The 144179-nt window shown below is 42.7% G+C and overlaps 1 protein-coding gene across 1 annotated transcript; it reads right to left on the reverse strand.

Annotated features, from left to right (window-relative positions):
• Positions 1–27419: 27419 nt before the first annotated feature.
• Positions 27420–106792, reverse strand: GRIN3B (glutamate ionotropic receptor NMDA type subunit 3B). Its single transcript, XM_075205968.1, has 9 exons — positions 105996–106792; positions 90696–91294; positions 89182–90226; positions 88089–88234; positions 81923–82038; positions 81677–81828; positions 78197–78361; positions 67204–67271; positions 27420–28548 (listed from the first exon to the last, which is right to left on the reverse strand). The coding sequence occupies exons 1-9, from the start codon at positions 106419–106421 to the stop codon at positions 28248–28250; spliced, it is 3018 nt and encodes a 1005-aa protein (XP_075062069.1). The 5' UTR covers positions 106422–106792; the 3' UTR covers positions 27420–28247.
• Between the last annotated feature and the right edge of the window lie 37387 nt (positions 106793–144179).

Genomic DNA, 144179 nt, shown 5'->3' on the forward strand with positions numbered 1-144179 from the left:
ATCTGGTTAGTAGAATTAGATTTTTGGGAATTTCTTATTTGTGTTGCATTTGACCCACCCCTGTCCTCCTCGTTATTCTGAGGAGTAGCAAAACCCACTAGTACCACACCTACCAGTACCAGTGTCTGTAATACTAGTTTGCTCAGATGGAAGTATACTGAGCACCTCTGAGTTCCTACAGAGGAATGAGATTTGTAATGGTGTCCTCTGGATGCTGGTGTTACAGATCTTTCCTTGGGTTCCATGATCTGCTAAGAAAGAAGGTACAAGTCTAGTTCTTTTCAATAAGTACAGGTTTCCATTTTCCTTACTAGAACCTTTAGAAAAATGTTTTTCTTGTTCCACACTCCCCTGTAGTTCCCAACTTAATGAGCACACAAATGCTCTACTGGGTTGAGGAGGCTCGGATGATTTTTACCTGGTCAAAATGGACCCACAATACTTTGCGCCTCCTCTGAGAGTTTTTCTTGGTAGTCACTGGCCTCTGTACCTTCAGCATGTTATCACCCATTATCTCGAGAACCTGATATGGTCCCTCCCAGTTTGCATTCCAAGGACCTGCCTTACGGAAAACTTTGACCATTACTAAATCTCCTACAAGGGTCATTGAGGTCTCCCCCTGTAGATAGGGCTTGTGTAGACATATTGCTGCATATGGCAGCAGTCCCTTCAGGTTATCTTGTACCTGTTGTTGGAAAACATACCTGGCAATTGAATCCTTAATGGGATTTGACAGCTGAGGCTCATTGGGGAAGCAAAGTGGCATTTTGCGACCTGTCATGAACTCAAACGGAGTAATCCCTGTTGTGGATGCTTCCGTTGCCTTAATACCTATAAGTATTGCCGGTAAAGCTGTTACCCAAGAAGATCCCTTCTGTAACAATGCATTGGCTAACTGGGTCTTGATGGTCCAGTTCATGCTCTCTACTATCCCTGCTGACTGGGAATGATAAGGAACATGAAATCGTTACTTTATGTCCAGTAGTTCACAAAGTGCTTTCGTGACCTTGCCAGTAAAATGGGTTCCACGATCAGATTCTACGATTCTGGGGATTCCCCAGCGTGAAAAAAAATTTGCTCCCATAGGACCCGTGCTGTAGTGGTAGCTGAGTCATCCACTGTTGGAATGGCTTCTACCCACTTTGAGAACACATCAACAACTACCAATTCATAGCGACAATTGTGACTGCCTGCTGGTAGTGGTCCTATGAAATCAATTTGTAAGGCTGCCCATGGCCCCTCTGCTGGAGGCACATGCTATAATGCTGGCTTTAGAGCTGGTTCCCTAGGGTTGATTTGGGCACGTACAAGACATTGTTGAGTAACACACTCTACTGCAGTGATGGCTAACCTATGACACTCCAGGTGTTGTGAAACTACAAGCCCAGCATGCTTTGCCAGTGGATAACTAGCTGATAGCTGGCAGAGCATGCTGGGAATTGTAGTTTCACAACACCTGGAGTGTCACAGGTTAGCCATCACTGCTCTACTGTTTTGGATATTCCTGGCCAGTATAATTTACTCTGTAGCAGAGACAGAAGGTTATCCCGACCAGGGTGCCCCAGTAGCTGGTGATTGAGATGTGTCAGCTCCACTTGGAGATGTGAAGGGACTACTGGGAGTGGATCTAAATTTTCTCCTGATACATGGCACAAGATACCCTGTCTGATAGATCAGGGATCCTGTGGTGAAATTCTGAGTGTCATAAGAAGAGGTTCTTTCGCCTGTTCCTCTTCAAATGACACCGGTCCTTCTTTGAGGACTTTTCTGCATACAGCCACCTAGAATGAGGGCAAAAATTCAGCATCAGATACTGCAGCCAGTTTTGCTGCTTCATCCGCTGCATTGTTTCCTAGGATTAAGGGGTTGTTCTCTTTCTGGTGTGCAGGCACTTTGCTGATTGCAGCCTCATCAGGATGTGACTTTCCCCATTCCCAAAGTTCTTTTAAAACTGAAACATTTGCCAGAGGTTTATTCTGGTTGTCCACGAATCCGCGTTTTGCCAGGTCTCTAAGTGTGATGTTAGAGATCACATTACATATGAACTGTCACTGTATATTAGAGATGGGCGGGCTTGGTTCCCCAAGAACCGAACCCGCCCGAACTTCAGGTATCCGAGTACTGAGCCGAGCAGGCTTGGTACTCTAAAGCACTTCTTATAGCACTTGTTATCGCACTTGTTATAGCAGGAAGAGAGGAGGATAGAGGAGGCTTTTTTGTAAACATTACCAACTGTCTGGGGTGTCATATTCCCTCCTCCAGAAACTATTTTCTGCCTGCAGAAATAATAATATACCAGCAGTATATTTTTTTGAATTTGCACTACAAGTGCTTGGGGTGTGACATATTGCCCAGTTCAAATAAATCTATTTTCTGGTGCTGAAAGTATTATCTAGCAGCACTATATATTTCTGAATTTGCACTACAAGTGTTTTGGGGTGTCCTATATTCCCCTTTATGAAAAAACAATGTTTCTGGTGCTGAAAGTATTATCTAGCAGCACTATATATTTCAGATTTTGCACTACATGTGCTTTGGGTCTCATTAAAATGGATTCACAGCAATCCACATATGAGCTGGATCAACTAGCAGCTGCTGGCACCAGTCAGTATATATGTGTGTATGTATATATATATATATATATATATATATATATATATATATATATATATATATATATATATATATATATATATATATATAAAATATTTTGTCCAGATCTGTTCCGCCAGGGGCTTCATTGCCAGTGTGAAGATGAGTGGAGAGAGCGGGCAGCTCTGTCTGGTTCCATTGGTAATATCAAAAGTGGTTGACAGAAATCCATTACTGAGGACTCTGGCTGAGGGACAGCTATATAGGGTATAAATTGCCTAGAGGAAGAAACCACTAAATCCAAACCTGGCAAGGACGACCTGCAGGTATTCCCAATGAATCCTATCGAACACCTTCTCGCCATTTAGTGAGAGTAACAATAGAGGTTGGGGTCGAGTCGTGTGGGTGGATAATATATTAAGAACCCGGTGTGTATTATCCGGGGCTTGTCAACACAAAGCCAATCTGGGGGTAAATGTTTCAAGCTAAGAGTTTTCCAGCGGGTTTGAAAAGTGGAGATGTTGCCTATAGCAACCAATCAGATTCTAGCTGTCATTTTGTAGAATGTACTAAATAAATGATAGCTAGAATCTGATTGGTTTTTCAAACCCGCCGAAAAACTCTCAGCTTGATACATTTACCCCCTGGTCTTGATTAATAAGGCTTGGCAAGACAGGATTAAGTCTAGTGGGGATCAGTTTGGCAAATAATTTAAGATCTGTATTTAAGAGCGCAATTGGCCTATAGTTCTGACATTGGGCAGGGTCCTTGCCAGGTTTGGGAACGGTAACTCTCCTAGCCTCCAACATCTCTTTAGGTAAGTAAGATTCCTCAGCGGCCTTATTAAATGGAGATATGAGTACTGAGCCGAGCTCCCTCCGGAAGGGAAGGTAAAAGCCATTTATGAGACCATCGGGTCCCGGCACTTTATCTCGTTTAAAGGATTTTATCGGCCTTTGTATCTTATCCTGTCCAGGGAGAGCACAACCCAGCTGCCACATCTGGGTCTAGGGTGGAGAGCTGGAGGGAGACTAAAAAGGCAGCTATACTAGTAGGAGAGGAATGAGGAATGAGGTTGAGAGTGGTCCTGGCAACGGTTAGAAAGCTTAGCATATAAGCGGGGAACTGATTAGCAATGTCTGACAGGTAATAAATACAGAATCCTTGAGGGCCTGCCAGAGCTTTAACATGATTAATGGCATTCTTTCCCAGGAGTTTACGTGCCAGAAGTTTACTTGCCCTATTCTCCAATGTGTAGAACTTTTGATTTAACATGGCTATGGCGTTGTTCACCTGTAGTATCATGATAGAACTTTTCCGGATATCAACTAAAGATGCTTTAATGGCAGGGTCAGAGGGGTTGAGCTTATATTGTTGCTCTAGAGCAACAATCTGGGCTTCATAAGATTCTATTACTTCCAAGTGGGTGTGTCTGATTCTAGCCGCAGCCTGTATCGCTGCTCCCCTCATGACCGCCTTCAGAGCGCACCAGTGCGTGCATTCTGAGGTGTCTTCCGGGGTCTGTAGGTAAGAATCTAGTGCCTCACTCAGAATCAGATTTCCAATATCTTCAAACCGGACATATTCAGTCATGCGCCAGGGACGAGGGGGAGAATCTCTAACAGGGGCCTCCAGGCACAAAGTTAATGGAGCATGGTCTGACCATGTAATAGGCGTAATCGTAATGTTGGAAACCCGCTGAAGAGACCATTTATCAGAGAGGAGGAGATCTGCATGAGAAAAGGAGTTGTGCACCAAGGAAAAGAACGTATAATCCTGTTCTCCCCGGTGTTTTGTTCTCGAAGCGTTATATAGATTAAAAATCAGTAAGACACTAAGCAAAATTCTGGGCCAGAGAGATAGCAGAAGTAGGGAACGCGGTGGAGGTAGACTTGTCTAATCTGGGTTCCGGACCTATATTAAAATCTCCCATGTAAAAGACCATGCCCTTCATGATCTGTTGGACAGTTTGGAATGTGCGTCTAAAAGAAGGGATCTGCCGGGAATTAGGAGCGTTTAGGGAAACCAAGGTGATGGGCTGCTTGGCTAGAGTTCCTACTAGTATGAGGTAGCATCTATTTTTTATCAGTTACCTGCTTCTCCAATTTAAAGGGACACCCCGCCTTGATCACAATAGCCACCCCATTACGCTTAAAGGGGCCACATGCCACATAGGAAGTGGGGTAACATTTATTGTGGAATTGAGGAGGAGAGTGGAGGGAGAAGTTGGTCTCTTGGACTGCAATTATATCCTTTGTGGGTGGCAAAAAATCTAAGGGCTATTCTACGTTTATTGGGGGAACTCAAGCCTTTGGCATTTACAGATAGAAATTGGACCATAGTGAACAATGATGGAGGAGAGAAACAACCTTGAGTGAGATCTGAGGGATGTAATACTCGCACCAAGCAATAGTCTCCATATGACTAGGGGAGAGGGGTGGGATTGGGAAGACACCAGGTGGTAAATGTATGAAGCTCCGATTTTTTTTTTCAACTCGCCGGAAATCGGCGACTTTGCAGCTAAAATTTAAAGCGGCGATGGCTTGTAAAGGCAAGTTTGCCTTTACAAACCATCGCCGCTTTAGCTGCAAGGTCGCCGATTTCCGGCGAGTTGAAAAAATCGGAGCTTCATACATTTACCCCCAGGAAAGGAACTAACAGGGGGGGGGTAAACAAAAATAGCTTCCATGAGCAAGGGCTTTTGCCACAGAGGGGAGAAAAAGAGTGGCAGAAAAGTGAAACAATTATGGGGGAGAGGGTCTAGACTTGGGTGACCTGACCTCAGGGCATTCAAAGAGGAATACCTAAATGTAACTGGTAGATACAACAGTTAAGTACACAAGCAGCAATAACAAAAACCGTCATCCTAAAAATAAAACATTTTTAAGAACATAAAGATTCAGGGTATTGCAATAATTGTGAGAAGAGAACACAGCAACAGACTATAACATGCAACGTACGCTGTACCTGTCTCCCAGAGGCGTGAGGAACAGAGACCAAGCAAACTTGTCGTTTGTATGCCTCGGGGAAGACAGGCAGAGCAAAGTGAGACCGGGGACCCGGCTGCTTAAAACATTAGGCTACATTATAAGACCAGTTCGTAGTGACCACAAAGGAATGGTGGGCCTACCACAGTTCATGAAAGAATGTTCGTGATTGGAGGGGAAGGAGAAGACCATCAAGTAGTGGGCCTCGACCAATACTATTGAAGCCCGGCAGCAGAGGGTACAGGGGACTCTTCCAAGGGGACGTTCCATTCGCGAAGAATAGATAGACCCCTTACCGGGGAGGGGATTCCAACCTGTATTCCATTCCTTTGGGCAAGGAGCTTGGTAGGGAATCCCCAGCGGTAAGCGATATTCGCCAGATGGGCACTAGGTGTAGGCACTGTCCACTTATACAGTCAGGAGTTAGAAAAGGCAAGTTATTGGTTATATGCAATATCTCAAATGGCCAATAGATGGCAGTATAAACTAGTGTAACACACAATGATAGGAAAGAGACACTTATTTGGAAGCTGCAATATTTCAGACGACCACTGGGCAGGAATGAATTACACATGCAGGTTCCTCAGCCAACAGCTATATGAATGAAGACAGACAGCCCGAAACCTGGTAAGTGGCAAAGGAGTTTCAATCCCCATTTCCAGATTCCTTAGATAAAGGGGCAGCTGTCAATGATCCAGAAACCGTGGAGTATCAGTCACAGATTTGCGGCCAGCGACCCCCCCTAACAGAGCAGCTTAGAGAGGGCTAGTCAGCAGCAGAGGGGAGCCCTGTAGCGCAGGAGGGCCTCCGGTATTCGTGGGTGTCACCTGCTCGGTTCTGGGAGCTGCCTGAAATTGAGCCTGCGGCTTTAGATGCGGCTCACGCCGCAATATGTTTCCAGCAGAGTTTTGCGGGTGGTCCAGTTCCCCACTTGCATTGGTGGTACCACTCGTTGTCAGGGGGCACAAGGGGTCCGCTGAGCACGGTGCCAGGAGAGATTGAGTCCTGCAATCAGCCCAAAAGACCAGAGATATTAAACGTGACCGGACAGTATGGCTGCTAAACCATGCCCCACTGCTTATTTATTTTAGAAGGAGGGCAACCCTGTTTTATTTTTAAAAACATTTCTTTAATCTTTTTCTAATGATACAGGATACCATCATCAATCTGATGATACAGTCTGTTCTATCTTTAAAATGCATAGTATGAATGCTCCCTGTCAGTCCACAACCCAATCAAACTAATTTCTATACAACTTAGCATTAACTAATAAAAGACACTGACACTGAATAAGGTTTGGACGAAAGACACAGTTTTATTAAATATAAATTTAAAATATGTAGTGGTGAGAGCAGGGCAGTCAGCTTAGTCTTTGCAAAACCAATAAAGGTGGAAAGGTCAGACCAATATACCACAAACCCAGGATAGATGTTATCTATTGGCCGGTGCTAACTTTGTCATGTGGATTGACTACACCCCCCCTCTGGACTTGACAATGGCAGGTCCTGTATAAATCCGGCCAAGGGGTCCTCCGCACAAGAGTCTGATGACTTTGACGGGGGGGAGTGACCCGTGACCTAACGCTAACTAGCACCATATGCAAACCAACTGCTAACTGTGATGCTCTCCCACCCACCACCGTGATCTTCTAACGGACTCACCACCCGCCACTAATTGACCGGACAACCGCCTTCAATTTCCAAAAAGTTTGATCAATGAAAAACCTTATACATTCCTCCGTTAGATGTACCCCGCCTGGCCTAAACAAGTGTAGTGATTTTACTTTCAACAAAGGGTGAGCTATAATCACACCTCCTAGTGATCTTGTAACTTTGTTAGATGACTGGTTAATTTTTATAACGATGGACACCATGGTGGCTGTGGGAGTGTTCGCCTTCCAGGCTAAACAGGGCACTATATTAGACCATGGTGGCTGTGGGAATGTTCGCCTTCCAGGCTAAACGGGGCACTATATTAGACCATGGTGGCTGTGGGAATGTTCGCCTTCCAGGCTAAACGGGGCACTATATTAGACCAAAATAACTTAACCATCGACCACTGCTGCATTATGCTGGACAAATCTGTTCTTTCTTGTATGATTAAATCCAGTGATTTGCCAAAACCCCACGTCATTGCCACCTAGGTGAATGACCAATATATCTGGAACGCCATGGTACTCTATCTCCTGTGTCAGCGGGGGTAAAATGGAGAGCCATATCAAACCCCTTTTACCCATTCACTAAACATGTACAGAGTGTCGAAAACAGGACCAATCATGGGCCAATTCGTGTTTGTCCACCCACAGGTTGTATGAATAACCCACTGCCCCTATTTGAGTCCTCTTGTTGCGTATACCTAAAATAGAAAATATGAGAGTCCATGCCACATATAGGAGAGGAATAAACTAAATAGGCCATGCGATCTGTATAACTACTGTGACTCTCTGAACTGCTTGTAAGAATGTTCTAGCCATATAATGGCTTGGGTTAATGAGGTAACTAGAGAAAAAATTAAAACCAGGTAAGGAAGTAGTTGCTTCTATAAACCACATATTAAAAGTGTGTGTGTGTGTGTGTGTGTGTGTGTGGGCAGCGGGTGAGGAGATAAAACAGAGATAGTAAATACTGAGTGCCTAAGGGTCGGGTCTGATGTATTTCTTGTAAATATCCGACTTCCATTTCTCTAGGGTTTGAATTTCCGGCTGCCGCAGTGGTAGCTGCCCCAGTTCGAAATTAATGTGTGCCAAATAATGTAGGATCTAAACGCAAGTGAAACAGTGAACGTTTGAGGAGGGCCTGGAAGTCGAATTTCGTTAATGGATGACCATCTAAGTGTACCAGCCATACATCTTAGTTTTTAGGTCATAACTAGAGAATGTATGACATAGCGACACCAGGCAAATTAACTTATCAGGCTGTGGGGATAAGGTAACCAAGTGGCCTTTACCAAATTGATCCATCTTGGACTTAGTTATTTTACATTGTATAGACTCAGAATGAAGCACAGTATGTTTAGCTAGAATGGGTGAACCTTTGGAATCTATAGAATGAGCCACCAACTTGCTAACTCTGAAAGCCCTGTGGCATGCCTCGGAAAAATCTGTACTAAAGAGGAACGCCTCATATTTATCAGTGGTAACATTGCCCAATATTGCGATAATTCTGGACAACATATATCGGTCTATCGGTCTTCTGTTATCTGCTATTGTGGGTCTCAACTTTGTCCAACCTTTTAGGACTCTTGTTATAAGGAAGAACTTGGTGAGGTCATGAAGTCTCTGCAATTTAGCCATGAAAGTGTTGCCTTTGAGCATGGAGGTCATAGATGTCTTGCTAACCCCCTCCTGATACTGTTCCCACATAAACTCCATCATACCAGAAGCCTGCTCAGAAGTGGACATGTAATTCAGGTCGGTCGTGTGTGAGGGGCCAGGGCTCTAAATCAACACCAGTTGAAATGTGATAGGGTTACCTATACCCAGGGGCGGGCTGTGCCGGGGTCAGGGGTGCACATGCCCCTCGGGCCGGACCACAAAATACTATTTTGGGCTGGAGCGATCCCTAATAATTACTTGGTGGCTGGCCCCTCCTCCGGAACCAGCCACCTTCTCCCATTACCGCGGATGCTCAGGCGACCGCCCTCCCTCCCTTCCACTAATTGTCGCCAGCAATTGCTGTCACATGGGACGCACACCACGTGATAGGTGCTGTCCCATGTCTGAAAACCGCAGAGCGCGCAGCGCGGATGGAGAAATTTAAGTGCAGCGGGGGGAGAGGTATATTAATATAGCATGTCTGTGTGGCAGCATATTGTACATGTGAGTATGGGGCCAGTGTATTGTGTATGTGTGTGTGTGTGAGGGGCCAGGGTATTGTGTGTGTGTATTGCTAATTTATTTGTGTTGTGATGGTGGGGCAATTTAATTTAATAGTGGGGCCTATGAAGTTAAGATGGGGTGATTGGACCTTTAATTTAATGCTGGGATGGTTTGGGATCTATTAATTGAATGTGGCGCTGTTTTAGGTATATTTATTAAAAGTGATTATGAATTATTTAATGCCTGGGACGGTTGTGGGAAATGGTAATATTCATTAAACGTAAATGTTATTTAATTTATTGCTGGGGCTGTTTGTAGGGAGGGAAATAGGTTTATTTATTAAATGGGAATACTATTAATTTAATTTCAGGGTTAGTTGGAGGGAAATAGGTCTATTTATCAAATGTGAATACTAATATTGGTTGGAGTTTTCTAAATTTCATGTACCAGCAGCCACAAGTGGTGAAAGTGACAAGAGCAGGTAGGAGAGAGCAGGATAGTCTGCCAATTTTCCTGAATCTGGTGGGACAGTCTCGAAATTGGGTGACTGTCGCTTAAGACAGTTGGGAGGTATGTCCTGTGTGGGGGACTTATCTGATCGGGGCCATCATCGTTCCTCGGGTGGCGGCGGTCCCTTCGGTCCGGCCAGGACGGTGAGGCAATCAGGGCTCACCTCCCAGCCATTTGAATTTGCAGTGCGGCAGCGGGCCAATCCTGCTCGCCACGTCATTGCGTAGCGTCGCAGAGGGAGGCTGTGTGTTCCTTATCATCCGCAGGTGTCGGGGAGGAGCAGGAGTACAGGATCGGAAGTGGGAGTGTCCCGGTGAGTATCACGCTCGATTCCCCCTTTCGGTTAGGCCCTCACCGGGAGGTGTGCGAGGTGTGCAAGGTGGGCTGTTCCTGGTCTCAAGTGCCTGTAGTCCCCCGCACCTTGGCAAGAGCAAAGTGAGGCGGTGGCAAGTGAGCTTTGACTAAGAGTGTCTTTGCTCATTGCCGTGGTCTCGGACAGCCCTTTCCTGATAGGCCCGGGTTAACTCTCCGTTTCTCTTCCTAGGGTGAAACCAGCGAGCGTACGGAGAGCTTCCCGATCTGGGACAGAGGTAGGGTCCAGTCATCCACACGAATCGTGGTAAGTTCCTAGGTACCAGGAGTTAGTCGCCCTGTGAGGCACATCTCCTCGCGGGTCCTTACATCCTGCTTCACACTGTACTGCTTGTGAAGGCAGAACTGCGTGCACCTAACTGTAGTGCATACAGTATTGCCTGTGTATTTGTCTAAAATCATAACCATATTACATCATATTGGCCCTTTGTCTAAAGTGCCCTGGGCCACCCTGATCCTTAATCCAGCTCTAGGCCAGGGTGTCAGATTGACACCTAGTGCTCCGCTCCTCATCCCAGCAACACCCCAAATATAATTTGGTTTAGGTTAACCCTAAAACAATTAATAGCCCTGTTAGTGTATAGGGCACAACAAAAACAAGCACTTTTGCTTGCAAAAACATCTGTTTTTTTTAAAGCAAACAGGCTTGGTAAAAGAAAAAAAAAATGCTGTAGAGAGAAGGAACATATAAAATAAAGTGCAATATAAAGTGAGGTTTGTTTTTGTTGCATTATTTATTTATTTCATTCAAGACTTATTTATAATAATAATAATAATAATAATAATAAAGTATTGCTGGATTAAGCAACACTGAAATAGCCTCTTTTTATATTGATCAATATATATTTTACCGAAAACCACCCTTTAAGGATGTGCCGCTACTTATGGGCCAGTGCTGTGTGCTTGCCCCCCGGGCTAAAGTCTGCCAGCCAGCCCCTGCCTATAGCGTTGTTCACTTCAGATATGTGTTGTATGTCATACTCCAGGCAACGAAGCATTAGCAGAAGGAGTAAGTTAACCACAGGTGGCGAGGAGGATTATTGCCTGAATTACGGCAAGGTTATTGCACCAGAACCCTACGTTATGTCCACGGAGGCAGGGGCCCCACAATTCCATAGCGAGAATGATGGGGAATAGTTCTAAGTTAGAAGGTTGCATACCAAGCTGTTCGTCCTCAACGACTGAGGCCATTGTGAGGCACACCACTCACTCTGGAAGAAAGCCCCAAATCCTTTAGCTCCTGATGCATCTGTATATAAGTCTAGGGCTCTGGTGGATATTTGAGGGGTGGCCAAATCCTACTGCCATTAAAATATTGAAGGCAAAGTAGCCACACCTTTAACTCTCCTCCTAAATACTTATTTAGACGGACGTGGAAGTGTGGTCAATTCAGACCGGCTGTGGCTAGTTGTAACTTTCTGCAGAATATCCTACCCATGGGTATTAATCTACAGGAGAAACTAAAAAAACCCAAGAAGTGATTGAACCCGTTGCAATGTGCTGGAGGGGGAGGACAGTATTTCTGCAATTAAAGATTCTAATTTTTTAATTTTTTCCGCTGGCAAGAGACAACAGCATACTACCATATCAATTTCGTGTTAGGCTGACGTTCTGTTCACAAACTTACAGAACTAGTTGGCGGAGGTCTTCACCTTTAGCAGCTGCCTTTCCCATAGAGCTTTATACGCTCACTGGTACTCAGCAGGACTTAAATCCAGATGACGTCAAAGTTTCTAATACAGAACCGTAGCAGCAGGCCAGGAGACAGAATAGATGGCAGCGGATGGTCTGACATAAGCTGAGGTCAGAGGTCACAAGCAAGCAGAATGGTAAGATAACACGCCAAAGGTCAGGGTCACAGGCAACTCAGTGGGGTCCAAGGTACAGGCCAAAGGGTCAGGGTCACCGGCAAGCAGGCAAGGTCCAAGGTACAGGCATGGGTCATACACAGTAGTAAATCCAAAAGGCTTTCACAATACACAGCACAGGAGCAGGTTAGCTGACATGGACTTTTTCCTCTAAATCTCTCATCATATGTGCGCCAGGTCCCTGGATGATCACAAATGTGAATTTCATTAATAAGATGAAGGTATTTCCACACGCTTATTGACTACTCTGGTCTTGTCTCAATATAGCATGCTGAAAAGACGCAATACCCGTTAAGCCAGTTTGCAAAGGTTTAATGGGCATCTTCCCCATTGCCACACTTGGCCGAATCAAAATCTTTCTTTGCTGATACCGTGAGTTTAAACATGTCCACATAGAAACCCTTGTTAATTTTATCCCTAGCGCTGGTTTTAATACTGGACAGAAGGGCCGTGTTTTCACATCACTGAGGAGGTGTTGGTGCTGTGTTTGTGCCCTAACCGACTCGATCTTTAACTCTTATTGCATCCAAAGTGTGTGTTAAGAATTTTTAATTAGTTAACGAGGGCCCTGTCCTGAGATGGAGTCCTCACTGGTAGTTTAAACTGGAGGTGTGTGTGTGTGTGTGTGTGTAAAACGCTAGAAACAGCAAACTCACCAGCACCGTCTGCGGATGTTTGCTCACCATGTACTGGTTAGGAAGCTGCTGCTGCTGGACGAGAAGGCTCCTGTTGTTTAGCCCCTCCTTTTGAAGCAATTGGTCAATGTGACTGGATGATGGAACCTGTGATGCTGAAGACAATGATACCTTAGAGTTTAAAGGTGTATTATGTTGTGAGCTTGTAGTGGTGGGGGGCGTGTTAAGTAAGTATAGTTGCTATCCAATATCGATTGTCCACTTCCAGTGATGTGGTTCCAAAACACAAATGCGATTTAATAGCAAAAAAGTAGCAGAGGAACAAGTCAGAATATAATAAGTACAGCCGTTACTTTTAGCAGGCGCTATGGATCCAGTGTACAGTCATTCAGGTCTGAAGGCTGTGGTCAAGTAGACTGGACACTGGTTCCAAAGCTCCTGCTTATATACAGTCAGTGATACAGTGAAAAAAATACAAATGATGTGGCATGTTTCCATAGGTTCAGGCTTCAGGAAGGTCCAGTGTAATGCAGGTCATTGGCCAGTTCAAACGATGCCATCCAGGGGTGGGCTCAGCTCTCCAGAAGATGCATACTTAATCTTCCCGCCAAGAACTAGTTCAAACTGGTCTATTAGCATTACACAGACAATACCATTCTAATTATTTATTCCCTATCATCCATAACTAGTATACGCAATGTACGATTTTTTTTGGCGAATGAACCGGAGGTCTGCGGATAAATAGGGGATTAGCATGATACCAAACATTACATGTTTCCTGTGACCTGAAACTTAGAACTCACTAACGTGTATATAACATTATAATATTTCACCATAAACTCTGCTACATTTCAGTACAAATAACTATGTGTTGCAACTAATTTTAATATGAGCTAATTACAAGTGTGGGTGTTCGTGTAAATGTGTGTAGAAGTGTTTGCCAGGTGTTGCGGTTGATTGCGCTCCTCCACGCCGTAGCGTGCTATTCACATTAATTTCAGACAAAGACAATCAAGTTGTTAGATATTAATTGAAATGACCATATCCAATTATCTGACTTTGACAGCTCCACCCTTTGATAGTGTAAGAAACAATCACCTAATTATGTTCTTGATGTCAGGATTGTAATGCAGTTCTTCACTGATCATGATACCTGTATCCCTCACCACCAGTACAGTTTCATTTTCAGTGTTTACCACATTAGACCGCTTTCCACACCTCCACACAGTAGGAACACATCTGACACATAAGCCAATTACTAAGATGACACCAAGTATAAGGATAAGGAGCTTACCTATGCTAGCAACCATTTTCTGTACCCACTCTCCTAGACCAGAGAACCACTTTGCAGGATTCAACCATGAGAACCATCCTGCCACCATTTGTCCAACCTCATACAATGAAGAATTATGGTTCCTCCGAAATTCCCATTTTCGTTGCAGAATTTCGTCCATTTTCTGGTCTATGACTTCCTTGGGGTCATCAGTATTATTGGTGATGTACGTGCAACATTTGATACCGAATTGGGTAGCCAAAGTCCCACAGTATTCACCAGTAATAGACGTGAGGTAATTCAACACCAGTCTATGTTGCACCAACTCCTTTTTATAAGCCTGTGGCTCACTACCCGTATACCTGAAATTGTCATCATACATCTCGGTGATATTGTCTATCAATTTAGTTGAAGTTCCCCGAATGATCCTGGTAAGATCTCAAGCAACCGTAACTTGAAAACCAGTGGTTTCACTAATCAATTTTGTAGCTATGGCTTCTTCACCAGGAATTGTGTTTCTTTTGCCACAATGTTCATACTGTGTGTGTATGTATGGAGGTGATGTAGTCTTATGAATATCAACCATTTCATCATGTGTAATGGTCATGACCTCGGGAATCAGTTTACCTAAAAAGCACAAACCCTTGAAACTCGGAGTTAACCAGGAATAAGCCTTTCTCCCACAAACATAGTACACATCATATGGGAGGACATAAGGTACAGTACGATCATTGATAATATCAAAGTTTTGACAAAACTACCCATGCCTAGTGGCTCCATTTGTTCAAGACAAGTGTCAGCATGGATAACATTTTTACAATAACCTATAAGGACTTTCCCAATGGATACTTTCTTATGTCTGTTGACACGTCCTAGTCTATGATGCCCATCAACATTCCTGTCTATTGGTGACCTTGAAAGTCTCCCCTCAACACTAGTGTGGCGAACCATTGTCTGATCAGGTAGGTCAGCTTCCCAATTCTCCAGTCTTTTTACCTGCGAGATATTCAGACACAGCAACGACCGGTCTAAGGAGTATTGGCGAAGACTAGGGGACCTAGTGATATTGTACCTCCCGTCTATGGACCTCCCTTCCCATAATTCGAGGACCTCAGAGATGTTTAGTGGGAATGGCACTAATCCTATGTTATGCTGTCACTGAGGCACATGAGAGCACACCCAGCACTCGGTTTGGTTTAAGACCTTATCCACTAGGGAGTGATAATCCTCCAGAGGATGCCCGCCCATGTCCAGATTACTATTGGACTGGCATCGCTGGATGCATTTCTCTTCAATTAGGGAGTCACAGTACTTACAAATACAATATTATTCAGACAATAGCCCCTCACACTGCCTCCGAGTTCCGAAGCTAGCAGACCTTTTCATAACCCCTGAACCGAGTTCGACCATTGACTGTACTGTTGGTTCTATCAATCTCTCCTCCAACTCCACTTCATCAATATCACTACCAGATCCTGTCTCTGTCATCCATTCTCCTTCACCAAAAAATTCCTGGAACAAAAGAAAAACAAAAATCGCCACTCCATTGCTGGGATGATAGTCTGGAGAATGTCCTTGGCTCAGGTATCTTGGCTGCAGGCTTTAGGTCTCCCAGAACAGGTTTACGAGTGACAGATCAGTGTCGTCGGTCTCAGCTTTGTCTCGTACTTTTTCTGGGCTAACTTTCCTGCAGTGAGTGGAATGGACCCAAGTGTCTCTTTCTGCAACCTTCAGAGATGTGGTACTGGTCATCAACACTTGGTACGGGCCTTCCCAACAATCTGTTAAACAACCTGAACGTAAGAAATTGCAGATCATAACATATTCCCCAGGTTCAACATCATGACAGTTTGTTTGGCATACCAGGTAAAAGCATTTTCAGCTTTTGTTGTTGTTGTTTTAACTGTCTGCTCATTTTTATGACATATTGCACAGTCACTTCATTATTGCACCTCAAATCATCCTGTGGACTTATGATCAAATGATGTTGTCTGCCAAAAAGTATCTCAAAGGGGGACAGATTAAGAGGAGGTCTGGGAGTGGCTCTGATGCTATGGAGGACTAGTGACAAAGCTTCTGACCACCCCAACCTAGTTTCAGACATTATCTTACTCAGCTTGTTCTTAATGGTACCGTTTACCCTTTCCACCTTACCACTGGCTTGTGGTCGGTAAGGAATATGAAGTCTGCTATTGATTCCCATAAGCTTACACATGTTCTGAAAGATATCACCGGTAAAATGGGTACCCCTATCACTTTCTATGATTCTAGGGATACCGTATCTACACACAAATTCCTGAACAGTTTTCTTTGCAGTGAAAACAGCAGTATTAGTGGCTGCTGGATATGCCTCTACCCACTGGAAAACACTTCAGTACACACTAATACATATTTGAAATTCCTGCAAGGTGGTAATTGGATATAGTCAATTTATATTACCTGAAAAGGTCCATCTGTAGGAGGGATATGGGATGGTTCAGTTGGTATTGTCTTCCAGATGTTTTTCCTCAAACAAGTAAGACAAGACATTGCCTTCTTACCGGCCTGAGAAGAATAACCACTGCACACCAGTATGCTCTCACCAGTTTGCACATACCTTCCTTACCCAGATGAGTCAGACCATGTGCTGCCTCGGTCAGGCCTGGGAAATATGCTCTGGGAGCTACAGGCCTACGTTGTCCATCTCTCCAGAGTCCCGAGGACTCTTGACCACATCCCTTCACTTCTAGACCGCCTTTTCCTGTAGCGAACACAAATCTTGCATTTCAATCAATTTCTGAGTGTCTAATGTCTGAAAAACCATAATTGTGTCTGTCGATACAGTTATAGATAACCCTGCTGCCCATTTAGCAGCTTCATCTGGCCTGTTATTGCCCACTGACACCGGGTCTTCTTCGGATGTGTGGGCTTTGCACTTTATGATGGCTACTGTCTTGGGTAACTGTATCGCTGTCGAGTTCTTTTATGTGTCGTGAGTGTGCTACCGGAGTGCCTGCTGCTGTCGTAAAGTTGCTAAGATGCCAAAGGGCCCTGATATCGTGCACTACCCCAAAGGCGTACCTAGAGTCAGTATATATGTTAGCTGACTTGCCCTCTGCCAACTCACACGCTCTCCTTAATGCTACTAGTTCAGCCACTTGGGCTGAGTGAGGTGGGCCAAGGGGTTCAGCTTTTACAGCATCCTGATCCTCTACAACAGCGTAACCAGTGCATAGTTCTCCCGTCTCAGTCTGTCAATGACAACTCTTGTCCGTGTAAAACATAAAATCGACATTTTCTAAGGGGTGTCACGTATGTCGGGCCTTGCAGTAAAGGTTTGGTTCTGATATTCTATATAATCATGCGTATCAGTATACCTGCAAAACTCATCCTCAACCAGAGTCTCCTCACCTCCCACCCTTTCTGCATCTCGAGGCGGGTGCCATCAGAGCTAGTTCCCATTTTGAGAACCTAGCTGAAGAGACATGTCTGGTTTGAGCTGAATTCAACAGAGCAGATACTGCATGAGGTGTATAGACTGTTGAATTATGTCCTAATACTACGTCCTCGCTCTTACTTACCAGAAAAGCAGTTGCTGCTACACTTCTTAGACACGTTGGGAGTGATCTTGCCACAGTGTCCAATTGTGCAGTGTAGTATGCTACCGGTCTGCTGGCGTCACCATATTTCTGCGTGAGGACACCTGCTGCACAACCATCAGCTTAAGTACAGTATAACTCAAAGGGCTTTTCATAATCAGGTTTTACCAATGCAGGTGCTCTAGTCAAACTATCTTTAAGATTAAAGAATGCTTGCTCTGACTCCTCTGTGTGTATGACACACTCAGGTTTTTGAGGAAGAGACTAACTCCTACAGTGGTAACGCCAGAATAGAAAATCCCGGGATCCAGGATCTACAGTATCCACAAATCCCTAAGAAGGTACGGATTTGCTTTTGGTTCTGTGACAAAGTCATGTGTTGTATTGCCTGGATTCTGTCCGTTGTCAAGTGTCTTAGCTTGTCCCAAGTATTTAACCTTAGTCTGACATGGCTGTAACTTGTCCTTTGCAACCTTGTGCCCTGTTTGTGAGAGATGAAGCAACAACAATTTAGTATCATGTAAACATGACAAACGAAACAGAGCACAACAACAAGGATTGTAAGCAGTCATGTAAGGCTTGAGAGAAAATACTAGGACTGTCAATGAATCTTGATGCATGAATTAAGATCCCTTGTTCCAACAGCCTCTCAATCGCAGGATACACCCCCTGATTCCACCTCTGGTTTTAATGGATACTGTGGGATATTTGGAGCTATCCTACTCCTTTTTAGATTAACCATAACAGGAGCTACATTTGTCATCAATCCAGTGTCCTGTCCATCTTTGGTCCATAGGGAACCCGGTATTTGCAGTATCATTTCCTTTATCTGAGATGGACGTTGTTCTATAATGGCAGAGTGTAACATTAAACTTTGTTGGGTGTTCAATATGTCGTGTACCTCATGTGCAACCATCCCTGGTATATCTAGGAATACGGCATCAGGGGTACAGTATATGACACATCCCCTTTTACACAACAAATCCCTGCCCAGTAAGTTAGTAGGAGCCACTGTAGCCAAGAGAAATGAATGCTTGGTGTGCAGAGCCCAATAGTAACTTCTGCGGTTTTAGTCAAAGGGTGATGTAACACTCTGCCTGTTACCCCCATAGCTGGAATGGATTTGTTAACGACCTGTAGATTTAAAGGAGAAGTTGTCACTGACCTGGCCGTCCCTGTATCTACAAGAAAGGTTTGTTTCATACCAGCTATGTCAACTCTCATGGTACGTTCTGCACTCAGACTCTCAGTTAACCTAACTGGCTGTAGAATACAGGTATGACCTGATCCCTAGCGCTGACTATCAATTTCCCGCGCAGCAATTGCTATAACATGCGCGGATAGCTGCCGTGAGTCTTCTAACCCTTGTGTGTGTCTCCTTTGTAGGTATCTATGTGATCCCCCCTCTAGGTGTCCTGTCTCTTTTCTCTCTACATTGTTTTATGAGATGTCCTTCTTCATTGCAGTTGTAACACCTCACTGCCATATGTCTCTTTTTGTGTGTGCTGTAAGCTTGTGGTCGTGTGTGTGCAGTCCCTCTAAAGCTTGGATACTTACCATCATCAACCTATCACTCTGTGCCTCTTTCTTTCTAAAAATGTTTTTGTCATGCTTCAGGGCAGACTCTCCCTTGCCTTGTATTCGCTGTGCCTCCAGCATGTTAATAGCACGGGCAATGGTTGAAATTACAGTGGGTTCATCTTCTTCCTCAGAAACATTGGTTTTAAAGTGACTTAAAACAGGATATAACTTGTTCATTTCCTTTTTATCATTTTCGGTAATGGCTGTACTTACGCCCCAACTGCATATGGCGGCGGGGGTGCGCTTGCATTCAGTTCTCCACACTTCTCAACGGCTACTTCCGCTGAGCGCACACTTTGCGCCACGCCTACTTCCGCTGTGCACGCGCTGCCTTGCCACGTGTTCCCTTCTAGTTGCCACAATTTTAAACAGTCATCATTTTCAATTCTCACATTTGTTAATTTAATGAACCATACTTTATCTCTAACATTATTCAACACCTCTGAATCGAAACTACCGATCTTTGGAAAAGGCCTCACACAATCCTTGGTCATCTTGATCCATTTGTTGCAATACGCCGTTGCATATGCACCATATTTCTTAAACATAAGAAACCTCACCGAACCAATCGGCCCTTCCTTAGGCAGAACATCGACCATCTCTAGCGTATGCTTAGCTCCCATGTGAAAATCAAATTTTTCTCCAACGCTATGCAACACAACTACTGTTAGAGACCTTAACGGCCATGGACGAATTGCTCAAGCTGCATCCACTCACATCTTCTCGTACTAAACGAGGAACACCTAACACAGAAATATCAACGTGAACCACAGAAGTATCAGCTCCTCAATACTCTGTCTCTCCAACAAATCTGCTGAGTTTATTAACAACTGGTAGAATTGGGGGTTACCCACCTTGCCAGTAAAATTTTCTCCAGCTGCTCTCCCAAGTCACAATCACGGTCCCTGTACCGTGTGGTCCGATCGCACCGCTTAAAGATACTAATTATCAGTAAGCGCTGCGATTACTATTGGGTGCGCTTGGGAAAACTTCTCTTGTTTTTCGCCACTAGTATACCTGCTCCGTATACCGATCAACAGTTGTGCAACCTGTCGCGTCAGATAGCAACCGATACTCTCTGTCTCTATACGACAGTAAATCAACCCTTTCCTATCACACAATCACACAATATACACTTTTGTTTTCTGCGCAGAAAATCAATTTCCCAAACAATAGTAATAACTTTTCAGAGGCTTTAACAAGTGATTATACTATACATATATAACAGACTATCAAACACAACTGTTTAAACACGTGGCAACAACACCGGAAATACACATACGCAATGCAGGAAGTACACGTAGGCTATTCAATGCAACACATTTAAAAAGCAAAACGACAATAAAAAGAAACAATTCTCTTTCTTGTCCCTAGATTGAAGTTAGCGCTCCTTAGACATTCAGTATCACAACACAGAATGACAAACAGGTTTTGAACACATTGCGTTCTTAGCCGTATATGACGCGTCTCCACGCTTTGTTGAGGAACCGAAATCCATAGGCTTTGCCAATTGTCTGGTAGCATAAGCTCCGCTGCGAGACCCCAAATTGTTAAGTGAGTCTGGTTGCTATCCAATAACGATTGTCCACTTCCAGTGATGTGGTTCCAAAACACAAATGCGATTTAATAGCAAAAAAGTAGCAGAGTAACAAGTCAGAATAAAATAAGTACAGCCGTTACTTTTAGCAGGCACTCTGGATCCAGTGTACAGTCATTCAGGTCTGAAGGCTGTGGTCAAGTAGACTGGACACTGGTTCCACAGCTCCTGCTTATATACAGTCAGTGATACAGTGAAAACAATACAGATGGTGTGGCATGTTTCCATAGGTTCTGGCTTCAGGAAGGTCCAGTGTAATGCAGGTCATTGGCCAGTTCAAACGATGCCATCCAGGGGTGTGCTCAGCTCTCCAGAAGATGCATACTTAATCTTCCCGCCAAGAACTGGTTCAAACTGGTCTATTAGCATTACACAGACAATACCATTCTAATCATTTATTCCCTATCATCCATAACTAGCATACGCAATGTGCGATCCTTTTGGCGAATGAACCGGAGGTCTGCGGATAAATAGGGGATTAGCATGATACCAAACATTACATGTTTCCTGTGACCTGAAACTTAGAACTCACTAACGTGTATATAACATTATAATATTTCACCATAAACTCTGCTACATTTCAGTACAAATAACTATGTGTTGCAACTAATTTTAATATGAGCTAATTACAAGTGTGGGTGTTCGTGTAAATGTGTGTAGAAGTGTTTGCCAGGTGTTGTGGTTGATTGCACTCCTCCACGTGCTATTCGCATTAATTTCAGACAAAGACAATCAAGTTGTTAGATATTAATTGAAATGACCACATCCAATTATCTGAATTTGACAGACGGATGGGGAGTTGGTAGATCCTCAGTGTGACCTAAAGCCTAGGGTAAAAATCGTGGGATTGGCTGTCTGCCCCTATTGGGCGAGCACAAAATAACCGATGGCTCGATATTGGGTTCCCTCACTACACCTGGCCATGGGTATCTGTCCGAAAACTGTGGGATAAGAATGAGAGTAGCGTAATGAGGGGAGTGGATATGGGGTAAACCCAGATGTGCCACCACTGAGGCTGGATCTAGTATCTGCAAGGGGTTAGGGAAGGATCCAGGGGCAGCTTGTTTGTCGTAGTCAAGACTTCAGTGAGAGAAGGCAAAGATATAGGAGGGAGAGATGGATTAACAGAGCCAGTGTTCATCTGACTGGATGCTGCGACGAGGTTATGTTGTGGTGACATTATGAGCATCATTACAAAATTGGGCTCGTGGAAAGCCGTATGGCTTTGAGGGTGTTGCAGTCAGCCAAGATCGGGAAATGAAGTTTATTCTTGTGAAAAAAGCAGTGGGGAAGTCTCGGGAGGCAATTACCACATGGTGATTAGCAGGAGGTTGAAACCGCTAGGTCCTGAACTACGAGAAGGTGAATTTAAAGGAGTGACATGGCGCCTGCTAATGTTGTTGTCGGTTGGGAGGGGGGAATGGCAATTGCCAGAGACCTGCATGTGAGGGAGACTGACATCTGTAATGCAATGTGAACTGAAACCATTTAGTGAAGGAGGTGGCACAGTATCCCAAATGATTGGGCCTGAACCTCTGTAAGGGGAGGAAAGAGGGTTGTTGAGGGTGGAAGTTGGATCCACACTTCTGTGAGAGAGTGTTTCCCAGCCTCTGAAAATGGCCGGACTGGGTGCTGAAATAACTATGTGCCTGGAAGTGCCCTGGACAAGGCTGAGGATATTTATCTCCAAAGCATAATAACATCATTGTACTGTTAAATTGTATAGCAACTGACAAGCTTTTGCAGGAGGTATTGAGCTGTATTGATCATCATGATGATCCATTATCTACTTTATCCAAACATTCAAATCCCTTGTTCTACATTTTCACCCACAGGACAGCATGTTAAGTGACTGAGCTAGCCTGAAGTTACCCTGAGCAGAAAGTTAGTGCACTCAGGGCTGGTACAAGAGGTGGCACCTCCCTGTCCTTCGGAAGCGGCACCACACCCTTGCCACTGCCTAGGAACGTCGAATGGTAGCTCTGCCCCTGGGTACAGATTGGGCCTAGTGACAGTTTTTTATGTGCACAACTTGGCTCTTTCACTCTAACACCTGTGAAAAGGTGGCTATACATGAAACAATCACTATGAGCTTATTTCTGAAACCGGTATATGAGAAGTGAGCTGGTAATTGACAGCAGAAGTTTTCCATTATGCCTCCTCAATAGCAGTTGTCAGTCACTAGTGTGCTTCTTATATAGCAGCTGAATGATTGCATTCTTCTTGTGTCACATTCCACCCGCTCATATGCTCTTACATAAGCAGAGAACTGAAATTGGGACCAGAAAAGTAGGTACTGGCCAGAGAGACGAGTTATGTAAGCTAAGGAACCAATTGTAGGAAAGAGAGGCAACTCCGCTAGCAAGGTATTACAGTCTGTTGGGTTCTACATTCCTTGTAACTTTCACTGAATCAATAAACGGACAGATTAGCTGAATACTTTTAAAACCTCCTTTTCCTGTTCACAATAACACTTTATTTTTATAATATCTGAGCATTTTGCATTGTCATGCATAGTGTACATGAAATGTGTCTTCTCAGTAAATCTATCACAGTTCCGCTTAAGGAGAGCATCCTGAAGGTCGCCAGTCAAACATATGAAGGTGTATGTAAAATACCCATGTGTCTCTTTCACATATATGAAAAATGCTGCTCCTATTAAGTAGTATTCAGGTGAACGGTGTAGGAATTACAACGGTTTCTATATGTGCCTCCAACTTTTTAAGTGACCAAAGTAATGGGAGAATCGACTCAAAAGCTATTTCATGGACATGTGTGGGCTATTCCCTCGTTATTTCATCATCAATTAAGCAGGTAAAAGGTCTGGAGTTGATTCTAGATGTGACATTTGCATTTGGAATCTGTTGCTGTCGACTCTCAATATGAGATCCAAAGAGCTGTCACTATCAGTGAAGCAAGCCATCATTAGGCTGAAAAATCAAAACAAACCCATCAGAGAGATAGCAAAAATATTAGGTGTGGCCAAATCAACTGTTTGGAACATTCTTAAAAAGAAAGAACGCACCAGAGAGCTCAGCAACACCAAAATACCGGAAAACCACGGAAAACAACTGTGGTGAATGACAGAATTTTTTTTTTCCCCGGGGAAGAAAAGCCCCTTCACAAAAGTTGCCCAAATCAAGAACACTCTCCAGGAGGTAGGTGTATATGTGTCAAAGTCAACAATCAATAGAAGACTTCACAAGAGTGACTATAGAGGGTTCACCACAAGATGTTAACCATTTGTGAGCCACAAACACAGAAAGACCAGATTAGAGTTTGGCAAACATCTAAAAAAGCCATTACAGTTCTGGAACAACATCCTATGGACAGATGAGACAAAGCTCAACTTGTACCAGAGTGATGGGAAGAGAAGAGTATGGAGAAGGAAAGGAACTGCTCATGATCCAAAACATACCACCTCATCAGTGAAGCATGGTGGTGGTAGTGTCATGGCGTGGGCATGTATGGCTGCCAATGGAACTGGTTCCCTTGTATTTATTGATGATATGACTGCTGACAAAAGCAGCATTATGAATTCTGAAGTGTTTCGGGCAATATTATCTGCTTATATTCAGTCAAAAGCTTCAGAACACTTTGTATGGCGCTTTACAGTGCAGATGGACAATGACACGAAGCATACTGCAAAAGCAACCATAGAGTTTTTTAAGGCTAACAAGTGGAATGTTATGCAATAACCAAGTCAATCACCTGACCTGAATCCAATTGAGCATGCATTTCTCTTGATGAAGACAAAACTGAAGGGAAAATGCCCCAAGAACAAGCAGGAACTGAAGACATTTGCAGTAGAGGCCTGGCAGAGCATCACCAGGGATGAAACCCAGCGTCTGGTGATGTCTATGTGTTTCAGACTTCAGGTTGTAATTGACTGCAAAGGATTTGCAACAAAGTATTAAAAAGTGAAAGTTTGATGTAGGATTGTTTAGTTTGTCCCATTACTTTTGGCCCTTAAAAAGTGGGAGGCACATATAGAAACCGTTGTAATTCCTACACTGTTCACCTGATTTGGATGTAAATTCCCACAAATTAAAGCTGAAAGTGTGCATTTAAAGCACATCTTGTGAGTTTCATTTCAAATCCATTCTGGTGGTGTATAGAGCCCAAAATATGAGAATTGTGTCGATATCCCAATATTTATGGACTTGTCTGTATGTGTATTGTAAATATATATCCAGTAAAATGATGTGTTGTGAGTGTGGATATAGAGAATGCATACCACTTACAGACATACACAGTACACTGCAGAGTTATTCCACATAGGTCATAAAACTTTCCTTTAATTTATTTTTCAGTTCTTCTGTCAGAATACTAATGCCTCTCTTGTACAAGAAAGCGCTGCTGGGGTAACAATATACCACAGAGCAACTTGGGGCACATGTATTGAAATAGACAGCAATCACTGCAGGAATCTATCAGCCACAAGCTACAAAAATCGTCAATAAAAATTTTACTGAGTAAAAAAAACCCCAAAACTTTTAATCACCAGGTATTTATAAAAGTTATTATAGGGCAATTTCACAACAATAGGTAATCCTAATCACCCTTTCCACACTCAAAACAAATTTCTATTTTTGTATGCAAAAATCAAATCAAATTCATAAAAGCAAAAGTTGGAGCGAAAACAGGGTTTATAATTCTACTTTTTATTGGAAACACCGTTTTTCACAAATGTTTGAAGTCGTTGTTTTAGACCACTACCGTCAAAATGACAAACGTGATCTTAAAACCTGTGGTAATGGGGACAAAACCCCCGACAAGCTTCACACCTACACGAAAATTCAGATTGCATGAAAAAACGAAAAAGCTGGATCTTCGCTTTTGAGGTAAGTCTGTTTAGATTGCCTTTGTTTTTTCATGCATTTGGAATTTTCATGTAGGTGTGAAGCGTGTTAGGGTTCTCTGTCCCCGTTAACACGTACCCAACCCCTTAAAACTGGCATTGGCTAAAACTACAACGGATTTTCCTACAACTTTGCCTACCTCCATGTGTTAAACCTGACTACTGTATTTTACTGGCTGATGCTAAATTTTAATGGAAGCAGGGCATGCTGGGCCATAAGTAGCTGTTATCTCCTGCTCCTATCATAAGTTAGCTTTTTTGGTCTCAAATACTCTTTGTCCTTTCAAGCTTTTCCCAAATTGATTGTAGTTAAATCCAGTACATGAGAGTCCACAGAAAAAGTTTTAAGGGAGAGGAATGGCAGAGCCGCAGCTAGACATTTTAGCACCTGGGGCAAGAAAGAAATATTACATCCCCTTCATCTCAACTATAGCCAAATTAACCTAATATATTAATTTCCCTGTGCCCTACTTTCATTTAGCTTTGTACCCTGGGCAGTTGCTCATCTTGCCTAGCCCTAATTAAGGCCCTGGGGAATGGTCTGAAAGCATGTATGTCAGAGAATGGAAGGGGGAGCTTGGCATTTTGGAAGTGTTAGTTTGCACTAAAATCCCCTCCCACCGTCAAACTCCACAGCAATGTTGCACAAATCATTGCTTGCTTGCAGCACTCCATTAATTTTGCACTGCATTGATTGGGAGTGGGAACTCATTCACATTCCCCTGTATTGATTCTTGTCTAGCTCATGTCCAAATATATAGATTATCCCCAACGTCATGCACTCTGTGTAGATTCTTCCCAACTAATGCAGATACAGAGGGACTGGGATAAAAACTCTCCTGTACTATTTATGTGCCTGGGTCGTCTTGTATCTGTCCCGACCCAGTATTGCTATATGTTATGAGTGGCAAAGTAGCAGGGGTAAGGGGGTGCCCTCCTGTGGACACCCATGATACAGTGGTCAGGTTTATTGCCAGGAGGTGGTCAAACAATCCATCAGTGTTTAGAACATTATTGTGAGATATTTGACACTGAAGAAAAAGTTTCTGGTAAATTTAAAGTATATAACACCAAGGGGTAAATGTATTATACTCCGATTTGTACAAATTGCCAGAAATCGGCGAGTTGACAGCTAAAATTTAAAGCGGCGCTGCCTTGTAAAGGGAAACTTCCCTTTATAAGGCAGCGCCGCTTTAGATTTTAGCTGTCAACTCGCCGATTTCCGGCGACTTGTACAAATCGGAGTATGATACATTTACCCCCAAATTTACAAAGGTTTTTTGGGCAGAGTTTGTGAATTTATTTATAAAACAATAATTTAAGATGAAAGTTACAGACAAATCTGACATTAAATCTACTTTTGTGAATTTAGGCATTAAAAAAAATCCAAGAGAGTATTGGATGCAAGACCAGCAGACTTTCTTCCTTGGAACATGAATACTTTGCTCAGGAAGTAAATGTATGTATCATTGTTGAAGAGTGAATGTAGTTGATAATATTAGGAATTCATCTAACGTAAATACCCTTGGAGAATTGGGAAAGAGTCAAATCAGTTCAGTAGCCAAATATCCAAAAATACCAGTCCAAAAGAAGTCCAAAATAATATCGTTACTGCTTTCAGCTCTGAATTCATGAGACCCACAATTCAGAATTAGTTTAGATACATAAACAGTGAATGAATCCAAATCTATTAAACCATTAAATACAATTATTGTAAATAATACTGTGGTAATTGATGTAGTCTTACATATTATAACTGATATAAAGCAGTGTTCTAGGTTATAGAAAATGTTTTGTAATATGCAATCACATCTATCTGATTACTGCCGTAAGTTCATATAAGGATTAGTCAATACCAGCTAAGCATCATGGGAAATTTCAGCTACAAATGGGAGGTCAGTTGATTGCTATGCCAGATTTATGGACTTGTATTGTGGGAGTGACATTTTCCTAGATTTGTTGCTATGACCTTGTGTCTGCTTCTCCACAATAATCAAAGTTTAAGGAACCATATCATTGTAAAACAAATTCCCTATGTTTTTAAAAAAAATAATGATACAAACATTGGGTAAATAATACAATAAACAAAGACACATTCAAAAATATATTTCCGTTTAAGGAGCATGAATGAATAAATTAATAAATTCAATTGAAATATAGCATTAGCATGATGCTTGCTATATGGTTTTGCCTGTTTGCAAAAGGATGTTATTTATTTTTAGGGATCAAATTACTTTATATCCACGTGCCTTAAGATGGTGTCACACAGGTGCTTTGAACGCTAGCTGTTTTCCAGCTAGTAAAGTGATAGAATGCTCAAACTACTCTGTGATGGCTTATTGAAATTAAAGAGGATTGCATATTTTCTGAGCACTTCACATCCCCTTCAGTGTGTAAGTACAGAGTAATTTGGGCACTACAACCTTTTGTTCAAAGTGCCTATATGACTCCTCCCTTATGCATAAATCCTTTAGTGATGAACTGCCCGCAACTCCTCACTAGAAGAACTGAACAATTACATTGCAAACTCTTAAAGAGCTTTTGTCTAGACAATGTGTACAAAGACAATCTGTTTATCATCTGTTCCCCTCATGCTTTGCCTGAGTGTGGTTGCATGGGGGTTGCAGTATCACCATCAGCTGACTTTTTCTCACCAGAGCAGCCCTCAGCTGTTCCTTCATACCCTCTATTTTCACCACCAGCTCTTTGAGCTCTTCCTCTTTTGGGCAACAGGGTTGCCCATTTTCACATGCACCATCCTTGGTGTTCACAGTCTCTAGATTAAAGTGCACTCTTTTCTCCTGGCGGACAGGAATTCGACGCAGATTGTTCCAGACGGACTGAGGCTCTGCAAGAGTATCTCTCTGGAGGTTGCAGCTGCAAGAAAAAAGGGTGTTTGTGGAATAAATATATATTATTAGGACAGCTTACCAGAACAAAAGTGATAACATTGGAGTATTTTAAAATATAAGAGTAGAAACAATGACATAAAGACTTTAAAAAAAAAATACCAATAAACCCTGACAAAATATTTTTTTTCAGCCCCCTTCCTCATGCTAGGTTAACATTGTTACTCCACAGCAACAGGGCTAATCTTCAGGAGAACAGCTGGCCATGCGGGTGAATGTTAGATTGAACAGTTTGGAAGGTCTGCCCCTGTTCCAAACTTTGGACCAGAAGAGTAGCTTCAAGGGTTGTGACGCCTATATTTCTGGACTGCAGTATTTAATGACAGGCATATGCTGGACAAAAGTTTAGCTGATGATTTGCATTAAATAGTCCAAGATTCCATCAGATGAGTACTGCAATGTATAGGTTAAATAATACCACCTGTGACAGGATGGACCACCTATGCCACCCTGTCTGTTATCGATCAGGACTGGCTGGGCTTACTTTGCCATCATTCCCTTTCTTTATCTCAAATCTGCCCCTCCTGTTGCAATAGGAGGAGTCTGCTGCCATCACTAGGCTCCTACACCTGCACTTAGAACTGCTTCCTTCTGGGTAACTCTCGCTGCCAGGATACCCCTTGCTGGTACACCTGGGGTGGTATACCTGACCTCTGGCCTTCAGATCAGGGTTGCTGTGGATGCTTCCCCCTGGCCTATCACCCTGGCCAGAGCTGCAGGTAGCGGGCAAAATGTTGGTACTGGAATGCAGGGTCCATCTCAGAACAACCGGAGAATGGATTAGATTTGGGTCTAATCTCTAGGTCACAGGAATTTACAGCAGGGTAAGTAGTCCTCAAAGCAGGTTCTTGAAGCAAAATGATGGTTTATTAGCTCAGGTAGTCCTAACAAGGACAGTTCACAGTCACTAGTTGAAGGTACTAGTGACATCCAGAAAGGTACAGATGGTATGAACATTACATGCTCAAACAGCCCACTTTTTATACAGTTCTGACATAACTCCTGGTAGAGGGTAACGCTGCCCCCTAATCTCCCCCTCCCCCAACATGTCTGAGTTATTTTTAGCATCAGGATACAATATAGTATCAGGATACAATACCCATGTTTTCTCAAACATGGATTTGCATGCAATGCAAAGTTAACAATATTTACACTACTCAGTTATATGCTAAAACTTGCTGCTGGCATTATCTGAGATGCAGCCGCACCAGACAGGAAGGCAGCGGACCCCTATTGTGTATACACGCTAGACAGACGTGTTGGTCACTGAGTGATGAACAGGACTAATTAGCATGTGTTTACCTGTACCTGCTCACTGACCCCCGTGAACTGGTTTTGGTTTTGGATCTGGATTCGCTTCGTGTTTTGGTTTTGGCAAAACCGCCCTCGTGTGTGTTCGTTTTGGTTTTGGATCTGTATTTTTTAGAAAAATTGCTACAATATGCTAAAATCACATAATGTTGCTCTTTTTTGTTCCTACATTATTATTAACCTCAATCATACTAATTTCTAGTCATTTGCAGTCAATTCGACCACCTCACAGGTCACAATATTATTTTCATACACAAATACTGCAGCGACCTGGCTGAATGCTAAGCGACAGAGCAATGACTCAAACACACAGCAGTTCCTAGCACATCTAGGACACATTGGCACACAGCAGTGGCAGAAAAGAAAAGTGGTGCAAAATGGAATGTCCTTGGATCATGAAACCAGTTATGGCTAATTTGATCACTCCACCTGTTTCTTGGATAACTGAGGTAATTCTACAGCTAATACATGACAACGAGCGCTGACCCCCCACCGGGATGCGTGCTTTTATCAGACCCACACCAATCCAGGGTGCCAGACAATGCACTAAAAAGAGCCATTGTAATTTCCAGCAAAAAGCGAGTTCATCAGTGAGCTTTGAATCAGCCCCAATTCCCACAAAATTATAATCTAGTTGATGAAACAGCAGCAAAGTGGAAGGTAATACATATACACATTTATTTAGACATCCATTGCTTACATTACTGTGACTTTACAAACGCTACAAATGGCTAGACAACTGTTTGGATTTGGGTAAAAATAATTCCACACATAACAAGTGGATTTTTTGGTCTTATGTCCAGGCATGACAATGGCCTTCTTCTTATCACGTGCCAGAACTGCTTCCACCGGTGCAAGACTTACACAAACAACATCATCCTCATCAACATCCTCATTAGTGCCCTCGTTGGCTACACAAATATCCCCCTCATCCTGTTGCAAGTCCAAAGTCTGAATCTGAACATACATTTTCCTCTAATGCCTTACTGTTTTCTTCCAGCTCAGCTTTTACACGTAAAAGTATTTGGACACCACTTTTGGAGTCCGAATGACAAGGCCTTGCTTGGTCACGACTTACAAGAAGATGCCTCAGTGACAGTTGCAGAACTCGCACTGTGTGTGTAGAATGGCATGTTGGCAATTTTATTTTTTTCTGCAGATAACTTTACCTGGATTACAGATCTTTTTTTCTTGACCAAGGTAAAAGGTGTTTTTTTACATTTTTGTTTCCCTGATTTAAAAACACTATGCACTTTTACATAGGCTTTACCAGATGATGTAGAGGGATTACTATCATCATGACTGGTGCCAGCAGATGCTTGGTGCTCCTGCTCTATTATGTACTGCTGTGAATCCATTTTAATAACACCGTACACTTTAAATTCAGTAGTAAAGCCTGCCAGGCCTAGTATTTGTATTTCAGCAATGACAATTAGAGCAATGGAGCTCTTCTCTTTGTGTGTAACCTATATAACACTGTACAATTTGACTGCAAAGTCAGAAGAAAAGCCTGCCAGCCCTATTTGTATTTCAGCAATGAGAATTAGCAATGGAGCAATAGAGCTCTCCTCTTTGTGTGTTACCTATATAACACAGTAGAATGTGACTGCAGAATTACACAAGCCTGCCAGCCCTAGGATTTGTATTTCAGCAATGACAATTAGCAATTCAGGAGCTCTCCTGAATGTCACTGTAGACTTTGTTGAACACTGCTACCCTCTCCTCTTTCAATTCTATCTATGTTGCAGCCCAACTGCTCTACAGACTACCAAGAACTGTAATACCCCTTCTGTGTACCTCTATGAAATGGCGCTAGATTGACGTGGAGGGCGGTACTTATAGATTTCAAAACTCCCGAGATCCGACGACATAACAATGATGTTTTGCCTCATTTTCAATTCCGAAAAAGTGTGATATGCTAAGTTCGGGTGTATTCGGTTCTCGGGGAATCGAGTCTGAGCATCTCTAGTCTCTAGACCAAACCCAGTCCTCAGGGCTCCCAAACAGTGCAGGTTTTCCATATCTCCTTTCTGGAGCACAGGTGTATTCATTACTGACTGACACATTTTTAACAGATCCACAGGTGGTCCTAATTATGTCACATATGATCCTGAAAACCTGCACTGTTGGGGAGCCCTGAGGACTCTTCCAAAGAAGAGTAACAACCCCAAACAAGACATTTCCATACAAAGCACATCCCAATGTAACACGATAAGTGCATTTGCAATTACATACATTGGTGCATGCATCACTAATTGAAATACATTTCTACAATAAATTATTTCTACATGATCCAGCCACAAATAAGTTATTTATAAGTGATCCAGCCACACTTGTCCTTGTGGGCCACCAATGGGCCATGTCCCCACGATTTGGTCCCTGGTCCTGCAGTCTCTTGAGTTTATCGGAGGGGACCCGGGGGATCTGGCTCTTCCTGCTGAGACAGTCCATCCGCACTGCTGTGAGCCTTTCCTTGCTTGTGACTTATGTGAAAGTCATAATTTTGAAGTGCAAGACTCCATCTCAAAAGTCTGCCATTTTCCCCTGAAGTGCGTTGCAGCCACTTGTCACCACAGTAAAATGTCGTCCATGCAAATAAGACTGCCCAAACAATGGGCAAACATTCCTTCTCAATTGTGGCATACCCCACTTCCCAGTCCAGCAGTTTTCTGCTCAAATAGGCCTCAGGGTATTCCTACCCGTCTGGCCCCAGCTGGCTAAGTACTGCTCCTAGTCCCTACTGTGACGCATCAATTTGCACAATTAAGTCCTTGTCATAGTTACGCGAACCTGTTCATGGCACATTGGGAAAACACAACCATTTGGCACAATAACCCATACAGTCCACACATTTTAAAATGGCATAGATACATAGACGACGTGCTATGCATATGGACGGGTACCATGGACATGCTCCAAGAGTTCTTGGGCTATCTCAACAATAATGACATTAACCTCCGGTTTACTGCCCAGATCAGCGACACCAGGGTGGAATTCTTAGATCTGGACATAGCCATCGTAGACAACCATATCCAGACTAAGACTTTCCTCAAACCAGTGGACTGTAACTCCTATATTCCAGCAACGAGTGGCCACCTGAAAAGATGGCTTACCAACATACCAAAAGGCCAGTTCACTCGCATTAGACGAAATTGCTCTAACCTAGCGTCCTACGAGGATCAGTCCAAAATCCTGACCAAGAGGTTCCTTGAACGGAACTATGACAAGGACATCATTAACGTGGCTTTTGAACAAGTTAAAGAATCAGATAGGGAAACTCTTCTCCTGTCCAAAACAATCACCACGGATGCAGATGGCACATTACCACCAGCACTCATTACCCAGTACAGCTCCAATCATAGGGACTTTGAAAAAAATCATACGGAGACACTGGCATATACTACAAATGGATGACCGCCTGAGGGATATCCTTCCAGAACATCCAAGGATCACCTATAGGAAATCTGACTCTCTCAACACTAAGCTAGTTAAATGCTGCATCCCCACTGCAAAGGGGGAGCTAGAACATAAACAGAAACAGAGCTGGCTTAAAGAGAATAGTGGGGGTTTCTACTTTTGCCATAGGTGCCAGGCTTGCACTATGACTAACCAGAGGGGACTAAAACCCATTACCATTTTTAGATCCCATGTCACGGGGGAGTCATTCCAAATCAAAACCAAGGTTACATGCGACACCATAGGTGTAGTCTACTTACTGGAGTGCCCCTGCGGCCTCCAGTATGTGGGACGCACCATCCGGAAATTGCACATTCGTATCTCTGAACACATACGGAACATTAAAAATAAGTCAGAGAACCACACCGTATCTGCTCATTTTCTCAAATACCACAACCATGATCATACTGCCTTAAAATATATAGGGATCTGTAAAGTCACCAAACCCTGGAGGGGCGGAGACTATGTATCCCTTATTTCAAAGGAGGAAGCCAGGTGGATATTTTACCTGAAAACCCTGACTCCAAAGGGACTCAATATAGATTTTGATTTGGGCTATTTCTTAAAATCCTGAAATTCCCACCCTTCCTCCCCCTTGCCTCCCATTCATCCTATCGGGATGAGTTAGCCACCTTTCAGGGCTTATCGTCCGTCCCCCCCCTTTTTTTAGTAACTAGCATCTTTTGCAACAAGCATTTTTAGTAATATCATTATTACTTTTTAGTAATAGCATCATTAGTTTTCCTATACTGTTATCTCAATCCCTGTCTGTGTACGAATCTTTCGTACAATACATTGTTCATTGATACTATTCAAAACTGTCTGGGAAAGCGTACTGTCCCAACAACTGAATCTGTTTTTTGAATATATCAGATTTTTTAAATATATCAGATGTTTAACATATCAAGATGTTTTAAACCAGAGACCATTGCTTGTAATACATCAGATACATCGCTAACAACAGACCACTTCTTTCAATCGTTTTATTATTGCTAACTCCTTATTATTGTTATATCAGTATATATTTCATTGTATATAACTGACAGCCATGCACTGTCCATACATTGTATAATATGTAAGATCATTTATAGACACCTTCAATTAGTGGTGTATTATACTCCATTCCATTCAAACCTTAAACATTTGGCAGCATTCCATCTTTTGTTTGTGCATAATCCAATTATCAGGTGTTCACACTTCCATGTCATCAGCTGAGCCGCCGCCCAGCTAATTGAGATTGCTGCCGCCAAATTTGAAAAAATCTGGAAACTATAAAAACTGGAAGGAAGACCAGTTCTATTATAACAAACCCTGAGGAAGCTCACTGCCTTTCTGGCTACGAGCGAAACGCGTTGGTATTTACATTCACACGGAACCATATAGCACTGTTAAGTGCCTACCTATTCAATCTCCACATTCCAGCACGCTGGATTGCTTATTTCACCCTGCCGAACCGCTGTCCGCGAGGGATATCTAGAGCGTTCACACGCCACCTCCGTTACACACAGGCTGTGTGCTTGTGCCCTGCATCATCACACAAACTTAAAGCAGGAGACGCTATCAGTCTGCAGGAGGGACCCCCGCTCAGCGCACATCAACTACTAAGTAACATCAACCTCAACCCGCAGAACAGCTGTCTGCGAGGGATACATCCAGCGTGTATACGCTACCTCTGGTCAAACACAGGACTTGTGTCTGCACTTTGTACTGCTGTACATACTATAGACAGGAGACACTGTAAGTCCATAGGAGGGACCCCCGCTCAGCGTACATCTTCCACCGAGCGACATCAAGTAAGTTACCCTGGATTTTCACATATATTGTTTTTGGGACATTTTTCTTTTTTCATTCAAACTTCCATGGATATGACCTCCTGGTCCGTTTAGTGCACTCCATTAATGTCAGTACCTTCTTGGGACAATTGACTCAATATCACCCTTAACAGGGCTGAAAGGGCATCTGTTTACTGATTAATTGGACAATCTGCAACACTGGTTCACAAACCCAGTGGACATTTATGTGCATGGACTGATTTCATTTCACCATTTGTCCATATATGTATGTACCTGTTTGATCTCTGTACTGTTATCATATTGTCTTTGCTGCATCAACATTGGCTCCGGCCGGACCAATCATTTTTTACAATGTTTAATAAATAACAATAACTCTTCTTTTCGCCACACAAGCTTCACTTTTAGCGCCCAGAACCTGATATACTACGTATTAATCTTTTTTGGGAGGGTAGGGATTCCCTCCTGTCCATTTGCAGGTTCTAATCTTTGGCTGCTTTACACATATCAAGATAGCGCAACCCACCCTCTTGTTTATCTCCAAGTCCTTGTCATAATTTGGGACCAACAGCACTGGAGCATGAACCAGGGCTTTCCTTAATGATTGAAATGCCAGCTCACAAGCGGATGTCCAGTCAACTACTTTGGGAAGTTTTTTCTTAGTGAGATCGGTCAAGGGCTTCAAGTCTGGGACAAAGCGTTTGTAGTACCCTGTGGTCTCTAAGAATACCAATACTTGTCTTTGGGTCATGGGCTGGGGCCAGACTCCGATTGCATCTACCTTAGCTGGTTCTGGATTAAACCTACCTCCCTCCACACGATGACCCAGCTACTGTACTGACAATCCCATTAGACACTTGTCTGCTCTGATTGTCAGACCTGCCCACTGAATTTTCTCCAACACTTGCCCTAGATGTTTCAAATGGTCCTCCCAGGATTTACTGAGAATGGCAATATCATCCAAGTAAGCCTGAACAAAGCCTTTACACCCTTCCAGCAGGTAATCAACCACACGCTGAAAGGTGGCTGGTGCATTCTTCATCCCAAATGGCATGGACTTAAACTAGAACAGGCCAAATTAGGTGATGAAGGCCGACAGTTTTTGAGCCTCTGGGGTCAGTGGAATCTGCCTAACAGAGCGTCAATTTGGGGAAGGGGATAGCCATCAGACACAGTCACCTCGTTCAACCGGCGGTAGACTAGGCAAAACCGCGTTGTCTTGTCCTTCTTGGAACCAATACAATGGAGGATGCCCATGGACTATGCGGTGGCTGGGAAATATTTTTATTTATATATATTGCAACCTTATACAGACACTGCTAAACCTAGTGAGGCACCCAAATTAAAAGAACATAAATAAACATGCAGGGTTACCCCATAAAAGTCCATTAGAAAGTCCAAAGTAAAGTGAATACAAAAATATCATAAAAGGATAAAACCATAGTGTGCCTGCACACATCAAATCACATCAAACCACCTAAAGAGTCAATACAAACCACCCCAACCACCAAAAACCACAACAAACCATCAAACGTATTCTTAAGCAAAGAAGACATAACCTAAACACTTAGATGTATGCAGACCCATATATAAAAACAATATTAATTATTCACCCAAAATCTAAGGTGAGTGAAAGACAGCCAAAGATGGGAAGACATACCAGACCTTGACCCCTCTATGGAGGCCTCAGACCCCGCCAGAGTCTGACCCAGTTTGCATTGTTCATCCGTCGCTTCTCCATATCCCTTAACTTCCACACCTCGTGGAGAATGTCACCCACCACCACTTCACAGGGAAAGACCTTTTCTCTGATGGAAAACTGACACCTAGCGTTCCAAGTGAAGTATCTAGTAACTAAAATAACTAGAAAAAGGGTGCCAAAATCAAAGACCCACCACCTATCCTTGAATGCACCATAGACCCATTCAGGATAACTGAGCCCAGAAAGGCAGGGAATGCCCAAGGACCTTGGGAGAGAAACTCTCCTGTAAACTTCTATGTTAAAGGGGCACTCAAGCAAGAAGTGGTCCATGGTCTCCTCCTTCCCCTGACATTCCTCCCATGGACAACAATGATCATCCGCACTTCTATACCTCAGGTTCCCTTTCATATAGAGTCTCCCATGGAAAGAGAGCCAGGCATTGTCCCAAAACTTCAGAGGAACTCTCCCAGAATTAACCAGGGAAAGCCCTTCTGAGCATACATCACCTGGGCAGTCTCTCAATGACAGCTGAGCCCAGAAATGAGAGTGTAGGACTCTCCTCTCCAACTCCCTTCTAGAGTTCCTGACTTCCCCCGCCTCCAGGCCCCAACGCCTTGTCACTTTCAATCCCAGAGATGCATAGGTCGGGAGATACCCATGACGGACCCGGAAGGTCCTCACCCTGCCACCTTCCATTCAAACATTAAGAAAGGGATGCACCCAGACCCTAAAGCCACCTACCCATTAAGGAGAAGTCTCAAGAAAGAGACTACTGAGGTGCAACTTTAGAAAAGTTGTTACAAAGAACAGCACTGGGTTTACCATACCCAGGCCACCATCTCGATCTGTAGGTCACAGTTCGCTTGATCAGGTTCAGCCTATTCCCACCAAAGTAAAAGGAAGAAAACTACATAAACCCTAGACCATAAAGACTGTGGCAAAAGGCACACATAGCTAATGTAGAGAAACTCCGGGATCAGGTAGGTCTTCACAAGGTCTACTCTATCCCTAAGAGAAAGCTTCCACCTCCTCCAGCTCTCCACTTTCTGAGAAGCTTCCTCTAGTTTTATCTCCCAGTTTTGTTTGACATAATCAGCAGGTCCGAATTGAATTCCTAAAATTTTGATCTTACTACTGGCCCGGGGAAGGCTGTCTGGAAAGTCGAACTGACCACCTTCCTCCCCCATTCAGAAAGCGTCACTCTTTTCCTGGTTTACTTTCGAGCCACTGGCCTCGGAGTACCTGCAGACCAGAGTTGCTACCTCCATTGCTTACGCAGGACTCGACAAGACGACAGTGACATCGTCCGCGTAGGCCACCACCTTCAAAGGACACTCCGGACCCAACAGCACCCCTCCTATCGAGCCGCCTTCAATCCTTTGAATAAAAGGATCTATTGCAAACACATACAAGAGGGGTCTCAGGGGGCAAAGGATGGACCTACCCAACCATTCACAAGAGGGAAGCTCTCGGCCTGCTTATAAATAGTACGAAGCCAATTCACCACCCGAACTGGAAGACCATACCTCAGAAGTAGAGCCCACAGGTACTCGTAATCCACCCTGTCAAAGGCCTTTGACTGATCCAGAGCTAAAAGATACTTCCCCCACTTCTCAGCCCGACACCGCTCAATGGCCTCCCGGACCCCCAGGACAGCACTGAAGGTACTTAGGCCATTCACAGTGCAATGCTGTGAGGGGGAAAGCATTTGACCAGAGATCTGCATCAGTCTATTAAAAAGTACCTTTGCCAAAATCTTTCTGTCGATATTGAGAAGGGCTATGGGGCGCCAGTTCTCAATACGTGACTAATCCTTCCCTTTGGACAGCAAAATAAGTGCGGAAACTCTCATGGAGGGAGGTAATAATCCTCTCTCCAGGCTCTCATTAAAAACCTCCATGAGGCGTGGAGCCAGAATGTCCACAAAGATTTTAAAGAACTCAGAGGTTAAGCCATCCGGGCCTGGAGATTTCTTTTTAGACAACTCGTCTATGGCTATTCTGACTTCATCCACAGTTATCTCGCTGCCCAAAGATTCAAGCGAACTGCTGAGATCCTCAAGACCAGGAGTCTCCCTCAGAAAATGGTCCATCTTCTCTCTGTCTAGTGATTTCTCAGACAAGAGATCAGAGTAGAAAGACTGCACAACACCAAGGATGCCCTCCCTGTTTTCTCTGAGGACACCCCCAACATCGTACAGGCCCCTCACCTCTTTCATATCTACCGATTTCTTGCAGTTAAGGTAAGGGTTGGGAAAGTGGTACTTCCCATAATCCCTCTCCAGAAACAAGGAAGCAAACCGGTCATATTGCACCTCTCTCATCTGAGCCTTCACTCTGGAGATTTCCCCCCCATCTCCCTGTTCAGAGATCAGGAATCCAAGTTTCCTTCTTAATGCTGAATAGGTATTTTCTCTTAGCAAGTTGTTTCTAGCTACCAGGTCACGGAAGAAACCCCGGGTTCTCTTTTTAAATATCTCCCACCACTCTGACCTACTCCAACCTGCCTCCAAAAGCGTCTCTTGGGATTCAAAGAAGTCTCTAAAGGACTGTCTTGTCTCCTCTTCCTCTAGGAGCTTAGAGTTCAGGCGCCAAAGGCCCCTACCTTTCTGAAGAGTCTCTGAGGCATTCAAGGATACACTAAGGTAAACGTGATCAGAGAACTCTACCAGCTTTAGCTCTGGAGCCGAAGTTTTCGAGCTCTCCTTAACAAAAAACCTATCTGTCCTAGACCTCCAGCTACCTCTATAATAAGTAAAACCCGTGAGGTCTGGGAAATGGCGAACATGCACATCCACCAGACCCGCCTGCCTTGTCATACTAACTAGAAAAATGGAATTATAGCCTAGAGAAGCCCTTGAACCTTCCCTGTCTTTGGTCCTAATAATAGTGTTAAAGTCACCACCAAAGACTATCTGCCGGGCCGAAAAAAGATATGGCTTTATCTCCCTGAAAAGACACTTCCTTTCCCATTCGGTTTGAGGACCATAGATGTTGATCAACCTCAGGTCGTGTCCTCTCAGGTTGACATCCAAAATCATACATCTACCTACTTGGAGCTTTATAACTCGTTGGACAGTTATCATGTCGGTAAAAAGGACCGCCACCCCACCGTACGGCTCGGCCGCAAGAGACCAGTATGAAGGCCCACGCCTCCACTCTCTCTTAGCTTTATGTAGGTCAGTAAGCCGACCTATTCTGGTCTCTTGCAAAAATAAAAAATCAGCCTCAACCGTGTTGAAAAAAAATCAAAGGCCATGTAACGAGCTTGTTTGGACAGAAGGGATGCCACATTAGTGGTGACAAACCTTATGGGCTGGGAAGCCATCCTTCTGAGTTATACAAGTAGGACCCAGATTACTTCTTCTTTGCCCGTTTGGTGGAGTCCTCTTCTGATGAACCCTATCTCTTTACACTTACGCCCGAAGGGACATGCTCACTGTCAGAGAGGGAAATTTCTACATCCTCCTCTCCCGAAGACTCAAAAACATAAGATATCGCCCTGTTTACCCCTAAATTACCAAAGGGGATAGGGACTAAAGGATCCGAAGGACCTGGATCTATAGGGACTGAAGGGGGGTTGGCTAACAGGGAAGAAGTTAGGGCCGGGAATTCAATTTTCTCAGGGGGAGAGGTAGTAACTGGGGCCACCAAAGAAGGTGAAAACACCTGAGAAGGGGGCAGGGGGGAAGAACACTGAGAGGCTAACTCTTCCACACTTAGTGGATGAGCCTTAAAACTTGCAGATGGCTTTAAGAAATCTTTACCCACCAGAGAATCCACTTATTTATTTCTACTTTTGTCCTTTGGTTTTTTGTATATGATACTTGGTTCACATTGGGTTGTTAACTTGAGCTTGCTTTTTCTTTTCATTAACTTAGGCCTAAGTACCAAACTCCCATCCACCTGCCTCACCACATCCCCTTCCGATTCCTCATCGCTTGAAAGAACAAGGAATTTATTTTCCACAATCAATTCCCCTTTTTCTAAGCTCCCTCCTCCCCCTTTCTTACCCTTCTTCTTTGGGACTATAAATGGCTCCTCTACTGCTTTCTCCACCACAGTCACTGACCGTACTCTCCTCGGTGCAGGAACAGGTTTCATCAGAGCAGAATCAGGTGCCAGTTGAACAACAGAAGATTTTGTCTCTGCCTCTACTAATTCTGCAACCCGAGCCAGTTCACCATCCGGAATTTCACCCTCATTGTGGAAAGCCTGGGGACAACGGCTAAAGGGGTGCCCTATTTCACCACAGAGATTACATCTAATGATCTTACATTGCCGCGTCTCATGCCCCAGGCCTCCACAATGCCCACACTTAGTCACCGGACAGTTCATGCTGAGGTGACGGAAGTCACCACAGCGGTGGCACATCCTCGGCTGGCCAGGATAGAATACCTGTATACGATCACGGCCAATAAAGGCAGCCGATGAAACATGGACAGGGCCAGCCTCTGTGCATCTAAGCCTAACTGTGGTAGAGCATCCTCCACCCCAAACAAGCTGGCTCGTGTCTGGAACTCTCACCAAAGGAGTTATAAGGTCCACATACCTTTTTAGCCAAAAAGTTAAGTCAGCTGCTGGCAGGGACTCATTATGTACCAAAACTGTAAGTTTAACCCTCTCCTGCCTTGTGATGGCATGTGCCCTGAAATTCACCCACGGAGACTTGTCCTTTAGCGTTGCCCATCTGGACCAAAAGGCCTGGAGGCCATGGTAAGTCATAAAACTGACGTCAAAGTCAGGAGACCCCGTGGGATGAATACAGGCAAAGAGGTCTGAAGCAGAGAAACCGAAAGCTGAAAATAATGCACTCAAAAATTCCAGCCTACTAGGTTGAGGAACCTCCTTATTAAATTTTAATTGCACTACATTACGCCTTTTAACAGGCTGTCCAACACCAGAATCCTGCTGGAAGGGATCCGTACTACTCCTAGACTGACCAGCTAATATGCCAGCATATGATGTCCTGCCTACTGTTTGGCCTGAGGCTATTGATGCCCCCCTGTCTTACCCCTAATGCAGCAGATGACACAGACTGACCAGACACTACACCGGCATATGATATGACACCAGGTGTTTTATCAGTGGCTGCTGACGTTCCCTTTTCTATCCCTGACGCAGTAGATGACACAGACTGGATAGCCACTCCATCAGTATATGATGCTGTACCAGGCACTGGGACTGTAATTGCTGCTGCCACCTCCCCTGATCCCAGTGTTGCAGGGGACATACCTATATCTTGCACATTCATTTTAGGCACAATAGAAGTAATTTTGTTCATTCCCTGCTTTCCTCCCACACTCGCAACTACTGGGGCTAATATACTAGGATTATTTTTAACCACTGTTTCCATGACAACCAGCGCTGCCCTAGAACCTCAGTAACAGCAAGCGGCCCATAAATAGATTCCACAATTTGCATTTGGACAGGAGACAAAGTATCCCTATTCAACAATTTAACTTTTCCACGCTCACCAGACAGTTTCAGCAAAGGATCACATATGCTGTTGTCCCTAGCAACCGGAAGTACAGTTTCTCCAATATCGGAAGTGGTTGCCTGGCAACTGCTCATAACTTCCAGGTCCACTGAATTATTACACAATACAGGTGTACTCTGACCTCCTACAGTGTCCACTACTGCCTGTTTATTACTCGGCATTGCCCCATCCGCCTCAGCCATGACCCCTGCCATCAGGGTGCCGCAGTCCGGATGCCCCAAAATATTAAGAGCTGAGGCTGGGGAAGAGGGCGCCAGTCCGACAGAATCACCTGCCGCCAAACCCGTACCCCCCCGCCCTCTTACCAGACTCCCGCGGCTCCTTCATCAGCTGGTCATTTTCTAAGGCCCGAATGCAGTCATATAGGGCATCTGTTGCAGTGTCCATACAAGCATCAGTAGGCAGATTTGCTGGTAGTTGCACAGACAATTCTTCTTTATCACTTGAAGAGTCAGTTTTCTGCAACTTCTCCTGTAATGCAGTCAGGCAATCAAGTTTCATTTTTAACTCTATCTCCAACGCTTTTATTTCCTTTGTGAAAGGTAAACGGTCTCTGCTGTATGCACTGTTCCTTTTCCTTTTTTTTGCTATAATCAGCTTTTTCAGCTTTGCATTTTCAGTGTCCAGACATTGAACTTGTTCACTGATATCTCCACCTTCTATTTCACTCCCCTCTGATTCGGATGAAGCATTAACCCTTTGCTGTGTGGAATAACTTTCTCCTACACAATCAGGAGTTGCTTTTTCTTGTCCTAGAGGGAATTCTGTGGTTTCCAAACCACTGTCTATCATGATACTGCTTCTGGGGATCACAAACAGCATCCTCAATCAATTTGTCCTTTCTAAGATTTTCTTGCTTTCTGCTGTCCTCATTCAGCAATTCACCTGATATTATCCTCAGGGAAACAGGTTCCAAATCCTCAGAATGTATTGGATCATCTGGGCCTTCGTTAGCACTTTGTAACTGGCTGGAAAGGCCTTTTGCTTTTTCAGACTGGGTAACATCCACCTGCTTAATTCCCAATGCCAAATTTGTAAAGCAGGCAGGCTGATCTGGAACTGGGCCTGGGCTAGGCCCCAAAGCCTGGGGACTCGCCTCCATTTTCTCTCCACAGAATTGCTTCCTGGTCTCTGGGCCTGGGCTAGTCCCCAAAGCCTGGGGACTCGCCTCCATTTTTTCCCCACAGACTTGCTTGCTGGTCTCTGGGCCCGGATTAGGCCCTGGAGCCTGGGGACTCCCCTCCTCCTCTTCCCCAGGATCCTGCATCATTCCTGGGCTGCACCCCAGGTATCGCTCTGGAACTCACAGCACAGGTATCCACCTCCTTCCACCACAGCTGCTTAATCCAGAATGACGCTGGAAATATTGTTTATTTAAAACTTGCAACCTAACATAACAAACTAACACATGATGAGGCACCCAAAAGTAAAAGAACTTAAATATTATGGGAAATGTCCCGTAAAGTGCAATAATAGTCCATAATAAATAACAGGATAAAAACACAACATAAAATCAGAAGGGTGCCCACACCAAATAAACCAAAACAAAACAAATATAATACATTATTTAAAGCCACATCAAAAACAACCCAAAGAAACACTTCAAACCACCCCCAACTACCAAAAAAAACACAACAAACCATCAAAATATTCTTAAGCCTAGAAGAAATAAATTGAACGTTCAGATGTATGTAGCCATATATAAAAATATCGGCAATTATTCACAGAAAATCTAAGGGAGGTGACGAGATAGGCAGCCACAGATGGGAAGACATACCGGACTTTGGCTCCCCTACGGAGGCCTCAGACCCCTCCAGAGCCTGACCCAGTTTGCATTGGTCATCCGGCGCTTCTCCATATCCCTTAGTTTCCACATCTCGTGGAGAATGTCACCCACCACCACTTCACAGGGAAGGACCTTTTGTCTGATGGAAACCTGATACCTAGCGTTCCAAGTGAAGTATCTAGTAGAGATGGGCGTGTCCGGTTCCCCGAGAACCGAACCCACCCGAACTTTGGGTATCCGAGTACCGAGCTGAGCAGCTCGGTACTCTCCCGCCCGTTCCGAATCCAAATCGAGGCCGAACGTCATCGGATCTCGGGGCTTGGTTCTCGCGATACTTCAACTTTATAAATACACGCCTCCACAGCAATCCATCGCCATTTGACAGAGGGAGAGAGCAGGCTGATTAGAGCAGGGACAGAGAATACAATATTCTTCTTGCAATTGCTCTAACAAAAATCGCTAGAGAAGAGAGGAGGATAGAGGTTTATTATTTTTTGTTAATATTTGGCACTCCCCAGTGCTTTTGGGGTGTCCCCCATAATTGTGCATAAATATTTCTGGCTGTCAAAAGTCATATCTGTCAGCAATATCTACCAAATAATTTTTAGCACTCCTCGGTGCTTTTGGGGTGTCCCCCATAATTGTGCATAAATATTTCTGGCTGTCAAAAGTCATATCTGTCAGCAATATCTACCAAATATTTTTTAGCACTCCTCGGTGCTTTTGGGGTGTCCCTCATAATTGTGCATAAATATTTCTGGCTGTCAAAAGTCATGTCTGTCAGCAATATCTACCAAATATTTTTTAGCACTCCTCGGTGCTTTTGGGGTGCCCCCCATAATTGTGCATAAATATTTCTGGCTGTCAAAAGTCATATCTGTCAGCAATATCTACCAAATAATTTTTAGCACTCCCCAGTGCTTTGCGCTCAGAATGGATTCAAAGCAGTCCACATATGATCAGAATGAGCAACCAGGTTCTGTCACCAGTCCTGATGTTAGTGTTCCCAGTACGTCATCTGGCCAAGGCGATGTCAAACAACAGAGTGTTTCCAAATTAGTGCAAAAAACAAAACCCCCAAAAAAATTTACTGTATTGAAGCGAAAAAGAAGTGTAACTGAGCAAAAGTTAAGTAACGATAAATTTTTTTTTGCAAGCATGCCATTCTACACACGTAGTAGCAAAGAGAGAATGAGGCCTTCACCTTTGGCTATTAGTGGCAGATCCCAAAAAGTTACCCAGCCTACAATTTGTGCACAACTACTGTTGCGCGTCAAAGCCGAGCTGCATGATAACAGTAAGGCATTAGAGGATAATGTTTGCTCTGAATCAGAAATGACACCAATCCCTGTGGAGAGTCTATTCAACAGTGGGATGTCTAATCGTGACCATTCTGTTAGTGTACCCATAAAGAAGGGCCCTTTCAGCAGTTCTGCTGATGTGTGCCTGAACAGCCTAAGTGTAGCCGGTGATACACCAAGTGAGGATGACACTTTGTCTTTAGAAGAGGATGTGGGGGAGATTTGGGTATCCGACGATGAGGATGCGGTTGATTGTGTAAGTCCTGCAGCAGTGTGGCACCAGTGGGAGCAGTTCTGGCATGTGAGGTTCTGGCACCAATATGCACTTTCCAAACACAAGCAGGGATGATGCAGGTGGCAGACCACAACAGTTTGACATCTGGGCTGGTTTGAAGGATTTGTCAAAAAAACGTGTGACCTTGACCATAATTCCAACCAATCCTACTATTAACATGCAAAGGATGGTGGAGGGCCTATCAGGGATTAAACTGTATTTTTCATAATTTTCACTAATAATGTTTGGGTGTAATATACACCCAAAGACGAGTGCTCAATTGCTAAGAGTCATTGATGGAGAGGAAGACAAGCAGGCTTGTCTGTAGAATTTGCAGGCAAATTGTGCTGCGTTATATAGGTAACACCCAAAGAGAAGAGCTCCATTGCTCCATTGCTAATTGTTTTTGATCAAATGTTTAGCGGACTCATCTGCATCACCACTGGGTGTCTTGGGAAAGCAATTTCTTTTACAACAAGCAGTTGCCAGAGAAACTGAAGGAGAAGACGTCCCAACAAGATGTTGATAAGTCTGGGATCCTTGCAAAGAAAATTAAGTATTTCATCTACAATTAAAATAAAGTTAGCACATTTACTTTGTTTTATTGCACACTATAATTTTATGTAGCACCTTTTCAAAATCTATTATTAAGGCAATCACTTGACTCAAGCTAACCGTGTCTGCACTTTCTTCACAGGTAACTACTTCGCTGGACTAAAGTATATTCCCCTCAAATGCTAGTCTTCTTGCAGCTGCTGCATTCTCCTACATGCTGTTGCAGAAACCAGAAATTGACCCTAAATGTTTATGGACACAAACAGCATCTCCTGCATGTCATTTTTCAAAAGTTCTGTAACACCAAGTTGATAGTGTGTGCAAAACAGCAAATGTGATGGAATTCAACCCCGCTGTAATGCTGGACCAATATTGGGGTCGTAATCAGAAATGACATATCCTCAGGAGACTCCAAGCAGGATTAGCCATCTTTCAATGACATCCCTTAGTTTTTGGAACAGTTTGTCAGCTGTATGCCTCTTAGTGAAGCTGCTGATACACAGAGTAGCATACTTCTCAAAAATGTGATGTACCTGGGTACATGCTGCTGCTGTCCATGCTGGGGAAGGCGAATGACCAACCCAGTGGGCTTTCACAGTCATATAATCTTTTGTTTGCCCAGTTACGCTTGTACACATATCTGTGGTTAAGTGTACAGTGGGTAGAATACCATTTTGTCACCCAATAATGACATTCTTAGGAACTTTCCGGTACAGGAGAGAATTAGCTTTTCTAGTAAAATGGTATAGTGATGACATTTGCTAACAGGGACATAACACCTCAATTAAATGTCTTAAACCAACTGTATTAATAGTGGACATTGGACGCAGATCTAACACTAGCATAGTACCCAGGGCGTCTGTGATCCACTTTGCGACTGGGTGACAGGTTTCATTCTTGCTTCCTCTTGCAGAGGATTGTTTAACTGCCAATTGTTGGGGGGGAAGATTGCAGGTGCTGGGATGTAGATGAGAGAAGGGAGGTAGATTATGCTGGAATGCTTGTTGTTATTTTTTTTTTAACCAAAGTTTCTGATTTTCCCAACAGTTTTCCAATAACTCGCTGAAAAATGACGAAACATGGATGAGGATCCCAGATGGTTAAGGTCCCTACCTCTACTGAGTGTGGCTTTAAAAATGCTACAAATGGATAGAAAACTCTTGCCAGGATTCGTGTAAAAATAATTCCACACTTAAGAGGTGGATTTTTGGTCTTATGCCCAGGCATGACAATGGCCTTTTTGTTATCACTGGCAAGAACTGCAACAATTTTTCTTTTCAAGTGTATGAAAATCATATTATGACATAGGAGGTGGTCAAAATTGAATAATAAGTGACTGGAAATTAGTGTTACTGAGGTTAATAATAATGTAGCTATAAAATAATACCTAAATTATGTTATTTTAGCACCAATAAATGTAATTTTTCTAACAAATTGCAAAACAAAACCAAACAAAACCAAAACCAAAACACGCAATGGCGGTTTTGCAAAACCAAAAACCAAAACACGACGGTAATCCAGATCCAAAACCGAATTCAAAACCAAAACACGGGGGTCAGTGACCATCTCTAGTATCTAGTAACTAAACTAACTAAAAAAAGGGTGCCAAAATCAAAAACCCGCCACCTATCTTTGAATGCACCATTCAGGGTAACTGAGCCCTGAAAGGCAAGGGATGCCCAAAGACCTGGAAACTCTCCTGTAAATTTCTATGTTAAAGGGGCACTCAAGCAAGAAGTGGTCCATAGTCTCCTTCTTCCCCTGACACTCCTCCCGTGGACAACCACGATCATCGGCACTTCTATACTTTAGATTCCCTCTCACATAGAGTCTCCCATGGAAAGAGAGCCAGGCAATGTCCCAAAACTTCAGAGGAACTCTTCCGGAATTAACCAGTGAAAGACTTTCTGAGCATACATCACCTGGGCAGTCTCTCAGTGACAGCTGAGCCCAGAAGTGAGAGTGCAGGACTCTCCTCTCCAACTACCTTCTAGAGAAGTTCCTGACTTCCCCTGCCTCCAGGCCCCAACGCCTTGTCACCTTCAATCCCAGAGATGCATAGGTCGGGAGATACCCATGACGGACCCGGACGGTCCTCACCCTGCCACCTTCCATCAAAACATTAAGGAAGGGATGCACCCAGACCCTAAAGCCACCTACCCATTAAGGAGAAGTCTCAAGAAAGAGACTACTAAGGTGCAACTTTAGAAAAGTTGTTAGAAAGAACAGCACTGGGTTAACTATACCCAGGCCACCATCCCTCCTCGATCTGTAGGTCACAGTTCGCTTGATCAGGTTCAGCCTATTCCCCCAAAGTTAAAGGAAGAAAACTGCATAAACTCTAGACCATAAAGACTGTGGCAAAAGGCACACATAGGTAATGTAGAGAAACTCCGGGATCAGGTAGGTCTTCACAAGGTCTACTCTTTCCCTTAAAGAAAGCTTCCACCTCCTCCAGCTCTCCACTTTCCGAGAAGCTTCCTCCAGTTTTATCTCCCAGTTTTGTTTGACATAATCAGCAGGTCCGAATTGAATTCCTAAAATTTTGATCTTACTACTGGCCCGGGGAAGGCTGTCAGGAAGGTTAAACTGACCAACTTCCTCCCCCATCCAGAAAACTTTACTCTTTTCCTGGTTTACTTTCGAGCCACTGGCCTCGGAGTACCTGCAGACCAGAGTTGCTACTTCAATTGCTTCCGCAGGACTCGACAAGACGACAGTGACATCGTCCGCGTAGGCCACCACCTTCAAAGGACACTCCGGACCAAACAGCACCCCTCCTATCAAGCCGCCTTCAATCCTTTGAATAAAAGGATCTATTGCAAACACATACAAGAGGGGGCTCAGGGGGCAACCCTGCCTTACTCCAGAGTTGACCACAAAGGATGGACCTACCCAACCATTCACAAGAGGGAAGCTCTCGGCCTGCTTGTAAATAGTATGAAGCCAATTCACCACCCGCACTGGAAGACCATACCAAAGAAGTATCAAAGGCATTCGACTGATCCAGAGCTAAAAGATACTTTCCCCACTTCTCAGCCCGACACCGCTCAATGGCCTCCCGGACCCCCAGGACAACACTGAAGGTACTTCGGCCATTCACAGTGCAATGCTATGAGGGGGAAAGCATTTGACCGGAGATCTGCATCAGTCTATTAAAAAGTACCTTTGCCAAAATCTGTCGGTATTGAGAAGGGCTATGGGGCGCCAGTTCTCAATACGCGACTGATCCTTCCCTTTGGACAGCAAAATAAGTGTGGAAACCCTTATGGAGGGACGTAATAAACCTCTCTCCAGGCTCTCATTAAAAACCTCCATGAGGCGTGGAGCCAGAATGTCCACAAAGATCTTAAAGAACTCGGCCGTTAAGTCATCTGGGCCTGGAGATTTCTTTTTAGACAACTCGTCTATGGCCATTCTGACTTCATCCACCGTTATCTCGCTACCCAAAGACTCAAGCGAACTGCTGAGATCCTCAAGACCAGGTATCTCCCTTAGGAAATGGTCCATCTTCTCTCTGTCTAGTGATTTCTCAGACAAGAGATCAGAGTAGAAAGACTGCACAACACCAAGGATGCCCTCCTTATCCTCCCTGAGAACACCCTCCGCAACGTACAGACCTCTCACCTCTTTCATATCTAGCGATTTCCTACAGTTAAGGTAAGGGTCGGGCGAGTGGTACTTCCCGTAATCCCTCTCCAGAACCAAGGAAGCAAACCGGTCATATTGCACCTCTCTCATCTGAGCTTTCACTCGGGAGATTTCCCCACCATCTCCCTTTTCAGAGATCAGGAATCCAAGTTTCCTTCTCAATGCTGAATAGGCATTTTCTCTAAGCAAGTTGTTTCTAGCTACCAGGTCACGGAAGAAACCCCGGGTCCTCTTTTTAAATATCTCCCACCACTCTGACCTACTCCAACCTGCCTCCAAAAGAGTGTCTTGGGATTCAAAGAAGTCCCTAAAGGACTGTCTTGTCTCGTCTTCCTCTAGGAGCTTAGAGTTCAGGTGCCAAAGGCCCCTACCTTTTTGAAGAGTCTCTGAAGCATTCAAGGATACACTAAGGTAAATGTGATCAGAGAACTCTACCAGCTTTAGCTCTGGAGCCAAAGTTTTCGAGCTCTCCTTAACAAAAAACTAAAAAATCTATCCTAGACCTCCAGCTACCTCTATAATAAGTGAAACCCGTGAGGCCTGGGAAATGGCAAACATGCACATCCACCAGACCCGCCTGCCTTGTCATACTAACTAGAAAAATGGAATCATAGTCCAGAGAAGCCCTTAAACCTTCCCTGTCTTTGGTCCTAATAATAGTGTTAAAGTCACCACCAAAGACTATCTGCCGGGCCGAAAAAAGATATGGCTTTATCTCCCTGAAAAGACACTTCCTTTCCCATTTGGTCTGAGGACCGTAGATGTTGATCAATCTCAGGTCGTGTCCTCTCAGGTTGACATCCAAAATCATACATCTACCTACTTGGAGCTTTATAACTCGTTGGACAGTTATCATGTCGGTAAAAAGGACCGCCACCCCACCGTACAGTTCGCCCGCAAGAAACCAGTATGAAGGCCCACGCCTCCACTCTCTCTTAGCTTTATGTAGGTCAGCAAGCCGACCTATCCTGGTCTCCTGCAAAAATAAAAAATCAGCCTCAACCGTGCTGAAAAAAATCAAAGGCCATGTAGCGAGCACGTTCGGACAATATGGATGCCACATTAATGGTGGCAAACTTTATAGGTTGGGAAGCCATCTTTCTGAGTTATAGAAAGTAGGACACTGCTTACTTCTTCTTTACTTGTTTGATGGAATCCTCGTCTGAGGAACCCCATCTTTTAATACTAACTCCAGCTGGCATGGTGTCATCATCCCGGAGAATCACCACCTTGCCATCTGGGGCCTCCATGCTGGAGTCTAGGGAGACTATAACACTACATGTTCTAGCAGAGGCAAGGACATCTTCATCTTCAACCCTATCCCTAATATTAGATACTAAAGTAACCCCTTGTGGGTCAGGAGGACCAGGAACTGGGGGGGGCGGATCCATAATAACCAAAGGAGCCACCAAAGTGGGACCATGGTCACACAGATCCAGGTCAGGAACCCCGCCCACAATGCTAGAAGGGCTTAAGGAAGAGAGAACTGGGGCCTGCTCTTCTACCAAAAGAGGCCTAAAACAAGACTTTACAGGACTTTTCAAGAGCTCCTTCCTGGTAGACTTAACCTCAGGTGATTTACTACGTACCCTTGATTTTGTCTTGTCCTTCGGCTTTTTATACTCAGAGATAACCTCCTGCAGGGACAAGTTCCTAGTCTTCCTACGTCTCTTAGCAACCTTTGGTTTATGCACAAGTTCACCTTCCTCAGTCCTAACAACCTTCCCCTCCATCTCTTCATCACTAGAAAATACCAGGAAACGATTTGTTAACAGTACCCTCTCTTTTCCCTCTTTCGGAAGCTGACTCCTCCTCCCCCTCCTAGTCTGGACTGCAAAAGGTTGCTCCCCTACTACATCAACTGTTTCATTAACAAGGGCCCCAGGTTAAACTTGGACTGGAACGGGCTGAGATAAACTAGGCATATTGAAAAGATCTGATGCTTGAGCAGAACCCTTTACCACTGATGTACTTTCCCCAACCTCCATCTGCTCTACTATCCTTACCAAATGCTGATCCGAGATGTCACTACTGTTGTGGGAGGCATAAGGACACCTACTAAATGGATGTCCCTCAACCCCACACAAGTTGCAGCGTATTTTTGCGCAGGACTTAGTTTCATGACCTATCCCACCGCAATGGCCACATTTCTGCGAGGGACAATTCGCACTGAGGTGGCGGAAGTCGCCACAGCGGTGGCACATCCTAGGCTGGCCAGGATAAAAACACTGGATTCTGTCACGCCCAATAAAGGCTAATGATGGTATATGTACCAGGCCAGCCTCCGTGCACCGCAGGTCTATCGTGGCTGACCAACCGCCACCCCAGACGTGTTGGCTAGGATCTGGAACTTTTACCAGGGGAAGGATTATGTTGGCATACCGTTTCAGCCAAAATGTCAAATCTGAGACTGGCAAAGATTCATTTCTTATCAAAATGGTTACTTTTACGTTTTCTTGTCACGTAATTGCAATAGCCCTAAACTTTGACCACGGATCTGCTCCACAAAATTCCGCCCACTGAGCCCAAAAAGCCTGTAACCCCTGGTAACTAATGAAACTAACATCATATTCAGACGACCCAACTGGGTGGATGCAGGCAAACAAATCCGCAGCCACAAAGCCAAAACTAGAAAAGAATTTTCCCAGAAAAGCAGATCTGTCCGTGGGGTTATCACCTAAATATTTAAGTTGAACCACATTGCCTCTTTTGGGAGGCTGTCCCTTAGCAGGCATTGTTGGAACATTTTGTGCTGTTCTCCCAGATACATTTCCTGCATAAGAAATTGGAGTGGACACTAAAGTGGGCGTGTTCACTGCACAAGTTGTGGCTACTGCCGGAGAATCATTAACTTTTGCCTTACTAGAAATAACTGGAGCATTAGACAGCTTAACCTCCTGAACACCCTGCTCCCTCCCAGAGATGGAAGCTGACACAGGTTCACTCGTTAGGCAAGCTTTAGCAACAGCTGAAGTAGGATTAACCACTGCCTGACTAGAAACAAGTGGAGCATTAAACCTTTTAACCTCCTGGACACCAGAGCTACTCCCCTTCAATGTTAATACTTGACCAACATCAGAAACTTGTTTACACACTTGGGGTAACATAGCAGGCATGCTTTTGGCAGTATTTTCTATCAAATGTAAGGCTTTCTTAGTTCCACTATGCATACTTAAAGGTCCAAAAATTGTGTCAATTACTGCACTCTGAACATCACTCACATTATCAGCATTAGATTGAACAGTTTTTACATTGTCTGACAAAACATTTGATACAGTTGGCTTACTTGTCATGTCACCTTCGCTCACAGAGATAATGTCCATTACAGGCTGAGGAACAGAAGCACTAGCCGTGACATCACCTGACTGCTGAATAACAGTACTTACTGAACATATTAGGGCAGATTGTTTCTCTGCAGCTATTGCTACAGCTGCACTCAGGACATCAGGACTTTCGGTTTCCATCTGAAGCAGCACAGGAGTTGAGGACGCCAAGTCGGTCACGGTACTCACAACCAAACCTGTATCATCCACTGCCCCCTCTGACTCCATCACTGGCGGTTCACCCTTCAAAAGTCTGATATTGTTATACAGCGGATTTGTTGCTGTACTGTCCATCTCTGGAACTGGCATGTTCGCAGGTAAAGAAACTGAATCGTCCTCTTTTATTATTGAGGATTCCACAGAGGCTATGGCTTGTAATTTAAATAATAAATCCTGTAGCGATTGTTCCTTTTCTTTAAGGATTTCTTCCATCCCTGTAATCTCCAATGTAATAGCTGCTCTGTCACGACTAAATGCATTGTTGCGCTTCTTCTTTTTCACTAGTATTTGCCTTTTAATCTTTATGATTGCAGATTCCAGCTGCTGGGCTTGAGATTTAGCTGTTGGTTCATCAATCTCGCTTGCATCTGAATCTGGCAAACACACATCTTCTGCCCTCTTCTTTGCACCTATTGCTTCAGTGCTGCATGCTGACAGGGCTACAGCTGCATTAACCTGCTGTGTGCTGGACTCTACAACAATGCTGGTGATCTGCTTTTGCACAGGTGAGTCACGCTGCAAAGTCATCATCTCTTCACCAACAGTCCCTGGCTGCAGCATTGGCACTGCTGACTCTGTCTCAATCAATGCGGGGATGGGAACCACATTCCTGGATTCTTTACAATCCAAGACTTCTATGGCAAATTCCATCTCCTCACAGGCCTTGTAAGTTAGACCTGGCAATCCCGGTGACTGGGGCTCTCTCCTATCACTAGGAGTGGCTGGAACATCCTCCACGGTATTGTTTGGATGGAGTTCATTTGCTGTAGGAATAGGTCCCTGTGACAGGATACTGTCTTCTGCATCTATTTTGCTTGCCAAGATGTTATAAGGCTTGCATAAATCAGGGCTTGAGCAAGGCCCAGAAGCCTGGGGACTCTCCTCCAAATCTCCCCCACTGGCTTGCTTGCTAGATCTTGGGCCTGGACTAGGCCCTGAAGCCTGGGGAGTCTCCTCCACTCCTCCCCCAGGATCCTCCATGGTTCCCTGGGTGCTGTCCCAGGGATCTCTCTGGTTCTCACTAGCACACACAGATACATCCTGTCTCTGCTGCTGCTGAAATCAGAATGAGGCTGGATCAACCCTAGCTCAAGCACTTCCTGCACCTCCTTGTATATACTTTCCTTGGCCTCTGGTGAGCCCCAATAAGAGGGTTGCCTAACTGGCCTATGCTCACCAGTGTCCACATGGGGCATCAGCAAGGAAGTCCGGCCTCGCTTCCTACTGAACTGAGTCGAAAAAGGGCAACAGCACTGCCTCAAGCTGCTTCCTCCTGCGGGCACTCAAAAGCCCACTTCCTCTTCTTCCTCCTTCACCTCTGGCATCTGCAAGGAGGTCAGGTAGTGAATCACTTCCTGGTTTCTCAGTCAGTAAGTAGAATACTTCTGCTACTGACTCCACACGCTCGTGGTATGCCTTCACCATATTCATGTGGTAGGTCCGCTGCCGCCTACTGTCGCTATCAAATGACACCACGTAAGTGGTGTCACTCTGGCATTTTGTGTACGGTCCAGCCCAGGCAGCCTGGAGCTTGCTCTGGCGCGTGGGCATCAAAACAAGGACCTTCTGCTCTACCTAAAATACTCTGGCACATGCTCCCTGATCATACAAAAGTCTATTGTTTCAACTGAGATCAACACATATTCCACCACAGAGACATCCTGGGTGGGTAGCTCCCCTTGCCAAGACTCCTGAAACAGGTCAAGAGGTCCACAGACTCTGCGGCCATATAGTAGTACAAAAGAGGATAAATCGATAGACTCCTACGGCACCTCCCGATTAGCAAACAGGAGGTGCCGCAGGTAGTGTTCCCAATCTCCCCCCCTCTGAAGTTACAAATGCCAGTAACATGTGCTTCAGAGTGCCATTGAACCCCTCGCACAGTCAGTCTGGGGATGGTAGGGAGCAGTACGGAGTTACCACGCTCCGCACTTTGCCCAGAGACACTGGATCAATTCACTCATGAACTGTGTCCCTTGATCGGTTAGGATCTCACTGGGGAACCCTATTCTGCTAAATACTCCTAGTAGCGCATCTGCTACCTTTTCTGTAGTTATGGAGGACAGAGCTACAGCCTCTGGATACCAGGTAACGTAGTCCACCACAATGAGGATGTATTTCTTCCCCGATCTACTGGGCAGGGGACCTACACAGCCACTCTCTGAAAATATTTCCCAACTATTTGCAAGGACCTCAGGGGAGCACGAGCACTGGGGCACCCAAGACAGTGACACACATCTCAGGAATTAAAGTAGGCCTGGACGTCATCTGACATTTCCGGACACAAAATTTTCTGTGTCAGGCGCTTCTGTGTTCGGTCTCTTCCCTGGTGTTCCGCCATAGGGATTGTGTGGGCAACTGACATCAGTTGCGCTAGAAAGCTCTGTGGGTACCAGCAGTTGAACTTGTTCCCGGACTGGTCTATCCCCATTTACCTTCCTAGCTACGCGATACAACAACCCTTTATGCCAGGTCACACTTCCCAACTCCATCGCTGGTAGGCTGCCGACAGCCTGGTGCCACATACCTTCCACTGTGGGATCAGAGAGCTGAGCTGCCCTGAACTGTTCCCTGAGGCCCTCACTATCGTCTAAGTCAGGACACTCTGCAGGGGGTCTATGTTGGGGTTACTAGGGTCAGTCAAAGTGGGGTCGGTCAAAGGGAGGTCACTGTGGTCAGCTAAACTCACCACCGGAGCTGGCATACTTCTAGGGACAGGAGCATAACAGAGTACCCTCACAAGATCAGGTTGGCAGGAGCCAACATCCTCTGCATAGCTAGGGGACATAGTCTTTCCACAAGCAAAGAGCTGGCTGTTTCCTGAAGAAATAACAGATGGAGTCTTTTCCTCTGGGCTGGCTGAAGCTGTGGTTGCTGGCGATGGCTGTTGTATAGCAGCTGTGGTCTTTTCCTCTGGGCTGGGTAATAGAGTTGAGATATGCGGTCACAATTGTACCCTCAACATCGTTATCCAAGATCACATAGGTTGGGAGGCCATCCATAATGGCAACATCTCGCAATTCCTGGCCATCTCCCCAGTCCAGATACACCCTTGCGCCAGGCACTTCCTTCTCCAGTTCATCTGCCACAGTAACTTTGGCAGTGCGACCCTGCAATATTGCAGCAGGATCAGTAAGATGGGGGTTAACTAAAGTTATCGAGGTCCCTGAATCTCTCAGTCCTTCTCCCTGCAGGGGTCCAACTTGGACCGGCTGCAGGTTTCTCCACATGTTTTTGGGGGGTCTTTTGGACAAACAATCAACTCTTTCCGCTGAGTCAGCTTCAGACACGCCACACTCCGTTGGGCTAGCAGGGGTGGAAACAGTCTCTACTGGCTCACTTTCACCAGTTAAGCAAGTCAGCTGGGCCCCAGGACGCAGATTAGGGGCACGAGTCTGGGGTGCTGGGGCTGCGGGACAGTCCATCCTTAGCACTTCTTCTCCAGCCTGGGCTCCAGTGATCTCTGATTATTCATAGGAACAGGACGGGCGGTGGCTGACAAATGCTACCCCATTGGTTGGATACTTTCTTTTGGGGGTGAGTAGAAAAGGGGTGCCCCCCTGATTGCACAGTCCTTTGGTGTTGGCTGTTAACATGGCACGTCTGGCAGTGTGGCCTCACTGCCACATACTGATCCGCCAACTGGCAGGCTGCTTCCCTGGTGCCTGCCTTCTTGTCCTGGACCCATTCTTTCATCTCCGATGCGCACCGATGGTGAACTTGTTCTTGGCACATCAGGTCTATTACCTCCTTTACAGTCTGGACACCTGCTCCGCGTACCCACTTCCTGGCAGACTCCTGCAGCAAGTCCTCATGAGTGGTGTGGAGGTTCTTGTTAAGGTCCCGGAAATTCAGACGATAGGTCTCTAGGGTAATAGTGTACCGTTTAAGGAGTGTCCTTTCCACTATATCATAGCCCGCACAGTCCTCAGAGGGCACTCCATGATAGGCCTCAACTGCGCGTCCTTGTAGTGTGGGCACCAGATGCTTAACCCATTCCTCTCCGGGTACAGCGTGTAGCCTGCAGAATCTCAAGGTCCAAGCTGGACATGTTGGTGTAATCAGACATTGTGTGCGTTCTCCTGACTGCAGTTATTCCTCTCCTGAATAACTTGGCTGACTGGTGCATGAAAATTCGCCTGTGGTTATCCTACTGTTTGCCATAAGAAATCTGTGACAGGATGGACCGCCTATCCCACCCTGTCTGTTATCGATCGGGACTGGCTGGGCTTACTTTGCCATCGTTCCCTTTCTTTATCCAAAATCCACACCTCCTGTTGCAATTGGAGGAGCCTGCTGCCACTACTAGGCTCCTACACTGGCATCTAGAGCCGCTTCTTTCTGAGTAATGCTTGCTGCTAGGGTACCCACTTGCTGGTACACCTGGGATGGTATACCTGATCTCTTGCCTTCAGATCAGGATTGCTGTGGATTGTTCCCTCCTGGCCTATCACCCTGGCCAGAGATGCAGGCAGCGGGCAAAGCATTGGTACTGGAATGCTGGGTCCACCTCAGAACAACTGGATAATGGATCAGATTTTGGTCTGATCTGTAGGTAACAGGAATTTACAGCAGGGTAAGTAGTCATCAAAGCAGGTTTTTGAAGTAAAATTATGTTTTATTAGCTCAAATAGTCCTTACAAGGACAGTTAATAGTCACTAGTTGAAGGAACTAGTGACATCCAGAAAGGTACATATGGTATGAACATTACAGGCTCAAACAGCCCACTTTTTATACAGTTCTGAGAAAACTCCTTTCAGGGGGTAACGCTGACCCTTGATCCTCCCCAACCCCAACACATCTATGTTATTTCTAGTATCAGGATACAATATGCTTTCCCAAACATGGATTTACATGCAATGCAAAGTTAACAATATTTACACTACTCTGGTATATGCTAAAGCTTGCTGCTGGCATTATCTGAGATGCAGCCACACCAGACAGGAAGGCAGTACCCCCCTGTTGTGTATACAGGCTAAACAGACGTGTTGGTCACTGAGTCATGAACAAGGCTAAGTAGCATGAATTTATCTGTCTCTATAAAGTTTCAAAAACACATCCCCTCCATTCTATTGCTAACTTGGGAATTTCTAAAGTAAAGTTACAACTCCAAACAAGATATATCCATACAACACACATCCCAATGTAACACGATAAGTGCATTTGCAATAATATACATTGGTGCATGCACCACTAATTGAAACACTTTTCTACAATAAATTATTTCTACATGATCCAGCCACAAATAAGTTATTTATAAGTGAGCCACACCACCCCTTTCCAGTTTTCCATGGAAAGAGAGTTGGTATTCCAACCTTTTAAACCACTTAGTAATAACTGACATGATTGATTGTCCAACTTAAGATGACCCCCAGTTGCTGTTTTTTTTAATTGCACTGCATAATTTAAGGCTGGGTACAAACTAATTTTATTGACTAATAAGAATAGTCCTGATCAGCATGCGTACACACTATACATGTTTTAAACGATTTACTCTCAGATCTGTGCTCTTGTGTGCAACTGTCATAACCTTCAGCTGAAAAGATCATGACTCTGTAAACTCTATGGAGATCCTGATCGTGAGTGCATACATACTGCAGGATTGGAAGGAGAAGAATTATCTGGTCAGCAGAGACATAAATGTCAAATTACCTGGAAATTGTAACCTCTTATACTTCTGATATGTTCCATGTGTTTCTGTCTACCATTTTATTATTATTATGTATTTACTTATACAGATTCTGTAGTGCTGGACAATTGTACAAATTGTACAAATACAGATAGGACATAATTAATACAGTAAGCAAAATTACAAATACATGAGATAATTAAGCTTAAGTAGCACAGTTGAGTGTGAATAAAACCAATTAGAATGTAGACATGACATGACATGCGAGGGAGACAGACAATAGACAGACAGGAGACAATACGTAGAAAGGACCTTACCTGTAAGATCTTACATTATAAAGGGAGAGGTGATGAGAGGCAGTAGGACTGACTTGAATAAAATGTGGGCAAAGAAAGAGGAGGTGATGGACAAGATGGTCAGGAGGTGGTAGTGTGGTGTCCCAAAATCTGAGTACCCTGGGGTGTATCTATATGTTTTTAATTTGTTAATTTAATTTGTTAATTGTTAAAAGTGTTTATAAAGATTTAAAAAAAATAAAAAATAATTTCTTTAGGGAGAAGTGACAGTTGGGAGTGGTTGGTGGTTGCCGGGAGTAACAGGAAGGAGGAGTGTGTGGCATAGCAACAAGTCCACTAACTTTGGTAATAACTGTGAACTCCCAGAAGGCAGTGAGGAGAGGAAAGTTCTAGACCTCTGAGGGAGAGAGATCCCTGTGTCTGCATAGACTGAGAGAAAAATAGGAACAGAATGAAAATCGGACAAAGTGAAATATATGCAGATTAAAAGTGAAGTAAGTGTAAGAAGAGAAGCAGATAAGAAGTGAGCCAAAAAAGGAAAGTACTGAAAACAAATAAGCAGTATAGAGATCTGTGACATCACACCAAACAGACTGAGCTATGTACTGAGAACAGTGTGAGAGGAGAGAAAATAGAGAGGTCTGTGAATACACACAAAAGATCATCAGTTTATTTGGCGTGAAAAATTAATTTATGGGCCCCAACCACGTGGAGCACTTCTACTAAATTCCTGTGCACAGTTCAAGCCATGACTGAGTGTAAAATATGGTAACTACCAAGATAATATTGGTGCACCAAATGTTTTAGTTGAATATTAATGTTAAGTTATTTACCTGAAAATTGATTTATATGTTAAATGCTATTGTGCTCTATGTTGATCAAATTAATATTTTGTCATTACCATTGAGTTGAAGGGGTCAGTGGCGCGGTTGCTTACCAAAATTATCTTTACCGCATTATTAATAAACCCAAGTTATTTGACCAATCCTTGTCCCTCTCATTGAAGTATTTATCTCCTGATCACCGGATGTCTGACCAAAAAAGAACCTGACTCGTGTCTGGAGGACAAGGTAAGGGAAGGAAATCCCATCATACTCGGCCACCACAGTAGAATAGGCGAGGATGAAGAGGTGAGTTTTGAGTGAGCATTTGAAGTATTGAAGGTTGGGGAGAGGTTGAATGAGGTAAGGTAGGGAGTTCCAAAGTTGGGGGGCAGCATGGAAAAAGTCTTGGAGGCGAGTGTGGGAGGAGGCAATGAGTGAATAGAGGCGGAGTCAGATCAGAGTGGCCAAGTGGAGGTATACCTCGAGACAAGGTCAGAGATGTATGTGGGAGAAGTGTAGGTGAGAGCTTTGTAAGTTAGGTTAAGGAGCTTGAACTCTGAAACAGATAGGGAGCCAATTAAGGGATTTACGCAGATTAGCATCATAAGAAGAACATTGGGAGAGGAAGATGAGTTTAGCCGTAGCATTCTGGATAGTTTGAAGGTGGGAAAGGTGGAAGTCAGGAAGGCTAGTGAGAAGGAGGTTGCAGTAGTCGAAAAGGGAAACGATGAGAGCATGTACCAGAATTTTCGTTGCTTACTGAGCATCCACTATCTAGCAAATGATCAACTGCTAGCAGGAGGGGAAACTACAACTACATCACCCATTGGCATTCAGTAACACAGGATGCTGTAGTTGGAATTGAGGTTCTCCTGTCCTTGGTCAAGGAAATCACGCATTTACTGGATTATGTTTGGATTACATATCAAAGATTATTTCTGCTTTAAGTAGCACTAATTTATAGCACTGTTTAGTGCAATTTGCATGACAAATAGATTATGTAATTTCATGAAATAATTATAACTAATCTCTACACAATTCTTAGTGACAAGTCAACACATTCACATGTATCAAGAGACTTGTATGTGGAGCAGGGCCATCAATGACTGATTCAATTTTGTTGGGCCTCCAAAGGCATAGAGTTCATTATAGCAATCAGGCCATAATAGACCATCTATGAGCCTTGGACAAAGATCGCATTGGGAGAATCTCACATGTTTGCAAAAGGATAACCTGTAGCATATTTTCTAAAAAATACAAAAAAAACCATATATTTTCTTTGGTACTATATATATATATATATATATATATATATATATATATATATATATATATATATATATATATATATTGTGGCAAGAGCCTGCTACTGCTGAAGCACACGCAAACTACTTCTTCTTTTTATGCAGCTTTATTGTCAGGATGGTTTAAAATATATTTGACACCATATGAATTTCACAGCAGATATGGAGACCCTAAACGCTAGCAAGACATAGACAATCTCTCTCAAGACCAGCCAGCTTACCCAGCGTTGGTCTTCCTGAACAAATGATACAAACAAGCTTTTATACCTGATACTCCTTCCCCAGCCTTAGCTTGATGGACAGGTGACACCCCCCCTTCTCTTTAATTGGAAACGCCTATTACTGACTCTGTTTGCACAAACAGACACACCCTGTCTGTTTGCTGAGAGGAAGGAGCTTTCCAATAATGTAAGTTAACCAAACTTTAAACTATACATAATTCTTTACCTGGTTTAACCTCAATCTAGGTGCATAACTGCGCCAATGTTTTATTCTGCTTGTATGTTTTCTCTGTATCTTGTCAGATAAATGCCTCCCTTTGTTACATATCACTCCCCCTAGCGTCTCCAAGTAGGGGGACGCGGACTTCGCAAGGAGCGCATATTTTCGTGACAATGCATCTGCATTCTTGTGCAGAACCCCAGGTCTATGTTTTACTGAGAACTTGAAAGGTTGCAGTGCCAAGAACCAGCGGGTTACCTTGGCATTTACCACCCGGTTGTTCTGCATCCATCTCAATGGTGCATGATCTGTTATTAAGGTGAACTCTCTCCCTGGGAGATAAAAGCGCAGAGCTTTTGTAGCCCATTTTATGGCGAGACATTCTTTCTCCACAGTGGCATATTTTTGTTCCCTTGGAAGCAACGTACAGGACAGAATTTTCTACTCCATTCTTCTCCTGTGACAAGACTGCACCTAAGCCAACACCAGAAGCATCAGTTTGGAGGAAGAACCTCCGGGTAAAATCCGGTGCTTGTAGATTTGGAGAGGAACAAAGAGCTAACCGAAGATCAGACCAGGTGGTTTCTGCAGAGTCAGACCAGGTCTGGACAACTTTTTTTTAACATGTCCGTAAGTGGAGAAGCTCTAGTGGCGAAGTGGCTTACAAACCGCCTGTAGTAACCTACTAAGCCTAAAAAGGTTCTTAACTGCGACTTTTTTCTAGTCTTGCCCAATTTTTGACTGCCTCCACTTTGTCTAGCTGGGGTTTTACATGCCCTCGACCAACAATGTACCCCAAATATTTGGCTTCTCTCATGACTATGGCACATTTCGATGGGGTAATCAGTTAACCCTGTGGACCGTAATGAAGCTAAGAGCGCCTCAACTTTGGCTAAATGTGATCCCCAGTCTGGGGTATAAATCACTATATCGTCCAAGTAAGCAGCTGCATAAGCTGTGTGAGGTCGTAGCAATTTATTCATAGCCCTTTGGAAGGTGGCAGGTGCCCCATGCAACCCAAAGGGTAGGACTTTATATTGATAGAGATCATCAGGGATGGAAAATGCAGTCTTTGGCCGTGGAAGACAGGGGAACTTGCCAATAACCCTTTGTTAGATCAAGGGTTGTTAAATAATTGCTACCAGCAAGATTTTCCTCTAGTTCATCCACACATGGCATCGGATAGGCATCAAACTGCGACATACTGTTTAGTCGCCTAAAGTCATTGCAGAACCTAATTGTCCCTTTGGGTTTTGGGACAAGCACAATGGGACTATTCCATTCACTAATGGACTCTTCAATTGCATCTAACTGGAGCATCTTTTCGACCTCCTTTCTCACGTCCACCCGTCTGGCTTCTGGAATACGATATGGCTTCTGCTTGACAATGACTCCTGGCGCAGTGACAATGTCGTGTTCGATTAAGGTAGTGCGCCCAGGAATGGAAGAGAAGACATCCCTGTTCCGGCAAATCATTTCTTCAGTCTGTTGTCTCTGCTGAATGGACAAGGCTGGCTCTATGGGCACTTCAGACTTTTCAATGGCAGTACTCACTACCTGAGGAGAGGTTTCCTCATCATGCCAGGGTTTAAGGAGGTTCACATGATATATTTGCTCCTCCCTTCTCCTACCTAACTGGTGGACTCTGTAATTGACAGGACCAACAGCCTCTAGAACTTCATATGGACTCTGCCAATGGGCGAAAAGTTTGCTTTCCTGGGTAGGAACCAGGACTAGGACCTTGTCCCCAGGCTTGAAAGATCGAACAACAGCTCTTTTGTCATAACTTTTCTTCTGTCGTTCCTGAGCCTCTTTTACATGTTGCTGCACAATGGGCCCTATCTTTCCTAGCCTCTCATACATTTGGGACACAAATTGTACCAGATTTGGCTCCCTGGGACCTTGCTGCTCCCACCCTTCTTTTAACATATCCAAGATACCCATGGGCTGTCTCCCAAACAATAACTCAAAGGGACTAAACCCTGTTGAAGCTTGAGGTACCTCACGGATGGCAAACATCAAATAGGGAATAAGAGTGTCCCAATCTTTGTTCTCTTGAGCCAATGCTTTCCTGAGCATGTGCTTTAATGTGCGGTTAAAGCGTTCCACCAAGCCATCTGTTTGTGGATGGTATACAGAGGTGTGAAGCGCTGTAACCCCTAGCAACTGGCACATGTCCTTCATCAGTTTAGACATGAATGAAGTACCCTGGTCTGTGAGAATTTCTTTGGGTATTCCCAAGCGTGTAAACATCAATACAAGTTCTTTAGCTATGGTGCTGGACTTTATGTTTCGTAGGGGAATTGCCTCTGGATACCTGGTTGCATAGTCAAGCACCACTAGTATATATTGGTGCCCACGTGCGGATTTTTCCAGGGGCCCCACAAGGTCCATAGCTATCCGTTCAAAGGGAACTTGTACTATTGGTATTGGAATGAGAGGTGCCCTGTACATGGGTTTGGGACAGGTTCTCTGACAAATGGGACAGGACCGGCAATACTTTTTCACTGCCATGTGTACACCGGGCCAGTAAAACCTAAGCAGAACTCGTTCCCGTGTTTTATCCTCCCCTAGGTATCCCCCACATACATGTGTATGTGCTGCTTTTAACACTAGGGTTACATGGACCTGAGGAACCATTAATTGTTCTACTTTTTCCCCCTGTACATTAGCAACTCTATACAGGAAATTATTTTTAACAATAAAATATGGTATACCTTCTGCAGGCTGGGCGGCTTTTGCTACCCTATTTACCTCAGTCACACTTTTAAAGGCATGTTCCAAAGTGGCATCATTAAGTTGGTCTCGAGCAAAGTCCTGCAAAGGAAACAAAATTGGTATTGCGGACCAGTCCGTATCCTCACTGACAGGCGGGGTGGGCTCATCTGCGACATCACCGACCAATGCTAGTTTGGACTGTCCATGTTTCCCCACAGTTGGATGCTTTTGTGGAACTCCTGCTGTGACTCCCAGGATGGCATTCCGGTTTGGCGGTTCCCAAAGATCGATGTCCTGATGTTGTGGATTCTTAGGCGGTTCCTTTAAGACCGGGCTTCCGACCGTTGCATCAGTTGCCGGCATGTCCGGCCGGATCCGCTCACCGAGGACATCATTAAACAGTGGGAAGTCTCGCCCCAAAATGAGTGGATATGGGAGTTTAGGTGCTATGGCAGCTACCACCATAACAGTTTTGTCTTTGAGTGTGACTGGTAGTATTGTTCTTTCATACTCCTCTGTTGTGCCATGTACGCAAAGAACTTTCACTTTGGGCAACCGAGAAGTTATGGTTTCGGGTAAGGCAGAGCTGGAAACCAATGAGAGTTCACTCCCCGAGTCAACCAAGGCCAGAACAAGGTTTTGGTTGATTAGCACAGTCACCTGGAACAAACAAGGACTTCCTGATGTGGGACTCATGGTAAAACAGCTTGGAAACGCAGGCCCAATATGTGCTACAGAACAGTCCATGGGTTCCTGTAGTTTAGGACACTCTGCCTTAAAGTGGCCTGGCTCACCACATTCAAAACACTTCAGATTAGACAGCTTTGCACCTGGCCCTCTGTCCATAGCCGTTTTGCCATTGGGCCCTGTGGCAAGGATTGTCAAACCTGGCTTTTGGCGTGGCAGCGGCTTTGGCACAAATGCAGGTTCTTTAGTCATTTGCTGTAGTGCACAAAACCTTTCTACCACGGTGGTAAGCTCTTCATAAATTTGTGGGTCTGATTGCAGAACCCACCTTTGCAAATCGCGGTTCAGCCCCCGGATGCAGTGATCTATCGCCAGAACTTCAATAATCCGAGAAGGCGAATTCTCCTTAGGCTGCAGCCATTTCTTTAAAATTTTAGAAAGCTCAGCCACTTGTGCTCTGACTGGTTTTTCTTTATCATAGCGCCATTGGTGATAGCGCTGGGCTCGGCCTGGCCTGGAAACTCCAATGCGAGCCAATATCTCAGACTTTAGACACAGATAATCAGAGGCCCATTCCTCATCTAGATCCATATAAGCTCGCTGAGCTTCACCAGTCAGATATGGCGCCAGTCTCTCAGCCCAATCTTTAGGAGGCCATTTTGCCCTTTTTGCAAGTCTCTCGAAAGACACCAGATATGCTTCTACGTCATCAGCTGGTGACATTTTCTGGAGAACAGGACCAGGTGGTTCATTTCTGTCATGCCTCACCTGGCTTAACTCTTCTCTTAAGAGCCTTGTGTTTTCCACCTGTGCCTCGGCGACTTGTAGCATCTGAGCTTGCTGCTGTTGTTGCGCAGCGGCCACATTCACGAGGGTTCTCAGTACTTCCTCCATGTTGACGTCTGCGCGGGTTGGGTAGCGGAAACTTGCTTCCCGGAGCATCCCACTCCTGACACCACTTGTGGCAAGAGCCCGCTACTGCAGAAGCACACGCGTACAACTTCTTCCTTTTTATGGTTCTTTATTGTCAGGATGGTAATAATGTTTTGACACCGTATACTTGCACAGCAATTATGGAGACCCTCAACGCTTACTATACATAGTCTAGCTCTCTGTCCAGATCAGCCAGCTAGCCCAGCGTTATCTCCCTGAACAATGAAACAAGCAGGGTTTTATACCTGACACTCCTCCCACAGGCCTAGCTTGATGGACAGGTGACACACCCACCTTCTCTTTAAAAAGGAAACGCCCATCCCTGGCTCTGTTTAGACTATCAGACCCACCCTGTCTGTTTGCTGAGAGGAAGCAGCTTTTAAATCATGTAAGTAAACCAATTTTAAACTACACATATGTTTTTACCTGGTTTAATCTCCACCTAGGTACATAACTGTGCCAATGTTTTACGCTACTTCCCTGCTTTCTCTGCATATTGCCAGCTAAATGCCTCCTTTTGTTACAATATATATATATATATATATATATATATATATATATATATACACACACATGTAACACCCTCTGAGACATGACTAAGTGTATTTGCTGGACAGTGAAAGTGCCCACTCTCTAATTATGCCATCCCTGTTATATTGTGCCTATCGCTAAATCCAGTCCTGATTGTAATTACTTATTTAAAAAAGTGCAAAAGAAAGCAAAGTAAAAACAGCTAAAACTTTCTGCTAGTAGCTTTTAAACAAGATGTGCGACTTTGTTTTGTGTTCTCTACAGTATATACATACCACCCAGTAGTCCCATTTGTTTGAGGTTTTTTAACTTTAAAAGGGTGTGGCTTGGTTGCATAAGGATTGGGACTTGATTTTTGCCATTTAAACATTGGGTGGCATCAGGTGACCTACCGTTTGTCAGGTTTAGGGGGCTTCACATCTTCATTTTCAGTCGTCTTGTTCAAAGCCCAATGGATCTTCTGAAAGTAACCAGAGACAAAATGAAGTAAAAGTTAGAAGAATGGCAAAGGTCAGGTAACAAGACAAAAGGACACCAATGGTATTGAGAGAAGATCAGACTGAATGGCTGTATGTGAACAATAAGATGAGGTAACGGCATATCAATGCCGCCCATATTTTAACAGGCATCCATGTGTAACACCTCTTTACTATGGGGGTTACTTAGTAGTCAGAAATGAATAAAATCCCTAAAAAACACTAACCACACCACAAAAAGAGAAATAGAGGTAACAAAGAGTAGAAAGAAACAAGTCAATATGCATGTAGATAAATTTCATATAAAAAAATGTCACATAAAAGCATAGAGTAGTATCTTTGTACCTTGCTGTACCTTGTACAGGTATCGTAAAGTGTAACATTACAGCAAATAAAAGTTTATTTTACGTTGCCCATTTGTGTCTCAAGATGAGTATTGTCCATTTAAAAAATCACGGATGATCTACACTCACAAATACACCATTATAGCTTACCTCACATATATATATATATATATATATATATATATATATATATGTGATAATGAGGAGTGCTCTATATTTTAACTTGTATTTTGATTAATTAGTGTGCCTAATAACTACTTGACTTAACTACTATTAAAAACTAGAATACATTATGCTAATAATTAATTTGCAATCAGCATAGGATACATTGCAATGTGCACTGCAGTTTAGGACTGACATTCTCATTACAGTCAGTAGATATACAGAGTATATATAAGGAGTCACTGCAAAGGAAATTATCTAACATTCAATGCATTCTATGATACATTACAATCAGCCTGTGGTTTAACAAAAGATACATTGTAACAAGTGTAGTGTCTAGGACTGAACTTGTTATTGACAAGCAATATTACTAATGTTGGGACCACGGCTAATAGATAAACTTTAAGAACCGAGCTAAAGAGGTCTTCACCTTTAACAGCCACCGCTTCCATAGAACTAGAAATATTTGGAGTTTAACGCTAAAGTGGTAGAAGTTTAGCAATTTAGCCGCAGCGCAGGGAGTAGGAAACCTGAATACTGGAGACAAGAACCGAGAACAGGCCAAAGGTCGTAGGTCAATAGCAAGCAGGGAAGTCCAAGAACAGGCCAAAGGTTGGGGCAGGAAGAAAGCAGGGTAATCCGGAAACAGGCAGTGGTCAAATTGCACAGATGTAGAAACAGAGTCCAATAAACAAGCCAAAAGGTCACAATAGGTTAACAAATCTTAGGACAGCAAGATATCCACACTAACACTAACACTAACGCTATAACTGACAGGGTGGCTGGCTAAGACCTCCCTGCCTTAAATGCATGGGTTGACCAATCAATGAGGAGGAGCCTAAAACCTTAATCAGCCTCCGTAGGTTGTTTAATTATTACTTTGATGAGGCACCCGCGCACCTGGCTTTCAGATTAGCTGGACTGCGGCAGTGAGAGGGGAATTGTCCTGGCTGTTGCCCTGGTAACAGCCGGAATGCCGAAACCGGAAGTAAGGTCCTGTCCTTGTCAGGGCAGCAGCCAGGACACAACCCTCAAAACAGAGAAACGAGTCGGCGCAGCCGCAACTCATAACAACTAAGCAAGGAGCAGGTGGCTTTGAGAGAAGATCTCTTTATTATTGCTTTTGATAGTTTGCAGTTGGAGTTGAGTATATTATTCTACAGGTGGTATCACTAACACTGTGTTTAATTTATGCATTAAGGGGCACATTTACCAATAACCGCATAAAAGGAAAAAAGTTTGTTTTCAATCCTTATCGCATTGATAAGGATTGAACTATTTCTCATATTTATGAAAAAAACTTCAGCAGGGACAGTAGTCACAATAAACTGCTGTTCCTGTGAAGTTTAACACTTACCTCTTACTGCCTGTTCACTGAAGAAACTTGCCATGCTGGTATCTTCATTAAACTCCTACTTCGCATGTCTGACCGAAAGTATAGGGCATGCGCACAGAGACTATACTAACGAGGAACTGTTAACATGTGTGAGGGAGGGATCACATGATCCCTCCACACATGCGCTGTGCAGCTATGCTCTTCAGAGCAGAACTGACAGCTAGGAAAGTTTTCAATTACGTTAATGTACACCAGCTTCATTTTCGAAACTTGTTAGATTGCGCTAGGGAGCAGTTCCCATACTATTTTATGGGCACTGCTTAGAAAACTAAATAGAATGCAAAGCAGCAGATATCCACAATATCTGCTGCGATGCAACGATAATAAATTTGAAGGGTCCTTCAAATTGCGTCTGAATCACGGTAAGTGTCCTTTGAGGACATTACACTGCTTGATAAATAGGCCCCTAAAACTGAGAACAATCTTGCTGTAGATGGATATCGCTCAGCAATGTTACTTCCGTGATAAGCTATGGTTGCAATCATTTACTGTTAGCTCCCTCTACGCCTCTTTTTCTCGTTTACTTCCTTTATCATTTTCTCTTATTCACATATATTAATATAAATATTTAGTGTTTTATTATGTATGTGAAACACTAAAAATGTTAAATATTGCTATGATCGATGTGGAATATAGGTCATTGGACGACAACTATTATGTTTGCCTAATGGGCTGATAATACAGTATTGATTTACTATTTGAGATATATTATGTGTTATTAGAACTGTCTAATTGATATAACAAATGTATTGAGTTTATATAGATTAGCACTGTATAATCCTGATTTCTGAGTACTGGCTTGCCTGATACCAATCTGAACATTTGGCAGATATCGGTTTAGGGAAGGTAATAGAACCTGCACAGGAAGCCAGTCACCGACAGCTAACAGAGCTAAACCACTGTGTGCGCGGCACTTAGCCTAGCTTCTGTGCTCTGGAATTTGGAGCAGAACAATGATAGAGGTGCACAGAGAAGAGGAGGGAGGAAATCATCAGAGATCGGAGGATACAACTCCACTCAGCACACAGAGACACTAATAATTCAATTTAAGCAGTGAAGAAGTTGCAGTATGGCATAATGACGTATGCCCACTTTGATCACTGCTTACACACCATCTAAAATGTAAAAACTATTGAAGCTCTTACACTTAGGGCTAGATTTACTAAGCTGCGGGTTTGAAAAACTGGGGATGTTGCCGATAGCAACCAATCAGATTCTAGCTTTCATTTATTTAGTACCTTCTATAAAATGACAGCTAGAATCTGATTGGTTGTTATAGGCAACATCCCCACTTTTTCAAACCCGCAGCTTAGTAAATCTAGCCCTTAAACTCCAAAAGCAATGAAATTACAACGATTAAGGCAGAAGCCTTAATGGACGTGCTTCTTGCACAATACAGACATGGTATGTCATCAAATCCTGTGGTTAGCTACATTTTCAGCACTATCATGGAGTGAGATTGCTGTCACTCACAAACTGCTAATTCACAGAACACAAACATGCAGTCTATGCAATTGAAGGTCTGAGAAGCTATGTAGCACAAAAAGATAAACCCCACATCCATGCCACTCCTGATTTATGGATGGTAATTTATTTAAGCATGTATGCTAGTTTGGTGCTACATACTGGAGCCTGGTTTGTGAATGTATAGAGATTTGCCCCATATTTAGGATTTAGGATTTATTAATGCATAACTTTAATCACCAGTACTAGTTAATAAACTGTCTGGTTAATATTGCTGTAAGACCTTGTCCTATGGAGGACCTTTCACTTTCGCCAGAGAGGGACTAATTTGGTTCCTTAATTTTCTCTGAGAATTTATAACATCTATGCCTATCTGTATATGCTGATGTGAGCACTCAATGCACTAGTTTAACTGTTGACAATCAATTTGCATAAAGCTTTTACGTTATAAAAAAATCTGATATGCTTTATTATTATATTATATTTTACTTTCAATGTGGGAACATAATATAATTTTATGTATATACCCCTTGCTGCTTTATTCTAGCGCTCTCTGTGGGTTTGGATTACTCTATTGTGCAGTTTACTAATAAAATATTTCTCCCAAAAGTCTTGTTGGCTTTATCTATCCTTGAATTGTTGTTAAAAGTCAGCTTAGGCTTTATAAGGGAATGTAATGGCAAACATTGCTCACTGAAAACCAAACTAAGCAGAGGCTTCTCCACCAGTTAAATTTATTTTAAATCTATTGTTATTTTGTAGTTTATTTTTTTTTATGAAGCTGCTCTACTGTCTCTTTCTAAGACACTGAGGTCCTAAACTACAATAAAGCTAAGCTAAGAAAATGTAACAGTACTGCATGTGTGTATTCCAGTGAACACACAAATCTGTGAATTAGCAGCTCTATGATTTTGTGAGTGACAGCAATTTCACTCCATGATAGTATTGGCAAAACCTTTTGGGTGTCTGTAAAAGATGTCAGCAGTATTGGATATGGATGTTATGCCACACAGGTTTAAACTTAACTTTTAGTGTGTGTGTGTGTGTGAGAGAGAGATTATATATATATATATATATATATATATATATATATATATATATATATATATATACAAATACATAATAAATTCTTAGTATACATTATACATTGTATTGCACTCCTTAAACATTGCCAGTGTTAGAAAGTTCCAAAGAAGAGTTTACAACTGCATGAAAAAACCTTGCATACCAAGATAGTACATGATAACACCTTGTTTGTCACTGGGGAAACAATTTTTATAGACAGGTTCAGGCCTTGAATGAAATAAATATCAGAATGACCTTTACTATGTATTTAGGTATAGTGCAGCAGCCATCTACTATTATAGGTAGCGTAATACTGCCATCTACTATCTTTTGTAAAGGGGCTTTATTATTAGCAAGGTCCATTTTAGTCTATGGGGATTTCCCACGCTGTCATGAGTATTCCCCATAGACTATAAATGGACCTCGCGGCTTGATTCTATTCATTAGCGTCGGTCTGCTTGTACACTGTACAAGCAGAACTAGCATTGTTTGTAAATTGGGTTTCTTATTTTATTCAAGTGATGATGAGTATATAAATAATCTATTATTTTATACCTCATTTTATAATATATATCAGAATTCAGCCATAGTTGAAAGAGCACAGTGACTGTGCACACACAATCCTTTCCCCCACCTGTTACTGTGGAACTTGAATACCTGAGAAACAAGTTTTGAGCAGTTGGTCAAATTAACATGTGAAAGACTGTGGTCTGTTTCCTGTGGAAAGGTAAACTCCACCCACAAGAAAAGGTTTTTGATCTCATGTAACAAGAGAAGTGAGGCTCAATTGCTGGCTGTTTTTCTACCTGGGAGGAAACACATGGCCCAACTGCTGGAATGGAATGACGGTCTGTAAAAAGGGGCCTGGAGAGGCCATTCATATTAGAACCTGGTTAGCAGGAAAAATGTAGTTGTAAATGGAGTTTTGAATGGAAGATGGTTGCTGTGTGGTTCTGTGTCTGTGTGGTTCTGTGTTAGTTTTAGTGTTGTAATGGAGTTTTGTTAAGTTATTGAATGGAATTGTCTGAGTTTAGATAAAATGGAGTTAATGAAGTTTTGGTCATGGAAGCATTTGTGTTTGTTGCAAAGGTTATTTGGAATAGATGTCTTTTGTGTAAAATAAATATTTGTGGTGGACTTGCAAGTATATTACTAGAGGTTTAAGAACTGGACCCTGTTCATTGGTAGTCAATTACGCCATTATAAGCACATGTGAAAAACACATGCTTGTAACTTCTAACAAGCAAGTCAGCCATTTTAAATATTGTGAGCTATTTCAGTTCTTGGAAAAGGCTAATGGAAATTGCAAATGCTTTGTAATAGAAGTGTATGGAAATAGTTTGTTTTATGCAGTTTAGTGTAAATGTATAGCAAGTGTTTGGAAATAGTTGTGCATAGTTTGTTCAATAGAATGGTGGTGTTGGTAAAGTATTTCATGGGAAAGTGAAGAAACCATGTAGATGGTATTGGAAAGTCTGCTATGCTGCTGTTGAAGAGTGGCTGAAATTAGGATTTAGATGCATAGCAAATGATTGGATTGTTCAGGAAGTGGTCAGATTGTTCAATATAACGTTTTGTTAGACTGTTGGTTTAAAGGGTAATTTGTAACTCTGAATCGCTGAAATACTATGGTTTATTACTGAAAATGTTGATGTAGTTGATATGGCAGCAAGGTGAAATACGCTTAGAGCATGCTGAGTTCAGACAATAGAGAAAATGCATCTAGAAGCTATCAAGCTTGGAAAATGGCTGTCATCTAGAAGCTTCCATGTAAAGGAATGTGGATAGTTAATAATGACTGTTGGACATTGACTGGGATAAGTGAAATGATATGATAGATGGATAGATAGATGGATAAATGGTAGAAGTTTTGAGATAATTGTGAGAAGATTTGGTTTAGGAGTTTATGTTTGAAAAGTGGGTCTTAAAATGGAGTCTTGCCTGTGTGCCCCCCCACAGGTCTCCCCCTCCACCCCCACACACACCTTTAGACAATGGTTAGTCAAAACCACATACAATGACTTGTATATTTATATAACAGGCAATGAATGTAATGTATTGCACCAGAATCTATACTTTGTGCTAAATATTGTCACACTGTTTACTGTTAATAATATATGCATAGGTTTTACAATTAGAATGTTAATAATACAACACACTTTAATGAAACTATATCTTGTCTGTGGTTATTCTTGAAGAGATAAGCAGAAGTTATTATATGAATATTGATCCTGTGGATTTAAGAGAAAATAAGAATTATATTTCTTAGGTAAATCATAATTACCTTTGCGAGGAGTTGGTTGTATAATTAACACTATTAAATTGTCATCCATACATTTGCCAGATTATTAGGGAGATTAAAACCACAGTCACCCTAGAGAATCCTTTTATATCAAGCATGTTTAGTATTTGGATTTACAAATATGGGGGCCCTTGTTGCCTGAAGATAAGAAGACTGCAAGCATCTAGGGGGTAAATGTATTAACATGCGCGTTCTTCAACACCCGCGAGTTCAGCCTCTTCGGCGATTAAATTTAAAGCGGCGCTGCATTGTAAAGGGAAGTTTCCCTTTACAATGCAGCGCCACTTTAAATTTAATCGCCGAAGAAGCTGGACTCGCGGGTGTTGAAGAACCCACATGTTAATACATTTACCCCTAGGAGTCTGGATGACCAGAAGAACAGAATATATTTACAAGCATGGACACTTGGAATTGCAAATTATTTGGGACATTTTCATGCATGGACATTTGGAATTACAAATTATTTGGGACATTTTCAAGCATAGACATTTGGGATTGCAAATTATTTGGGACATGGTTTTTAAACAGATTAAAAGCTGCTGACAAAAGAGGAAGAATTCAGATTGGTAAGTGTATTGGGGTTCTATTATTTTTAATAAATTTATGTGGTACGAATGAGGGTGTTTAGTGTATTTATTGGGGTTTTATTATTTTTATTAAAATGTTGTGGTGTTAAACAGGAAGTTGTGGCTTATTTTACATTTTGGTTTGTAGAACTACAGGTTGCAGCCAGCCATGGGTGTCAGGGCATGTTGGTACTTGTGGTTCTCCAAGTGCCAACATGCCCTGTAATGTACCCCAAGCTGTAATTATACAAGCATCAGCATGCCCACACTGTTTAGGGCAGCCTGGGCTGGCTGGGACTTGTAGTTCCACAAAACAAAATGGCGCCTAGTTTTTTTCTTTAATATCGCCGATATTACCCTACTACCCGCGGCCCACAGTTGTAGGAAGAGCCATAGTGCTTTTAGCACTGGGCTAGTTATTCCTACAGGGGGGCCACTCGTTTTTTCGGCAGACCCCACTCCCTAGGGAATCCAGCCCAGCACTGAACAGCCTGGGGTTGGTTGTCATTGTGGCAGGGGCACCCCTGCCGTGTGTTCCCCTGCAATAGGGCCACCCACCCCGGGCTGGTGTGCCTAGTGCTGGTTGCATGAAAATCGGGGGGACTCCATGCAAATTTTCATGTAACCAGGCTGGCAGCGCTAGGGTTAATAGTGCTCGGACAGGTTTTTTTTGGAACATTTATCTATTTTTAAACTTTTGACAGCCGTCACGGCTCTATAGACAGGGGCAGTGTAACAATGATGTGTTTACTAATCACGCAGCTAGAAAGCAGCGTGTTGTCTATGGGATTTTTAACCTAAACACAGGAGGGTTTGGTAAACACGGGACAGTTAGTTAAACATGTGTTTGAAATCGCAGCAAATCCTAAGAGATGACCAGCGATTTTGAAGGTTAGAGTAAAAATCGCAGCTTGTTACATCTTGTGACTTGCCACGATTTTAAATTGTTGAAAAAAATCCGACCTTGATACATATACCCCCAGGTTTCATGGTAAATTCTTCATATAAAGTTATGTAACAATAAAAACAGTATACAAATATCCATATAATTACTGTACACATTAAAATAAAAATGGCAACTTAATCAATGTGCTAAAGAGTCACCTGAATCACATAACCTAAAATGAAGACTCAATACAAATATACTCGTCTAAAGAGAGTTGATTTTATGTTGCACATGTTGATGCAATAACTATGTTTGGTAGTATCATTAGCAGTGGGGTAATTATCACTGGCCATGAAGATCAGTGCGGAAATCGTTCAATCTTCCCAAACTTTACTATGAGACCCCGTGATTCCATATGTATGTGTCTTCTTATTATGGCTTATGCCTCTGGTGTCTGTGACTTTTTGGTGATACAGGTAGATTGAGCTGTGTGCCCGTAGAGAATTTTTCCCTATAGTCCAGACCTCACATAGGGAAGTAAGGTGAGCTTTGTGCATGTTTGCCTACTTTTTTGAGCTTTCTTTAGAGAGATGAGGAGGGGAGGTCAGGTGCGACTTCATGAAATGATTTGCGCCATCATGCTCTGCTCACTGCAGTGTGATGACACAATATGTGGTGCAGAATCATGCAACAACGAAGAAGCAGCTTGAAGCAGTGCAATAACGCCACGAAAGGAAAAGCACTGGAAAGACCCTGGATATTGGCAATGGTTTATATTGGAGATATGTAAGAAAACTGTTTGCCTGGAAACATCAAAAGCAAAGAGAAGCAGTGGTATATGAGCGGTCATGGCACTACTTCTTCAACCTATCACTCTCCTCTGGCGTTGTCTCATCATCATTCAAACACGCTCTTATCTCCCCTATCCTCAAGAAACCCAATCTTGACCCCACCTCTCTTGCAAACTACCGCCCTATCTCTCTTCTCCCATATGCCTCCAAATTACTTGAGCGGATTGTCTGCAGCTGCCTCACCAGACACCTCTCTGATAACTCCCTTCTTGACCCTCTCCAATCCGGCTACCGCCCCCTCCACTCCACCGAAACAGCCCTGGCTAAAGTCACTAATGATCTCCTATCAGCCAAATCCAAGGGTCACTTCTCTATACTTATCCTCCTTGACCTCTCCGCGGCCTTCGACACCGTGGACCACCCCCTCCTGCTGCAAACTCTTCTCTCTCTCAGCCTCTCTGGTTCTGTTCATGCCTGGTTCACCTCATATCTTGCAAACCGCTCCTTCTTTGTATCCACGTCTGGTTCTTCCTCCACCACCTCCCCTCTCCCTGTAGGAGTCCCTCAGGACTCTGTTCTTGGCCCTTTACTCTTTTCACTCTACACTTCCTCCCTTGGGGCTCTCATCTCCATGTTCGGTCGTCAGTATCACCTATATGCTGATGATATTCAACTCTACATCTCTTCTCCTAATCTTTCCTCCTCCCTCCTCTCTCGTGTAACTGACTGCCTCTCAGCCATCTCCTCCTGGATGTCCTCACGCTTTCTTAAAATTAACATCTCCAAAACTGAACTCATTGTCTTTCCCCCACCCAGATTCCCTTCCCACAATGACCTCTCCATTGTTGTTAACAACTCCACTATCTCTTTTGTCACCCAACTCTGCTACCTGGGAGTCACTCTTGACTCCTCTCTCTCTTTTGCCCCCCACATCCAATCCCTCGCCCAAGCCTGTCGCTTCCAACTCTGTAACATTGCCCGCATCCGTCCCTTCCTCTCTCAAGATGCCACCAAAACTATCATCCATGCTCTCATCATCTCTCGCCTCGACTACTGCAACCTCCTCCTTACTGGCCTCCCCTGCTCCCACCTCGCCCCCCCTCCGCTCTATACTGAATGCGGCTGCGAAACTCATCTTCCTCTCACGCCGCTCCTCCTCTGCCTCCCCTCTCTGTCTTTCGTTACACTGGCTCCCCTTCCCCTATAGAATCCTTTTCAAACTTCTTACCACCACTTACAAGGCTCTCTCCCAGTCTACTGCCCCTTATATCTCTAACCTCCTCTCCATTCACACTCCTGCCCGCTCCCTGCGCTCAGCCAATGATCGCTGACTCTCCTCCACTCTGATCACCTCTTCCCACTCTAGAATCCAAGACTTCTCCCGTGCTGCCCCCCTTCACTGGAACGACCTCCCTCGCTCCATCAGTCTCTCACCCAACCTGTGCTCCTTCAAACGGGCACTTAAAACTCACCTGTTCCTTAAGGCCTACCAACCATCCACTTAACCTCTCATCTCTTCTGTTTCTCCCCTGGCCTAATTTTTTTCTCTCCCCTTTGCTTCACTGGCTCCCTGCTGTGCCTGATTTTGTTCACCCTCCCTTAGGATGTAAGCTCGTATGAGCAGGGCTCTCTTTCCTCCTGTCTCCATACCTGTTCTTCCGCTCCGTCTCTACTGTATTTGCCTGCCCGGAGTTTCTGAAGTATTGGTATTTTATGTTTAATGTTCTGTACTGTTTTACCCTGTATGGTCTACTGTTTGTACTGTGTACGGCGCTGCGGAAACCATGTGGCGCCTTACAAATAAACGATAATAATAATAACAGTGTAGACATTATGAATGTAGACATTTCATACACATCCCCGGCTGTATACATATAATTTTTTTGTAAAGTGCCACCAGTAATGTTTTGTTATGCTTGAAATAAAAAATTACCTGACTAGTATGCAGCCAATATTTGAATCTGCGCCTTCTTCTGATGCGAGGCAGAATCAGATGGTAAACAACTCTCTCACTCAATGAGGTGAGGAGTGAGCCACAGAAACCAATGCAAAGGAGTACAAATAATCCTGAAAAATGGTAAATTCCCATTTGCAGCGTCTGTAGGACACAAACACAGTAACATCATCAGCAACAATAACAAATCCTGTGTGAAGTTTACATATGTTTGTGGAGAGGTAGGGCTGTTTTGGTAGCATATTGGAAGAAATATATTTTATGTTAAAGGTAATATTGAGGAAAACTGACAGCGAAAGTCACTTTCACAACAATAGACTAACCCTATTATTTTCTGTCATGATTCTAGTGGATTTAGGGGGTTCTTTTTCACGAACCTGGATTAGCACTGGCAGTAAACAGAGGTGAGTAGTCTAACTAGCCCAAGTTTTCATTATTGGGCTTCACTGCTTATAGGTTCGCAGGTCCTTTGTCCTGCCTCCAGCTATGACAAGCTGGTGACATCTGAAAAGAAGGAACTGGTCAAAATAGATGGGACTGGTACACAGGCGGACAGTGCAGTGCAAAAACAAAGATCAGGGGGTAAATGTATGAATCTCCGGATTCTTCATCTCCGGCGTGTTCAGCCTCTTCAGCGCTTAAATTTAAAGCGGCGCTGAATTGTAAAGGTAAACTTCCCTTTACAATGCAGCGCCGCTTTAAATTTAAGCGCTGAAGAGGCTGAACACGCCGGAGATGAAGAATCCGGAGATTCATTCATTTATCCCCAGGAGGGAACTTAAGGACATGCCAGGGCAGCAACAATCAGAACCAGAAGGAGTACCGGGGTCCAATAAGTGGAAGCCAGCAGGGACGCACACATGATTTAAAAAAAAAACCAGAGCTGTTGCGCATGTGTCCGCACATGCGCAGCAGCTCTATTTCAAAGGCACTGCACTGAACAGCAGCCGCGGCGCTGTCAAATAAGCATCCAAGGCGGAGCTGTATTGTACTACAATACAGCACCGCCGCGGATGCTTCTTTGACAGCGCCGTGGCTACTGTATAGTACAATGCCGCAATGTAGGGACACTGATCTTCTCGGAGGGGAGGGGTTTCTGGAGAACCAGAAACCCCCCCTGCGTGCGCACCTGGCCTGGCTCCAGGTCCGGACTGTGACAATTTATTTCTTCTGCCAAATTTAACACAATGTTTATGAATGAAGGTATATCTGTAATAAATGTACAATTTAAAATTACAATTTTAGGGCCTCTCTAGTAGATCAAACTTGTAGAAGAAATAAAGAAAATACAGAAACAAAGTAAGGAAATTTAGTGTACCATATCCTTCTATAATGTATGTGCAATATACGTATTATTATTATTATTATTATTATTATTATTAATAATAATAATAATAATAATAATAATAATAAGACTTTCATGCAGATTTTATAATGGATCTTATCTCCTTTAAACTGCTAGTCTAATCATAAAGGAGACAGAAAGATGCCTAGACCCAAAAGGGTGTAAGGGATGTTGGCTGGCACCCCTCGGAAAGAAAGCTGTAGGTCGTGGTGGACACCCATCCCCCCTCTCCCATTTAGCATAGTATTTCTAAATTAGGATTTGAGAGTGGAAGGGGCCCTTCTCTTGCAAGGAAGTCATTTGTCTAGCGACAACTTGGGGTTCCCTTTGTCTTGGAGGAGTAGAGCAGTACAACAGCAGGATTCAACTTGTTTGCATTTTCTTTGCTCTAGCATAACTCCCTGTCTCAGTTCCTGTTCCTTGGCAGGCAGGGCAAGGGACCTTGTTTGGCACTAAGCTCTGCAGCCTGCCATGGAAAGTGGCTCTATGGTGGTCAAGAGGTTACAACATCTAGCTCTGCAGCGCCTTGAGAAGGCTCCCCCACATGGGGCATCAGGGGCAAAGCCAAAGGGGACAAGTTCATTCCCCCTTGAGGTAAAGTGTGATGGTCTTATCCCACCTTATGGCACAGCAGAAGTTGAGGGCCCCCCATGTTAAGTAGTGTGAACAGATATCAGGAGTGCTATTTGTTTCCCCTTTCTCTTCACAGTATTAATAAAAGCTGTGACTAATTTTTGCTACAACCATGTCTCTGGTTCTTTATTTCACGGGTGGAAAATGTGGGCAAGAGCCCAAGGGGAAGGGGGCATCAGCCCCTAAGCACTTTAAGTAGACAGAAGGCTGTCTAAACCTGACAGGGTGTAAGTGATGGTGGCTGGAACCCTATGAAGACAGAGCTTTGTGGATACTCCCCTCTCCCATTTATGATAGTATTCCCAACTTTGGAAGGGCAGGGAGAAAGGGGCCCCTCCACTTCAGGGAAGTTATTAAGTCTTGATGCAACTATAAGTATCCTATCAGGGCAACACCTACTCTCTTATTCCCATTAGGCAGGCTTTCTCCTTCAGTATGGCTGGTGGTAAGTACTGGCAGGCAAGAGGTCACTCAGTCTAACTTTACAGCAACATGAGGAGACACCAACGCGTGCGGATGTCTTGGACAAAGATAAAGAAGTTTTGAGCAATGTAAAGGTGGAAAGGGTTCATTCCCACCTTGGTGCATGGTCATGGGGCAGATGTAGTGGGAGCACCCCTCATGTTAAGCGGTGTCAGCTGGTATCCGCAGAGTTATTTGTTGACCCCTTTCTGTTTCCGCTCCATCTCTTTATTTCATGGGTGATATGATTGACAAGTTGTTCTGTAACTACTGTCCATGTGATTTTAAACGTTACTGTAATCTTTCTGTCTCTCTTATTTTAGCGAGGCACTAAAATCGCTATATGATAAATGAATATGTTATTTTGCTTTATTTCTTCTACATGTTTTATCTGTGATAAGAGCACTGAAAGGTTACGGACATGGATTGTGAACTTCTATAGTTGATCAGCTGTTATTTGAACAGACTAAATATTTATGTTTGGTTTAATCTCAATTATCTTTTAATTATCTTTAACTGGGTGATCCTTCACTTCAAAGAGTAAGTTACAAGTTACAAGAGATGCACACTAAGGCTGGGTACACACTACAGAAAATGTCTCCTGATGCATATCAGTGATGATTTTACCAACGACTTAAAAAAAAAAAAAAAAAAGTCCCGATCAACATGTCAATTCATGTGTACACACTATACATGTTTTAAAAGATTTACCCTCAGATCTGTGCTCTTTATATGTCATAACCATCTGCTGAAAAGATCATGACTCTGCAAACACTATGGAGAACCTGATCGTGAGTGCATGCACACTGCAGAATTAAAAAGTCATCATTCCATAGTTGAATGACATTTTTAGTCCAATTTAAAAATCAAATGAAACGATACGATGAGCTTTGGAACGATAATGATTCATCATTACAGTGTACACACTAATGTAATATTGGGCTGAACAGTTATTTATTTTGTGATTGGAATGTAGTGTGTACCCAGCTTTATTTGGATAGAATGATAAATAGCATTACCTCGGTCACAGCAAACACCCGCTTTCCACAGGGCACCATTTTGTACCACTTGTCGTGTAGAGTGTCCATGAATCCAGATGATTTGTAACGGCTGATAAACTCTGATATATTAGAGGTAAGTGCAGAGTTTTGGGGGAGGCCAATCCCATATCCTGTGTAGAAATTGAAAGCCATGCTGAAAGTTTTTTTTCTCTTTCTGTAAAATGTATTTATTTTTTGCAAACTACAACTTCCACACTGTATTACCTTCTATGGCAAATGGTTTTCCCACAGTCAGCAATTTACAGTCTGAGTCTATGGATACCTCATAATCCAACAAAGCTTTGTCCATGATAAAAGCATTTAGCGTTGGCGGGTCCGTTCTAAAATTACCAACAGATATCATTGATTTTAGTTTTTATCCAACGTGCCATGAACAAATTAAGGCAGTATTAACATGATTTATGTTTTGTTAATACAGCAAAATCTGTATTACTGTATATATAGTATTAGTATGTTTACTTCACTCCACAATATTATATGTTCAATGTCACTAAGAGGTTGTGTTAATACTTTTCATTCAGTAATATTTGCCACCAACACAGTATAACTATAACGGTATGTTGGGTGTAATTTGCTGTAGCTATTATTTTTCTGTACTTCAGGTCATCTGCAAAGTTCCATCTCTTTTGTTCTGTATGCTGTGTATAATTCTATGTACCTATTGCTTCTGTATGTATGGACATCTTCACAGTGCCTCATCTCTTTTCTGCATGCTATGTACAATTATCCGTGTGTGTTCTTATTCTGTATGTATGGAATTTAGGACAGTGCAACTTTTCATATTATGATTGCTTGCTGCAATTCTAAACATCTTTATATCAGAGTTTCAATATGAAATTCACTAGGGATGTGCACCGGCGACTTTTGAGGTCTCGTGTTTTGTGTTTTGGATCCGGATTTTCTCGATGTTTTGGGTTCGGATTTGTTTCGCAAAACACCTGCCGAAAGGTTTTGGTTCGGATTTAAGGTTTTGGATTCAGATTTTTTTTAAAAAAAGCATAAAAAGTTAAAAAAGCAAGTTTTTGGGCTTATTTTCACTCCTACGCTATTATTGACCTCAATAACATTCAATAACAAGCATTTCCACTAATTTACCGTGTATTCTGAACACCTCACAATATAGTTATTAGTCCAAAACGTTGCAGCGAGGTATCTTTCTGGACTGCGTAGTGGAGTGGTCCCCACAATATAATAAGAAAACCATCAACTGGTCTTAATCGCACCAAAACATGTACCTGGACTGCGTAGAGGAGTGGGTCACCACAATATAAATTAAAAACCCTAAACTTGTATGATTCGCACCAATAATGTACCTGGACTGCGTAGAGGAGTGGGTCACCACAATATAAATTAAAAACCCTGAACTTGTATGATTCGCACCAATAATGTACCTGGACTGCGTAGAGGAGTGGGTCACCACAATATATATAATAAGAAAACCATCAACTGGTATGAATCGCACCGAATAATGTACCTGGACTGCGTAGAGGAGTGGGTCACCACAATATAAATTAAAAACCCTGAACTTGTATGATTCGCACCAATAATGTACCTGGACTGCGTAGAGGAGTGGGTCACCACAATATAAATTAAAAACCCTGAACTTGTATGATTCGCACCAATAATGTACCTCGACTGCGTAGAGGAGTGGGTCACCACAATATTATTAAAAAACCCTACACGGGTCTGAATTCCACCCAAAAAGTTTATGGACTGCGTAGTGTAGTGTTCCCCACAATATTATTTAAAAATTTTGCAGCAACAGTCAACGTTGTTTAATATCTGATACACCTCTATCTGGACTGCATAGTGGAGTGGCCCCGGTACCCAATTTGGTACCGGGGCCACAATACCTCCTCCAACCATGGTACAGACCATTCGTCATTGAGATCCCATCAAGTATGTTAAAGACAGACAGGGTCGAAGTGTTATTGGTTGACTTTGTAAACCAAAAAACTGTCCCTGTTGCACATAGTCGTGCAATGAAGACTGACTTTTTCATTTAAAGGCACCATCTTTCAAGTGTAGTGTTTGTAAGTCATATTATACTTTTGGTAAAATTTGTTTATTTTGTTCCTCTTTATGGTAACTACTAATAGAATTAAAGTATTAAATAGAATTAAAGTATTAAATGGAGTGGTATAGAGTGGTAGTGTGGTATAGAGTGGTCCCCACAATATAATAATAAAACCCTCAACTGGTCTGAATTCCACCAAACAAGTATCTGGACTGCGTAGTGGGGTGGCCCCGGTACCCAATTTGATACCGGGACCACAATAAAATAAATACACCCTCAACTGGTCTGAATTCCACCAAACAAGTATCTGGACTGCGTAGTGGGGTGGCCCCAGTACCCAATTTGATACCGGGGCCACAATACCTCCTCCAAGTTCCAAGTGTAGTGTTTATATTATAACATCTTAACACTACACTGATTCTAGCACGTCAAAACCTCTTGTTTTAAATAATGACAGGGCATTTAACTTTTGATTTAATTTATTGAATTTGTAGGCATTTTCTTTTACTTTTTGAACATGGCAAACGACTGTTGAATGGTCACATAATGCCAAAAAAATAGTTGCAAGATGGAATTGTCCTTGGGCCCTCCCACCCACCCTTATGTTGTTGAAATAGGACATGCACACTTTAACAAACCAATCATTTCAGCGACAGGGCCTCCCAAACAACTGTGGCTGAAATGATTGGTTTGTTTGGGCCCCCACACCAATAAAACAATTCATCTCTCCCTGTACAAACTAAACAGACTCTACTGAGGAAAGATGTCGTCTTTATCCTCAACCTCTGATTCCTCTCCCCCTACAGTGTGTACTTCCTCCTCCTCACACATTATCAATTCGTCCCCGCTGGACTCCACAACCACAGGTCCCTCTGTACTGTCTGGAGGGCAGTGCTGTACTTCATTAAGGAATTGATTATTCATTTTTATAAACATAATTTTTTCAACGTTGTGAGGAAGCAACCTCCTTCGCCGCTCACTGACCAGGTTCCCCGCTGCACTAAAAACTCTTTCCGAGTACACACTGGAAGGGGGACAACTCAGTTAAAAAATAGAGCCAGTTTGTACAGGGGCTTCCAAACTGCCTTTTGGAGTTCTACCACGTCACTACCTCTAGTTAATTTAAATTGCAAGGCTTGTAAATATAAATACTTTGAAGATAAAAAAAAAGCAGGCTGCACAGACCGTGGAGCTAGAAAGTGAAATTAAATGGACCACGTTACTTTGGTGGCTATCTATGCTCCCCTCCCCCCACCCTACACTTGTAGTTGAATATAAATAAAGCAGCCTGCATAGACTGTAGAACTAGAAATTCAAATATACAAAGAAATGGACAAAGGCAGTTTGGTATCTGTCTGCATCAGATCCCCTCTCCACTAGGAGTAAAACAGAAAACTTTTCAGCCGTTATATAATCTAGAATATAAATAGAAATTGAGAAAGGCAATTTGGAATCTGTCTGCATCATAATCATCAACATCCTCCTCAGCGCCAGCTACATCAATATCCTCCTCCCGGTGTACAACATTCACACCTTCATTAGCCAAATCTGTAACTGGACTGTGGGTGATCCTTCCAGCATATGCAGAGGGCGTGCTGCAAATGCTGGATGGAGTCACCTCTTCCCGTACAGTGATGGGAAGGTCAGGGTTCACAACCAACAACACCCTTGGACTCGCCTTGGGGATTTGTGATGTCATCTGTTTAGAAGGCAGAGTTCTTTGCTGTTTTGTTGTTGTTGCTGACAGCATAACTCTCTTAAATTTTTTGTAGGGGGGGGGGGAGGAGGAGGGCTTAGATCCTTGGGTGAAGCTGGACCACTAGTCATGAACACGGGCCAGGGCCTAAGCCGCTCCTTGCCACTACATGTCGTAAAGGGCATATTGCCAACTTTACGTTTCTCCTCAGATGATTTTAAGTTTCTCCTTTTTCTATTTTTTGAGAACTTGGGCTTTTTGAATTTTACATGCCCTGTACTAGGAGATTGGGCATCGGGCTTGCCAGACGACGTTGATGGCATTTCATCGTCTATGTCATGACTAGTGGTAGCAGCTTCAGCATTAGGAGGAAGTGGGTCTTGATCTTTCCCTACTTTATACTCCAAATTTTGGTTTTCCTTTATATGTAGCACAAGAGAGCATACCCCTAAGCCACACACACTCAGCAAAGCCTTTAATAATTATATGCGGCACAGGAGAGTAGCACTGGACTTATACTGCTGAATCAGTGAACTTTGTAATAGCAGTACCACTGGACTTATACTGCTGAATCAGTGAACTTTGTAATAGCAGTACCACTGGACTTATACACTACTGAATCAGTGAACTTTGTAATAGCAGTACCACTGGACTTATACTGCTGAATCAGTGAACTTTGTAATAGCAGTACCACTGGACTTATACACTGCTGAATCAATGAACTTTGTAATAGCAGTACCACTGGACTTATACACTGCTGAATCAGTGAACTTTGTAATAGCAGTACCACTGGACTTATACACTGCTGAATCAGTGAACTTTGTAATAGCAGTACCACTGGACTTATACACTGCTGAATCAGTGAACTTTGTAATAGCAGTACCACTGGACTTTAACTGCTGAATGTGTGAACTTGGTAATATTGCAGTACCAATGGGCTTATATACTGCTGGATTGGTTTTGCAAATTTGGTTATAATTATTTATTTATTTATTTTTTTATTTTAATTTTTTTTATAACTTTTTATTTATTTTTTAAAAACTTGGGAATAATGGGGAAATAACTATGCCCTTAGAAGCACAGAGCACAGGACACAGCACCACTGGACTGAACAGGACACAGCACAGGACCCAGCAGCACTACTGAACTCAGCAGGACAGAGCACAGGACACAGCACCACTGGACTGATACTGCAGAATGTGTGAACTTTGTAATATTGCAGAACCACTGGACTTTTACTGCTGAATGTGTGAACTTGGTAATATTGCAGTACCAATGGGCTTATACTGCAGGATTGGTTGTGCAAATTTTGTTGTAATTAAAAAAAAATGTAATTAGTTTTTTGTATTTTTTTTAAATAACAGCACCACTGGACTGAGCACAGCACAGCACAGCACAGAACTTAACTGAACAGCACAGAACTTAACTGAACAGCACGAGATATAGCAGGACAGAGGACCACCTAACACACCCTCCCTCTACCCTGATCAATGCGAGAGTGAAGATGGCGGCGACTAGTGGGGAATTTATAGGATCCGAGTATCGCGAGATCCGACAACGGGATTATGAGTCAGAGCCTCAGTTTCAGATTTGAATTTGGCGCCAATACCCGGATCTGTCTCGGGATCCGACTCGGATCGGCAACGTTCGGGTGGGCTCGGATTTCATAAATCCGAGTGCGCTCATCTCTAAAATTCACATGTCTGACAATTATCATTTTCTAATATTGACCAACAGCACAATTACTTATGTTCCATTTGATGGATTTATATTACAGTATTTGCTGTTTTAATGTATGTACCACTCTGCTTGTATATAATTATCTATAACTGTATGCATTACGTATGGAAATCTGCACAGTACGATTTATACCTATTCCCAAGAAGAGGTATAAATTGAAATGCATTTTAAAATGTAAGAGAATAGTTGTTCTCCAAAGGAAAATAAAATTAAAGAAAAATGTTTTATTTTTTTTAATCTTGACATATTCCCATGGTAATGGCTGAAGACAACGAGCCATGCTTGTGCGGGCGCTTGTGGGTAAGCGAGCACGAGAGACAAGGATGGTGACAGCCCCCTGCCTTTTCATATCTTTACCCTCAGCAGTGCTTGCTCTTGCCTACATTCTGCTATACAGTTCTGATTTTAATGAAAGCGAAATGAGTGGCAAAAATTGTCGCAATCTTTTAAAAAGTCAAATGTAGGAGGTGGTGGGGGTAGGAGGTGGGGTGAAGGAAACTGAATTTTATGTTAAACATGGATTTGTTTTTATCTACCGCCTATTAGTCTAGCATGAAAGGCAAGGTGGCACTATGAGCGTATTAGCCTAGGCAGGCCTGAACCCTTAATCAGGCCCTGCATGCTGGGTGCAATTGCAATGTTCCTATTTTTAACAATTTGTATTTTTTAATAGTTATCAAAAGCACAGTACAACTACTCTTAGTTTGTAAAATAGTAGTTGGTATTTTGCTGTGTCTATGAACCACTCTGCGTGTTCATAACTCATTCAGTAATTATTTTAAGTTAAGGTGCTAGTTAGAATTTACTGCTGAGAGCCCTGTTGTGTGATGTTCAGTCTAAACAAAATGGATACCCCCAAACATAACTTTAAATGATCTAACAGTTGTGCCCACCCTGTCACTGAAATGCCTCCTCACTTTAACATGTGGACTCCATCTGAGGTGGATGGGACGCTGAACCTTCGCATGTAGTTGTGGATTTCAGGGAAACTTTTTTTAATGTAATGCTCTGCACTGCTCTCCCAAACTGTGCCAAAGCGGAAACCTTGAGAAGGATGATGGAGCTGTAAGGACAGATAAATAATTGTTATGGAAAGCCGATCAGATGATAAATACCATTAGAAAGACATAAGCCCCAATTGATGATAAGATGATTTGGAAAACTGTGTTGCAAATTTTCTGCTTCCTTATAGTTAGAATACAGATTCCCTTTGGTTGAAATGCAGAGGGAACAGATGAAATACAGAAGGAATGCTTTTTAAACTTACGTCCTTTTCACATTTGCATTTAGAAGCAAGTAAAGGTGCTTTTGAATAATAATACATATTAAAGCCTGAAGATTTCTGCCCCTAACTAATGATACTAAAAATTAACTAATGTGTTCACACCCAATTACATTCCTCCAGTGTACTTTCTGTTTTATTCTTAAGTGAAAGCTGACCTTGTCAAATAGATATTTAGGTGGGTGGTATCTGGCGGCACTCTGGAATAGTTCAACACCAGAACTTATGTTTTGGCTTGATAGTGTCTGAGGTACCAGAATGGTCACTGAAGTTATAGCAAAATTAACTGACTTGATTAGCCATTGTCATATGAGAATGTTGTCCTATATCAGATTCCCTTTGTATACTGCCTGTGTTTTGAGTTGGTCAATAGCTGTTTGTATTGGAGGGGAATTAAATAATTACATTTCATTTAAACAACGCAGCATTGGAAAGTCAGGGTAGCACTGAATAATGCATTTTCCTTAATATATGCACATTTAAAATGTTGAGTTCAATTGCATTTCAGGGCTAAAAGTCCCAGCTTTCAACATAAGCCTTACAGCTCTCGTAAACTTGCTTACTGTTGAGATCTATTGTAATAAACAATTTCCAAAGTCCCAACTATAAGCATTAATACCTGAATTGCAAATCATCTAATCTTTTAAGACATATATGTAAGAATGGGTAAAGATTTCCTTTAAGTAACTATGAAAACAGATGGTGAATACTGTTTTGAACCTACTCACCTTTGGATCATGGATTCCTGACAAAGCTTCAAAAGTCTTCTCTCCCACCATAACTGCTGCAAGATTTGCAGTGTAGCTGGAAAGTACAAGTAGGCAAAAAATAGCCCAAAGGTTCATGAGAACTCTGCCAGTGCAACATTTAGGGGTTTTACTTGATACTGTCCTTCCAAATAGAATAGCATAGCATAGGTTGAGGGCAGAAGAGTAAGAGAAGATCTTCACTCGGTTGCGTCCATGTGGGGTCATCCCAAAAGGACTCTTCCATTCATAAAAAGTGAGAAATAGTGCAGTGATGTGCAAGGCCACAAAAATACCCACCCACATGGACCAGTGTAGTGGCCACATGAATGCTCCAATTGGGGAGGCAGTGTCTCTCATGCGTACCAAGATACCAAGACTAGTAGAATAGAATGGGCTGGTGAAGTCTACAACAGTGCTTCGCACTGAGTTTATGCTAAAGGAAGTAACAGCCATGTGAGCTGCTCCACTCAACAAGTCCCCAACTAGTCCTGTCCAACGGTCACCCTTCCGTGCTCCATATTTCCCATCACCAACGATGTACAGCTCAAAGTCAAATCCAAGATCCTCTGACAGCTTTTCTAATAAGTCAATGCAGTAGCCATAACAGCAAGTTTTGTATTCTAGTGGCACAGAACCATTTGGTGAATTAAGCTCTTCAAACAGAATATCTAGCAAGGCAGAGTTGTTTGTCCGAGGGTCCAGACACATTTGACCCGCTGGACAACTGCCATCAGCATCCACCTTTCGAGTGAAAACAAAAGGATGTTCCACCAGAGTTACCACTCTCAGTTTTGTACGTGGTGTCACTGATACTTGTTCTCTTTGTTGTATGCGAGTCTGCCACAAACCCTCCTCCACTTCCATTTTCCCTTCATGCCAACTCCCAACGGTTACCCAAGTAGGGTCTCCTATAGAGTCACGCACCAGGCTCCATATCTTGTATTGGTGATCTGTGTGTACTATATTATTTTCCATTACGTATACTTGACCTGTTTGTCCAGAGAATGATGTATTGGCTAAATACCTATAGTGAATAGAGATATGTTAATAGATGCTTAACATTTTTTAGCAGTCACTCTAGAAAAGTGGTTCTCAAAGTGAGGCTCACTGATGAGGTGTATCTTAAATTTTGGTAAGACCCATTTGGCTCATTAATTAAAAGTAAAGCAAAATAAGACAGGCTCAGAAAACTAGAAAAACTGGAAAAGAAATAAATAAATAACAAGATACTTGTGTTATATGTGTTTATGTGTTCAAAGACCACATTTTCTTTTAAAGGTCTGATGCATTGTATTAGGAATACTGAGAAAGGTATTCCTGCACACACATCCATGATTATTTTTGATATAGGTGAAGATGAATCTTGGTTTTTGGTGGTAATGATTTGACTATACTATATCTTCTATATAACGAATGCTAGTTGTAGTGCCTCAGATGGACAAAGTGTCATCCCTTTTTTAAATACCCATGCTCCAGTACACATGGTATCTTACCTGAACAAGTACATGCCAGAAGACTCACTTTGTAATGTCTGTTTGTCATTGCAGTTCACCATGGTCTGAATAAGTGCAAGATCTGGTCTTGTCTGTACTGCTCTGGATATTGCTCTCGTCACCAGCCCTACTGCATCCCTTATAAACTTTTCCAAACTTGGTCGGCTGACCTCTCCATAAGCCAGCAATCCAGGAGGCATACCATCTGTTAGCATCTCTCTTACGTTAAGAGGTTGTCCAACCATCCAGTGAAACTCATGTGGTTCCAACCCACAGTCTCTAGCTGCTCGAAATACTAAGGAAGATCGTTGGGCATCACATCCATGCAGAAGTAAGGGAATCCGAGAATCCCTTATGGCTTCAAAGTGATGGAGCAGGTAGGTTCCCACAGCAGAATCACTGAGTGAATGAATATTGAGGATGTCTCGTGTCACCACGCTTGTGTTAGTGGTCAGAGAGTCAAGTATGCTGGTGCTTTCCCATGGATGGCATGTGACAACCATCAGTTCTTCCCAGCTATTATTCTGTAAGACACTACTCAAAATTTCCATGAGGGAAACCACTGAACTTCGAGTATCCATTTGCAGATGAAAGGAATTCTGAAAAGTAAGGAGTACCATATGATGGTTAGTTACAGCACATATCACAAAATACAAGTCCACAAAACTAAAATACAATACTCTAATGCAATCCCAATGTATGATCCAATAGCTGCAATAAATGATGATGCATTATCATAATCCTTGTTTCTCAAACCTCTATTGAAGTACTTACATCAGCTCATATTTTACCCAGCAAGAAAATAAATTAATTAGATGCATTCATACGTGATTCAATGATAACTACCATCAGGGGTTAAACATGTTTACTAGCAGTTAATATCTGTTTAAATATTCCAAGTTGCACTCAAATGTGCCCATTTCATTAAACTCTGCAATCTGAAGATGTCATGTAACTGCTTCCCCTCTCCAACACCTCGGCCAAGGGATCCTGGGACATGACATCATCATAAGACAATAATGTTTTCAATAATTATCATATACAGGCAGAAAGTTAGTGGATTGAAATATTAGAGAGTCACGTATTTAATTACAATAGGAAAAAATAAAACTTATTTTGTGTAAAATTATAAATAATTATGTTGGGTACTACAAGTTACTGAAAAAGCTCCTAATACTTTAAATAGGACTTCTGCCTAAAATTGGCAAAACATTCTGGGTTTTATTTACAAAGCACAAAATGGCTTAGATACGGTGCAAAATCCTCTTTGACAGTGCTGTCTGCCTCAATTTTCGAAAATGTACTTAGTACTCCACCAAACCACATAGGTACACAGATCAAGATGATAGCATTTGCAGAAGATTAGAAGTTTGCACTGGCTAATAGGAGGAGTTTGGTTAAGTGAGGACTTTGCAAAGTAAAGGTGCACTACTACACATAATTTTGTGAGGCAGCACAAAATTGAGATTGGATGGAAAGGGTGGAATTTTATAGATGTTCCTTGTTGTTTGATGGAGTGCACCCTCATCTTAACTCTGCAAATGACTTGATGGTTGCATCAGCTATGGGCCAGTATAGATTGGTGTAAATTATATACAACTCTTGCCTTGTATAGGATGTATACCTTACCTCACTGCTAACCCCACAGCTCACTTCCTCCCCCATCTCACTGCTCACCCACAGCTCACACTGCTCCATCACACCACACCTCACTTCTCACTCCCGTCGCCCACAGCCGAGAGCCGGTTTGGCTCCCAGAGATCGGGTCTCCAGTCCTAGTGTGTCAGTCCAATTTCATCATCATTCCGGATTTCTACTGACTCCATTTAAGTGATCTCATGGATACTTTGCATTGTATGCATTACAGGTTGGTGGATACATATATTCTGTTACACTGAACGGATTAGCCGACCAAGTTTGGAGTAGTGCTAAGACCAGCACACATACATATGGGGAAGAAGCTCTATGATTTTTATGACCTTGTATTATTTGCATCCCATCAGTACTCATATGTGGATGTGGATTAGAACTGTTCATAGGACAAGTATTATTTTGTCCTTTCAGTACGAGGTGCGATTCATCTGTTGCAATAAGTGGACATCATTCATTAGACACAGTATTTATTCAATGATGCAATATTCAGTCCCTGAGGACTAGTTACTATTTTCTTCCAGCATTTCAGCTATTGTTTTAGGTTCAACTTTATCATCATCATTATCACCATTTTCATCACCATTTTTTTATATAGCCAGGCTGGCCCGGGGGGCAGGGGGGCATGTTTCCCCCGGGCCGGTCAGAAAAAGTGTGTTTCGGGCCGGCCCCCCTCCCGCTCAGTGATAGGCCAAGCATTCTGCCTATCACTGAGAATTCTTTGGTCACATGGGACGCGCACCATATGATTGGTGCCGTCCCATGTGACAGAAGAATGAGAATTGCAGAGCGCGCGGCGCGGATGGAAAAAGGTAAGTGCGGTGGGGGGGTATATTAATAGTGTGTGTGTGGCATATATACTGTACGTGTGAGGGGCATATATACTGTATGTGTGTGTGTGAGAGGGGCATATATACTGTGTGTGTGTGAGGGGCATATATACTGTGTGTGTGAGAGGGGCATATATACTGTATGTGTGTGTGGCATATATACTGTATGTGTGTGTGGCATATACACTGTGTGTGTGAGAGCGGCATATATACTGTGTGTGTGAGAGGGGCATATATACTGTGTGTGTGTGTGTGGCATATATACTGTGTGTGTGAGAGCGGCATATATACTGTGTGTGTGAGAGCGGCATATATACTGTGTGTGTGTGTGTGGCATATATACTGTGTGTGTGGCATATATACTGTGTGTGTGTGAGGGGCATATATACTGTGTGTGCGAGTGTGTGTGTGTGTGTGTGGTGTCAGTGTATTGTGTGTGTGTGTATTGCTATTTAATTTGTGTTGATGGTGGGGCAATTTAATTTAATAGTGGGGCCTAAGATGGTGTGATTGAACCTTTAATTTATTGCTGGGGTGGTTTGTCATCTATTAATTGAATGTAGCGCTGTTTGGGGAAAATGAGGTCTATTTATTTAAAGAGATTATGAATTATTTAATGCCTGGGATGGTTGTGGGAAATGGTTATATTTATTAAACGTAAATGCTATTTAATTTATTGCTGGGGCTGTTTGGAGGGAGGGAAATATGTTTTTTTTATTAAATGGGAATACTATTAAATTTGTCAGGGTTAGTTGGAGGGAAATAGGTCTATTTATCAAATGTAGATACTATTATTGGTTGGAGTTTTCTAAATTTCATGTACCCATTTTTTTCTCCAAATAGGGCCTCCAATATTCCAGGATCCAGATAAGCAGCAAATGAGCTAAAGAAAATTGCAGCCACAAGTGGTGACAATGACAAGAACAGGTAGGAGAGAGCAGGACAGTCTGCCAATCTAGTGGGGCAGTCCTGAATTTGGGTGACTGTTTCGCTTAGAGCAGTTGGGAGGTATTTCCCGCTTCACTGTGTACTGCTTGTGAAGGCAGAACTGTGTACACCTAACAGTAGTGCACACAGTATTGCCTGTGTATTTGTCTAAAATGATAACCATGTTACATCATAGGGCGTTACCCTGTCTAAAGTGATCAGGCCCCTCAGAGACTTAATCCAGCTCTGGGCCTGGGCATAAAAACATATATATGGATTAAGCAAAGACAAACAGGACAGATTGCGCTGCGGAGAATTTGTGTTGGTATAACTCAATAAAAGAACCTAGAGGATCCTCCCATCGCAATAAGAAACCAATTGAATAGTATCACATGAATAAGTGTTTAATCACAGACAAAATAGTCTAATAAATAATAAATATAATATCAATTGTAAACCTGTATAGCTGGCCAGCATACATTGAAAGGTACCTTGATACAAAATAAAAATCAATTGTAAAAATGGTAAAAACCTAAAAAAACCCAGATGGGCTAGGTAAAGGAAGACCAATATATTTACCGTACTTCTTAAATTAATAATGTTGATCAAAAGCTCTTATGGAGAAGGCATGTATATATTCGATGTAGTTTCCCTTTACAATGCAGCGCCGTTTTAAATTTTAGCGCTGAAGAGGCTGAACACGCCGGAGATTCATACATTTACCCCTAGGAATCTTAAGAAATGACTTCCTTTGGGCAGCATTGCTTTTGTTGATCATGGTAAAACTTTCAGCAGAAATTAATTCTTGCTGTTCTGGTTTTCTGCGTTCTTGCAGTAGAGTTTGTGGATTGTAAATTGGATCTTCTGCTGCTTGTCTATATGTCGGCGGACGCGGCAGTATCACTGTTTGCACATTTGCTTCTCGACAAACGTCTTCATTCACATGTTGAACTTCAGCCTCATTCATTGAATTTAGAACAGAGATGTCATGTTTTGCAGTTGCGCTGGTTTGACTGCTTTCATTTTCAAATGGGTTTGAACCTGAAGTTTCTGATTCTGAAGCAATTGTCGTTGGATCACTTGGGTGAGAAGTGTTTTCTTGTACCGGTGATTTAAAAAAATTAAGTTACTAGCCTTAACTTTTAGGATTTGTCTTCTGTTGATTGTTGTTGTTGCCTTTTAGATGCCCCACTTTCAAATTTACTTGACAACATTGCATGGTTTCTAGTAATATTGTGACAACATAAATTGTATAAAAATGATTATTTTATTTTGTTATCACAGTTAATAATTTCTGGAAACTGAATACACATATGCATGGGAGGGGGGGGGGGTTAAAGGCTTTATGTCATGCTTGCTCCCTTCGTCACAGATCACAATGCCCCATCACACCTCACTGCTCACCCCACAGCTCACTTCCTCCCCCGACCTCAATACTCACCCACAGCTTATACTGCTCCATCACATGACACCTCACTTCTCACTCCACAGCTGACTCCCGTCGCCCAGAGCTCACAATGCCCCATCACACTTCCCACTGCTCCCCTCATTGCTCATACTGTTCCCCTCACACCTCAAACTGACCCCTTAATGCCCTTGAACATTTCCAGCACTAAAAGTAATTTCTCCCACTACCCTAATTTATCCCAGCATCTCAATTGCCCCCCTCACACACACTTACCCTAATTCTACCCCGGCAATCACACACACACACACCCTTATTCTACCCTAGCAATCAAACACACAACTTACCCTAATTCTACCCTAGCAAACACACACACACACACACACTCTTACTTCAGAAAATAATGAAATTTCCTGGCCACAGCTCCTCCTCTTCCTGTGAGTCTGACAAATGCTGGTCAGTCCGTGTAACTACACTCCCATGCTCAGACATCACTCTCCCTCCCCCTCCTTTCTCTCCGAAAGTTCTGACAGCCCGAAGGAGACTGAAGAGATTAAGCAGAGTACACCACTTATAAAAAAAACTGCAGCGGGCGCCCGGCAAATGGACATTATGGTGGCAGCCAGTTCTGCCCGAATTATGGCTCTGTTACCTAATTTATGCTATTTACCTTTAAAAGCGTTAATTTATTCACGTAAAAATAGTGATATTATAAAATGTATTAATAAAAATAAAACCTGTTGAATATATACAAACATGAGCATTGTGATAATAAAAAAGTGATGAAATGAACAAGCCAATGTTACAATTCCTGGAGTAATCATTGAATATCAAACAGTTCAGTCCAGTTTCCTAATTATGAACAAACTATTGTCCTGTTAAGTTGCGAGTCACTAACCCCTGGCAAATCTCAAGGACAAGTTCTCATGTGTCTGTGTGGGTAGATGCATCATGCACAGAGTGCAATAGCAATAAGCGCATGTGTCACTGCGCATTGTGCCAACTTAACCAAATAACATGTTAAGGCACTAGGTTTGAACTTTTATTACTTGGAAATTACCAAACTAGTAAATTAATAAATATATAAAAATAAAAATAAAGGGGCGTGGCTTGGACACCATTTCAGGATTGCATGGTGTGTGATCTCTGTTAAACTTGTGCCTAAAACCCATAAATATCGAGGCTTCCCCCGCCCTAAACACTCCACATTGTCACCCACATTATCCCCGTAACCTCAGGATACTTTCTACTTTCCAGCCTTCTTCTGGCACCGGACAGCTTTGGACGAACGACGGCTGAACTTCAGCCCTAGCTGCGGTGCGCCCAGAGCTGGATTAACAATAGGGCTAAAGGGACTACAGCCCAGGAGCCTCGGGCAGCTGGGGGGCCCGCCGGCATTCATCGGGTCGGGGGCGTCCCCCGTCCCCGACTGTCACCTGTTCAGGGAAAATGGCAGGGAGCTAACAGCAAATGTTATGCTGTCAGCTGCTTGCTGTCACTGCATGCAGTAATCTCCTTACTGAGGTAATATTTTAAAAAACAAAACCAGAGAAAAAACAAGCCCGCGCTCGGTATATTCCACATAATATATGGTACCAGTTGCTTGGCAATAAGCCCGCAGCGTAATTGCTACAGGGAGTGGAACAACGGAAGGAGGTAAGTTCACGGGGGGAGCTCATGGCTGAGGGGGCCTCATGGGGGGGCTCACAGTACCCTTAGCCCGGGGGCCTCCCTTCCCTTAATCCGTCCCTAGGTGCGCCATTGTGCCCGGGAACACAGTGAAACAAGTGACAGATTACCCCTGCCAACACTACTGGAATCTACCTTCTACATCACCAAAGGCTCATTGCCGACTTTATTGCTGCCTATTTGACTATTTTGCCCATTATCTGCAGGCCATTGAGATACTATACTTGACTATCTAACACGGCATGATAGTTAATATACCTAAAAGCACTGCGGTGCTTATTTTTTTGAACACCATAGGCAGTCCTGAGGGGACCTGAGAGAACACCTGCTCAGCATGGCCTCCAGAAAGAAAAGGGAGACTGTCTCCAAGATCAATAGACTCTCACTCCAGCTGCAAACTTTGGAAGCCCAACATAAAACGACCCCTGACCCTGCTGTTCTGGTGGCCCTGAACACAACCAAAGCTGAACTTGACCTCCTTATCTCCAAACAAGTTGCCAAATTACTTAAATGGCTTCGCCAAACCTTATATGAGAAGGGGGACAAGGCAAATAAAATTCTTGCATCGCTTCTCCGCTCCGCTAGGACACATAGTAATATTAGTTCATATTTTGATGAAAACATTTAAGCCTGCATCCCAGCGTCAAGGGCACCTCATTATATGCAGGTCTTACACTGACCTATATGCTTTAAACACCATTAAAATGCAGTTAAAATCAGATGCATTCACCTCCCAGGTATAGGGGTTTACATCTAGCAAGGGCTGGCTTGTGAGCCACACCCAATTGTGCCTTAAATAGGCTTGATGGACAGCTGCTATGACAATAAGGTAATATTTTAAAACAAAACCAGAGAAAAAACAAACCCGCGCTCGGTATATTCCACATTATATATGGTACCAGTTGCTTGGCAATAAGCCCGCGCTCGGTATATCCCATATTGTATATGGTACCTGCTGCATGGCAATATAAATGCCCATATATGTATACAAAACAAAAAGACAGATGTCAGTGCTTAGCCTTTACACTGCATATCTGTGTGTGTCTAGCAAAATGAAAACATGAGGTATTAGTTCATATTTTGATCAAAACATATATTATTGTCTCAATCCGTGACTCAATATTACCATGAGACAATATTGTCTCATGGTAATATTGTCTCAATCCGTGACTCTCACTATCAGCTGCTTCATGACCCCGCGGCCATCAGCCAGCATTTCAACAATATTACACAGCGCTCTATAATCTACCATACTCTTCCACCTTCCTGGCACAACAATCCAATGCTACTTTGAACTCTGAATTTCTAGCTAATTCCAGACTTCCCAAACTATCCCACCAAGATATCTCATTGAGGAGATCTCTATAGAAGAAATTCAACAAACCATCAAAGGACAATATTATAAGAACTCAGACTTGCTTGCTCCCCACCTGCGCTCCCTCTACAACAATGTTCTCCTAGGAGACTCCTTCCCAACTGAAATGCTCGAAGCCAGGATTGTGGTGATCCCTAAAGAGGGGAAGGACCAACTCCACTGCGCAAATTACAGACTAATCTCCTTCTCAATCTTGATCTGAAAAAATATGCCAAAATTCTGACAAACCGCTTGAACCAATTATTATTATTATTATTATTATCATTTATTTGTTAGGCGCCACAAGGTATCCGCAGCGCCGCACACAGTACTAACAGTAGACTATACAGGGTGAAACCATACAGAACAATGAACAAAAAGTACCAATACTTCAGAAACTCCGGCTAGTCATATGCAGTAAAGACGGAGCGGAAGAACAGGTATGGAGACAGGAGGGGAGGGGGCCCTGCTCATACGAGCTTACATCCTAAGGGAGGGTAAACAGACCAGGCACAAGAGGAGCCAGTTGAGGCAAGAGAAGAGAAGGGAGGACGAGCTAAAGGGAGGAGATGGGGGTTAAGTAGATGGTTGGTAGGCTTTGAGGAAGAGGTGAGTTTTGAGTGTACGTTTGAAGGAGCACAGAGTAGGAGAGAGACGGATGGAACGAGGGAGGTCATTCCAGAGAAGGGGAGCTGCACGGGAAAAGTCTTGGATTCTGGAGTGGGAAGAGATGATAAGAGTGGAGGAGAGGCGGCGGTTGTTGGCCGAGCGCAGGGAGCGGGCAGGAGTGTGAATGGAGAGGAGGTTAGAGATATAAGGGGCAGTAAAGTTGGAGAGAGCCTTGTAAGTGGTGGTGAGGAGTTTGAAAAGGATTCTGTAGGGGAAGGGGAGCCAGTGTAAGGCAGGGCAGGGAGGGGAGGCAGAGGAGGAGCGGCGTGAGAGGAAGATGAGTCTTGCGGCCGCATTGAGTATAGAGCGGAAGGGGGAGAGACGGGAGTGGGGGAGGCCAGTGAGGAGGAGGTTACAATAATCGAGGCGGGAGATGATGAGTGCGTGGATGATAGTTTTGGTGGCATCCTGAGAGAGAAAAGGACGGATGTGGGCATTGTTGCATAGTTGGAAGCGACAGGCTTGGGCAAGCAAATGAATGTGGGGGGCAAAAGAGAGAGAGGAGTCGAGGGTGACACCCAGGCAGCGAAGTTGGGTGACAGAGGAGATGGTGGTGTTGTTGACGACAATAGAGAAGTCATGGTGGGATGGGAGTCTGGGCGGAGGAAAGACAATGAGTTCAGTTTTAGAGATATTGATTTTGAGAAAGCGTTCGGACATCCAGGAGGAGATGGCGGAGAGGCAGTCGGATACCCGAGCGAGGAGGGTGGAGGAAAGATCAGGAGAGGAGATATAGAGTTGAATGTCGTCAGCATAAAGGTGATACTGAAGACCGAAGGAGGAGATGAGAGCACCAAGCGAGGAAGTGTAGAGTGAAAAGAGTAGAGGGACTCCTACAGGGAGAGGGTAGGGGAAGGAGGAAGAATCAGACATGGATACAGAGAAGGAGCGATTAACGAGGTAAGAACCAGGCATGGACAGAACCAGAGAGGCAGAGAGAGAGAAGAGTTTGCAGCAGGAGGGGGTGGTCCACGGTGTCAAAGGCTGCAGAGAGGTCAAGGAGGATGAGTACGGAGAAGTGACCCTTGGATTTGGCTGATAGGAGATCATTAGTAACTTTGGCCAGGGCAGTTTTGGTAGAATGGAGGGGGCAATAACCAGATTGGAGAGGGTCAAGGAGGGAATTGTCCACGAGGTGCCTGGTTAGGCGGCTGCAGACAATCCGCTCAAGTAATTTGGAGGAATAGGGGAGAAAGGAGATAGGGCGATAATTAGCAAGAGAGGTGGGGTCAAGATTGGGTTTTTTGAGGATTGGAGAGATAAGAGCGTGTTTAAAAGAGGAGGGTACTACACCAGAGGAGAGTAATAGGTTGAAAAGGTGTGCTATGTAAAAGCAGGTCGTTGGAGAGAGAGAGCAAAGGAGGTGGGAGGGAATGGGATCGAGAGGGCAGGTAGAGGGTGGAGAGGAAAGAATAAGGGAGCGAACTTCTTCAGCAGTTGTAGGGCTGAAGGAGCACCAGAGTTGGTTGATGGGGGGAGGTGAAGCGATGAGGGTGGCGGGAGAAGGGGAGGAGGAGATGTTCAGTCTGATGGCCTCAATTTTGGAAGAGAAGAAAGTGGCGAAGTTAGAAGCGGAGAGGGAAGGCGGGACAAAGGGGGAGGGGGGGGGAGAGGAGGGAGCTGAAGGTGGCAAAGAGGCGGCGAGGATTGGAGGACTGAGAAGAAATGAGGGACTTAAAGAAGGATTGTTTAGCGAGGGAGAGGCAGAGGAGAAAGAAGAGAGTAGGAATTTAAAGTGGAGGAAGTCAGCCAGGGAGCGAAATTTCCTCCAGAGGCGTTCAGCAGTGCGAGAGCATCTTTGGAGAAAGCGGGTGAGTTTTGAGTGCCAGGGTTGGGGAATAATGCGACGTTGGCGGATAGAAGAGGCCGGGGCAACAGCGTCCAGGGCAGTGGTGAGGGAGTGATTGTAGAGAGAGGAGGCCTGGTCGAGACAGGCCAGGGAGGGAAGGGGTGAAAGGCGAGTTTCAAGAGAGGAGGAGAAGGAGGTGGGGTCAATAGCATCCAGGTTACGTCTAGTGAGGGTGGCTTTGGGCGAGGCAGGAGCAGGGGAGGAGGACAGAGTGAAGGAGAGGAGATGGTGGTCGGAGAGTGGGAAGGGAGAGTTGGAGAAGTCAGAGAGATCACAGAGATGAGAGAAGACAAGGTCAAGGGAGTGACCAAGACAGTGGGTGGGGGAAGAGGTCCACTGAGTAAAGCCTAGAGAGGAGGAAAGGGCGAGAAGTTTAATGGTGGCAGGGTCAGAACAGTTGTGAATAGGGATAAAGTCGCCAAGTATGATGGAGGGAAGGTCAGAGGAAAGGTAGTGGGGGAGCCAGGCAGTGAAATTGTCAAGGAAAAGGGAGGAGGGGCATGGGGGACAGTAGATGACGGAAACACGGAGGTGGATGGGGGAGAAGAGAAGGGTGGAGTGTACTTCAAAGGAGGAGAAGGAGAGAGAAGGTAAAGTAGGAATGACACGAAAAGTGCAGTTAGGGGATAGGAGGAGGCCCACTCCTCCTCCTGGACGCTCGTCTGGTCTGGTGGAGTGGGTTAAGGAGAGGCCCCCATAGTAGAGAGCGGCGGGTGAAACGGTATCAGAAGAAGTAAGCCAGGCATATGCCTAACCAATTCCTCCCCTCCCTAATCCATTATAACCAGGTGGGCTTTATCCCGGAATGCCAGTCAAGGGATAAAGCCATTGATATCATCCACATCGTAAACTCCAGGAGATCTCCAACTATCATGCTCTCGCAAGTTGCTGAAAAAGCATTTGATAGGATCTCCTGGGGCTTTATGAGGGCCACCCTTGAAGCCTTTGAATCACTGGCATCCTGGCATTGTACACCCACCCTCTGCCAAAGTTTTGATTAATGGAAAACCCTCAAACCGATCTCCATCCAAAAGGGTACAAGGCATGATTGCCCCCTATCATTCATTACATTTGCACTGGTGATCGAGCCTCTAGCTTCTCAGATTAGATTCAGTCCCAACATTCAGGGGGTACAAGTGGGTAGCATCAACTCTAATATTTCTCTTTTTGCAGTCGATTTCCTGCTTTCCCTATCCCAGTCGGCTATCTCCCTCCCTAACCTCTATGAAATCCTCCAGGCCTATGGGACGGTCTCTGGTTATAAAATAAATTATGCAAAATCAGAGGCCATGCTGCTTCACGTCTCCCCTTGGGAATCTGACCTCCTCCGGACCACTTTCACTTTCAAGTGACTAACCATGTTTTCCAACCTCTTGTTACGACCTTCTCTACCATGAAAACTTCCCTCCTTTTTGCTAGGATGCACTCCGATCTGGCCTCCTGGAAAAACCTCATTATCTCCTGGCTGGGCTGGATCATAGCAGTCAAAATGACCATCATACCCAAATGGCTATACCTTTTTCAAACACTGCCGGTCACAGTCCCCACCTCCTTTCTTGCTAGCATTCAAAAAGCCCTCATTCATTTTATTTGGAATCACAGAACACCACGGATCTCAGCCAACACTATTTATATTAAGCTATATTACCTGGCCTCCCATTTTTCCCACATTGTTACCTCATTTGCCTCTTCAGGATCCACCTCCTGGCTTTATATAGAGCCGGCCTATACTACATTGCCCGATCTTACTCCTCTCTGGGGTCTTCCCCCTACACACTGCCCTTTTGACTCCACAATGCTCCCTACTATCAAATTTGACATTAAGCTCTGGGACTCTCACTCATTAAAACTAAAACTTGTCACAGCACTGTCTCCCTTAACCTCCATTTGGCACAACCCTGTATTTCCTCCTGGACTCTCCGCCACGAGAGCTAGTTTCTGGACTCGAGCTGGCTTCAAATTTCGAATAGACTTCCTCATACAGGGCCACTGGCTCCCACTGGCGGAACTCCAAAGTCGCTCCCCATGCCGGATACTTGTGAATTTTTCTAAATTAGTCACTTCCTACAATCCCTGAAGCCTACCTATGTCTTACGAGTCCTAACCCCCTTTGAAGACCTTTATAAAAATAACCCTAAGACCAGGGGTATGATATCCGGACTCTATAGTATTTTTCTTGCTGCTCTCTTCCCCTCTTCAAGATCGGATGAAAAGGCCTTGGATGACATGAGACTGAGATTAGCTAAAAGCTCCATATTCCACCAAGTTTAAAGAAACCTACAAAATCTACTATCGCTGGTATTATACTCTCACACGACTTCATAGCATGTTTCCCTCCTCCTCACCTGATTGATGGAGGAGCTGTGGCCACAGGGCAACTATGCTCCACATATGGTGGACCTGCCCAATTGTCTCCTCTTTCTGGGACAGTGTACATAGCTTCCTAAACTCTAAATTTGAGGCTTTCATTGCGAAAGACCCTCTAGGGTGTTCCTACTGTGTTACCTTCCTCTGGATCTTGACAAATTCTCCAAAAAACTAACTGCAAACATGCTGACGGTGGCTAAATCCCTTATTGCACTGAATTGTAAAAATACCCCCCCCCCCATCTATCAGCCCTTAAAAAGCAAATTTGGCAAGTCGCAGTCATGGAACAGATTACCTATTACCTCCCATGATGATGTGTGGGGAGTATGGCTCCCTTACACCATATACTCCCTTACTTCTCTGAGTTACTTACACATCCTCTGCCTTCCAAACTCTTACCTCCCTTCTCTGTGATCACCCCCCTCTTACCCAATTTCCCATCGAACTGCCCTCCCCCTCCCACTTTCTTTACAGTTATATCTCCTTTGATATCGCAAATAAAATTGTACAAAATTTGGTCGATTTTCATCATAAGTTTCTCCTGGATGCAACATGCCGATTTTACTGTACTGTTTTTTTCTATGTTTGTACAACAGCAGTACTGTTCATTGTATTTGCCTGTTTGACCAACCAAAGAATCATAACAAAAAAAAAAAAAAAGGACACAAGAAAAATAAGTTGGAAAATTTGGAGGACTCCTGCCAGTTGGAGTCCCAGGGAAATTCCCTCCCTAAACCCCCCTTCCCCCTCTGGTAGGGGATGCACATACATAATCAGACTTAAAAACATGAAACATTTTTATTGGGACAGTTTCTAAATCTGATATGAGCGTCTGCTTTTTGTTATGCGCAAGGCAGACAATTAGGCACACTTGCAATTGTAGAATTTCATGCCCATATATTTTATGATTTATAAATTACCTTTAAAGTTTCAGAAAGTAAATGTATCTATACATGGCTTTTCCTTTCTGTAGTTTTCAGCTGTGTATGATATGATCAAGAAGAGATGGTTTGTTTTGTTGTCCCTTGCTCTGCTGTTTTTTGTGTATTGGATAAAATTGTGTCAAGAGCGGCTTTGTATTTTATGTTCAGGACTACGGAAATAAACAAGAAAGCCTGGGGACATAAATGGCTGGAAAGCAAACACTCAGAAGATAGATAAAGGTATTTAGTAAAAGTTTCAGAAGGAAACAAATGAAAAACTAGATTAAAACATGCAATACAAATAATAATAAAAATGTTCTTCCCTTATGACCATCATGAGATAATAACAAAACAAGTATTGTGGCAGTACATGTATTCGCCAAAATGGGGAAGCCTTAGCCTGTGAAAGCTGGTGAATATTACATCTGCTGGGAGTTACCATTTCATGTATAAGGCGAAGCGGAATAAAATCCTGGTGGCTAAGTGGTTAGCAATTCTGCCTTACAGCACTGGGGTTATGAGTTCAATGCCAGACCATATCTGTGTGGAGTTTGTATGCTCTCCCGTGTTTGCGTGGGTTTCCTCCGGGTGCTCTGGTTTCCTTCCACACTCCAAAAACCTACTGGTAGGTTAATTGGCTGCTAACAAATTTACCCTAGTCTGTGTGTCTGTCTGTTTCTGTCGGTGTGTCTGTGTGTGTGTGTGTGTGTGTGTGTGTGTGTGTGTGTTAGGGAATTTAGACTATAAGCCCCAATGGGGCAAGGACTGATGTGATTTCTCTGTACAGTGCTGTGGAATTAGTGGCGCTATATAAATAAATGATAATAATGATAATAATAATCCCTATCGTCGGTGAAAACACACATTTTGACTATAGGGATTTTCCCCCTTTCATACATATAGCAAAAAGTCCCTTTAGTGTATTTCTACCAGCTCTACCCACCTACAGATATATTTCATTTGATGGCAAAGTCAACAAACTCCAATTCTAAATATCAATCATTCACTTCAATTTACAAATAGATATAATCATCATACAGACATGTTTATACATGCTTAGAACAAAACATATGCTATACAACCTACACTGAACCCATGATAAACAAAGCCATGGTTGTAAGCGATTTGCATTACTATACTGTTCTCCTAAAACTATTTGCTTGTACTATCTGGGATAATCGCAATTATGTAAAATGACAGACAGAAAATAATCTGTGATTGTTTACTGCAAGAAGGCAATAAAGGTTATTACAGTTGTTACACTATGATTGGCTGGATGATGGTAAACTGACTGTCCAATAAACATGAGAGGAAACCGACTGGACATTAAAGATACATGATATTGAAGGATATAGGATTTGAGAATTTAACTGTTGATTTGAGCAAATGAGGTGATGGCTGCAAGGTGAATCCAAACCTTAGATGATGCTAAGAGACTAAAAACTATTTCTAGTGTAAATAGGCAGTTTGGTACACAGTGGAATTAAGTGTACTTGGAAAGTTTCATGAAATGTATTAGTGTACTATGTTTGCTATATATTACATGTACTATAAGCATCAATTTTCTTTATAGGGTTTAGTTATGTCCTTTCACATTTGAAATAGCCCTTTGAGAACATTGGGTTTTGCTAAGTTACCTTTGTGGTCAGTGGTACGATTTGCTCCTGCTCCAAAATACTGAGGAATGGGATCTCCAAGAAACTTGACAAGAATTCCAGTTGTAGTAGCTCCTCCTGTGACTGAGGGAATGCCAACACTGCAGCTACCCCTTGGGCCACCAACACCTGGCACAACCATCGTGCCAATGAGGCAGGGTCCCTCTCTCTTGGGGCTCCAGAAACCACCTCCAAACTCAGGTTGTAGGGAAGCAAACTGCTGCGACTGATGCGGGACAAAACATTCTGGATCCTTGTCTGAGAGTGTCCAGCCAAGGGTAAGAGGGCACCAAGACGAACTGTGTGCCCAATACGGGCAAGAATACGACATGGCTGTGGGTGTCCACAGCAAGGCACCAAGCTGCAGAACACACTAAGGTATAAATAAAACCATTGCAGAATATCCATGAGGTTAAGCCAAAGGGGGAGGGAGCAAAATAGGTAGTGGTGGAAATGACAGAGGCAGAAATGTGGAGAAAGATTTAGAAGGTGAGTAAGATATGGCAGTGAAAGAAGGGCAGAGAACCAAATAGGCAAATGGTGTAAGGAGACAGAGAAAAGTGATAACGGAAGGTAAAGCGCATGAGAAAAAGGTCAATGGGAATGAATAATTATTGAGTGGATAGCCACATACACAGTTAATATATGAGATGTAGAAAGAAAGTGGTAGGCAGGGTGTCTACATAAAGGGATAGGAAGCGAAAGATGGGAATATAAGGAAAGCAACATGCCCAGGATGAATCAGACTGGATGCTGAGTTGAGATCAGCTCTGCCACTGTTTGCTGGAATCTGGTGATACTGACAGAACAGAGCGAGAGAGGGGAGGGAGAGAGACCAGGAGGGAGAGAGGAACCAGAGTAAAGGAGGTCAAAAATATTGATGAACAGGAGAATGAAAACAAATAGGAGAGCATACGATGCTGAGAGGTGATTCTGGAAAGGGAAAAATTGTTTAGAAATGAAGAACTAAACTGGCAGTCACAAAAATTTGTGAAACCCAAGCAGAAAACAGAGAAAAATAGACAAGATTAACTTTAAGGAAGATGAAAGTACGAGACAAATGTTTAAGGGCATTGCATATAGGCTATAAAGTTGAGACGGTTTTGAGTTAATGTTATCTCTGATTACAGAGTCTGTGTCCATCTACAGAGAGATGGGTGTCCTGACTGTTCCAGATTCCGAGACTGTCTGGAGCAGTGACAAGGGCAGGCGAAGATACAGTAATAATAATAATAATAATAATAATAATAATAATAATAATAATATTAACCAACATGGTCATGAAGTGCAGTCTTAGATGATTTCTCACAGAGAGATCACAGGTTTATAATACAAGGAAAACAATGTGTTAATAGAAAAGAGGAAGGGAGACTTGGGAGTAAACAGAAAATATAGAAAATACAGCACAAAATAGGTAAAAGACACACAAGATCACCCACTGGCATTTGGATGTAAAAGGAAAGCACAATTTAACCCTTGTAAAATTCATGCAGAATAAAGACTGCAGTAATTTCCTAATGGCTCAAGTGCCAGGATGAGATTTTATGATAATTCTTTAACTCTTTAGAGCTGAACAGATCATGTTTGGAGATCTAGTAAGGTTGCTGGTGTAGCAGAACATCCTGGTCTAAAAGTTAGGGCTATTTGGTTTCATCAAACATTTGTCTGTTGCTCTGTAGTGGGGTGAGTCTGGATGATGTCCAGAGAAAGGCAAGTGTTTAGCAGGAAAACTGCCAATATGAGATGGAGCAGTTGAGACAGTGCCAAAACAGGGGTGGGCTAGTGAGGATGATAAGATAGAGTCCCAGACTACAAAGGGAAGTAATGGTATGGTGCTGGAGGGGGCATGAGATATAGGAGAGTAGAAAACAGTGAAATCAAATAAGCACAGGAAAAAGAAAGAAATTTACAGCCCACATATATCAGGGTGTGCAACAGGAGTGTGATAGCAACTCTGCACTTAACGTGGAGACTAAAGATTGGTGCAGCAGTCACCAAGCTCCCTGAGGCACAATTTTTGGTTAGTTTATAAAGGGTTCTGTAAATACATGCAGGGGAAGTTAAGGGTCAGAGCTGTGTGAGTGAAGGGGAAGGGTGGTCTATAGGGAATGATGCATTGGTGATAAAGATATAATATTTTTTGAAGAATAGTTGAGGGAATTTCTCATTCATATGTACATACATACATACATACATACATATATAAATATATACGTGCCCAGCAATGACCTGGAGTCTATTTTAGAAACATTTGAAAGAAAAACGCTGAGCTACACACCAGTCAATTGAGATTAACTAGCTAGACACAGATGGTTGACAGGGAGAGCAACCTCCTCTTCGAGAAGAGAATGAGAGCGAAGCTCTTGTTTATACGTAATGACACATGTGTATGTGACTCCATCTAACTGGAGACGTACTACTGACTGATTAATGAGATAATCTCTTATGTGCATGAGCGCGCAGAATGTCATTCTCCTGTTTGTGTGATTGTCACAGATTGAGGAAGACCCATTGCTGCGTATGTGACCAACACCCTAATGAAAGCTCTCCTATTTATTTGTGTAATACTGAGTGACGTATTCCAGGGCTCCACAGTAAGCAGCCTTCAGACATATATTGTAGATGTGTCACAGATCATGGATAGAATTCTACTTTTTTTTTAAAACAGATTTTAATACAGACTGTAAAAAATATTGGATGTTACTTAAAACAAATTCCATACAAACATAAATACTGTGATAACATCAAATTGCTTTACTTGGAAATAAAAACCGCATTGACATGCTCTAAACTATTATTACCACATAAATGGCACAATACCAAAAAAATGTGCCATGATGTATCAGAATTATTTGGTGTTACACTGAAATGGCAGCAGGTGCGGGCTGGGAGAGGGAAGCCAGGGGGGCACACAGACGGCCGCATCACATGAAACGGGATGTGGCTGTCATGTGATGCGGCCGCCTGTGCGCTGACACGGCCACATCTCATGTCATCAGATGTGGCCGCTGGTGAAAAGGTTCTGTCCACTTCCTAGTGAAGTGTGCAGAATTAGGTCCCAAACGCAGCGATTCCCGGTGAATCGTGGCGTTTGGCCCCACCCCCACTGTCAAATGGCGCCCACCTCCCCCGCAGGCTCCTGGATACCAACATTTTAAAGTTGTTAAGTATGGCATTAGGACAGTCTCCTAATGGTACCTGATGCAAATCAAAAGGTTCAGCTTCACAAAAGTGGAAGTAAAGGAGAGACTGGTAACTACATTGACCAGTGAGTCTGACATCAGTAGTGGGCAGGGCTGGTTCTAGACCAAGTGTCACCCATGGTGTCACCCAAGTTCCTTTGGCACCCCGCAAAATAAAAATAAGACCAAATCCCCTAACAGGATTTATTCTGCTACCTCCCCAAATATAATTCTATAAAGAAAATGTATCCCTACTAATATGTCACACAGGGCTGGCCCCAGGTTTACCAGCACCTGTGCGTGAATTTTTGGTGCTCCCCCTTCCAACTAAGTTTAGAAATTATACTTTTCTTATCAACTGGGAAAAAGAATTAACTACAAAAATATTTCAAAAAAGAGAAATAAAGAAACACCTGGGCCTCTCAAGAATGTAACTGAAATAATTAGAGATCCTCACTGACCCCCGTGAAGTGGTTTTGGTTTTGGTTTTGGATCTGGATTAGCTTTGTGTTTTGGTTTTGATTTTGGTTTTGGCAAAACCAGCCTTGTGTGTTTGGTTTTGGTTTATGTTTTGTATCTGTATTTTTTTTGGGGGGAAAAATTGCTAAAATATGCTAAAATCACATAATTTTGCTCTTTTTTTGAGTCTACAATATTATTAACCTCAATAACACTAATTTCGAATAATTTGCAGTAAATTTTGACCACGTCACAGCTCACAATATTATTTTCATACACTTTTGGACAAATACTGCAGCGATCTGGCTGGATGGTAAGCGACAGAGCAATGACTCAAACACAATGGCAGTTCATACCACATCTAGGACACATTGGCACACAGCAGTGGCATAAAAGAATAGTGGGGCAAGATGGAATTGTCCTTGGATCATGAAACCAGTTATGATTCATTTGACCTGTTTCTTGGATAAGTGAGGTAATTCTACAGCTAATACATGGCAAGGAGCGCTGACCCCCTCCTCTGGGATGCGTGCTTTTATCAGACACACACCAATCCAGGGTTGCAATTTTAGTTTTCTCTGCAGATAAATTTGCCTGGATTACAACACTTTATTTCTTGACTGAGGTAAAAGGTGTTTATTTACATTTTTGTTTGCCTGACTTAAATACACTATGTACTTTTACATAGGCTTTACAAGATGACATACAGGGATTACTATCATCATGACTGGTGGCAGCAGCTGCTTGGTGCTCCTGCTCTTCTGTGTACTGCTGTGAATCCATTTTGATAACACCGTACATTTTTTGGTGCAATTTCAGAAGAAAAACAAGCAAGGACTAGTATTTGTATATCAGCAATGACAATTAGCAATGGAGTTCTTGTCTTTGGGTGTATATAACACCGTAGACCTTTTGGTGCAAATTCAGAAGAAAAGCCTGCAAGGACTAGTTTTTGTATTTCAGCAATGACAATTAGCAATGGTGCAATGGAGCTCTTGTCTTTGGGTGTATATAACACCATACACTTTTTGGTGCAAGTTCAGAAGAAAAAAGAAGCAAGGACTAGTATTTGTATTTCAGCAATGCCAATTAGCAATGGATCTCTTGTCTTTGGGTGTATATAACACCGTACACTTTTTGGTGCAAATTCAGAAGAAAATCCTGCAAGGACTAGTATTTGTATTTCAGCAATGACAATTATCAACGCAGCTCTCCTTTTTGTGTTACCTATATAACACTGTATAATTTTACTGCAAAATTACACCAACCCTGACAGCACTAGTTTTTTAATTTTATTTTCACTATTATTTGTATTTTTCTGCAATGAGATTTAACACAGGAGTTCTTCTATCTGTGTGTTACCTATATAACACAGTAGAATTGGGCTGCAGAATTACACCAACCCTGCCAGCAGCAATAGTATTTGTATTTTTCTGTAATGAGATTTAACACTGGCTCTCCTGACCGTCACTGATTACTTTCTTTAACACTGCTACTACCCTCCTCTTTCAATTCTCTAACTTTGCCTGTCCAGCTGCTATACACTCTATGCTACCCCTTCTGTATCACTCTCTCAAATGGCGCTAGATCGCCGTGGAGGGCGGCATTTATAGATTCCAAAACTCACGAGATCCGAGATCTGATGATGTCACGAAGACATGATGCCTCGTTTTAGAACCCGAAAAAGTGCGAAAGTACCGAGACTTGGATCCCCTAAGTTCGGGTGTGTTCGGTTTCCGAGGAATCGAGCCTGAGCATCTCTAGAAATAATATGATGTAATTTATTATAATAGGTATCAGGCACACACTTAGAGAAAGTTTTCAGTTGCTTGGAAAGCCCCCCTGAGCACCCATTGTAGCTCTGAATGCTTCCTGGTGGCTTTCCCTTCCCCCATACCAGCCACCTTACTCTATGCAGCTATGGATAATACAGATCTGGTCCTCCCTGCCTTTCTCTGCCCTGCTGCCACAATGTCATATTGTGCGTAAAGTGCTCCCCTTTCATCACACTGCTCCCCGTTAATCACACAGTTTCCCTTCATCACACTGTTACCCCTTCATCACATTGTTCAACTTCATCACATTATGCCCCTTCTTGACCTTCTTTCTTGATTTCCTATGACCTTCTATTCTTCTGTCTTCTTCTCTTCTGTCTTCTATTTTGGCAGTGACTTCTTTCTGGGCAGCTCCTCACTGACAGCATCAGTGCGCCAGAGTGCACAGTATCCATGTGATACCCCACTAAAGCTGGATATCCCTTTAAGATTTTCTGGCATTGCTGGCAGCCATGTTTGTGGCATTAGGAGTGAAAAACTTCAGTTCCCAGCATGGTTCAGGACTTTGGAGGAAAAGAGCAAAACTACAGGAAGAGCAGTTTGTTTTCTGCCTGGGAAAGCAGAGTGAGAGAAGTAGTAAAGATGGGACAGAGCTAAGATTTATGATAGGGTGAACAAGATAGAGAGAAATGAGCTGACAAACAGAGAGTATGAAACTAGGAGCTGTATGCAAACAAAACGTCTTCAGTTTAAAGACAATGTGAATAAATTATCACCTACAAAACACTACACACTCAATGCTTTAAAGTAATCTAAAGACAAAAAGTATTGTTGATTGACCAGCACAGGACTTGGTTCACTTGTCCACTTACTTGACTGCACATTAATCTTACTCTAACGAAAAACAACTTTGACAGAAAAAAACGGCCTCATTGACACAGCTCAACCTTCATTTGTGCATCATCCTCCACAAGGGGCCCCCAATGTTCATATATATATATATATATATATATATATATATATATATATATATATATATATATATATATATATTTATATATAAAAAACTACATATGTATATATATATACATATTTATATATATATATATTTATATATAAAAAACTACATATGTATATATATATACATATTTATATATATATATATATATTTATATATAAAAAACTACATATGTATATATATATATATATATATATATATTTATGTGTGTGTGTCTATATCTATCCATATATATATATAGACACACACGTATATTATATATATATATATTAGAGATATTCACTGACCCTCGTGTTCTGGTTTTGATTTTGGCTTTGGATCTTAATTAACTTTGTGTTTTGGTTTTGGTTTTGGCAAAACCGCCCTCGTGTGTTTTGGTTCTGGTTTTGGATCTGTATTTTTTTGAAAAATTGCTAAAATATGCTAAAATTACAGCATTTTGCTCTTACATTATTATTAACCTCAATAACACTAATATTATTTTCATATACTTTTGGACAAATACTGCAGCGACCTGGCTAAATGCTAAGCGACAGAGCAATGACATAAACACATGGCAGTTCCTAGCACATCTAGGAAACATTGCCACACAGCAGTGTCAGTAAAGAAAAGTGGTGCAAGATGGAATTGTCCTTGGATCATGAAATCAGTTATGGTTCATTTGATCGCTCCACCCATTCCTTGGATAACTGTGGTAATTGTACAGCTAATACATGGACAGAGTGAAGCGGGCGGTCATGTTCAAGGAGACCCTGAAAGATGGGAAAGGGATCCCGGATATCCCCACCATGCTGCCAGCCTTCTTTGTCTGCAACTGCATCCACAGAAATCTTTTTGAAAAGAACATTTGCTCTACTGGGAAGTACATGTCTCACTTTTTCCTTCTGCCTCTTTGGAGGACCCTTGTTTGGGACAAGTGGGACAGCTCCTTCCCTTGCAACTGGACTACACCTTGGTTTTACCTGGATGTTGGACAATTTTTGAGGGAGCACCATCTGGAGGGACTTAAACCAGACTTTTGGAAGCCACAAATTGTCCACAAGCTTATCAGAGCTAAAGACATTATGGAGTCTGTTCCCTACTGCAACAACAAAACACATGTGGGAGAATGTGGCCTTTAAGAGGCTGACTAATAGACACAAACACATTGCATGGATGGCTATCCAGGGGGGTCTGCCTCTCAGGACATTCATGCACTCCCGGAGCCTGTGCCGATATGTCCACTGCCACTTCTGCATCACCAGAAGGGAAACAGCACATTGTATTTTCTGGGACTGCCCCACTTCACAGGCACTGTTGGATGCCTTGGAACATGAACTTAAGGACAGTGTGCCCAGAACTTGCCTTTCATACAATTCGGTATTTTATGGATTGTTTCCTGGGACCCACATCATTAGGGCAATCCAGGAGGCCTGGCGCCTTATGAACTTCTTTAAGGATGCTATTTGGCTTGCCAGGAATCGCCTCATCTTGAAAAGGGAGAAGATGACCATCCAGGACTGTCGCAGGTTGATCCACAGCCTACTAAGAGACTATAACACCATTGACAGTGTTGAGGAAGAGGAAGATGATTCATTTTCTGTCTCCCTCTTCTCCTTCTCCCCCTATGTGTCTGTTTATTCAATAAAACCTTGGGCTTGTGTCTCCCCCTCCCTTACCCCCAAAAGGTCATGGCAATCAGCATTCAAGCAGGTTCCAGAAACAAGCCAAGGGTCACAACAGAATCAGAATAGGCAGAGTATCCACAGGAAACAAGCAGCAGGTCAGCAAAACATGTAGTACAAATGCTGTAAGTGGCAGAGTGGCTAAGCTCTCTCTGCCTTAAGTGCAAAAGAGGACCAGTCAAAGAACAGCCCAAACATACCACTATTTTGTCCCAGGAGACAGCTAATTGTTTAGAAATCGCTGCATGCCCCAGCTGTGATGCTAATTTCTGGGATACAGCAACAGATGGAGAGAAGAGTGTCCTGGTCGCTGTCACAATGGCCAGGATGCTGTGGCCGGAAGTGACAACCCGTCTGTCAGGGCAACAGCCGGGACGTGGCCTGCTACAGATCTAGCAGACCGCGTCCAGCCGTTGCCCTGAGGAGGGGTCAAGGAACCCCTAAATCCCAGTTTCCTGGCAAATTGTTCCTTGATGAGTCTGTTAGGATGCAAATGTCTCTGGGGGAATCCAAAATCGTTCCCCGGGGCTGTATCCCTTCCAATGTACCAAGAAATTAACTTGTCTTTGGACCCTTTAGGAATCAAGAATTTTTCAATTATGAACTCCTGACATCCATCAGCCTTGACAAGACAAGATTTACGTGGACGATGAGGTCTGAGCTTGCTGGAAGAGGTAACAGGCTTAAGAAGGAAGCAATGAAAGGTGTTTCTTAAGGACCAAGGGTGTTTCAGTCTGAAGGCAACAGGATTGACGTATTTGACAATGTTGAACGGTCCAATGAACCTAGGCCCGAATTCCCTGAGGGGCTGCCGGAGTTTGATGTTCTGGGTAGAGAGCCAGAATTTTTTGGCCATCTTCTGCTTTGTTGATCTGCAAAGACCTTGGATCAAAAGGAGGCTTGATGGACAGTAGAATGATACATCTACCAAATGATTCTGAGATGGGAGGCAGTATGTCAAATCTCAGCAAGACCAAGAGGAACGAGAGAGGAGAATGAATTGGTCCTGGGGTGAAAACCGAGGTTGTAAAAGCATGGAGATATGTGGGTGGAAGAGTGACAGGCGTTGTTATAGGCAAACTTTGCCCACAGAAGCAATGTAGCCAGAGTTATCATGGAATTTGAAAACATACAACCGTAGAAACTGCTTAAATACTGATTGACCCTCTCTGTCTACCTGTTGGACTGAGAACAGACTGACACTAATTCTGAGCAGAGTACAGAAGGATCTGCAAAATAATATGACAAACTGAGGGACCCGATCAGAGACTATTTCTATGGGAAGACCATGGAGACGAAAGACCTGCTGAGCAAACAGAGATGCCAAGGTTTTATCATTAGGCAGATTGGCCAAAGGGATGAAATGGGCCATCTTGCTGAACCGGGCTACTACCACCCAGATGGTGTTATGATCTGACGACTTGAGTAAGTCTACGATACAGTCCATTGATAAGTGAATCTAAGACTTCACAGGAATCGATAAGGACATTAGTGGGCCTGAGGGACAACTTCTGGATGACTTGTTCCTAGCGCGTACCTTGTAAGAATGGACAAATTCCCTGACGTCAGCAGATAATGAAGGCCATCATACAACACGGGAGAAAATTTCAATGGTCTCAGAGATACCGGGATGTCCAGAGGTCTCACTAACATTCACTAACTTCAGAAAGAATTGTCCTTCTTAGATGATACAAAACAAATGACCTGTCTGTGTAGGTGCTAGGTTCTGAAATTGATAGAGAGTTGAACCTAAATCTTGGGCTAGACCCATGAGGATGGATGAAGAAGGAATAATAAAAAGAGGTTCAGCGGCAGGCTGATGATAGAAGTTGAAGCTACAGGACAGGGAGTCAGCTTTGATGTTCTTTGAACCAGGTCGGAAAGTGATGACAAATCTGAAGCAAGTGAAAAACAGAGCCCAGTGTGCTTGTCTGGAATTCAGCCTTTTGGCGGACTCGATATATGATTCTTATGATCAGTGAAAACAGAAATGACATGCAGCCCCGTCTAGCCAGTGTCATCATTCTTCAAAGCCCATTTAATAACAATAAGTTCTCGGTTACCCACATCATAGTGGGATTCTGCAGGAGAGAATGTTTGGGAAAGAAAGGCCCATGGATGCAATCTATGGTCACAGGGAACCTTCTGTGATAGGATGGCATCCCAGTCAACATTAGAGACATCCACTTCAACCACACAAGGTACACCTGGATGACTTGGATGCTGCAAAACAGAAGCAGAGATAAATGCAAGGTTAAGGACCTTGAAAGAAGCCACTGCTTGTGGAGTACAGTTGATGGTGTCAGCCCCTTTTCAGGTTAGGGCAATAATCATGGCCACCAAGTCTGAGAAGGAAAGGATGAATCTTCTATGATAATTAGCAAAGCCTTTGGATGGCCTTTAAATTAGTAGGGAACACCCAATCCAGGATGGCTTAGACTTTGCTTGGACCCTTGGAGAAGCCACTGGAAGAAATTATATAGCCAAGGAAGGTGACCTTCTTGATTTCAAACTGGCATTTCTCAAGCTTGTAAAAGAGATGGTGTTCACATAGTTTAAGGAGTAAGTTATGTTTCGCTAAAGACGGTGAATAGATAGGATACCATCCAAATATACAACCACGAACCTGCTCAGAGAGTCCCGAAGAGCATAATTATCCAGGTCTTGGAAGAAAGCAGGCGCATTACTTGAGACTAAAATGCATGACCAGATGTTCATAATGGCCAGTTCTACCACTCTTCGCCCTTTCTTGTAAATCCCGCAAAGTTCAATTTTAAAGAAGATTATGGCCTCTTTGAGCTGGTCGTAGAGGATTGAGATGAGTGGAAGTGGGTAGGTGTTTTTCCACAATCTTATTTAGACCTTGGATGTCTATGCATGGTCGCAGGCTCCCTACCTTTTTGGAAACAAAGAATCGAGCACCAGCTGTAGACTCAGAAGGCCTGATGAAGTCTTTCTGCAGGTTCTCCTCCATGCAACTCTCCATAGCCCAAGTTGCAGGACCCGAAAGAGAATGCAATCTCCCCTTGGGCAGCTTGGAGCCAAGGATGAGGTCTATGGTGCAATCATAATCTCGATGAGGAGGTAAGGATTTATCAAGAGGTGCCTGCAGGACAGAACAAATAGGCAGCTGATTAGAAACAAGGCCAGAGTTTCAGAATAGAGGGTACTCACCATGATTTGGAGTGGTGGAGTCCTGTAAGATATCTTGCCACCAGGCAAAGTTCCCCCATCCGGACCACAGACCGTAATCACTGATTCCATTTCCACAGCTGGGATACCCATGGACATAGCAAATCCAATATCCAGAAAGTTCCCGGCAGCACTGCTATCCAGAAAAGCAGAAACAGGAGCTGAAGAAGATCTAAGCGAGAACCAGAAGTGAGTTCTTGGAAGAGATTTTCTGAAGTCCTCGATGGACCTCTCCCTCATCCACTAGACCTGATCTTTTCCTGCTTTGTTTGAGCAAGAGCAATGAAGGTGGCCCTTGTTGCCACAGTACAAGCAGAGGCCCAGGGAATGTCTTCTTGACCTTTCTTCCAGAGCAAGACGGTAAGCCCCTAACTGCATGGGTTCTGCAACATCAGTCACACAGCAATGTTGGTCAGAGGGTTGTTGTCTTGTGTTAGCTGTGTAGAGGGTGATATGTATATAATTGCAGTAGTTTTAAAAAAATTACCTGTCATGTCTCCAAGTGAAGCAAGAGATAGTAGCAATGTGGAAATCAACACTTTATATGCTTCAGCGATTTTCTCAAACCATTTCAGTTGTGGGGTGGGCCTACCTTAGGATATCTTATTTTCTAAAATGACCATCTTATCAGCTAGTACTCTGCCTTTATGTTTTAAAGGTGTCCTATACTCAGGCGCGGGTTGGGAGAGGCGTGGCCGGGGGGCACACAGGCGGCCGCATCACATGAAAAGGGATGCGGCCGCGTCATTGACACGGCCGCATCTGATGTCATCAGATTCGGCCGCGGGGGAAAGCTTAGTATTTTGCAGCCGGGGGGGCGGCCGGCCGGCCTACCCCCTGGCCCTAATAGCGGCCTGACCGAGCGGCCCGGGGGGCCGATGCCCCCCTGCCCCCCGGGCCAGCCCGCCCCTGCCTATACTTTATTAAACTACCACACAGTCTGCCACTGCTGTGCCAGATAGGGACTGTATTGTTTATTAGACTGCCATGTATTTGTGCCATTACTCTGTCATTAATTTTAGCCAGACAACTTGCTGCAGTCTTTGGCCAATATTGATGAAATTTTTGACAGTTGTGTATTGGTCAGTAGAAAATAGATTGTAAATTACTGTAAATGAATGTTAATGATATAAATACTAATGTAATAGCAAAAACAGCACAAAATGACATGATTTCACCTGTTTTTCACAATTTTTAAAGAAATCCAGATCCAAAACCAAAACACAAAAGGATTTTTGGGCAAAACTAATGTAGGTCCCCCTCATGCCACCAAAACAGCTCTGACCTGTCATGGACTCCACCAGACCTCTGAAGGTGTTTTGTGGTATCTGGCACCAAGACAGAAGATGTGAATTGCAGCTTCCATGACTCACACTTCTTTTTCTGTTTTTCCAGCACATCACATAGATGTTTAATCAGATTGATATTTTGGGAATTTGGAGGCCAAGTCACCACCTTGAACTCTTTGTCATGTTCCACATACCATTCTAGAACAATTTTTGTAGTGTGGCAGGGCACTTTATCCCTGGTATGGATCCACAATCATCATCATCATCATCATCATCATCAGGTATTTATATAGCGCTACTAATTCTGCAGTGCTGTACAGAGAACTCACTCACATCATACCCTGCCCCATTGGGCTTACAGTCTAAATTTTCTAACATACACACTCACAGACAGACAGAGAGAGAGACAGGCTAGGGTAAAAAATTTTTAAAGCAGCCAATTAACCTACCAGTATGTTTTTGGAATGTGGGAGGAACCGGAGCACCCGGAGGAAACCCACGCAAACACAGGGAGGACATACAAACTCCACACAGATAAGGCCACACAATGGGACATCTCTGACCTGATCTCAACCCAGGAGGTACAAAGCTTGGTCTCAGTCTTGTTGTGATAGGCAGGTGTCTATGTATTAGAGATGCTCACTGACCCCCGTGTTTTGGTTTTGGATCTGGATTACCGTTGTGTTTTGGTTTTGGTTTTGCCAAACCGCCATTGCGTGTTTTGGTTTTGTTTGGTTTTGTTTGGTTTTGTTTTGCTATTTTGTTAAAAAAATCAATATTTTTGGTCATAAAGGAACCAAATTTAGTGCCCCACCTGTTTCTTGGATAAGTAAAGCTAATAAATTATCAAAAAAACAGTTTAATTCCTGGTAGGCCTTCATTAATTCTACATACAAACCAGATTGTCTTCCTCTCCATCTATGCATATTGGCAATGCAGCCATTGTCTTTGGATGTATATTACACCCTACACTTATACTTAAATATGTAAAGAAATGGACAAAGGCAGTTTGGTTTTTGTCTCTATAGGCCCCCCTCCACTTGTATAAAATACCAAAAAATTCAGCTGTTATAGACTGTACAATGTTAATTGAAGGCCTTCCTCGAGGAAGATGTAGTTCATTTTTATAAACATAATTTTCTCAACATTTTTGGGAAGTAACCTTCTACGGCGATCACTAAGTTCCCTGCTGTGCTTAACACTCATTCAGAGTACACACTGGAGGGTGGGCAGCTTAAGTATTGCAAAGCAAGTTTGTACATGGTTTTCCAAATTGCCTGCTTTTCTTCCCAGTAAGGAAAGGGACTGTCTGACATTTCCATATCAATTACCTCTTGAAAATAATCCTCCACCATCCTTTGCATGTTAATACTCATATTGGATGGAGTTATGGGCAAGCTCACACATTTTTTAGAAAAATCCTTCAGATGTTAAACTGTTCTGGTCTGCCCTCTGCGTCTTCCCTGCTTCTTTTTTGAAAATTAAATTTTTTACGAGCAGCAGCTGCTTGAGAAACTAAAGGAGGACACGTCGTCAAGCCAAGGCCCAGTTTAACTGACAAGTTACTGAGCAATAGCTCGTTGCAAAAGTTCACATCTCGTTCATTTTGAAGCAAAGACTCAATGTAGGTCATGGCTTGTGCAATACGCTTGGATGGCTTTGCGCTGTTCCTCCATCCTCTGCAGCATGTACAGGGTGGAATTGCACCTAGTTACCACCTTTTGCTTAAGTTGGTGGCAGGGCAAGTTAAACTGCTCTTGGAGCTGCTGCAATCTCCTACATGCTGTGCCGAATGGCTGAAATGGCCTGAAATTTTACGGACCACCGAAAGCATCTCCTGCACCTCACGATTATTTTGTAGGAAGCTCTGCACCACCAGGTTGATGGTGTGAGCAAAACAGGGAATGTGCTGGAAATCACCCAGCTGTAATGCTAGCACTATATTGTTGGCCTTATCAGAAATGACATATCCTGAGGAGAGTCCAAGTGGTATAAGCCATGTATCATTCACATCTCTTAGTTTGCGTAACAAATTGTCAGCTGTATGCCTGTTAGTGAAGCCGGTGATACAAAGAGTGGCCTGCATGTGACAAATGTTACGTAGTGGAAGTTTTCCCTTTACAATGCAGCGCCACTTTAAATTTAATCGCCGAAGACGCTGAACACGCCGGAGTTGAAGAATCCGGACATTGATACATTTACCCCCAGGACTGGTGACAGAACCTGGTTGCTGATTCTGCTCATATGTGGACTGCTTTGAATCCATTATGAGACCAAAGCACTTGTAGTGCTACAAATTGTTTTAGATACTGCTGACAAATATGACTTTTGAGAGCCAGAAATATTACAGTAAAACACTGGGGAATATGGGACACCCCAAAAGCACTTGGAGAGCTAAATATTATTTTTTTAGACTGCTGACAAATAGGACTTTTGACAGCCAGAAAAATTAATGCAAAAGAATGGGGGACACCCCAAAAGCACTTGGAGTGCTTAATATTATTTTTTTAGACTGCTGACAAATAGGACTTTTGACAGCCAGAAAAATGAATGCAAAAGAATGGGGGACACCCCAAAAGCACTTGGAGTGCTAAATATTATTTTTTTAGACTGCTGACAAATAGGACTTTTGACAGCCAGAAAAATTAAAGCAAAATAATGGGGAACACCCCAAAAGCACTTGGAGTGCCAGAAACTGAACAAAAACCCTCCTCTATCCTCATCTTACTGCTGTAACAACTGGTATTAAAATTAGAATGGTATTGAATAGAAACAATAATGTGTCCAATTACTGCTCTGTCCCTGCGCTGATATAGCCAGTGTGACCTAACCCTGCGTTCTCCCTTTGTCAAATGGCGATGGATTACTGTGGGCTGGTATTTATGCTTTTCAAATCTCGCGAGAACCGAGCTCAGAAATACGAATACGTCACAATGACGTTTTGCATCGATTTTGAATCCGAACGGGCGGGAGAGTACCGAGCGTGCTCGGCTCGGTACTTGGATAGGCTAAATTCGGATGAATTCGGATCTCTGGGAACCGAGCCTGCCCATCTCTACTATGTATGTGCAACCTGGATACCACACCCAGCAGTATTTACATGTACATACAGATATATCGCAATATTTTCAACTTTTCATAACACACAGCAGCCTAAAATTAACATTAGTAAAATGTTATAAATCAGTGGTAATTTAAAATCACTTTTGTTTAATATACTGCTTACTCCTCTAAAGCATACTTGGCTTATCTCCCGGAATTTCTGTAGGGTCCTGAATTTCAGGGAGATCTCTCAGACTCCCAGAAGAGTAGGCATCCTCCTGTGTCTGTGGAGGCGCGGCTTAATCGCATCCATCAAGCCCCGCTATGAAATGCAGAGAAGGCTTTAAATGTGGGCAAGTTTGCTCTATAGTCTTTGTCAGGTCTTTGAACCGAAGAGCTCTTCTGTCTTTTTGCATATGGACATAACATGAGGCGTGTGCCCACACAATAATAAAATAAATACTTCACCACTTCATATGTTGTCATTTTCAAAATAGAGTGCAGTCATTTGAAATGGGCACATTACAACAACCAGCCCATACATCAAATTAATAGCATTCACATTTAATAATTGGACCTATATAGCTCTAATGAGCCCCCACATCAAATTATTAACATTCGCATTAACTTCCCATAAACACCTATCCTCACATAGCATTAACCACCCTGTACTCATATAACATGAATACTTACCTTACCTGCAGAATGCTATCTGCTTCCCAGAAGTAAAGTCTCTGTGGGTGCAAGTGGGGTGGGCAGGAAGGAGAGAGGGATTAAAGGGAAGGAACGTTGGCTGGTCCCCTGCAAGGAGCCAGCAACCAGGAAGCAATCCACGATACACCTAGCCCTGCCTACCTTCTAGGTGAAACTGCTACATGACCCGCCACCCCTGTGCTCTACGCATGTGCAGCACGACTATTAGTATTGCATAGTAATGCATTCATTGTGTTTGCAATGCATCATCACCCTGTCCCTAGGAGTCTGGCAGAAAAGTGTCATTGGTGTACATAATTTGCATCAGTGTTTTGAAAAATTGTTCATCTGCTCAGTTCAGCATGCTGTGCCCTCGGGTGGCTACTCGGTTAGAACGTGCCTTGGGGCAGTACTGATAGTGTATCATCATCAACATTTATTTATATAGCACCAGCAAATTCCATAGCGCTTTACAATTGGGAACAAACATTAATAAAATAATACTGGGTAATATAAACAGACAAAGAGGGCCCTGCTCGCAAGCTTACAATCTATGGGACAATGGGAGTTTGAAACACAAGGGCATGTGCTACATCATATTGCACATTGTACCAGCTTGAATGCAAAGATAAAAAGTATTGAGTGGCCTATGTGATCAGTCACACAGCAATGTTGGTTAGAGGGTTGTTGTCTTGTGTTAGCTGTGTAGATGGTGATAATAGGGTAACCAAGGGAGATTAAGATGCTGGTTGAGGAATATTATAAGCTTGTCTGAAGAGGAGGGTTTTCAGAGAATGCTTGAAGGTTTGGAGACTAGAGGAAAGTCTTATTGTGCAAGGGAGGGAATTCCACAAAGTGGGTGCAGTCTGAAAAAGTCCTGTAACCGGGAATGGGAAGATGTGAAGAGAGTGGAAGAGAGACTCAGATCTTGTGCAGAACGGAGGCAGGGCCTGATTAAGGGTTTAGGTCACCCTAGGCTAATATGCCTATAGCACCCCCTCGCCTTCCACACCAGGATAATACACCACAGAAAAACATGAACTGGTCCTTGATTTAAAATCAAGATTTCTCCACCCCAACCTCCACCAATTCTGGTTACCTTGATATCAAAACTCAGCTCACTTCAATTTTTATTACAGTGAGAATGGAGAAATGAACAAGTGCTACTAAGGGTGAAGATGTAAAGAAGGGGGGGCTGTCAAGTCTGTGCCTATTGCCAACCTTGTCTCTCCTACTCTCTTATCATCAAGCACCCAAGGAGGACTCATTGTCTACCATGGGATTACATCATGAGTAAAAGTATATTTTAAAATGAATTCAATTTGTGCCTATCCCTGTCACAATTTTCCACCCCAAAATTTTTTGCTCTCCCCCAAAAAAGCCTTGCACTCTAGGCTGCAGCCTAGTCAGCCTATTGGATAATCAGGCACTGAACGGAGGTGTCGAGTTGGGATATATTTTTAGACAAGAGAGGAGATGTATGTTGGTGCAATTTTGTTGATGGCCTTGTATGTTAGTAAAAGAATTTTATATTGGATTTGTTGAAAACAGGCAACCACTGTAGAGACTGATAGAATGGCTCAGAAGAGGAAGAATGGTTTGCAAGGAAAATCATCTAGTCGCTGCGTGCAAAATAGATTGTAGGGGTTCAAGTCTGATTTTGGGAAGACCAGTAAGGAGGCAATTGCAATAGTCGATGAGGGAGATGATAAGTGCATGAATTAAGGTTTTTGCAGTGTCTTGTATGAGATATGTGACATTACTTTCGCTGCTATTACCCTACACCCACTGCCCAAGGGTGGGGTAGGGCATGTCCTAGATCAACTTTAAATTTCAGTGTACAAATAAGGTGTCAAGTATTTGTGTGCTACATGACAAAACAGACAGTATTTTCCTTTTAAGCAAAATAATAAACTAATTTGCACCCCTTGCATTGCAACATGTTTTTTTTCCAGAAAACTTGAGTTAGAAAACTGAGTTTGTCGACAAATTTGATTGCCGACATTTTGATTTCAACAGTCTGGCTGTAGCCAGGTTCGATGTCGACATATTGACTGCATCCCGTTTGTAGTTGTTAGTTGTGCAACGTAGTAGCCACATGTCTAGTGTGGGTGGCATACACTCTCTCGGTTAGAAGTCTAACCCTCTGTGGGATTGTTGTGTGTCATTTTTGCAGGTGTAAAAGTAAAGAAGTCTGATCTATAATCAAGGACAGCTAGTGCAGCTCACAGTGAGTTAAACAGTTCCATTCTAGTTTTCCTTTGCACTTGTGCAAGTAAGATGCCTGTGTGGGAAACATTTCCAAGGTGGATGCCTGCAGTTCCTGTGCCAAGGTTTTGTTACTGGGACCTCCAAAGACCAGATTGGTAATTTTTCACAAGTCAATGCTTCAATTAAGGTAGGACAGCAGCACAAGGAAATGGTGAGAAAAAAACAACAGCAATGTTCAAAATTTGAATTTAAATGTTATGGATGTAACTAATGCTCATGTTTGTTTAGACAATAGCTCAAGTGCAGGTAGCTCTTTGGAGTCCGATGGTTATCCGGTTTATAAAGTTCTGAAAGAGCAGCTGCATACAATATGGGCTTTCAGAAAGAAGCTGAAGAGGGCCAACATTGTCACAAAAATTGGTGAGTTTCTTGCAAGGGGTGCAGCTGTAAGTTGCGATTTAGGAGCAGTGGCTGGTCACTTACAAAAGCAGACCATGAGGGACAGTGGCAAATGCAGGATTTTTAAGGGGGAGGGGGTTTCCAAATGGCTGAATTCGAAACAAAGCAAAAATAAAAAATAAAGAGCCACAATAAGCCTTCAACATAAACTATTTTATGTAATCAAACCGCTTAAATAAGTACATGTGAGTCACAAAATAAATTCTTATTAACATAGTATAACATTAATAATAAGATTGTTATGCACGTCTAGTTGCTATCCAATAACGATTGTCGATTGCCGTAATGTGGTTCCAAAGCACAATGTCATTTAATAGCCAAAAGTAGCAGAATAACAATCAGAATAAAATAAGTACAGCCGTTACTTATCGCAGGCGCCCTGGATCCAGTGTACAGTCATTCAGGTCTGAAGGCTGTGGTCAAGTCGACTGCCCACTGGGTCCAGAGCCCCTGCTTATATACAGTCAGTGAATACAGTAAAACAATGCAGATGATGTGGCTTGCTTCTATAACATATTTGGTGTTTCAACTGGGAAAAAAAACAAGCTTGGGCTGGGATTGATTAGCTGAGTAAACATGTCTGTAAACTTTATTTTATTTTTGATCCTATGCCATCTACTTGTTATCAGTAACTGTAAAATTAAGCTAAACTGTAAAATATAATATATTCAAATAAACTACTAATATATATTTATATATCATCATCATCAGTTATTTATATAGTGCCAACATATTCCGTAGCGCTTTACAATTGTGGACATTTAGTGAATGCCCAGTTTCACTGGAAATCACTGTTCATCTGCAGGGCGGCTAGTGATGTTTTTTTCTGGTTATGCCATGGTGGAGCTACTGCGGCTACGCACGTGCAGCAGTTCCATTTCGGCAAAGCTAGACTATACAGCAGCCACGACACCGGAGAAGCACCCGCTTACTGCTGCATTGGGCATTAATACATGCTTTTGCCTGATGCACGCCTGAGGGACATAGAGAAAAGTACGTTTGTAGACATTTTCACATTAATTGAGATAGGCCTTACGGATAAAGGGAGGGTTAGTGCGAGAGGAGAAGCACAGGCAGAGTCATATAAGACAATTTATAACTGGTTGAGAGGAATGTACGTTTACTTCAGCTATTACATGGAAGCTTATCCAGACATGAAAATGGGCTTGCTGAAGTACACCAATTTTCTCCTCTGTAGCTTCTCCAGAGCAGTGCAGGGGAAAAGAGTCCATCCATGTGAGAAGCTTGTATTGCTATACAAAGTAACAATGCTACATAATCATAAGTCTAACAAGGAGAGAAACAAAAGCAGTGTGTATCTAGAGGCACTCCAGGGCAGCACTAAATTAAAACATAACTTTTATTAGATATAAATAAAAGAAAACGTTTGGAAAGAAAAGAGCTAAATATTTTAAAAAGATGGGTATAAAAAATGTGAGAAAAGTGATTAAAAATGCAATATTGTTGCTTTGCCTCACTATTGCCTCTCGGGCTGAGAATATTAAATAAGGTCCAAAGCGCTAATACAGTTTCATAATGGCAAAGTTCATCCTTCTTTGAACAAAATAACCATTAAAACTAAAGATCCTCTGAGTAAAATTGCAGAGATATAGGATTAAATATTTCCCATTAGAAGTAGGCTGACCAAGCGCTATAAATGGACTATAAAGAGTGCCCTCAAAAGGCCTCTTGAATCGCGGGATTTTGTGAATTACCCTGTCTAATAATACTAGGGAGTGATTCATAGAAGAAGCCACGGCTTGGAAAAAAATAGTGAAGCGAGATGCCGGCCCGCGTTTCGCTCCTAGGCTTTTTCAAGCCTAGGAGCTTGAAAAAACCTAGGATCGAAACGCGCAAGTTTTTTATCGCTACATTTATTCAAAAAATAATCTCTGGTGCAGCTCAGCAACACTCAGCTGTCCCAGTGATACTGGCCAGAAGCTGTAAGGATTAACTTCAGTCGTTCCAGTTTAAGGAATAAAGCATTTTTTACATAATTAATAATTTTAATCTCCATGTGCACTGTGCACAGGAAGAGCCTGTGCCCCTTGAGAAAACAGGAGTCGCATGCAGCCTGTAGTTTGGACCAGCTGTCTCCCCAAGGGTCGTGTTTATGCGCCATCTCCACTGACTGTAAGTAAGGGAACAAAAAACCACTGGTGGGAAAATCGCCCCTGCAGGGATGTGTGGTTAAGATGCCTGTGACTGTTAACATTATGTATTCTACAGTTCAAATGATATTTTATCTGTTAATTTAAGTCTGTAAATATTATTTGAAATGATCAACTGCACCATGATATTACCCTTTTATATGTTACCTTGGTGTGATATACTATGCTCTTTTAAATAACCATTGGATAATATATACTTCTGTTCTATACAGAGATGAGTGGTTCAGACTCTTAATTTTGGGGTACCGATTCGAACCAACATGAAGTTGGATCTTGAAAAGGACTTATTTTCTGGTAAAATGTTGGATCTCGCAAGTTTTGGATCGATATCTTCTATATATACCCTCCCTCCTGTTCTCAGGTACAATTTTAGAAATGAAAGCATGTGTGTAGGATGTTTGCTGCAATTCTGTGCTCATAAAGTTAGTTGTAGAGGGTTGGGCAGGGTGAAAGAGGCAATGTATATTGAAATAGCTGTGATTGTACTGTATAAATATTAACACTTTATTTATAGATCAGTCTGCTGGACTTGAGTGCTGATCAACTGGGTGTGAGAGAGAGAAGAGTAGACAGTCAGTGGCTATTGGTTGTAATAGTATATTAGTAAACTACTTTTAAACTGCTTTTAAAATCCCAAGTGTTTCAATCTGAAGCATTTGTGTGAGGGGCAGTATCAATGACATCTGAACTATTAAGACAAAAAACACAGGGTTGCTGTGAGCACAACAACACAAATAATATATGTTTCTTGTTTTTAAAATCCCAGGTGTTTAAATCTGAAAGCAATTGTGTGATAGGTAGTTTCAAGTCTGTACTAGTAAGCGGCCAAAAGACAGGGTACTGTGAATGACATGGCAGTGTGTGCTAGTTTTACTATGCTGAAGAGATCAGGAGGAGGATGATGATGATGCTACATGCGCTGCTTCTGCTAAAGGCGGTGCACCTACCCAGTAGACTGTCACGGTCCTGTAGTCTTTTGTTTGACCAGTACCACTTGTTCACATATCTGTATTTAAGTGGATATTCAGTACAATGGCATTTTCTAGAGACTGAGTTACTTTTTGCAAGGATGCCTCTTGGAAATCATGGATTGGGGGAGTCTGATTGCATTTCAAAATTGGACGCTGGACTATGTACTAATAATGAAGAGGCTGATGATGAAGGTATTGATGGTGAAGATTGAATGAGGTGTTTTTTTCATTCTGCTGCTAGCTGATGCTGGACTGCTAGTTACCATACATTATTTTCCATCCTTTGCTAAAATACTTGAATGAACTCGCTGCAAATAATGTAACAGAGAGATTACAAGCTTGCAAGCAGGGCCTTCTTACCTCTTTGTCTGTCTGTATTACTCAGTATTGCTTTATTACTGTGTTTATGTAAAATTGACAATTTATAATTTTTAAAGTGCTACCTAAGAAGGGGCCTAAGAAGGAGGGCGCGGAAGACAGGGAGACCCCCAGGGAAGAGGAGGGTGCAAGAGTGGGCGTGGGGTGGAGGACCCTCGAGGAGGAGGGCTAAGTAGCTGGAGAGGAGAGTTAGAAGTGGTGGAAACAGGAGGAGAGATGGCCCTGCTCAGAGGAGCGTACAATCTAAGGGGAGGGGTGGACAGACAGAGAGACGCAGCGGAGAGAGGGAGAGTAGGGGGGCGGAGGCAGAAGATAAGGTAGGAAGTTAAGTGGGAGAAAGAAAGGCTTTAAGAATAGGTGGGTTTTTAGGGCCCGTTTGAAACTGGACAGATTAGGGGAAGTTCTGATGGAGGGAGGGAGCTTGTTCCAGTGGAGGGGGCAGCGTGGGCGAAGTCTTGGATACGCGCGTGGGAGGAGGTTATAAGGGGGAAGAGAGGCGACAGTCAGAGGCAGAACGGAGAGGGCGGGATGGAGCATGAATAGAGAGGAGGGTGGAGATGTAGGGAGCAGTGGAGTTGGCGAGGGCCTTGTAGGTGAGTGTGAGGAGCTTAAAGAGGATTCTGAAGGGGAATGGGAGCCAGTGAAGGGCTAGGTAGAGGGGGGAGACAGAAGAGGAGCGGCGAGAAAGGAAAATAAGCCTAGCGGCAGCGTTAAGAGCAGATCGAAGGGATCAAGATGAGAGTGGGGGAGGCCAGTGAGGAGGAGGTTGCAATAGTCCAGGCGGGAGATGATCAGAGAGTGGATAAGGCATTTGGTGACATCTTGGGAGAGGAAGGGCCGGATGCGAGCGATGTTACGCTAATAATATAAATAATTACACATGAAATTTTCCGTGAAAATCAGGTGGACCCCAGCAAACTTTTCCCCGATTTTCAAGGAACCAGCAGTAGTCTGGCAGCATTAGGGTTAATACTGAATAGAGGGGAGACCCCACGCTTTTTAAAAAAATTTTTTTATCTATGTTTTACAGTTTTGACAGCTGCCGGGACCTCCAGCAGTATGACAGGCAGTGTAACAGTGATGCTAGCAAGCAGCGTGTTGTATCTGGCATGTTTGAAAGCAAACTCTCCTGATCTCTATCGTTTTTGGAAATAGCAATTTTGACAGAAGCACAACTCTGGCGATTTTACATGAAATTTCAGCTTCATATATCTGCGAGTTTCAACTCTCCCGAGAAAATCGCTGGATTTGCAAAATCGGACCTTGATACATTTACCCCCAGGTTTGGGACTGTGCACACATGAATACATCCTGGCGTCTGCTAGATAAGACTATACTTCTGAACCCCATTGTTTGTTTCTTGAGTTTGACACTTGAAGTGATCTGCCTGGTAACTGAACGCATTCTACTGTACTTACTATCTGTTCTTTGCCAGGAAATGGCCCTAAAATAGAATCAGCCAGCAATACAAATATCAGCAGTGTAGCCACAGATGGTTAATGGAATGGCCTATTCAATCGCTCTCTGTCTTACTTCATATTGTATTAATTTTGAAGGAGGTGCCCAAATAAATGTAAAAAACTATGGGAGAATGGTTACACTGCCATTTGACTGCTGTTTAATGCAATTGTGTGGTCCTTTGACCCTGTTATATGAACTAAATAGTTATTCAAAATTTGTCTGGTGTTATGTCTCATGCATATGCACTTATGTAAGTTATGAATTTTCCCTTTGATTTTTCTGTATATATGCAATTTACTACACATCATGGCAATTCACTTTTGTTTTTTGAATGTATGGGGATTATTTTTTTTGTTTTCATAGACAATCATGATATTGTTTACAATTGTGTCTTACTATATATTCCAAATGCTTATCCCAACCTGGGGGAAAATGTAATACAGCTAGCATTGGTCTTGATGTTATGGGATATTAGTTTGAAGATTGCAAGCCATTGTATTTGAACATTGTAACCAGAAGACATGAACTAGATCCGCAGATTCCCGGCAGTTCTTCCAACACATAGGATTGAGGGGAAAATTTGTGTAGGCTGCTCGGAACTAGGTTCTGTGTCAATAACATCTTCAATCTAGTTAGTACATCCTGAAGTATACCAAATCTTGGTAAATGCGGTGGACAACGTGGGTTCATCTAGTTTGTGTACCCCCTCCCTCTACCACTTAAGTACAGAAAATGGGTTTAATAAAAGTTTAAGGATAAATGAATTACATTGTGCTGGTGCTCTGCTTATTTTATCACTAACAAGGTCTGTCCTGATGATCATCGCCAGCATGAATCTTGTACCAGTCATTAAGCAGTTGTTATAGATACACTTGCTCACTTACCCCTTCCAGCCTCTCTTCTAAATGTGAGGCACAAGTGTCAGATGCGAGCAAAGCTACATGTGTGCGTTTTTGTGAGTATTCGTACTGCAAATTTATGTATTTTACATTATGTAATCAGGTGTACGTCACACCAGGGCTGGATTTACCACTAGCAACCTAGGCAATTGCCTAGGGCCCAGTGGTCCCTAGAGGGCCCTCCCAGGGCCAGCGGTGAGACCACCCTTTAAAAATGGGCTGCTACTTATGGGCCAGTGCTATATGCTTGCCCCCCGGGCTAAAGTCTGCCAGTCAGCCCCTGAATAGGGGTATATGTTATGCTAAAAAAACTATAGTGCTATGGATTTTTTCAGGGAGGGGGCCCCAAACCAGAATCTTATCTAGGGCCCCATGATGTCTAAATCCGGCTCTGCGTCACACTTTGCATCAGCTCCTTTGTCTTCAAATTACTAGTACAAAACAATTATGAGAAAAGGAATAGATGGTGTATGTTTGCTTTTGTACATTTTTGAAATGTTTAATAAAACTTATAAATTGCTAGCATAAAAACTAAGTGCACTTCCTCAAGTTGACTGGTTGCTAATGGTTAGTCAGTTTCATTAAAATATAAAGCCCACTTACCCTGGCAATATACTTGGAGAATTACTAATTAAGTACTGCCAGATTTATCAAAGGGTGAAAAAATCTGTCAGCTTTTTTATTTTTTGTGTCATTTTTTTTTTTTAAACCAAGTGAGACCGACACCCAAATTTGCAAGCTGTCTTGCACATGCGCACATCTGCAAAAACTGGACCGGTGAAGTGGTAAGATAACCCTTACTGCTCTGGGTCAGTATGACTGGAGCAAAGGAATATTGCCCTGTTATCCAGGGGATGTTTTTTTGTTAAATAGCGATAAGCAGCTATAAAAAATAAATCATCAATCGAGGTTCTAATGATAAATAGGCTTCAATGTATGACTCTATGCAGAGAACTGATTCCCTTTGTCATTGTGAGCTTTGGGTTGGTTGGACTATGAAAAGCTACCCCAGTCACCTTTTTATTATGCATGCAGGCAAACCATCTCATTTGCATTCATAGTTCCGATGCAAATTATTTGGATGACTAACTCTATGCTGCAGTTAAACACACTAATTCAAGCAGCATGAAAACAGCCTGACCAATATTTCTGTTATGCATAAGAGTATATTACTATATGCTGTACATTTAATAGCGATGTTTCTAAATTCTACAGACACATCCATAATAATGTCATTACAGCAATGACACTTATAGGGCAGGGGTATATCCCTAATTAATACTAAGAAGATACAGAACAGTTTCAAAAGGTTTATCATACATGTTATTGAGAAATTGAAAATCAGTAATTTCTTTTTTTTCATCGAGGACAACTAAACCTAAAAAGTGAAATGTCCATACAAGAAGCCTGAAGACATGATTTTACTGCGGATATTCAACTATAATGGAATATTTCCTCTTCCCTACATTGCATCCAGTGAAAATCACATCCCTCAAATTCAAAACAATGCTTCTACTCCCATCACAAACAGTATGACAAGTCCCATAGCTTAGAGTCACTGGGCCTGAGTCATCAAGGAGAGTAAAGCATAAAAATGGAGTAACTTTGCACCGAGCAAAACCATGTTTCATTGGAGGGAGAGGTAAATTTAAAATGTGAAGACAGATTTATAGTTGGGATACGGCATGTCCTAGATCAACTTTAAATTTCAGTGTAAAAATAAAGAAATCAAGTATTTGTGTGCTACATGAAAAAATAGCCAGTATTTAACTTACCAGAGAAAAATAAGCCCGCGCTCGGTATATCCCACATTATATATGGTACCAGCTGCTTGGCAACAAGCCCGTGCTCGGTATATCCCATATTGTATGTGGTACCAGCTGCATGGCAATATAAATGCCCATATATGTATACAAAACAGAAAGAAAGTTGTCAGCGCTTATCCTTTAAACTGCATATCTGTATGTGTCTAGCAAAATGAAAACATGAGATATTAGTTCATATTTTGATCAAAAGACTTAAGCCTGCATCCCACGTCAAAGGGTACCTCAATATATGCAGGTCCTACACTGATCTATATGCTTTAAACACTATTAAAATGCAGTTAAAATCAGATGCACTCACTTCCCAGATATAGGGGTTTACATCTAGCAAAGGCTGGCTTGTGAGCCACACCCAAATGTGCCTTAAATAGGCTTGATGGACAGCTGCTATGACTTACGTATGTGCAAAAAAATAAACTAATTTGCACCCCTTGTATTATAACATGGTTTGACCCGGAGAACATTTAATACTTTTTTTTGCCTTATTTTCCTTAATGACTCAGGCCCACTAAGCGTAAACAAGCTGTTGCCTTGTTTACACAAGGAAGTGGTGCAAGTGCTCTACACAGGGTCGCCGAGAGGGGGGGGGGCAGGTACTGCCTTGGGGCCCGGGCCCTCACTGCAGACCTTTTTTTTTTATACTTGTTTTATATTTTTCTTTTCTTTTTTGCGGGAGGGGGGGGGGGAGAGGGATTGGTGGCTCCACCCCCTTCATTGGTGGGGGGAGCAGGGTATTTTTTTTAAAAAAACCAAATACTCACATCACGGGATTGTGGAGCTGGCGTCCCTCTTCCTTCCTCTCTGCTCCGAATGTTAAGTGTGACGTCATCAAGTCATGACCGACATTCAGTGAGGAGCTGCGCAGAGAGGACCAAGACAGAAGACAGAAGAGAAGAAAAGAAAAGAGAAGAGATGAAAGAAGTAAAGTAAAGGAACGGAGGCAAAGGGAGGAAAACAGAAATGGACAGAGTGATGAAGTAGGGGAGGCAGGGGCGAAAAAGGCACAGAGTGAAGGAGAGATGGGGGCAGCATGGCACAGTGATTAAGGAGAGGTGTGTGGGGAGGGAACAGCATGGCACAGTGATAAAGGATAGGTGGGGGGCAGTATGACACAGTGATGAAGGAGAGGGGGGCAGCATGGCACAGAGTGATGAAGAGGGGGCAGCTTGGAACAGAGGGATGAAGAGAGCCAGGTGAAGGGGGAAAAAGCAGAATGGAGAGCACAGTGTGATCTTAAGGGGGCACCGCCTGGTTGTGATGAAGGGGCACAATAATGTGTGTGTGTGATGGCACAGGGGCCTTGTGGCAATGTAGTGTGTGTGTGTGAGGTAGGTGGTGTCTATTTAATTGGTGCTATTTTGTTTGTGGGGTGATGGTGCGACAATTTAATAGTGGAGACTATTAATTTAAGATGGGGTGGTTTAGGGGCTATTGAATGTGGGTGGTGTTTGGGAAGAATGAGGTCTCTTTATTATTATTTTAATGTTGGAGCTGAAGGAAGGCCTAATTATTACTCGTGAGTGCTATTGATTTAATGCTGAGGCTGGTTTGAATTCTCTGAATGTACCCATTCTTTTTTCCAAATAGGGCCCCCAACATTCCAGGATCCAGACAAGTAGCAACTAATGAAACCAGCAGCCATAGGTGGTGAAAGTGTCAAGAACAGGTAGGAGAAAGCAGGAGAGTTTGTTGATCTCAAAAGCCAGTTTATTTATAACTGGTAACATACCACTTATTCATATTATGCTGGGCATTACCAGTATATTGGATTCTGAATCTCCTCCCTAGGAGTTGGGACTGTGTCAATATTATTATTGCAAATGGTCACTTTATTATATTCATTTAGATTCATTTAGATTTTTGGGTATTTGCTTGTATTTTTAATTGTACAATCATATATTAAATTGTTATTTATTGATTTCAAGCTTTGCCCTATTTCTGAAATTCTTTTTGTACAGTTGTGTTTAGCAGGACCCAGAAACTGTACAGAAAAGCTGCAGCCTGAATCAAGAATTTTAGGTTCATTAGCGCCCTCAAATTCTTTTGTTTGAGTTTGTGAAATGTTGTGATTCTAGTTGTAGTGGGACAATCACAATTTTTGGTGACTGTTTTGCCCAATGGTGCTAGAGGGGGGCCTAGTGCTTTTTACCTGCTAGCCACAACCCAATGGTACATAGCCATGCCCCTAATCGTAAGAACATTTTCACCTTTCCCGGCAGTGCAAATTTTTTGCCATGCTCAACTATAAGGGTGGCCCCATGTAGTTGTTGTATCGGGGCCATGAATTCGTCTTGGCAGCCCTGTCTCTACAAAGATGTAGAAATTGTCGAAGTCAAATAATTGGATATGGTCATTTCAAATCAATATCTATCTGATTGTCTTTGTCTGAAATTATGCAAATAGCACACTACGACGTGGAGGAGTGTATTTAACCACAACACGTGCGAACACTTGTACACTCATTTACACGAAGACAGACACTTGTAATTAGTTCACCTTAAAAATAGTTCCAACACATAGTCATTTATAATGAAATGTAACAGAGTTTATAGTTAAATACACTTTAGTGAGACCTAAGGTTCAGGATACAGGAAACATATCATGTCCATCATTCTAATCCCCTATTTATCCTCAGACGACCGGTTCAATCGCCTAAGAGATCACACCTTGCGTGTGCAAGTTATGGATTATAGGGAATAAATGATCAGAATGGTATTGTGTGTGTAAAGCAAATAGACCAGTTTGAACCAACTTTCGGCGGGAAGATTAGTATGCATCTGTTGGAGGGCTGACCCCACCCTTGGAGGGCATCGTTTGAACTGGCCAATGACTTACATTTCACTGGACTGTCCTGAAGCCTGAACCTATAGAAACATGCCAAATCATCTCTATTGTTTTCACTGTATCACTAACTGTATATAAGGAGGAGTTCTGGGTCCAACAGTCAGTCTTCTTGACCACAGACTTCAGGACTGAATGACTGTATGCTGGATCCAGGGCGCCTGCGTGTGTAATCGCCTGTACTTATTTTATTGAATTGTTACTTTTTGCTATTAAACCGCATTGTGAGTTGGAACCACACTATTTGAAGTGTACAATCTTCATTGGATAGAGACTAGATGTACATCACAAAATGTAGACCACATCACAAAAGTCATTACAATGTTAAACTCATCCAGTAAACAGTTTTTTACAGCAACGGTTTTGGCACAATATTGATAGCTATACTTCTATAACACTATACCATCTTCCTCACACCTGTTCTGTTCCTGGGAGTTAACCAGACTCAACAATTGCCCTTATTGATTCCGGTTCAGTGACTAACTTTATGGATATTGTATTTGCCTAGAGATATAATATTTCCTTAGTCAAGAAAAAGACAGTTACTCCCTTAGAAACCACAGATGGTTCACCCATATCGACCGGGCCTGTAAATAAGGAAATATTTTCTTTGGTAATTACAACTTTGGAGGGACACCTGTGGTTATAGGTATGATGAAGTTTTCGGTTAGGATTCTGCTTCTGTTATCCGTTTCCCTTTGTGTGACAGCTGCTTGCTTTCAGTTAGTATGATCTGCATGTGTTAGGATTCTGTTGTTAGATGATAGGATTTTCCTGTATTTCCTTCTGTATGAGAGCTTCAACTAGGCTGAGCTGCATTGCAGGTGTGTTACCTGCATTATCCTGATTGGTTGCCTGCACTATTTAAGGCCTGTCTTGACCCTCCATCTTTGCCAGTTATAGTGTTTTGCCTCTAGCAGTAGTGTCCTGGTTCCTGTGCTGTATTAGGCTGTGTCTGCTTTCTGGTTTTGATCCCTGACTATGTCTGACTTTGATTCTGGTTTTGATCCCTGGCTACAGGTAACTACATTTCTGGTTCTGATTTCAGGCTTTGTCTGCCCGTTCATGTTCCTAATGCCTGCCTGGCAACCATGTACTCAGCACACCATTCCTGGCTGTGGTATTGGTTTCCCGAGAAAGCCGCTACAGTGGTACCATTTATACTACCTGTTCTGTTTGCTGGCAACTGGTGGTACATTTATCTGGTGTTCAGCTACTCCACATCCATTCTGGCCTGTATTCTGATCTTCAGTTATGCTGCTACGCTCAATCCAATTGGAGTGGTAAGAATTTGCATTAACTCTTGTCCTGCTTCAAGTACTATTATGGCCACTGTTCTGAGAGACTGTCTCAGAATACTTTGAATTCTCTGGACTTTGCATACCATGTCTGCTGATTTGGGTTAATCTCCTGCTCTGATATTGGGTCTTTCAATATCCTGAATTTCTGCAGTTGATAGCAGAGCTATCTGCATATGATTCTGAACCTGATAGTCTGCATATACTGTTTGCTACTGATCTATTGTGTTATACAATTAAGACTGTCATTTTAAGTCACACACTTTGCAATTTCTGCTTCTAACTTAACACTTTCCATACATAACCCTTCCTCAAATTGATAATCAAAGGAGTTATATTTTATGTCCCCTTTCTGTTGTCACCATTGTTTTACGGTTCAGACGTCCAAATTTAGAGATCCCTGTGCAGTATCTAAAGTTCAGGGATGTGTAAGAAAAAAAGCAGGCTGAGATCCTACTCCTACATTGACCCTACGATTGCCCCATCAATTTAGTCCCGGGGGCTGCAGGATCCTCTAAGGATGATTTTATTCCTTATCAGTACCAGAATTAGAAACCCTCAAAGAATATATTGAGGACAACATGAGAAGAGGTTTCATTTAACCTTCCACGTCTCCTGCTGGCACCCCTATATTTTTAATTGGAAAAGAAAATGGAGATCTCAGTCCTTATGTAGATTATGAGTGCTCACTAACATTACTATATCAACAGATACCCTGTTCCTGTAATCCCAGATCCTTTTGAGAGGTTACGATCAGCCAAAAATTTGACTAAACTTTACCTTACTGGTACCTACAATTTGATATGTATCAGTCTAGGAGATGAGTGAAAAATGGTTTTCAAAACACCCTATGGCCACTTTGAGTACTTGGACATGACATTTGGATTATCTAGTGCTCCAACATCCTTTCAACACTAAATCCGCAGTGCTGTACAGAGAATGCACTCACATCAGTCCCTGCCCCATGGAACTTACCGTATAAATTCCCTAGCATACACAGACAGAGAGAAAGACTAAGGTCAATTTGATAGCATCCAATTAGCCACCAGTATATATTTGGAGTATGGGAGGAAACTGGAGCACCCGGAGGAAACCCACACAAACATAAGGAGAACATACAAATGCCACACAGCTAAGGCCATAGTCGGGAATCGAACTCATGACCCAAGTGCTGTGAGGCAGAAGTGCTAACCACTAAGACAACATGTTCAGGGATATTCTCAACAAGTATGTAGTAGTTTACTTAAATATCATATTGATTTACCCCTCCAGCTTGTCTGATTACCTTCGTCATACCTGAGCTGTCCTGGTGAATTTGAAAACCTTTGGGCTGTATGAAAAATTAGAAAAATATGCGTTTGAGTCAGAAAGTATAGAACTCCTGTGAAACGTTATCTTGAAGGAATGTATTAAGATGGACTCTGTAAAGACCAAAACTACTTTGAATTGGCGATACCCAAAGATTTTCAGGCGGTACAACAATTTCTAGGATTTGCAATGAACTATAGGAAGTTTATTAAAAGTTACTCAAAGATTGTACAGGCTATTACTCATCTCACAAATAAAAAAAAAGCCTTTTCCCGACTGTCGGAAGCATTTTCATCTGCCTCAGTGTTGGATTACCCAAATTCAGCTCAGGTGCTTTATGTGGAAGGGTATACATCGGAATCTGCGGTAGAAGTAGTTCCAAAGATGTGAAAGATAGATTCCCCATCTCTTTGTCTATTTATAAAAGAAAAAATTATACCAGCTGAGCAGAATTACCCCGAAGAGGACTGGGAACTCTTTGCTATCTGATCAGCTGAAAGGAGGCATTTATTTAGAAGGATCTGAATTCCCAATGACATATATATATATATATATATATATATATATGTCATTGGGAATAAATATGTATATCTCCACAAAATCTACTTAGAGACTCAACTAATACACAGTACACAGGCCTTATATACTCATTCTAACTTTCGAGTTACTTTCCACCTGTGGTTCTGTAATGGCAAATCAATCATATGCCTTATTGCCATAGTCTCAAAAAATCTGATACTATCTAAGAATAAACATAAAACATCCTGATTCTAGCAAGTATTAATTTCAACAACCTATTTGTGACAGAAAACCATACACCAAAACATATGAATTAATCAGAAGCTACTACTGGTTGCCTCAAATGTTCAATGAAATGCATCAATATGTGGATGCATGGCCCACTAGTACATAAGCCAAGATTTATTTTTACCATTCTACAGGTCTATTACAACTTTTGCCAATTTCTCAAAGACCATGGAGAACGATTTTAATGGATTTTGTTACAGAACTTCCATATTTTCAAGATCTGAACACAATCTGGGATGTGGTCGACAGATTCACCAAGTTGCCTCATTTTGTTACTTTAAGGGGCAGATTCAATTCCCTGCGTTGTTCTTTAGAGGCATGTATTCTTTATTTACTGTAATTTTAACACAGATTTTTGCTCATGGCTCACAGAGCTGAGAGCAAAAATCAGCGTCGAGATTACCGTAGTAACGGTAATAATGCACAGCAATTACTGCAGTTACGGTAATTGTGCGCATTGTAATTCCACACGTTGTTCTAAAGAACAACGTGGGGAATTGAATCTCCCCTAAAATACAGATGGTTCAACTGTTTATCAAAATATTTATCAAGTACATGGAGGTCTAATATCTATTGTATCAAACAGAGGAAATCTATTCATGGCTGCTTCTGTAAAAACTTACAGATATGATTAGATTCCTCTGCCGCATATCACCCTCAGTCCAAAGGACAAACTGAAAGAGTAAATTAGTGTTTTGAGGAGCAATTAAGAGCATATACTGGATTTCAGCAAGACGACTGAGCGAACTAGTTCCTGTAGCAGAATTTTTTACAGCAATGCCATACATGAGTCCACCGAAGTCAATTCTATGCATGGTTACTATCCACATCCAGAACCCTCTACAGTCTTAGAATTCCATGTATTATTCATTAAAATACTGCATAAAAAACTATGTAATCATTGTAGACACCTTACACAAAGATTACAGGAGGCTAAAAATGGCAATAGCCGCAACTAGATAGGCCTCACAGACCTGCTAAAGATTATGCAGTTAACAATAAAGTTTGGTTGTCCACAAAACCTCTAGGTCATCAAAATTGGCAGAAAAATTCATAGGATATTTAATTACAGCATTATCAACATTATCTGTGAAGCTGTCCCTCCCAACATCCATGCACTGTATTCAACCTATCTCAAGTTAAACACAACCAACACACTACCCTGCTCCTCCCCCCAAACCATTAAGGTCCAAGAGCATAAAGAGTTTATTGTGGAAAAAATTGTTGACTCAATATTTTACCATTTATCTCACCTACATTATCTCATCAAAATGAACAGCTACACTTTGGATGACGCTGGAAAGTATTCATGTCCCTAAGATAGTTGAAGCGTTCCACCAGCAGCCTCCTGCAAAACTTGGAGAACCTGAAAGTCACTTAACTGCAAAGGGATATTGTCAAAAACTGTGACATTGACAAGTTTGCAGAAGAACAGATTCTCTGTTCTCACAGAGTCAGTTTTTAAAGAAAGCTGAGGACAAGGTATCAGCCCGTAACCTTTGTAGGACTGGCAGCCAGAATCATGGCAAATACAGGTGTAAACATTGGTAGTCCGTAAGGTTATTGGAAGGACCTGACACATCCCGTTGGCACTTGTTTTCCTTGATTGCCAAATTATGGGTTTCACAGTCAGTGTCTCACTCCTTGCTCACTGTAGCATTCATTTTCAGACTTCAGTTTAATCTCATGCACTCTGTTTATCCTCCTACCCATGCATGATACCCAACTTGTCCCATGACCTCAGTTTGATTGTAAAGAACCTTGGCTTGGATTCTTGGGACTTTGCTTATTCCTTTTAGATGTGCATCAGACCCAGCTTGTATCCTGAACTCCATTGGCTTGATTTATTGTCTATTGAACTTTGGCTTGAACTCTTGTACTTTTTTTGCCCATTTACAAAGTGCTCTGAACCTGGTTCAGTTTCTGATCACCAATGAGATTAAAGTTGGTAAGTACCAAACCTGGACTATCAATTTGGGGACTTACCTACCAGTCTGCCTGTGTGCTGGATCCTGGCTTATTTGTTGGTCTTCACTTGTTCAATATCCTGTGCCTATCATTCTTGGCTCAAACTCTGGATTCAGCCAAGTCTGATTTCTGCATACTGAAGTTAGTTGCTTCCTGTTCTGTCTGCTGTACATCGGACGTTAATGCAGCACTATACAGAATTGAAATTTCTGAATTGTCCCTCTCTGTGCATTTGCCTGCTTCTTCACCCTCTAAATGGGTGCCACTTTAGGGGTGCATACTGTCACACATTTACTAAATGGTGTGACCACTGGAAAGCCAGTAAATCTGAGGGTAACCAATAAAGGAAGGAGAATCTGTCCTCAAATAAGGTAAAATGGCTTTAATTGACAGTAACCATATAAAAGACAATAGTACAAATTCCATGCCATAGATTAACCCAATTGCTTGGCATTCAATAATTGCACAATATAAGGATTATCATGAACATTAGTGACAGTGGTAACAATTCAAAATAGCAATTATGGCAAATTTAGCATGTGACTTTTGGCAGTTCCAATGCGGACCTAAGTTGCACAGTATTCACATTTTCATCTATAGGCACACACTCTTAATTGGCTAAAATAATGTAAGAAGACAATTTGAATGGAAAAACACTGGGATCAAAGAAATTAAACACATACTCTCAGAAAAAGATGAGATGGCAGTATATAGTAATAAGAGTAATGAAGGTACGTGTCTCTCATGAAGACGTGGAAATATTAGTCCCAATAACAACAACAGCTATGAATATGAATAAGATAATGGTAGTAGTAGTAGATACAACAATGGTACAAATTTATTTAGAAGATGAGAAGGGGGGTAATCTTTGCAGTTTTAACTAGTTCAAGGCCCGATCTCTAGCTCAGGTGGGTCATTGTATTGGTGCTCTGCCCTGGTGCCCTGGGGCAGTATTTAATGGGTTACTTATAATTGCTGTGGACACTGACCAGTGCTGAAACATTGTGCGGTCTTGAAGTATGAATCAAAGTGCTGGATAGGTCTCCAATGGCTCTCATCATTCCAAAGAGCAGAAGTAGTAGCAAATGCATTTACCTGGAACAACTCTGGATACCATGACAACTGTAAAGATTTGCAGTTATGTAGACAACTGGAAAGATTCAAGATTCCCTCTGCAGGACTAGATCTGGGCCGGATCTGGACTTCCTCTGGACCTGTGGCAGCTTGATCTATTACTGTGAAAGCTTGCATGCTGACTCTGACAGCTAAGTTTCTGTATATGACAACTTTTACTGTTAGATTGACAGCTTTCTCTGTTAGACTCTTCTAAAGGATTAGTATCCTCCTCATTACATTCAGCCTCTCTGTACTGGCGTTGCCTTCTTTGACTGTGCCTCTCTGCAGATTAATTTAATTAATTGATCTAAGCTAGCCGTGATTGATACAAACACGCTCCCAGCTGCCGTGACTTTGGGCGTGTTTGCTGTATGAGGTCACACGATTCCAGCCCACAGTCTCTTTTTAACTATCAAACAGGTTATAGACTTACTGAATCACCCCCAAACAGCATTCACACCTCACACACTTCAGGTTTGCCACCACCTATTGAATACGGGCAATAGGACCCCAATATAACTGTCCCACACTGACGCACAAGGCTTCTAGCTATTCACAGACTAGCAAGACCCACATCAGCAAGCAAAGGGTTAACTCTTCACACCTCCAGATTGTTACACAAATGTAAATGCAAGCACACAGAGCTTGTTAATCAAATGTATCAACAAATCACACAATGGCATTCAAAGGGTTAACTTGGTCGAGCTATTTCTTCTTAACAGGCTAATGGATTCGTTAGAGTATCAAGGACGCAACATATTAAATTAAAGATTTAATATACAAAAGTACAGGGCATACAGATATATAAAAAAAAATAATAAACAATTAATAGATTGAGATAACATACATAAGCAAAACAGTTTAACAAAAAAAAGGATTAGATTCAGAGTGTCACTTACATGAATGGCCTACTCTGTGCCATGGGAAATTGGCAAGTAAGATGGACAGCTTATCAATGTGAACTGATTTCCCAAAAAGTCTGACCCTTTGTTGTAACTGGTCTCAGTTTTTTAAAGACACTTCCACACCTGTCTCCGCCCCCAGGGGTTGTTGTGTCTGTGATACTTTTTTTCAATCACCATTTGCATGTTGTTTGATTTAGTACTCAATTATACAATGTGACCTAACTAGTCTGTGGAGCGTGACACATTTTATTATTAAGAAATCCCTTATGACTTTGTCCATCTTTTGATACCTAACATGATGAAATTTTGACAATGTGACATACCTTTTCCAAAGATATGTGATTTTAGCTGTTTCTGGATACCACCCGTACCTGTCATTCACAACCCTGGTGTGCTTTCTGCTCCTCAGTATGGAGTCCCACCCGGATTTCCCAAAATATGAACTATGAAGGCATTTTTCTTGGAAGCTCATATCTCTATATACCTGTATAAACCTTCAAAATGCTGCCTTGGGCTGCAAGGATGTCCAGCTGTGACAGGCTCCACAAAGTCTAATCAGGTGTCCAAAAACTAACTTGTGTCAGGATATATCTCACAGCAAGGGCCCTTTGAAGCTGCCATAGGTGACACTTCTATCTTCTCACACTGGAATGTGCAAAGCCATACAATACATTTACATCAAACTTTCTGTCTTCACATTTTACACTTTTGTAGCTGAACTTATCAATGGATACATTTGATATACTACATTTACACTGCAGTTATGATTCATCCTTTCTAAATAACTGTAAGTTCCCTATGATCAAGACAGTGATGCTAATGTTTTCAGCACTGGAGAAATAAGCCAATCAGAAGGTACACAGAACTGCTCATAGTCATCATCTTCATCGAGTATATTTGCACAAACCCTCCACATCTCACATATGCGTAACTGCTTATGTGTCCATGTCTAGTTGAGTTTCAGTTACCTGAACGCATTCTTACTGTAGTCGGCCTATTTCCCTCTCCTGTACTGCCTCTCCAGGTGTAAGGAGTCATAAGTCACAAAAATCTTGACTCAGATGTTTGTGTATGAATTTATGGTGCACATGCACAGTATGAAAATGTGTATCTTGCACAAAAAAACAGACATACTTCCCCGTCTAAATGAGTCCCTTTGTCTCTAATACTTATCAAAGACTGATGGGAAAACCTTGTGGTGCTACTTTTGAACTAGATATCATTTACTATATATTT

This window comes from Mixophyes fleayi, chromosome 1 (assembly GCF_038048845.1).
Source record: "Mixophyes fleayi isolate aMixFle1 chromosome 1, aMixFle1.hap1, whole genome shotgun sequence".
In the NCBI taxonomy this organism is placed as follows: Eukaryota; Metazoa; Chordata; class Amphibia; order Anura; family Limnodynastidae; genus Mixophyes; species Mixophyes fleayi.

Bases quoted from the DNA above. Each gene is read 5' to 3' on its own strand.
- GRIN3B (XM_075205968.1), bottom strand. From the start codon at position 106,421: ATGGATATTCTGCAATGGTTTTATTTATACCTTAGTGTGTTCTGCAGC. The intron at 78,362-81,676 runs GTAATGCTATTT...TGTGTCCTACAG, and splicing joins GGGTGTTTGCTGTGACCGAG to ACGCTGCAAATGGGAATTTA. The intron at 28,549-67,203 runs GTAGGTCACCTG...TTTTTCTTGCAG, and splicing joins CCCCCTAAACCTGACAAACG to CTGCAACCTCCAGAGAGATA.